The following is a 144179-nucleotide window of genomic DNA, read 5'->3' as shown; positions in this document are numbered from 1 at the left end:
AACAAAGGTTATACAGTTTTATATGAAAAGACCAATTATTTAGCAAAAATACCTGTGTAAAAAGAATCAGATCTGAAAAAAAGAAAACCAAAGATATTTTAATGTATAACTATTAAAATATGAGACTGGAGCTTCAAGAGAAGTATTATGCATGACAAAAAAGCTGAATTAAATAAAACTATTTTTAAATGTTTTCAATAAAACATGGAAAAATGCAAAGAGAACTGCATCATCTGCCAAAAGTTTGTGATTAGTATTAACATAATTAGCCAAGTCACAAATAAGCAGCATGGATACCTGGGGGTCCCAATGTGTTTTCCTGGGCCATACAGAAAGTTATTTACACCATTGAATAATAATCATTGGGATGCTCTTGTAAATAATTTGTTTAAGGCTGCAGTTGTCCCTCATATGAAATAATGTATAATGTATTTATTTGTCCAAGTCTCTCCATCCTAGATAACATGCTGTGCCCACCCTACCAAGAAATCCTTGGCATAGTCACACACTCTGTTTGGTAGCCCATTTGACTTTAATTTCATTAACAAGCATTGATGGGACACTGCTTTTTGTAAACCAAAGAATATTGCAGCCATCTGATTACTTTGAATCATGGCTTATGTGAGTAAAAATGCCTGCTGATTGACATGGACAATGTCACTCTGTTTGAGATACATCATTATGATGTAGCTCAGAATATGTTACAGTTCTACAACGGATATCAAAGATAATGAAAATTAGTTCTGCGGATGACTTCTGGTACACTCAGGTAGACAGATGTGACCTGTGTTTTCCTCCAATTATTGTCCATGTTCCTCTGTTCTAGGGATCTGCAGTATATTATGGTTAAAAGCAATATAGTTTTACACACTGTCACATCTGTTAATATCTATACAACCATTCTTAACAGTAGGGCAAGATTTAAGCTTGGACAGTATTCCTACATCTTCCTTTGGGAAGTAACATTTGGAAACAATTAACATCACTATGCTTTTTCTTTGCTTTCCTCAATTTCAGTTCCTGTGTCATCCATGAGTGTCTCAATTGAAACTTGTACTCTGCTGATAACCTTTACAAATTATCAGAATTTCTTTATGTTTTGTAATAGGCTCTTTGTTAAGGCTGTAGAATGATTGTCATGCATGTTGTTTTGACAGAAATGTGTTTCATTCATAATTTCTCTACCTATAGCCTTGTCCTTTTATGCCAAATTACTGTACTGCATCACTGTTTTTTTACAGAGGACAGATGCCAGGGAGAGTCCCTTCCATCATAAATTTTTGCACTAGGTACATATATATCCAGTGCGTGGACAGCTACTTTCTTAAACCTGAGCCACAGGTCCTCTAAATGCTCATGCACACAGTTAAAAGTTTCTAGCTTTTCCTTAAGACATAACAAGTCCTATAAAACTAGTATATCTTTCTGTTCTGTTTGTATTTTCTCATAGTTTTAAAGTTCTGTAGTTTAAAATCTCACTGAAGAAATTTTGAATTAGGAAATCTTCATCTTTCTGTTACTGTGTAATATTTTTCATTTCTTATAAGCAACAGGAATATGAGTTTTTTAAATCACTGGGCTCTGTATTTTAGTCACCACAAATAATCATGTTTCTCTCATGCCTACTGTCCAGCTACCCACGGTGTTATGTAAACCGAATATTGTGAATGAATACCAACATTTTAATTAATGCTTGCAGTAACAAATTACTGTGACAGGAATTAACAAAGACAATCATTAGTTTTACATGCAGCAAAGGTCTACAGTTGACATAACATTCATATTTTCTTCTTTCTTTATGCTGAATAAGCAATTTTTGTATATTCACAGGTCTTTTCAAGTGAGCTACAGCACAGAGTGGATGTGCACTTATTGCATGGGCATTTACTACAAATGCTACTGATAGAACATTCCATTATGCTTCATACTTGGGATTTATTGGAGAGACCACTTCAGAACTTATGGAGTTTTTGATGCAAAGGAATTTGTGAAAGCAAGGGGGCCAGCTCTGGATCTAACAGTAATGATTCCAGATTTGTCAAATGTTGGGAGTTTTAATAGGCACAAGTCAACATACTTATTATACTAACCTGAACCACCTACACTATATTTAATTAGCAAAGGATTCAAATAACCTTGTTTAAGAGTGGTCTGAATTAGCACAGTCTGTCTTTATTTTCCATTATTTTCTATGTGTATGTTCATCCAGACTCTGTTAAAAAGATGGACAGAGAGAGAGGGAGGGAGAGAGAGAGAGAGAGAGAGAGAGAGAGAGAGAGAGAGAGAGAGAGAGAGAGAGAGAGGGAGAGAGAGAGAGAGAGAGAGGGATTCTCTATTTTGTGAGAAAGTATGGTCCAAAACGTACTGAATCAGATGACAAAGAATAATCTCTAAAAGCTCTTCAGCCAACATGATGACAAGATAATTTATTAAAGAATATTATCTTATTTAATAGGAGAACCAATTAATGATTCACATTACCTTATTTTTAAAACTGAAAGTTACATTAGAAATGTCACTATTACTCATTTTACATAAGGTGATTCAATCACACCCTTGAGATGTTAATTCATTCATGATTGATCCTCTGACTAGCTTCTGATGTGATAACATTGGCTTATACAGTACTTCCACTTAACCTCTTCCACACTGTCTTGTAATAGTTGGGAATACTGTATAACATATATACTTTCTGGATTCCCAGAAATTGTTCAGTTACAAAACAAAACAGATAAATCTTTAGGTTTAGTTTCTACAGCTTAATAAAGGTTTGGTATTCATGGGGAAGTGTCATGGAATGAAAGATTGAAAAATTACTTACAAATGAAATTATAACGATGTGGAGATCATTACAGTTCTCACAACCAGACTCTAAATTTTTCTTCTGATTCTGGAAACTCAAATATTTCATTGTGAATGAAACTAAAACTAGGTCACAACATATATTTGAGGTGGAGATTCTATTTTTACAAATTTTAGTTACCTCTTGGTACTAATAATGATAAATTTTTTGTAGGTGAAGACATTACAACCCAGAAAGAGAAATAAGAAAGAACCAGTTGCTTCTAGGGACATGTCCAATGCTCACATATGGAACTGAAAAAATATATTTGCAGTAGATAAACTGGATTGAACTTATAGTGTATGAAAAACAGACTAATCATAAATCTTTTCTAATGTTTTGACAAGTTTGTTAAAAGATCAAAATGAGCAGCTGAATAAGTATTAAGGAGAAAAAAGAACATTTTACTAATAACTATATTTGCAGATTCAAGAACAAAAAATTTTACAGCAAACACAACAGAATAATTAGCGCACACAAAGAGTGTTAGACAATACCAAAGAGGTCTATTTTACACAGTGAACTTTGCGCCATCACACACGAAATATATTGTTCTCACAATTCCAACACCCCTCCTTGAACTTATATTTTGTGTGTTGCTTCCACAAGATTTAACCAAATAGTCCCACAATCTTCTCAAACTTCTCCCTTTCCAAGGGTTTGGTCAGAAGGTCAGCTAACATGTCTTCTGTGCGCAGATAGTCCATGGCAATGTTCTGTCGCTCTATGTGGTCCCGAATGAAATGGTGCCGTATATCAATATGCTTTGTCCTAGCACTAGTAACATCATTTTTAGCTAGGTTTATGGCTCCATTATTGACACAGAAGATGGTTGTAGGTTCCTCAATTAAATTGGATTCTATTTCACTTATTAATGTTCGTAGCCATAATGCTTCCTGTGTGGTGTAAAGATAATGCCATATACTCGGCCTCTACGGTGCTCAATGCAACAGTTTTTTGCTTTTGACAGGACCATGATGTGAGGCCCTCGATTAATTTAAAACAGCAGCCAGTGGTGGAGTATCTGTCTTCCAATTCACTCCCCCAGTCCACATCGCTATATGCCTCTAGTTTTGCGTTACTATCTCTATGGTATTTTAACTCATAATTTGAGGTTCCTCTTAGGTATTGAAATATCCTCTTTACAGCTTTCCAGTGCTTTTCCTTTGGGTCTCTGCAATATCTGCTCACTGCATTGGTGGCAACAGTAATGTCAGGTCGTGACATTTGAGACAAATATAACAGACTCCCTACTGCTTCTAAATAAGGAACATTCTTGTCACATTCCACATCAGTCTCATTTACACTTAACTTCACTCCTACTTCCATTGGAGTACTTATGGGTTTGCAATCACTCATACCAAATTTCTTTAATATTTTTTCCATGTATGATGATTGACTTATGCTCAATTCTTGTCTTTCTTCATCCTTAGTAATCTGCATACCTAAATAATGTTTGACTTCTCCCAAATCATGCACCTTAAACTTGGTTTGCAGCTGTTTCTTGAAAATTCTCATTTGACCTTCACTTTCAGTCAGGATAAAGAAATTCTCCACCCATATCACCATTATTATTATTTCTTCTTTTCTCCCTTTATAGTAAATGTTGGGATCTGCCTTGGATTGCTTCATATTCATATTTATTAGTGTTTCATGTAGACATCGATTCCAGCAATGTCCACTTTGTTTAAGTCCATAAATACTTTTTCTCAAATGCCAAATCTTTTTACTTTATGGCTTCCCTTGGTGGAATGACATACATCTCCTCCTCCCATTTCAATATGCCGTTTTAGCATCTATATGATGAATTATTAAATTTAGTTTTACTGCCAAGGCTAAAAGGTATCTCAATGATGCATACTTGACTACAGGTGAAAAAGTTTCTTCGTAATCTACCCCTTGTTTTTGTGAATATCCTTTTACCACAAGTCTTGCTTTGTATTTTGGTGATGAGCTTTCAGGGTTCTTCAAATTGAATACCCATCTTGCCTGCAGTGGTTTCTTATCTCCTGGCATATCTACCCATTCAAAGGTTTTGTTCTGATATAAAGATTCTAATTCTCTCTTCATCACTTCTTTCCATTCTTGAGAGTTTGGGAAACTCATTGCTTCCTCTACTGTTCTTGGTTCATCAGTAAAAGACTGTGCTGCATACATCTCAAAATCCGGATATTCCTTCAGTTTTGGTACACGAGAAGAACACCTTACATTGTTTTCTTCATTTTTTTCATCCTCTAGCTCATTGTCATCATAAATTGTATCCATTTGTCCTTGGCTGTCGTCTTCCTCTTCTTCACTTTCTATTTCATCACACAAGGTTTCACCTTCTGAACTAGGTGCAGTTGACTTAGTGGTTTTGCTCTCTTTAGAGTCCTTTCTATTTTCAAAGAATATTACATCTCTACTTGTGACAATCTTTTTAGTCAATGGATCCATTAATCGGTAGCCCTTTGAATTATCACAATAGCCTTTTGGATCCCATTTTCCCCTTGCCTGTTTTGGAATATGTGCCATTGCATCACACCCAAAAACCCTTATATTGCTTAGATCAGGTTTCTTTCCTATCCATATCTCATAAGGGGTTCTATTCTTTAATGCTTTTGTAGGTGATCTATTGTTCAAATATACAGATGTTGACACTGCCTCTGCCCAAAAATCTTTGGATAATTCAGCATCAGTCATCATGCTCCTTGCTTTCTGAACAATGGTCCTATTAGCCCTCTCAGCAACCCCATTTTGAGATGGGCTGTACCTTATGGTAGTTTGATGCCTGATTCCCTTTTCTGCCAGAAGTTTCTTCAATTTCTGGTTAATATATTCTCTCCCATTATCAGACCTGATGATCTTGATCTTCTTTCCCATCCACCTTTCAACCATATTGCAATATTCCTCAAAGGTATCACTCACTTGGTGTTTAGAACTAAGAAAATAAACATGAGTATATCGTGAGTAATCATCAATAAATGTAAGAAAATAATTACTCCTACCTATGGATTCACACTCCATCGGGCCACATACATCTGCGAGGATTAACTGTAAGACTTCTATGGATTTACTCTTACTAGTCTTGAAGGGTAGCCTTGCTTGTTTTCCCTTTATACATGTCTCACAATGATCCTTGGACACACTAAAATTCTGTATTCCCTTTACTATATCCTTTATTATAGACATACTCTTTCTATTTAGATGTCCAAGCCTCCAGTGCCATAAAAAAACCTTCTGCTGAATATACTGAATCACTAACATTATTATGTTTACTGTCAATGGTATCCAACTTAAAAATACCCCTTTCGTTACTTGCTGTAGCTATAACTTCACCACTTTCACTGATAACTCTTGCACCCTGCATGTCAAAAGTGACTGTATTTCCTTTCCTGACAATTTCTTCTACAGACAGCAGGTTAGTTGCCACATTTTTCACATAATGAACATTGTGTGCTGTAACCATATCTGATTCACCATTTACACTTACATGTAGATCTAGGTACCCAGTCAGATGACACTGGAGCTTGTTGCCATCAACAGTAGATATTCCCATATGAGTCTTATCTTTGATGACATAAAGAAGTGATTTATCTTTAACAATATGCAGAGATGCACCTGAGTCTAAAATCCATTCCATATCACGATTACTCATTCCACCAAAAGAATAAAAACATGAGAGTGCCTTACCTTTGTTATTGGTCCTTCTCTCTGGGCTATCAGTAACATACATCTTTTGCTGAGTGTCTCATCTTGGGCTTACTTTTTCTTTGCACTGTGATGCAATATGTCACATCTTCTGACATTTATAGCACCTCACCGATTTCTTCTTTTTGTTTTTTGAGTAGAGAGCAGATGCACCTTCCTTCTCCAATTTACAACAGCTTGGAGCACTCTTTACGACATGCAAGATTTTCACTTTAACACTGTTGCCTGTGATTGGTATACCTGAGCTTTCAAATTCCATAATCATAGGTGCATACCTTTTGGGCAGTCCTGCCAACAGCAATGTTCCTATCCATTCATCAGCGATCTTGAATCTGATATTTCTCTGTCAGTTTGACGTGGTTATTATTTTGTTAACATATTCGTCTACACTCTTACATTTGTCCAGACAAGTGGTAATTAACTCGCGTAATAATCCTACTTTTCTCGTAAGACCATCATCCTCGAATGCACTTCGTAAATTGTCCCAGACTTCTTTCGCTGTAGCAGCTTTTCCAACGTGAACATAATTTACTGAATCAATCAGTAATATCAATTTTGATTTTGCTTTCCTATCCTTACTTGAATAATTCTGATCTGTGGATTTCATTGTCCCATCTACCATGTCCCATAGGTTGTCTAAACGTAAATACGCTTCTACCGTGAACTTCCAGGTTGCGTAGTTTTCGCGACCTAGAAGTCTTACAAACTGTGGAATTTGTGCCACACTCATTCTTAACGGTAACTTGCTTTTTACTGCCATAAAGAACACCAAAAAATAATGCGAAAAAAAATTGCTATCATCTTGTAAGGATAACTCACACTTCACGTAAATTTAAACTTTTCCAATACTTTTTCCCTACTATTTTATTGATATACTTATTCCAAATGCAGTCTGGGCCCATAACCTATTGGAATTTGCGCAGCTGAATAAGTATTAAGGAGAAAAAAGGACATTTTAATAATAACTATATTTGCACATTCAAGAACAAAAAAATTTACAGCGAACACAACAGAATAATTAGCACACACAAAGAGTGTTAGACAATGCCAAAGAGGTCTATTTTACACAGTGCACTTTGCACCATCACACACAAAATATATTGTTCACAAAATTCTAACAAATTTCAATACACCTTGGTATTTCAGATTTACAACACAAAGCAAACATTATTGCTCACAAAATATAATTATATTAACTTCCAAATATATAATAGAGTCACTATCATTATATTTTACTTTCATCAAAGTATCCTCCTTTGGATTTAATGAGGCATGCGGTCAATCAGTTTTATAGGTATTGTGAATCTACACGATTTCACACTTACTTAACTATATTCCAGAGATGTTTTTTGCTGGATATATTGACTTCCCTGATACATCTGTCCATTTCATCCCAGACAATTTCAATGGGATTACAGTCGGGTTTTTGGGATGGCCATACCATATCAGTCAGTGATTTCTGTTTTTCCTTTGATGCAATGTAGTTCATACAGCATGCAGACCATTGTTTTGGGTCATTATCCTGTTGTAAGATGAACGCAGTCCCTACTAAACACAATCCACTTCATAATGTATGATATTGAAGTATGCAGTGGTATTGCTTCTGATCCATACAACCTTCTATTTTTCACAATGTCACCAACTCTATCTCTGGCAAAACACCACCAAACCAAAATAGATCTATAGGTAGAAGACACAGCTTTCCCCTACAAATCAACGAACAAATATTCTCATTCTGCTTCCAAAAATGTCGAACTTTGATTCATCGATGAGTAACACCTTTGTCCTCTCTTCCGATGTCCAATTACAATGTTTTCTAACCCATTCAAGTCTCTTCTGTTTATTTATTGGCCTTAGAAGGGGTTTTCTTGCTGTGACACATCCTTTCAAGCAGGCTTCAGTCAGTTTCCTTTTTACTGTTGCAACAGATATAGTTGTCATGTTCATTACTACTAATTCAGCACAATTTGCGGTGCTGTTTTGAATCTATTTCTCTTATTGCTAATTCTGATATTTTTATAATCACTTTTAGGTGTTTTACAGGGTTGCCCTGGTCTTGGTATGTCCTTGTTTCTACCTGTTGTCTTCTGGCTGTGAAGGGAACATTGCACTCCCCTTATAGGCACACTACACTGTTTCACAATTTGGTGAATAGATAAACCTGCTTGTCTAAGTGCTACAATTGTAGCACATTTTTCTATGGATATCTCCACTTGTGAAGCCATACTAGTGATGTGCACACTTCAGTGTCATGAAGGAACTAATGTGCAGCAACCACATGTCCTGTATCGTAGCAATGCTTGACATTTGCAGCAGACATAACATCATTACAGGAAACAACACAGGTGCACCAAATATGGCGTCCATTGGCAAATAGGTAAACAAACATATCAGATAGGTGCATAACATTTATGTGCACAACATTGTTTCTTGGTCACGATTGTATCTAGATGACCAGAAACAAAAATCATGACATGTGTACAACTGTTTTACTATTTCTTTGCTTCCTCAACTGTGCCCTTGGTTTTAGACCTTGTCTACAGAGAACAAGATGATTGGGTGTGTTGAAATTAATGAATGGTAGTGTATCATGGTCCTTAATATATATTTTAAAAATTCTGTGACCAGGACCAGAGACATGTGCAGTACTGACTGTCCACAATATCAGCCTCTGGCATATGGCGCCATATGTGTGCAGAATGGAAGGGGTGGAGTCACACAACACTCTCTCAGTCTTGCAGGCATTTCAGGCTCTATTATTCATTCAAGTAGCTCCTCAGTGGGTCTCATAAGGCTGTATGGAACTGCTTCAGGGTTGCCACCAATGGAAAAATCTGCTGATGAACCTTGCTCATCAACATGGCAGTGATGACGGCCTCTCAGATACAGAAGCTAGGCCTTCATATCTATACACCAAGATATTTATTCTTAGCAAAACTGTGATTTTTGATAAAGCAAAACATCACTAATAAAGCAGTAAGCCACTAAGAATTATGTTTTACACAATTGTAACAAGATAGTGTTATTTCCATTTGAAAATACCTGTTTCACAAGTATTTATATGAGATGAGCAACAGAATGTTGAGCACAAAGTTACTTAGTGACAAAAATGTAAGAAAATGCTATTCAGATAGTGATATTTATAGTGCTTGTACTATATAAGACAGTTCATGATTCTGTAAAGTGCGGCAGTGTCTTTATTAATAGTTTCATGTTCATGCAAGAATCGTTTGCGAATATAAATTAAGATTAATGTTTGTGTATAGATGACAGGAATGAGTAAGATCATAGAGATTTAATCCTTTGAGCACTGCAGACATGAAATTCTGCCACACTCGCCCTTTCCACAGAGGCTTTCAGACGCCATTAGCTGCTGCAGTGGTATTTCCAATGGGGGCTGCAGATGGCATTCACAGTCATAGCCTAGCTGGTACCTGAGTCCTAAAGATGACTTTTACCATGAGCCAGTTCTGCTACCTGTGGTCCTGTGGACATCTAAAGCTGCTCTGCGATATTGCCAATGGTTTTCACAGTTTTGTTTGACATTGATGCTAGGTGGTTCATGTGATCATCTGGATTCACCTATGTGGTGTTGTTTACTTTAATTGGTGTTTCCATTGGATTTCACAATTGCTGTTTGACATTCAGGGTAATTGGTTCATCTGATCAACTGCATTCTGCTTGTATGGTAATGTTTAACTTTCTGCCTATTCATCAGGAGTTTTAGAGTGGTATCACGTTTGAGTTCCACAAAAAAATGGCACATCAGTGTGGTTGCACTGATAAACAGATGCTGCAGATACTTACAAGGAGTGACAGTGACAGTGAGTGTGGCGTCTTCGATGACTGTAGTGATGATGATGATGACGATGATGATGATCCTTCAGAACAACCTCATAGTAACATGCATCCACATATTTCACCTAGTACAGCGCATCAGTATAGGTCTTCTTCAGCTTCTGAAAGGGGAGACAAATCAGTCCATAAAAGGCCTCACCTTAGTGACAAATTGGTTTGGCAAAAGGGTGATTTCAGTCCAGTACTAGATACATTTCATAACTCATATTCATGACTGAATTGTCAACTAGCATCTCATTCAACTGTTCTATCCTTCTTCATGCTATATCACCCAGAAAATCTGATCATATATAGAACTTGAAATGAACACTTTCACTATGGAAGATACATTAGAATCAATTCATTCTTGACTATCCACCTGGAAAGATACTAGTTTTGAGGAACTGTGTTGATTCATCAGAACATGTTAAAAAGTTGATAGTAAGGGAATACTGGCCCAGAGATGTACTTCTGAGCACTCTAATTTTCAGTGAAGTTATCTCCCTTGACTGTTTTATATTAATTTCGAGAATGTTGGATTTTAGTGACAACTCTACCAGCTGTGGAGATGACAGTTGATTTAAAATTAGGAAAACAATTGATATAGTTCACATGGCATTCTGCAGTGCGTTTAATCCACATAAAAAGCTCTGTGTTGATAAAAGCATGTTATTGTTCAAAGGTCACATATCTTTTGAACATTTCATTCGATTGAAATGAAGTAGATTTGGGATGAAAATATTAGTGTTTTGAGACTGTAAAACTGGGTAAGTCTTGGATTTCATTGTATACATAGGCACAACAACAAAAACTAAAGTCTATAAGTTGGGGAAATCCAGCAGTAATTGGTTAGGCTATTTTTAAGTTTAGTGAGACTAACATCAAGTAGTTCATTTTTATATACAGAGATGTTATGTACACACACACACAAGCTATATATATATATATATATATATATATATATATATATATATATATATATATATATATATATATATATTAAAAATAAAGATTCCAAGACTTACCAAGCGGGAAAGCGCCGGCAGACAGGCACATGAACAAAACATACAAACACACACACAGAATTACGAGCTTTCGCAACTGGCAGTTGCTTCGTCAGGAAAGAGGGAAGGAGAGGGAAAAATGAAAGAATGTGGGTTTTAAGGGAGAGGGTAAGGAGTCATTCCAATCCCGGGAGCGGAAAGACTTCCCTTAGGGGAAAAAAAGGACAGGTGTACACTCGCACACACACACACACACATATCCATCCGCACATACACAGCTATGTTGATCATGTGCTGAACTTAGGTTGGTGAACAACAATGGGTGCAAAGGTTGGGTAGTTATGTTGTCTCCAGATCACGTTAAAGGGTGGGGAAATTCAAGAAAATTTCGAGAAATTCAAGAAAATTTCGACAAAAAATTTTTTTCGAAAAAAGTTTCGAAAAAATGATTTGCGAAAAAATAAAATTCGAAAAAAATTTTTTAAATAAAATCTCGAAGAATATGTGTGTAAATGTATTCAAAGGACTGGTTATGTACTGGCAGGTTATGATAATGAGGCTAACAATTGTTTGATGAAGAAATAATAACGTGTAAACCTGTGGGAAGCTGCTAGAAAATGATCGGTTTTGTGGGAAAAACGGGAATGGAAATAAAACGAAAGTTGTTGGAAAAAAAAAAAAAAAACTGAGATGGTTGTGTAATGGGTGAAAGGAACTGAAGCTGTGAAATAGTATTCACGAGTTTACACGAAATGTTTGTAAACTTGGAACAATGGATTTTATAGCAGCGGTTATGTTGAAAACGTTGAAAATTTTAGGTTATGGTTTGGAAGTAAATTACGTATTATTGAGTATAATTAGGCAGGATAAAATGTATGGTAGATTACGGAAAAATGGAAGATGAATACAAAGTGGAACTTCTTGTACAAACGAAAAGAGAAAGTAAGACGATAGAGAAGATTTCGAAATGCAACAGAGACAATAACAAACGTAATTGTTGGGTTCAAATTAATGACGATGTAAATAAAACAGAAAGAAACTTCCACATGGGAAAAACATATTAAAAATAAAGATTCCAAGACTTACCAAGCGGGAAAGCGCCGGCAGACAGGCACATGAACAAAACATACAAACACACACACAGAATTACGAGCTTTCGCAACTGGCAGTTGCTTCGTCAGGAAAGAGGGAAGGAGAGGGAAAAATGAAAGGATGTGGGTTTTAAGGGAGAGGGTAAGGAGTCATTCCAATCCCGGGAGCGGAAAGACTTCCCTTAGGGGAAAAAAAGGACAGGTGTACACTCGCACACACACACACACACACACACATATCCATCCGCACATATATATATAATGAAGGTTAACTTCATTAGGTGATGGTGAGTTGCACACACTTGCCCATTTCTGCCGCACAAAAGGTTATTAGCAATTAAAAGTGATGTTTAATTAGACAGTGTATAAACTTTAGCATTTGCTTATCGAATTCTTAAACAAAATTTATACATAATCATTTATTTCTACGATTTAATAGCAGTTGCGCCCCATATAAAAACAATTCAGAAATGTTGGCTTTTTGATTTTGAAGTTTCCCTGAGGATAATTAATTGGGTTAATGAGCTCAAAATATAGTGATTAGTTTTGAAAATGTGTCTCAGCATCCAGACACTTCCCAAAAAGTTGTTTGCAAATTATTACACTGGTACAGATGACCGTCAATTGATGCTCAAGTGTTACGTACAAAAAGCTGATAATTATCAGTATGTCAAATAAAACTCACATGTATGCAGAGATCTTACGATGATTCATAAGGACTAATAGCAAATCAAAGAAAACCTGTGATGAGGAGTTACTTGTTAGCACTGTAAGCAGATTCAGTCTACATTACATCTGTCGAACAGTTCATCTCCAGATTCAAAACTATGGAATAAGTAACAAGATACACTGTGTTTATTTGTAATGTGGGTGATCACAGTCAGACAGTCAGGCAGTCACAACTGTTCTGGCTCCAGAAATATTCAGCACATGGTGAGGCCACCCAGGTGAAGAGCTCAGGCACAGACAGCACCGCAGAGATGGCTATTAGTACAGGTAAACAGATTAGGCAACCTCAATGGTGAGCTCGACTGAGCCAACCTGATGTGCAGCTGCAGCAGCCAAAGGGTTAAGTTCAGTTAATGTGCTTGTAACATAATGTGCAGGCATAGATAATGAAGAAATAAGTAACATAGATGTTCAGCCACAGACATGGACATGAACAATCCCACCCTGGATTTCCTGTTGTTTGATCTAAACAAGTAAGTAAGACATACTTTCTTTTCAGGACTACGAAAATGCCCTTATCTTGTCTGGGCTCCACATGTGGAACCAGAAAATGAAGGTGCATTCCTGACAGAGCTCCCAGCTAAGCTGATATCAGAAAACTGTTATACTCATGTGCCATACTGAACAGGTGTTACAAACTATGAACTGCTTGTTAGGACACAAGGTACGAGTATTGGTATATATATTTTGTTAAGAGTAATATCAAATGAAAAGTGCACAATCAGACAACTAGCACAACAAAATACTTGTATTGAGGAATATAATAAAATAATTTCATTCAACCCAGATGTAGCTTTCAGTTCAAAATACAGTGAGTAACTGGTCAGTTATGACTATGTAACTTTTTTTTAAACCATGATGAATGTGATGAAAATTGTTGGCTTATATTTCTAAATGAAATTTGATGGTTTTGAAATGAAACTATTCATACCCTATCTCTAAGTAACTGTAAATATCTTCATTCCACTATCTCATTTTATACTACAATGAAGCAAAATCATCACTGTCATGGCTTTTCAAGCATTTGCAATCTATAAATTCCCCAAAACAATGCAAATACACAGTTTTTAATTCATCAACTGGGGAACCTATTTTTGTGTGTCTTATATACAATTGAAAAAAAAAACAGATTCTTTATGAATACATAATTTGGTTTTTTAATAAGAGTTTCTATAAGAAAATGACTATCGAGTTCAACTGAAACATGAGTTAACTCCAGAAAAGCGCAACATAAACCATTTACAAAAAGCTTTTTTGAACTTGCTGATCTGTTACAGTACTAATGATGTAATGATTATTTACCTCTATTTCAATGGTGGTTTGACAGTCAACACTGATTTTACTGTTGCCAGTGACATTTCATTCAGTGTCTTGCCCATGATTTCTTAGTTATGAAGTAGTTACTGTAAAAACAATAAAAAATTAATTAATTACGTTAACTTATGTCGAAGTGACACATTCCACATCATTACAAAATGTCATATTCATGATCTATAGAACAAGGATTAATGTATGTATGTTACATGTAGCAGTGCACTAAGAGTAGGTAGTTCACTGTTAACATCAATGTGATACTTTGCAAATGCAGCAAACAGTTTATGTGCTTCAGTAACTAAGGTAATTGAAGCATTTCAGATTTCAAGAGGCACCATTTTGAAATCTACACTTTGTACAGGAAAAGCATAAAAACATCATCTGATAAGTCAACATCGTGGATGAATGTGTACATTGAGTAGAAGTGACTGAAAGTCATTGAAGATGATTGCAGTGAATAAATAAGAGGATGACAGCTGCAAAACCCACTGCAGAACTGAATGTTGCACTTGCAAACACTGTCAGTACTAAGACAACATGGAGGAAGCTCCAGAAGCAGCAATTTGAGGATGAACTGTAATTCTGAAACAACTCATCAGTGATTAAACTGTACATCACAGGGATATGTGGAGCCAAAGCCATAAGAAGTTGACTATGGAGCAATAGAAGAATTTCATTAGCTCAGATGAACTACTATTCTTACTATTGTTAACTTCTGGCCTTGTTTATATCCCAAGAGTGAAACATGATGGCAGTTCAGTGATGATCTAGGCAGCCACACAGTGGTTTCCATGGACCCAGCAGTTAGTGTGCAACATTCCATCACTGCCATGTGCTATGTTAGGAATTTTGATCATCAGATTCATCCCTTAGTTCAGTGTTTGTTCCCAAATGATGATGCTGTATTTCAAAATGGCAGGGCCCCTCTTTGCATTTGTTGCATCATGCAGGACCAGTTTTGTGAGCATGAGGATGAAATGTCACATGTCCCCTGACCATCACAGTCACCATATTTCAATATTATTGGACCTTTGTGGCCCACTTTCTAGAAAAGCTTGTGTGATCACTTGTGTGGTTTTGTAGGAAACTTGATATAAGATTCCCTCAAAAATCATATGGGACCAGTAATTATTCATTACAGGGTGACTGAAAGCTGTTTTAAGCTGTTTTAAATCTGGGGTGGCACAAATGATGTAGCCAAAAATGAAGCAGACAAGGCATTAAATGCTATAACATTAGCATTAATTAAGCTTCAGCACACAAATGTAATCATAGTAGGGATACCCCATAGATATGATCTTGAAAACTGGTCTTGTGTGAATGATGAAACCAGGCAAACAAATAAGAAAATAGCCACAATAGTGAAATCTTTCCAAAACACTCAGTTTGTAACAGTCTCTGAAAACAGAGACTGGTACACCTCTCACGGACTACATCTAAATGCTAATAGCAAGGAAGAAATGGCCAGAACTTTACTTGCAGTGATCTCTCCAAAAAATCAACTAAAGCCTGCAATATCACTTGAGTGGAAGGATCCAGATGGAACTGAGCAAATAATACCACAGCAAGAAAAAATTACAGTACCAGAAATCAATCACAATGTTGTCAAGAGTACAGTAACGAACAATGGAGCAGGAAGATCAGTTTGCAGCAACAGGATATTCAAAAATCCAGAAACTCATTGTGCTCCTAGAAGATCCTCAAGACCAATAAAACCCAGAGTTCAAAGTGACATGTTTTTGTGGGAAAGTAAAGCAACTAACAAATTTCCAGGATGGGGTAAAAACAACTTGCCAAGCCAGCTAGTTAAAACAACAGAAGCTGTGGCATCAACTGCAGACTCTTCAGCATCACTTACTCAATCAAATGTGGTGGAGTATAAAACTCCAGTTACTGCAAAACCAGGCAGTTTGGCAACTCCTGTATGGAGCAAGAAGGGACCTCAGCAGCTACCTTGACAACTAGACAGACAGAAGCCAGGTTCAGTAGTAGATCAAGAGATGCAAGATCGCCAAAGAACAGGAACACTTTTAATGCCTGGATCCAGAACTTATGTAAGTGAACCAACTCAGTGCATTTTAAAGGAAGATAATCAGAGTGACCAGTTAAAAATACCACTAAGGCTCATGCACCTAAACATACAGTACCTTAGAAATAAGCTTAATATATTACAGATTTTTGTAAATGAACAGTCACTTCATATAGTAGTGCTGACTGAGCATGGATCAAAATCTGATGAAATTATTTACTGTAAACTAGAGGGCTACTCCTTAGCAAATAGTTATTGTAGACAGCAACTTAAGGATGGTGGTGTGGCAGTTTACATCAGTGAGAATCTCAAGTACAAGAAAATAAACTATCTAGACCAGTACAACAAAGAAGGCTTGATTGAAGTGACAGGCATTGAAGTCCACACCAAAGAGTGTAGAGAGGTTATGAGAAAACATAAAGTTATTGGGATTTATCATCCAACAAAGGCTGATGTAGTTAGCTTTATAGACATATTTAGTAAAGTAGTGGGACATTGTGATCCCAGTGACCTAACTATACTTGGTGATCTGAATATTGAGGCAAAATCTTCCACTTTGTGTAATATGAGATTAATAGATACTCTTAACCCATATAATCTCATAAATGTAGTAAATAGTTATACCAGGGTAACAAAGTCCACATATAGCAGAATTGATTATGTTATACTATGTAAACATATTAAAGACAGTGTTAGGTGCTGGAATATGGATTTTCACTACTCTGACCAGCTTGTAGAGTATGTAAACACAAGCATCCCAAAAATGACAAAAGTTATCGAAAATAAAAGAATCCTAAAAGAGGGTAACATCCTTGCTCTAAGAAATAAACTAGCTATAGAAGACTGGGATCTGGTTTACCAGACTGAAGGATCTGAAAACAAATTGGCCAAATTCTATGATACTATGCTAAGACACTTTGACAGATGCTGCCATGTTAAGAAAATACAAAGAGTGTTCACCCATAACCAAAGTGCAAAAACCAACAGACTGATACTTCCAGCAAATATGATAAAACTCAGGCAAAACATCCAAGACCTGGATGTGTTACACAAGTCAACAAACCTGCAGGTTTTTAAGGCCAAGTACAAAAAAGCCAAGAAAATCTTTAAGAAAGAGCTTTCAAATCCAAGAAAGCAGATATACAGCTGTGAAATAGCTCAATCACACAATATAGCCAAGACCTCATGGAGAATTGTAAATCAATTTCGCAAAGCCACACCAAAGGCAGAAACTGAAATTGTAAATATAAGACATGAAGGAAACACAATTAAAGATCCTAATAATGTCTGCAATGTTTTCAATAAATACTTTATATCGGCATCTGTTAGTCCAGTTAATAACACAATTGTGAGTAGTGAGGTAAAGCTCTGCCCCTTTGAAGAGACACCTTTTGAATTCAAACAAGTAAGTGAAAAAGAAATAGACAGGATAACAAATAACCTAAAGAATAAGTTCTCATCTCGATGGGATGGTCTGAGTAGTATCATGATTAAAAAATGTAATAAGGAATTAGTTAAAATAATCACCCCCCTGGTAAACTGCAGTATTAGAGAACATACATTTCCAAATGTATTGAAATGGAGCACAGTTAAACCAGTGCATAAAAAAGGATCCAAGGAAGAGGTTTCCTAACAGAGACACAACATGGATTCTGAAAAGGTCATAATACTATCACAGCAATTACGGAATTTATTCATAAAATGTATGGTGCCCTTGATCAAGGAATGCAAACAGCTAGCATATTTCTAGACCTCACTAAAGCCTTTGACTCGGTAAGCCATGAGTTACTTTTAAGTAAACTTGAGTCATACAATATAATTCTGCATCCATGCAATTGCTGGCTACATATTTATTTAACTGCAAGCAGTGTACAAAGCTGACTTACAAAATCAATAATCAGATCATTAATTTCCAGTCCAAATATGAGACAGTCAGACAAGGTGTACTCCAGGGCTCACTTTTGGGCTCTTTCCTTTTCCTAGTGTACATAAATGATATAGAGCAACCTTTCAACTCCCAATTGGTAACCTATGCAGACAATACCTCACTGTTATGACTTGGTAAACAAAGTGATGAGTTAACATTGGTAGCAACTGAGGGACTACATCAAATAACTACTTATTTCCAAGATCAAGGTTTGAAAGTTAATCTCAGTAAATCTCAGTTATTGCCATTTAAACTTACAAACTCACACCAAACCTCTATCAGTAACATAGGTGGAATTGAAGCAGTGGACACAGAAGGCTGCAGATTTCTAGGTATTCACCTAGATGAAAATCTAAGATGGGTAAACCATATCATATTTTTATGCATTAAAATCAGCAGTTCATTACACCCAATCAGCCAGTTATCAAAAGTAGTCCCACATCAGACATTGAAAACAATGTATTATGGAACCATTTCTGCACACATTAATTACAGGATAGAGATATGGGGTCGTGCTGCTAACATACATTTAAAAACCCTCTCTCACACTTAAAGAAACTAAGACATTTCTTCGAAATAACAGAGGAGAGTTATTTTCTTTTACACTGATGTCTGGTACAGAAATGAAATATTATAATGTAAAATGACATATTCCGTGCAATGATGTATGGTAATATTTTCAGTGGCTATATATACTAACTAAATTTTTTCTTCCAGCTGATGGGGCCTTTGCAACTAAAGAAGGTGCAAAGAATTTGAATGACTATTTTTATCTCTATGTTGCTGATGAACTTCGCTTCTCAAGAAGAACAGCTGAAGGTAGCAGAAGAGATCTGACAGTTCTACTATGGAGACAGCAAGATCACTCCTGCAAAGAATGACTCAACTGCAAATGTAAGAGCAAATCATTAAAATTTGGTTTTAAAGAGACAATAGTTTCTTTTCACCACATTTCTGATAAGGGGGTACTGAGCAGATTTTAGAAAGATTAGAAATTGCATTATAAAATACAGAGCTGTACTACAATTTTAACTAATGACAGCCATTTTTGCTCCAACATCAGACCATCTCCAGGTCTCCTACATCCCTTCTTTTCTGGTTTTCTCCTTCAAAAACTTTTTTTTTTGTGCATGAGACCCAAAAATGGTCTGATGGCAGATGAAAACTGATCATGTTCAATAAAAATAGTTCTACTGCTGTGTGCTTTACAAAGCAATACTAAAACACTATCTCCAATCATATATTTATGGAGGACATGATTAATTAATAACAGCTAATCTTTATGTTTTTGCGTGTCTTGATAGTGAAAATGTCAATGAAAATGCAAGATTAGCTCTTGTTTTGTAGTTATAATAATTTTACATTACAGTCTATACAAGCTTATGCATGTATTTACCATGCTGTTATCCCTCAAAGGAAGGTTACTAAAGGCACAAGTGCTTCACCTGGTGTTTGTAGTTTCTGCTGCTGTCCTTTTCCAAAATTTGTAAGTGGAAGCATTCTCCATGCTCATCGGTTACAGCACCACAGCTGTCACGAAAGAAGTCCATGTGGTAATCTGGGAAACGAAGATTTAAGGACATGTTGCACCCCAGTTAACTGCAGTTGTGCACAATATCAGTGACTGAATATCATCAGATTTTGTTCTATTGTAATATTGACTCTTAGCAAACCAGCTATAAAAATGTTTATTGAAGTAATTTCTACAGCTTGGATCCTGCTGAGGATGGTAATTCATTGATTTTTAGATAGGTGAATATGTATAAGTTGGCTGCTTTTACTAGTTAGGAATATACATTTTAATTTTTCCCTTAGATTTGCACTGGACAATATCTCCTCTTACTTGAAATTATTTTGCATTCAGTTTAAAGTATAATTCTGAACATGCACATAGAGATAAAGTTTTATAAGCAGACATTGACAGTGATGTCTTGGTCCAGCCCTCTCTCTCTCTCTCTCTCTCTCTCTCTCTCTCTTTCTCTCTTCATGTCTCTCTTTTATGTCACTTATGTGTAGAGAGGGCCCCATACCAGCTGTCTATAAGAAGTAACTACGTCTCTCAATTTCCATATCATTTATATTACCCTTGATATTTTTTGCATGTATGAGTGATGTGTTTCCCCCCCCCCCCTTCCGCCCCCCCCCCCCCCCCCCCCACACACACACACACAAGCATGCATACATTATGCACAAGCAACCACCATCTCCAGCATCTCAGGCTGTAATGTTGGATTTGGTGGGCATGTGCACAAGAGGTTACTTTGTTGTGTGTGTATGTGAATGTTGTGTGTGTGTATGTGAATGTTGTGTATGTGTCTCTTTTTACAGATGAAGGCTGTGGCTGAAAGCTATATATGAATGTATCTTTTATGATGCCTGTCTGCAACATGATTAGTCTTCTTTATGATAAGCAGCAACCTATCTTTTCCTACATTTCTGATTTTCCTATCCCCTGTTCTATAACAGAAGCACAGCATTGCACAGCATAGCACTGGTAGCATCAGGATAGGAATATCAGGGGTCCTATAGTGATATGTGAGTTCTTGAGACATGTATTCTGATCATATAAAAGGGTTTAGGGATTGGATGGCAAAAAACACACACCATCGCCTAAGATCATGGAGTACACTCTAATTCTGGAACTTTAGGGTGCAAATACATGTATGTGGTGTTGGAAAGGAAATTAAATAATATCAAATGTTCATTTTACCAGAGGTATATTGGTAAGACAATGATAGAAAAAATTAAGATCAGGTCATAACATCTATTAGAGATGAACAAAGAATGGATGACATGGGAGGAAGGTGTTCAACGTATGCAAGGGGATTCATGTTGGGTGGTCTGGGTAGCCAAACCATACACTCGAATTGTCCAGAGTATTCTTCGAACCAGTTGCCAACAGTTGTGGCCTGGTGACATGTGTGTGAACATGAAGTCCATGAATGGCTGCAAAGTAGCTAAACATAACCATTTTTTCCAGTCAATCGTCAATTTCATTTGACCAGAAGACCCATTCCATTCCATGTAAATACTGCCCACACCTTTATGGAACCACCACCAACTTGCACAGTCCCTTGGTGACAACTTGAGTCCATGGCATTGTGGGGTCTGCACCACACTTGAACCCTACTCTCAGCTGAAATCAGGACTCATTGGACCAGTCCACAGGTTTCCAGTCATATAGGATCCAATGTGGTCACGAGCCCAGGAGAGGCACTATAAGTGACGTCTTGCTGTTAGCAGAGGCACTCACATTGGCTGATAGCTGCCATAGCCCATTAATGTCAAATTTTGCCACATTTGTCTGTCCCACTTTAATTTCTACAATTATTGTATGAAGTGTTGCTTGTCTGTTAGCAGTGACAACTCTATGCAAATGCCATTCCTCTTGATCATTAAGTGGAGGCCATTGGCCACTGCATTGTCTGCAGTGACAGGTAATACCTGAAATTTGCTATTCTCAGCACATTCTTCACACTGAGGATCTCAAAACAGTGAATTTCCTAACAATTTCCAAAATGAAATGTTCCATGCTTGTAGCTCCAGTTCCCATTCTATGTTCAAAGCCTATTAATTCCTGTCATGTGGCCATAATCACATAAGAAACCTTTTCACATGAATCAGCTGCAAAGTAGCTAAATATAACCATTTCCAGTCAATGATCGATTCAGTCGGACCGAAGCTCCCAGTTCATTCCATAAAATCACAGCCAACACCATTATGGAGCCACCAACAGCTTGCACAGTACCTTGTTGACAACTTGGATCTAAGGCTTCATGAGGCCGGCACCACACCAAAGCCTACCACCAACTCTTACCAACTGAAACTGGGACTCATCTGTCCCAGCAATGATTTTCCGATCATGTAGGTTCCAGTTGATATGGTCATGTGTCCAGGAGAAGTGCCACAGGTGATGTCCTGCTGCCACAGCCCACAAACACCACATTTCACCACACAGTCCTAACAGATACCATTCATTGTATATCCCTGATTGATTTCTGGGGTTATTTCATGCAATGATGCTTGTTTGTTAGCACTGACAGCTATATGAAAATGCTGCTGCTCGCAGTCATTATGTGAAGGCTGTCAGCCACTGCATTATGCATGTTAAGAGGTAATTTCTGGATGCTGGTATTCTCAACACACTCTTAACACTTTGGATTTGGAATATTGAATTCTCTGACAATTTGCAAAATGGAATGTTTCAGGCATCTAGCTCCAAGCACCATTCCGCTTTAAAAGTCTGTTAATTCCTGTCAAGCTGTCATAATCACATTGGAAAACTTTTCTCATGAATCACCTGAATACAAATGACAGCTCTATCATTTCCCTGCCCTTTTATAGCTTGTGTATGGAATACTATCATCATCTGCTTATGTGCATATTGCTATCCCATGATTTTTGTCACCTCGGTGTAGAGGTCTACCTACAGTGTACAACCCTACTTATGATGCTAACAGCAGGGATTCCTAATTCTGCTATTATACTTCTTTGAAAATTGCAACACTAGGAAGTTGTAATTTCATTTAAATAATGATAGGTATACGTACATCTTCAGAATGAACTGAATCAATTTTGATGCAAAAGTACTGTAATACATTAATAAACATTAAAGAAATGCTACAGTTATATATTCCTTGTTAGCAGACAGCTCAACAATAAAATAAAATCTGTAAAGAATATCATTAAAACAGAGACAGGGGAAGGAAACACAGAAAATGGCTTTGTTTCAACTCAAGTGTGTGTGAACATTTCAAAAGGCATATGTGATAATACTGCCTTTACGATTCTACCCCCTGAACCAAATTTATTCATCTGCATTCACCATTGACCATATTTAAAACAAAATATTCTAAATTACACTCGCAATTGCAGACATTTAGTCATATTTTGAATTTTAAAGTATGTTCACAGTCTGAAATCATCAGATTTTGTTGTATTCTAATATTGACTTTTAGCAAACCAGCTATAAAAATGTTTATTGAAGTAATTTTTACGGCTTGGATCCTGCTGAGGATGGTAATTTATTGATTTTTAGGTAGGTGAATATGCATGAGTTGGCTGCTTTTACTAGTTAGGAATATACATTTTAATTTTTCCCTTAGATTTGCACTGGACAATATCTCCTCTTACTTGAAATTATTCTGCATTCAGTTTAAAGTATAATTCTTAACATACACATAGAGATAAAGTTTTATAAGCAGACATTGACAGTGATGTCTTGGTCCAGCCCTCTCTGTCTCTCTGTCTGTTTGTCTGTCTGTCTCTCTCTCTCTCTCTCTCTCTCTCTCTCTCTTTCTCTCTTCCTGTCTCTCTTTTATGTCACTTATGTGTAGAGAGGGCCCCATACCAGCTGTCTATAAGAAGTAACTACCTCTTACAATTTCCACATCACTTATATTACCCTTGATATTTTTTGCATGTATGAGTGATGTGTTTTCCCTCAGTCAACATTGAGTCAATAGCAAATCTTTAAAGTTTAAATGTCTTACTTCCTATATCAACAATGTAGGAAAAAATAGAGTGCTTCTTACCATAAAGGAGACACATCGAGTTATCGACAGGCATGATTAAAAGACTTTCACACATAGCTTTCGGCCATGGTCTTCATCAGCAAAAAAGAGATGTGCACACACACACAACATTCACATGCCCGCACACACACACACACACACACACACACACACACACACACACACACACACACACACAAGCATGCATACATTATGCACCATTATGCACACACAACCACCATCTCCATCATCTCAGGCTGTAATGCTGGATTTGGTGGGCATGTGCACAAGAGGTTACTTTGTTGTGTGTGTATATGAATTTTGTGTGTGTGTGTGTGTGTGTGTGTGTGTGTGTGTGTGTGTGTGTGTGTGTGTGTGCGTGTGTTTTTACAGATGAAGGCTGTGGCCAAAATATATATAGTGTATCTTTAAATTATGCCTGTCTGCAACCTGACTTGTCTTCTTTGTGGTAAGTAGCAACCTATATTTTCCTACATTGCTGATTTTCCTACCTACAAATGATCAGCATGAGGACTGCACATATCCCATGTTCTGTAACAGAAGCACAGCATTGCACAGCGTAGCACTGGTAGCATCAGGATAAGAATATGAGGGGTGCTATAGTGATATGTGAGCTCTTGAGACATGTATTCTGATCATATAAAATAGTTTAGGGATTGGATAACAAAAAAACACACACCATGGCCTAAGATCAAGGAGTACACTCTAATTCTGGAACTTTAGGGTGCAAATACACGTATGTGGAGTTAGAAAGGAAATTAAATAATATCAAATGTTCATTTTATCAGAGGTATATTGGTAAGACAATGGTAGAAACAATTAAGATCAGGTCATAACTTCTATTATAGATTAACAGAGAATGGAGGACATGGGAGGAAGGTGTTCAATGTATGGAAGAAAATTAAAGACAATATTATAGACACTGAAAGAATCTCAGGTAGAACAGCAAGTGTTATTTCAAAAATCATACAAGTCTCCCCAACAATATGCTCACATTCTCATGAGGAAGTAGAACAGTAACATAAGTAGATAAATGATAGGAAATCTCAATTCTTAGTGAGAAAGAGTTGCTCAAATGCGAAAGTGTGACAAAACCAGAAGAATTATTCTTCAGTGAAAAACATTGAGAGCAGGACTGACATAGGTCTTACATTAGTAGCAGTCACTGCAAAGAATACCATGATTGACCTTAACACATTTTTCAAGACAAAAACAAATAGAAAATGGACTTGATAAAAAGCAAAACTGAAAATACTATCAAATATTAAATGAATTGTATAGAATTTGATGTTTCCAAAGCAATTTCTGTTTGCAAGCGATAATAGGCTTATTGTATGGAGAATAGAATATAACAAAAACTGGCAGGCTAAAAGTTATAAATGTAGGCTATAAAATTTTGTTTAATAACTAAGAAAATTAGTGCAAAAATTCCATTGTTCAGCCAGAATACAAAAATATGTCTGATTGTATCAGAGACATGCTTACTACTACTTCACTCTGTGATAATAATCATATTCCAAAGTGTTTACAATTTTTCTTGACAAATGAATTTCTATTAATTTCGATTATTATTTCATAAATAAATCCAGAAATAAACATAGTAAACAGTAGTAGATTGTGTAATTAAAAATAGGAATTTTATGTGGCCCAAATATTTTGTAATTTCAAATACAACATCAAAAATAAAGTAATTCCTTTTCATAAATTTTAGCTTGCAATATAACACATTGTTATAAAATATATGAAATTTTACAGAAAAACAACTGAAATAATACTGACCTGTCCAAAATCTGAAAAGTATTACTGGTATCCACAACTACTGTTGAGGAAAAGTAATGCTAGAGGAGGATGTTCCATTACAGTACCCTCTCACATAATATGGAAACAATGTGTTTACGGTATTTTGTGATCTACTATAAGATTTTCCAAATAGTGTACAAAATAATGCCAAAAGATAGAACACATATGTGTGATGTATATTGTGTATAAAATATATGAAATCTTACAGAAAATCAGCTGAGATAATATTAACCTGTCCAAAATCCAAAAAAATATTACTGGTATCAACAACTACTGTTGAGGAAAAGTAATGCTATAGGAGGATGACCCATTACAGTACCCTCTCACATAATATGGAAAAAATGTGTTTACAATATTTTGTGATCCACTATAATGTTTTCCAAACAGTGTACAAAGTAATGCCAAAAGATAGAACACAGATGTATAGAAGTACCTGGTACATAACATATTACAGACAATGTAAGAAAAATATCTACTATACAAGCCATGATCTATACATATATGAGAACATAGTACTCAGAGTTTCAGATCTGTGGAACATTCTGTCCCAAGACAAATGATGCGAAGTCGAAACTACAACATTACAACACTAAATTGTAGAGATAAGTCCAGAGGCAATGTAAATGACTAAAGTAACAAATTGTAAGTTTAAATCTACAAAGTCACAACTTCAAACTCATCAAAAGAGAAGAAAAAATATTCAGAGCCTAAGTGGATGATGAGTGAGCTGATTCGAAAAACTCACAACAATGGGTGCAGGCCAGAAGAATATAACCAATCATGACTACCAATACAACACAAAATCAATCAGCCACATAAACCACAGTATGTAACGATATGTTGACTCATGAAAGTAGAAAATAATGAAAAAAATATTAGGGCCTAAGCTTATGATGGGGCTGACTGAAGAATCCAAACCACACCGGGTACACACAAGCAGAAATATTTTGACACAACAAAATAAATAACGTTCATAATCATATATCAATAAGTTCAATCATATGTTAAGAATAATTATAGGAAGCTTCTAGCCTCACTCAATGAGGAGTACACCTCTCCCCCCCCCCCCCCCCCCCTCCTCACACACACACACACACACACGCACGCACACACACACACACACACACACACACACACACACACACACACACACACACACACACAGATGACCAGGGATACCCAAAACAGAATTAAGCATGCGTCTGGCCACAACTCAAGTTCCAACGAGACACAATAATGGAGTACTCAGGATAAATACATCTCGTTATACAGTCTATACTCGATTTATGATCAAAATCGTAAATGTCTTCACACTACTTGTTCTTACAAACTAACCTATGTACATAGAGGCCTAGAATATTCATTTACATAAATACTGAGTGTTGAGATAAGGAAATTAATTGAAATGTATGACTACTAACCTGATTTTATCAGATTCTGATAATTATTTACAACTTTTTAAGTTTTCTTATTCCTGTGTTGAACATAACAAATCAACAGTCATAGAAAATCATCCTTCTACAACATTATTTAAAGTTACATAATATATTGGGAAGTTAGTCCCCCTATCTGAAAAAAACCACATGTTTATGTGGTCCATAGCAGTGACTAAACAAATAGTTCCATGAATTTTTCATATAGGATAATTTCCTGGTCAACAATTTACAAATTTCAGTCACAAGACTGATGTAGTTGACAGATGCTTGAGTACATTACCCAGCACTTATGATCTCTTGTAAGTCAACTGGACCAAGAGCCGAACATGAGTGTGGAAATTGGATCCACACACATCTGTCAGTTTCCTCCCCAGATTTCTCATCACACACTCCAACAGATAGATAACAATGAATCCTGAAACATCGTTATGTGTACTAAGTATGCTGTTCAGTACCTCCGTCCAGTCACATTGCAAATGTTTTGCCTATACAGGGTTCACATCAGAATGGATTAAAACATGTTCACATATATGGTCCATTAATAAACAGAGCTAAATGCAATGAAAAAATTTTCTAGTAAGGTAATATACACAGATATACTAAAGATGTCCCAAAGCAACATTTACTTAGCAATTAGTGGGATAGAAAAAATTATGTACACAAGCAAGACAAGTTGGATTGCACTGACGCAGTATCTCACAAATGCCTACAAAATGAGGTATGGACCATAGTTCATGATGTACTGATATGAAAAATCTGTGTTTAACATAAATTTGTGTTTGGGTTGCACATATGTAACTTTAAGATACTATTCCTAATATTTACAGTACACATGAATAAATCAAGTCTTCACTTATTTTACCACAACACTCGCAATTTTACCAAAGATCTTGTCTTCTATACTAAATGTTAACAGTACTTGAGATTTTACCAATTGGCTTTGCTTACCTGTAGCTCCTCTTATCATTACACCTACAAAATACATTTCCACAAAATTCTTACTATACTTGATATTATCTCTAAATTGTTCAGATATACCACAAATCAGGCAACCTCTATCTATCAAACAATTACCTTCCCACCGATCAGTCTTGATTTTAATGTAAGGACACCCAAAATCTGAATCATTCTCTCTGTTGTCAGACACTTCACACAAAAGATCACTTTCAATTTAATCAAATGTTACACCCACACTATCTTCACAAGGTTTTATCAACTTTACTGGTATCATAATGTTACTTTGATTATTCATGTTGTCAGGTAAAGATTGAAGACAGTGAATAGGTTGCATGGTACAACTAACATCACTTGTGACAGAAGGGACACAAAACACATTATGTCAAAATTACACTTCCTGCTTAGGTTCTCTTTTAGTTCATTGCACCAGTTTCGATACAAATTCTGAATAACCATAACTAACATATTACAGAGTGCAAATTTATCTATGTTATCATCAATATGGTACCAAACAACCTTCAAAAAGAATTCACTTTTATTCTCCAGGCTCACAGAAAAGTCACTTCACTGTTTGAATCACCACTATGCATGACATTAATGAAAAACTGTTTTGTGGGACTGATATTTCATAACTATCACTTATTACATCACATACATATTGTTACCTGTATTGTCAACATCATTCACAAATAACTCTGAAACTTCATTATTCTTAAACTCCACAAAAATCTGATACTCATCATTATCATACTCCTCCAAAATTACTTTGTCAACAACATCACTAACAATACAAGTCTCATCTCTATTAAAGTCACTTACCTCATCTACATTCATTTGCAATAAGCCACTAGTCTCAGACTTGCCAGCCTCAATTGTTTCACAGCTCTCATTCACATCTACATAAAAAATACCACCTAGTTCTGATCTAATACAGTCATCAGCTGATTTACATACATCAATAAAACTGTTTCTGGACCAAGAGAAAAAATCATTAGTACATGCTACATCAAAATTCTCACTACTCTCACATTCTGGTTTGCAATTAAAACTTTCATCATAATTATTTGTAGTATCCCAAAACTTTTGAACAAAACATAAAGGAGAAATCTGATATTCATTCTCTTCAATTTCATATAGATGTTACAACCTGATCTGTGTTATTTATTGTTGCAGTGACATAGTGTGGCAGAGTTCCATCCTGCTCTAGCCACATGTTTGCTGCTACTCCCAGAGGAACATCTCCAAGCAGCCCTGGCAGGAAGTCTCTCAGGAAGACTGAGTAGTTATGCCCATTTAAATTATAGGTTTAAATGTGTGGTCCTGCTATTTGGTTGCCTAAAATTCCTGACCATATGTTAACCTTAAATTTCTTTTGACAGTCATGCTGATATATTTGATGAGGTTTACTATCAGAGTAGAAAATGTGTTTTTTGGTGTTGAAAATTCCTTCTTCATTAAACATAGCTTCATTGGTAAGCATAACAATGGAAGCAAAATTAGGGTACTACTGCTGCCAAGCACAAAACAGTTCATAGAATTCTGTACAAAATGCATAATCTCTTTCAGTAAACTTGTGTGCTTCAGCCTTGTCATAGGCTTTTAGGCCTTCTGCATTCTATACAAGTGATACCATGGCCTGTGAAGCACACAATTGGTCCACAACTTGTCATGTACTCATTCAGGGTCCTGCTGCACTCTTTCCACAGCAGCTTCCTCCAGCTGGTCTTTTACACATGTGTGAATCCCAAATTTACCATTTACAAGCATGTCTGGGTCACTGGAAGGTTGAAATTAATGATAAACATCCACTCATGATGAGAATATCTTGAAATACAGTAGTAGTGAAAAAGTTGTAGGGACATTTATGTTTAAACACTCATATCAAAAATAAGTTTGAAACTACTGTGCATATTTATAAAGCATATATTTTAAGTGTTCACATAAAATCTCATAAAACAAACCACAATAAAGTAGAAATAGTTTCATACATTAGATCTTGTCTGATAACTGATCTTGATTACAGAACAAAGCATGTCTGACCACTGTCTTACCTTGAACATTTTTTGCCGTCATTGTTTACATATGAGCAGATTCACTGTTTCATTCATTCAGTCATTCACAGTAGAAAATGTTATGTGAGAAGCTAAAATATGCTGTGGAGTACATTCTGCATGAATATGTCTTGCTGCAAGCACATTAGACTTACTGGGACCATAACAAGATGGCATATTTGCAGGGTTCCTGAATGTAAATTTATTTATCAAAATCTTGTATTAACACTACTGTGAACACAACAGTATCATGCAAGATAATGCAAGAATGAAAACAGAGTAGTCTAGCAAAGTGGTGTGTATCACTGCCCCTTACCAGCAAGGGTAGGATCAACAAGGTCAACTGTTATATGAGTGATGAGATATGTCATGGGGCAACATCACATGTTTAACATTTCTCATCCAATTTTTGGGTATTTACTAACATTAGTGCCCCATGTGTCTTATATTAAAGTACTTGTCTCAGCATCATCTAAGTTTCCAATCATTAATAACAATCACCCGGTATTCCAAAGTGATCTCAAGAATTTTTTAATTTTTTTTTTTGTTGTGTGTGTAATATTGCAGTTACTTGATGTGTGCCTAACCATTTGATTTCTAGATTCTCATCTATACTTATCAAATTAAATGGCATTATTGGCACACAATCTGCTTTATTAATTTTAAAATCACTTTAAGACTACTAGAGTTTCAATCAAGCAGCCCTGGAATACGGAGATGGCTCTGTTTGCAATATTTCCTGTTGACAAATGGCAATAGAGGTTGTGTGATGTGTGTGTGTGTGTGTGTGTGTGTGTGTGTGTGTGTGTGTGTGTGTGTGTGTGTGTGTGTGTGTGAGTGAGAGAGGGGGGGCAGAGGGGGGGGGGGGGGGGAGGGAGATTGCAGGACTGCAGTAAGGCACATGACAGTTACTACAGGTAGGCATGTAAAGTGATGCAAGTGAAAATTTGGGCTATTTTAACTAACAAGTTAAAAAAAAGGATTATTTAAGAATTACCTATTCTTCCTATCAGGAGAAGACTTTCTCTTAGCACAAAACTGAAGTTGCATGCCATTGTCAAACTGTCATTTTGCCCAAGTAGCATATAAAGAAATGACCTACCAAACATGCATCACTTGGTTTATGTATCAACAGTGCACTTCTTTCATATAGTTGCTGCCTATACAACCAGCTAATGTTCACCAGTGGAGTTTTTGCTGCTACTTAGCTATGGTATTGCAGAATCTCAAAGGATGGTCACTAGATGTTGAAGCAAATAATATGCTGTATAACCAAAGGCTTCATATTTTTGCTGTTTAATGCTGGAATGAAGTTATTTAAGCTAGACTGCTTCAAACTATTTGACAGACTAAAATGGGAAACAGATCTCAAATACTTCACCTCACTTTAATTTCCTCTCAGGCATGCATTAAATGAGATTCCTGTATCTTATTTTGAAAAATATACAACAGATGTTGGTGCCAAATATGACAGTAATATTGATGCAAAATAGCTATTTAACAAAACAGCTGCTTTGAAATTTTAGTAGAAAGAGCTGAGTGAAAAGCATTGGCTGATTCCCATTTGGATATTTTGAATGCTTTTTTTTTTTCTTTTTGAAGTACAGGTTATGAGATGTGTATCCAAACATCAAAATAGCTTTGAGGACATTAGCGATATTCTCAATGAAGTTTCAGCAAATTAAATGTGATAAAAATACTAATTAAGATCAATTATAGATGGAGTAGATTGCCAAATTCAACTACGGCATATATTTGACAGAATATGACATAGCTGCTAAATTTGGCCTCAGTGACATTATACGTGAGTTTTCTGCACTCAAAGCAAGGAAATGAAAGCTAAAGTTACAATTAGAACACAATTCTTGGAAAGGAGTGTGTCCTAAGCACTTTATTCTAGCCCTTTCTCTTTTATTTACTGTTGCTGTTTCATACACTGGTAAAGGTTATAGGAGCAAATAAAACCTCAAAATATTCCCGGGTGTCCTACTGGTCTATAGTGTCCAACGGGCACAATATTTCGGCGATCAAACAAACGGGGAATTGGGGTAAGAGTGAGGTGTTTCATCCAGCAAACCCACCCAGTTGGTCATAAACTGTACTATGGTAAGAGATCAGGGGTCAGATGGAGAAAGGTTCAAGGTTCAAATTACTCTGAGTACTAGGGGATTTAACATCTGAGGTCATCAGTCCCCTAGAACTTAGAACTACTCAAACTTAACTAACCTAAGGACATCACACACATCCATGCCCGATTCAGGATTCAAACCTGCAACCGTAGCGGTCACACGGGTCCAGACTGAAGCACCTAGAACTGCCCGGCCACAATGGCTGGCATGGAGAAATGGAAACAGCTTTTAAGTGTCACTATGACTGCAGTTTTGAGATTCATAGGTGGAGTACGGGCCACCTGGCACTGGCCTGTGGTGTTGTACATATGGGATGGTGAAACGAAAATAGGGTCATCCCTTTTGAAGGATATGCCGGATAGAGGGATAAGAGGGGATTGGTGGCAAGACCATGCCCAGCTACTGGTAGCTCAGAGTAACATCACATCACTGCAGCAGAATGATGGAAACTAGGTCTGATTACTTCTGGTCTCTGTCATTCATACTACACCAAAATCATGTCATACACAAACTGTTTTATGTGATGAAAAAATACACAAAATAAAACTATATCTCAAAATTTCGGGTGAAACCAAGCCTCTCTGGCCCATAAGAACAAGCTACCTTTGTATACGCAATATATGCAGGTGGAAAGGTAGATTTCATTTTCACAGATATCCAAAAGGTATTCAACATTGTTCCATATAATTGTCTAATAACCAGCCTATTATACAGAGTATCATCACAGACATGTGATGGCTAAATAAATTTTACTGGTTGATGTTGTTCAACAAAAATAATATAATATCAGATGGTCCCAAAGAAAATGTATCAGTGTCATCAGTGATCTGAATATACACATACAATTCGTCAAAAGGGTTCATTAGAACTATCAGGTTATTTTCTGGCAATGCAGTCATTGCTGGAAAATTTAGAGAAATTTCAGAAACACATATGCAAAATTCCATTTTGCTTCATGAGTAGCAGATCTCTCCAAATGAGAAAGAACCTCTAAAGGAGAAAGTAACCTATAGTTACCAGTTACAAGATTTGTGGCAAAAATTGTAAGTGCTGCTAAAAAGCAATATGAAATGGGACACACACATAAAAATTTACAACAGTTAAGGAAAAAGGAAGATTTATGTTTGCAGGAAAGTTTCTGGAACAATGCAGAGCACATGAAGGAAAAATCACATACAAGATGCTTGTGTGACCAGTTCTAGAGCAAGTATTTGGAATTGACAGCAAAAATCAGTCAGATTCACTGACATGAGCTAGGATCACAAGAAGTTAGCATACACTGTATATATTTGTAACAGAGATTGTTGAGGGACTTCCACAGGAGTTAATGTTGTTCTCACAAAATGCTGTTGGGTAAATTTAGAATTCCAGTCCTCTAACAATGTTATGTGTCATTTCTGCTACCACCATTATATAAATCTTATAAGGATCATATGAATAAGATAAGAGAGGCTACAGCTACAAAGAAGCACAGAGACAGTCATTTTTCCCTTTCTCAAAATGTAACTGGAACAGAACAGAAAATTTCTAATATTGATGTAAAACAATGAACAAACACGACTACAGTCTTTTGCAACTGAAACCACATTGCCACACTTCACACTTGGGTGACTTGCATTTGCATGTGTGTGTGTGTGTGTGTGTGTGTGTGTGTGTGTGTGTGTGTGTGTGTGCGTGCGTGCGTGCGTGCGTGTGTGTGTGTGTGCATGCACACTGGTGTATGTCTGTTTATTGTCGATGAAGGGCTTAACAGCCCAAAACTATAATTGTGAGAGTCTTTTTGTTGTGCCTATCTGCAACTGAGCATTTCTGCTACATGGTGTGTAGCAACTTTCCTTCTCATAATACTGTTACACTCTATACTTGATTTTCCATCGTTTAAAAATAATACAACACCCTTTTGAAGCAATATGTATACTAATATTTGGTAATCAGGCCCATCCACCATGTGGGTCACTCAGTTGTGATATGTAGGGGCAGTAGGTCAGCACACCACTCTACTGGCTCTTACCACTTTTCCAGATATTGGAGCCACTATTTCCAATTCACATAACTCCTCAGTTGGTATCACAAGGCTGAGTGAGCCCCATTACCAGGTTCCTCCACATGGCTGTCACGTGTGGTGACTACACAGCTGTGGAAGCAGTTTAAAAAAAAAAAAAAAAAAATTCACACATATTCCTTCTGCGTGTTAAAAATTTGAAGCACTCAGAAGGCATGTTCAATGCAAATGTAACTTTGCACATGTACACAAAATCATTTGGTATGTAAATGATGGGCTTTGCAGTTATGTGTGACATGTAAAACTGCCACCACAGTGTATTAGTGTTGTTCATATTTAGTGTTGTTACAAGGACTTGTAGGGTATTTAAGAGGTGTGAACAGTGTGAGATATTGAGTGCTCAATGTGAAGGATACAGTGGTATCACACACACACACACACACACACACACACACACACACACACACACACATGAGATAGCATTAACTGCATCCGGATGATTTTTGTGGGACTAACTTTGGCCAGTAGGTTGAATCATGCAGCACCCAGATTTGTGGGGCATTTGAATGTGACAGTTCATTGCTGGACTGCATGGCAATATGAAGGCAGGCATATTCAATGTCAAGGTTCTGGGAAATAACTTATGACTACCACAAGGGAGGATCATCATATGGTGTACCAAGCATGTTGTCACCCTTTCACACAAGCAGCTGCCATCCAAGAAAAAACAATGGACTCTCTGCAAAAGTCTGTGTAATTTGATGAGAAACTATCAAAAGTGAGAACAGGGAATTATCATCCCATGCATAGGCTGCCATAAACACCATAGCATTAACAGCTGCATTTACAGAGATGGTGTGACCAGGAAGTATGGACTGTTGATGAATGGTGTTGCATTGTGTTCAGGGTAGAAATGTGGTTCTGTGATACCCAGGACGACCATCATTGGTGAGTGTGGTGGCAACCTGGACAGAGATCTCAGTCTTCTAATGTTTGGAACAGCTACAGTGGTGTTACTTGGTACATCATGGTATGAGAACCCATTGGATATGACTTCATATTGCGTCTGATAGTGATAGAGGAAACATAGGTTGCAAAACTGTACATCATAGACATTGTACATCCTTATAGGTTACCTCTGGGGTGACAGTAGTGTGATGTCATTTTTCAACAGAACAATACATATCCTTACATGGGTCATATCTCTGTGAACTGTCTGTGTGATGTTGATGTACTCCCACATCCAGAAAGATCCCAAGATCCATCCTCAATACAATACACGTAAGACCAGCTTGGACATCATTTTCATCTCAGTGCCAGTACCCAGAATATCAAGGATCAGTTGTGGGCCAGCTTGCCTCAAGAGAGTTACAACACTTTCTCAACTAAATCAGTGCACGCACTCAGGCCAGAAGGGATGAAGCAATATACTAATAAGAACTCTCATACTGCCAAGTTATTTGTAAATTTGACTCAGCATTGTTAGCACTGAAATTATATCGCCTGACCCCTCAGCCCAGGAAGTCTCATTCTGTTTCCAGTGCTTCACTTTTCTTCTCAGGCAGTGCAAATGCATACTTTTTCAGGTCGTTTCATGCATCCATAAACAATGAAGAACAGTGATGACCAGGGTGAAAAATTCTTAGATAAGAAATGTGATGAGTCTGTAGGGTTATGTGTGTGTGTGTGCGCGCACATGAGCATGCACACTCACACATGCTCATTTCTGCTGGACAAGTGGCAAGAGCTCAAAAACTAGCGTAAACAGTTTTCTGTAGCATTTTAAAATATTTGCTCACATCAGTGAGCTACAGGTGAGTGGTTTTTATTCAATGTATTATTCCATCCAGTAATTACCAATGTTATTAGACTTAAGAGAAAAATGTTGTAGATGAACTGTGTAGCTCATCATTAAATTTGTACTTGAATCTTACATAAATGATAATAGTTGTTTGTTACAAGTATCAAATATGTAAATTACAAAATCACTCAGCCAGACAGCTGAATATACAACTAAGTTTTCAGATAACTGTAAGTTTATGAAATTAATACTTAATGCACTACCTAGCTAAACTAGCTTCCATCTGAATTAGTTTATCATCTGCTCATTACATATATCCAAATTTTGTAAAATAGCTATCCATGTACAAAAAAAGTACCAAGATTCTTTTCTAGAGAATTGTGTTCAGGCTAAATCAACAATATATAAACAAAATAATAAATTGCACTTTTTACTTTGCATACAAAAGGCTTCTATCTTGAAACTATAATTTAAAACAAGTAACTGTCTGCTTACAGGAAATTAAAGGCCTTTCTGTTTGTAATCTATATTTTTAATGTGACATTTATAATGTGATTCTAGTTAGAGCTGCTGGTGGTTGCAGTCATGTGTACATGAGGTGTCCTTACTTGTGTAAATGTGTGTGTGTTTTTTGGCTGAAGAAGGCTTCAGCCATAATCAACAATGTGTAACAGTCTTTTTGTAATGCCTGTCTGCAACCTGACAGGTCACCTTTACTGTGAGTAGCAATCTATTCTTTTCCTAATATTACAGTTTTTTAATGTGAAAATATACTTCATATCCCAGGAAACATCAGAAACAATTATTGGATTAATGCTTGCTGTCAAAAACTGAATCACTTATGTTATAATACCCCTAGAAGAAAGATATAATCCACCATAGATTCCACCCGTCAACTAAGTTCTCAACCTCAGCAAAAACTTACGCTCTTATGCTCCTGATATTCCACAAATGTTACCAAGAATGATGCAAGCCTCTGTCAGGAATCTCCACCATCACAAAATTCTCAGAATATCATCTGACTTTAAGGTATATGATAAGGAGACCTGACTGAAACAAGCTTTATTGTACCTATTAAACAAATACATGAAGCTCCAAAAATACAACATAGTCATAAAACATCTTGTATCAGCCTTCAATCTTTTTCAAAATATATGCATGCATTTACACCCTGAGTGCACATAAGCATGATTCTGAAAAGAAATTCAGTAATTGTGTAGGTTACAAAACCATATACCTGCTCTCTCACTTTTAGAACAATTGAAGAATAACCAGACAAGATATGGTGATAATTGTATAATGTGGCATTCAGGGAGTATTGAATAACATGCCACATCCTCTCTACATATTCTCTAGCTCTTTGGTTCAAGGTGTCCAATTAATCAGCTTGCTGCCTCATTAACAAGAGAGAGCTAAGCACTTTATTTCATTTAACAAAGTAAATAAATGATTAGACAGCTCTTCAACTGCTTCCAGGTTCATTGAAAGTTTATAACATTTGATAGCTGTTTGCTTATGTCTAACAGGTTATTAAATCTCAATTTTCTCACTCAGCATACTAACAATGAGTTACTCCTACTACAAAATTGTTGTCTGTGTCTGTAACATTGCTTTTCAGGTCTCCAACCAAACAAATTCTTTATGATTGGCTGACATGCATCAGTCAAATGATATGATTTTCCTGTCATTTATGATTATATTATTGGTATGAATTTGTGCAATAGATGGGAAGATATTTTCTCTCCATTTACTCATAAATCAAGACTATTAATTGTGATTAAATGAAAAACTTGATAGTTTAAATATTAGTGACTCATTTTCCAAAATTGTTACAAGTGCTCCTGTAAATCTAATTTTTATTGGTATCATGTAGCACTTTATTGTTCCTTTTCTATCTGTTTCTATGCACAGGTACAAAAAGTAATAGGTCTAGTCAAGTTACCCATAATATGATAGGATGAGTACATATTTCTTGGTGAAATTATGAAAACATTTTTAATAGATTGCTACACAGCTCTAGGTTTGACCTGCCGCTTCTCACCTGCGGAAGGAGAGACTGAGCCGTATGACTCCCACATGACTCTGCTTGGTCATCTACTCACTCCATGCCAGTTGTCTGGTCTCCAGGCATGGGAATAATGAAACATGACTGGATTTCACTGATGCCTAATTGTCCTCGCCTTGCTTCACTGCACTGCACAAATCCAAAGCCCCCCATCCACTGTCTCTTTCTCTCTCTCTCTCTCTCTCTCCCTCCTCCTCCTCTTTTCTTTCTGTTTTCTCTCTGTCTGTCTGTCTCCCACCCCCTCTCTCCCCCTCCTCATTCTCTTTCTTTCTATCTGTCTGTCTGACTGACTCCCCCCCCCCCCCCTCTCTTTTCCTTTTTAACACAACAGCACCATTTCCAAGTAGTAGTAGTAGTAGCTTTATTCATATGTAGATCTCTTTTTACAAGGATATAAGACATGTCAAAGTATTTACAAAGTTAGATCAATTTAAAATAAGGTAATTCATATACACATTATATACAGACTTCTAGTCAGAGACAATCATTAGCTTTACTCCTGGTATACAATTTTTTTTTTTTTTTTTTTTTTTTTTTTTTTTTTTTTTTTTTTACAAGTAACTTATTAAATAATGTGATGCCACATTGTTCACTCATATCTCACTATCAGTCACTGCACACACTATACATACATTGTTTCATATCACTTCACTCACTACACACCACACACACACACACACACACACACACACACACACATGCACATGCACACTGGTGATCTCTGGGCCATTTGCTATCCTGAAAAACTGAGTCAGCATCCCTCCTTAATGTGTGAGATGTTGAGCTCATAAAGAGGAAGAGATGTTAGTATTGTGCTATGCATAGCTCAGTGGTAAGTATTTCTAGAAAGGAAAACAAGAAGGAAATAAAAATAAAGTGAAGGTGTTATGTGGAATGTTGGATATTTCATAATCATTATTATTATTATTATTATTTATTTGTATAACCTTTTTTTTATCAAACCCCTTCTCTGTCTTAGCTAAGTAATCCTTCACTGTACAAATGTACTGCATAACAGGTACTTTTAACTGCCTTTTTAAATAAGTGTATTTGGCAATTTCTTTAATCTCTTTTTGCAATTTATTGTGCAGTTTTATTCCTTGGTAGAAAATGCTGTTTTGAGTTTTATGTTTATTTTTTCTTGGTAAATGTAAGTTGAGTTTATCTCATGTTGCATGGTCATGGACAGAGCTGTTTGTGCAGTAATTACCAATGTTATTTTTGATGTGTCCAATTGACTGGTAAATGTATTCACATGGAGCAGTTAAAATCCCCAGTGTTCTGAATAGATCTTTACAATGAACTTGACTAGTATTTTTGGTTATTATACTTATGGCTCTTTTCTGGAGTTTGATAATTGTGTTAATAGTTTGTGCATTTGTTCCCCAAAAGAGAATTCCATAGCTAAGAATTGAGTGTACATACGAATAATATGTAACTAAAAGACATTGCATGTTACACACTGATGATAGGGTTCTAAGGCCATAACATGCTGATGACATTCTGTTTCCAAGTATCTTTGTGTGTTCACACCACTTCAACTGAGAATCAATACTCATTCCTAGATATTTTGCATTTGTTACACAGTCAATAGAGGTACCATCTACTTTTAATTTAACATTGTCATTTTTCCTCTTCAAACTGAAATTCATGACATTAGTTTTCTTTATGGTCAATGTCACTTTATTACTTATTGACCAATCATAAACTATCTTGAGAGTTTCATGTGATTTCTCAGCAAGAGGTTTTCTCATTTTCTCAGTGACTAAAATATTTCTGTCACCAGCAAAGAGATTTTTTTCACCTTGAGTAACACTACTGCGAAAGTATTGGCCCGAATATGCTACCTTGTGGGACCCCTATATTAATGTATTTTCGTTCTGATAAGATCTATTTGAAGTATGTGATATCTCTACTCTTTGTATCCTAACTGTTAGGTATGATTGAAACTAGTCATTAGCTACCCCTCTTATTCCTAATGCTTCTAATTTATTTGATAGAATCTTGTGGTCGACTGTATCAAACGCCTTAGAAAGATCCAAAAATATGCCTGTGACACACTCATCTTTATCAAGAGCATCAAGTACAATTTTTTGAATTCTACTATGGCTGACTCCATATTTTTGCCACTTCAGAAACGAGACTGTGATTCGCTTAAAAGATTGTATTTATTCAGGTAATTCATTAATCTGTCTTTAATAATTGCATCTATTATTTTTGAGAGTGCTGACAGTAGGGAAATGAGCTGGTAATTTTCTATGTGTTCTGCTTTACCTTTCTTAAGCAAATATACAACTCTTGCCTGTTTTAACTGCTCTGGAAATGTCCCTGATGTGAAGGATTCATTTATTATATTTGTTAAGCGGCCTTGTATAATCCCCATGCATTGTTGCAGTACACACATTGGTACTTCATCTAAGCCTACTAACTTTTAATTTTTTAGTTTTTGAATTGTTTTACTGACTTCATTCTCTGTGGTTGGAAGTAACATTATTGTATTTGGTGCAACATTATTTACAGGCGTTACATTTGTTTGGGGGAAGCTTTGCTGTATTTTCTCTGCAATACTTGAAAAATGCTTGTTTATATAGTTTGCTAAGTGCTGTGGATCATTTATTACTTTATCCCCCTCTCTTAGCAGTATGTTATTCTGCATTTGCCTCTCCCCATTTCCTTTTTTATAACAGTCCAGATTTCTTTGCTTCTATTCTCTGCATTGTATATTATTTTGTCATTAAATGACTTTTTTGCAGCAATCAGCACCTACTTAAAGATTTTTTGTATCTATGATAGAAATTTTAGAATTCTGGATCATTGTGAATCATTTTCATGGTGTTTAAGTGTTTAAGTGTTTGGGTGGACTTCTTAATATCAGCTGTTATCCATCTGATTTTGTGAGACATTGATACAGATATGCATACTTTTAGAAATACCTGTTCATAGTGCAGTTTAAACAATGTGGGGAATTTAGTACGCTTACATAACAAAGCTAACAACACATGGAAAATAATTTGATACTCAGGTACAATCACAGAAAAGATAAGACCCATTTTCAAAATGAATATTTATTCTTCCTGTCATTAATAGGAAACATCATGCACTTTAAATAAATACTACCCCTGAAATTTGGGAGATGCTGTCTTTCTAAAGAAAACATACAAAGTATATATACACAAGTATTTACAACAGTAACATTAGATACTTTTGTCTTGTTTGCAAGAGATGACAATTAATAGGTGCTGTTGAACAGCAGTACATCAGTCACACATTCTAGATTTAATTGTCTGCAGTGACTTTTATTAACATGCCTGAAGAACCATTCACTAGGTGCACTTGTTTCTGGGGTACATAAAATACATGTTGCAAATGCAGGCAGATCCATTTCATGTCTGCTGGGAGTGAGCCATTTATGGGCATTCAATGGCTAGGTAATCGGCACTTCTTGCCTGCTCCATCACTTTAAGATATTGTCATTATCATCTGGGGATCTTAAATATAAAGGTCTACTTCATTTACTGTGGAGGATTTGTTATTCTTCCAGTCCTTGAAAGGATCTCTCTTTCTACTTGATGATGAAAGTACACAAGGAGGCTCTCCATTAATAAACAGAAGAGATTAAAGCAGTGCAAAACTGATACGGAAATCGTGAAAGCATATCCAAAAAATCTGTATTTTACTTTGATGAACTATTATATGAATATGAACCATGGATTTTGCCTTTGGTTGGGAGGCTTGTGTGCCTCAGCAATACAGAGAGCTATCATACTGTAGGTGGAACCACAATAGAGGGATATATGTTGAGAGACCAGACAAACATGTGGGTACTGAAGAGGGGCTTCAGCCTTTTCTGTAGTTGTAGGGGCAACAGTCTGGATAAGTGACTGAACAGACTTTGTAACATCATCCAAAACAGCTCTAGTGTGCTGGTACTGCAAACAGGCTGGTCCTGTAAATGGCTGAAAGTAAAGGGAAACTACAGCCATAATTTTTCCTGAGGGCTCACAGCTCTACTGTATGGTTAAATGATGATGGCATTCCTTGGGTAAAATATTTTATAGGTAAAATAGTTCCCCATTTAAATCTCAGAGTGGGGACTAGTCAAGGGGATGTCATCATCATGAGAAACAAAACTGAAATTCTACAGATCAAAGTGTGGAATCTTAGATCCCTTAATCAGGCAGGTAGGTTAGAAAAGGGAAGTGGATAAATTAAAGTTAGATATAGTGGGAGTTAGTAAATCTCAGCAGCAGGAGGAATAGGAGTTCTGGTCATATGAGTACAGGGTTGTAAATACAAATAGGGGTAATGGAGTAGTAGGTTTAATAATGAATAAAAAAAATAGAAACTCGGACAGGCTTCTATGAACAGAATAGTGAATGCATTGTCGTAGCCAAGATAGAGACATATCCCAAACCCACCACAGTAGTACAAGTTGATATGCCAACTAACACTGCAGCTGATGAAGAGACTGAAGAAGTGTATGATTAGCTAAAAGAAATTATTCAGATAGTTAAGGAAGATGAGAATGGAATTTGATAGTAGGAAAAGGATGAGAAGGAAAAGTAGTAGGCAAATATGGAGTGCAGGAAATGAATGAAATAGGAAGGTGCCTAGTAGAATTTTGCACAGAGCATTATTTAATCATAGCTAACACTTGGTTTAAGGATCATGAAAGAAATTTGCACATGTAGAAGAGACCTAAATATACTAGAAGGTTTCAGATTGATTATATAATGATTAGACAGAGATTTAGGAACCAGGTTTTAAATTGTAAGACATTTCCATGGGTTGATGTAGATTCAACCACAAAATATTGGTTATGAACTGTAGATTAAAACTGAAGAAACTGCAGAAAGGTGGGAATTTAAGGAGATGAGACATGGATAAAATGAAAGAACTAGCAGTTGTAGAAAGGTTCAGTGGAAGCATCAGGGAACGACTGACTACAACAGGGAAAAGGAATACAGTACAAGATGAAAGGTTAGCTTTGGGAGATAAAATACTGAAGACAGCAGAGAATGAAGTAGGTAAAATATGAGGGCTAGTAGAAATCCATGGGTAATGCAAGACATATTGAATTTGACTGATGAAAGGAGAAAGTATAAAAATGCAGTAAATGAAGCAGGAGAAAGGAAATACAAATGTCTAAAAAATGAGATGGACAGGAAATGTAAAATGGGTAAGCAAGAATGACCAGAGGACAAATGTAAGGATGTAGAAGCATATATCAGTATAGGTAAGATAGGTGTCACATATGGGAAAAAGTAAAGAGACCTTTGGAGAAAGAAAACCACCTGTTTGAAATGAAGAGCTCAGATAGAAAACCAGTCCTAACTGAAGAAGGGAAATCAGAGAGATGTAACGAGTATATAGAGGGTCTATACAAGGCAGATGAACTTGAGGGTAATGCAAGAGGACATAGATGAAGTTGAGATGGGAGATACAATACTGTGTAAAGAATTTGGCAGAGTACTGAAAGACATAAGTTGAAACAAGGCTCCGGGAACAGACAACATTCTGTTAGAACTACTGATAGCCTTGGGAGAGCCAACAATGACTCCTCCATATGGTGAGCAAGATGTAAGAGACAGGTCAAATACCCTGAGTCCTCAAGAAGAATATAATAATACCAATTTCAAGGAAAGCAGATGTTGACAAGTGCAAAAATTGCTGAACTATAAGTTTAGAAAGTGAGAGTTGATAACTACTAACATGAATTCTTTACAGATGAATGGAAAATGCAGAAGCCAAACTTGGGGAACATCAGTTTGATTCTGGAAAAATGTAGGAAGACACAAGGCAATACTATTCCTATAACTTTTCATAGAAAATAGGTTAAGTAAAGGCAAACCTCCATTTACATAGCACTTGTAGACTTAGAGAAAGCTTTTGACAGTGTTGACTGGAATACTCCCTTTCAAATTCTAGAGCTGGCGGGGCTAAAATACAAGGAGTGTATGGCTATTAACAATTCATACTGAAACCATGTGGCTGTTATAAGTGTTGAGGAGCAGGAAATGGACGCAGTGGTTGAGATGGTTGTGATACATTGCAATTTACAGTAACAGGCATTGTCAAATCTGGTACTCCCCTTAATGAAATAGTAAATAATTGTGAGAACTTAGTTGAGAATGGAACATGATGTGTGCTAATTGGTGGAGCAAATGACATATACAAAAATGAAAGCCAACTAGTGACAAGGGCACTTCAAACAACTCTAAAAAAGCTGTCTGATCAAAGTGTAGAGGTTATCGTTGTAAGTGTCCCACGTAGATATGATCTAATCAAGGAATCATTTGTAAACAAAGAAATAAAGTCAACAAATAAGAAATTTTGGAAGATCTGCTGTGCTTTTAAGTGTGCAACTTTTGTGGATGCAAACAACTCAGAGAGAAAATATTTCATGAGGCATGGACAGCACAGGAACTATTATGAAAAAAAGATGATGGATGAAAAGATAATAGGAGAAATAAGACATATATCAATAGAAAAGTTCCCTAAAATCCCACTCGAAATGACAGCAGAAGCAGAAGAAATAAAACCTCAACAGGAGCAACATTTGCTGAAGCACTAAAAACATCAACATCTGCTACAGTTAATCTAAAAATTTCATTAGCTGTCACAGCTAGTATAAACAATCAATCAGCATCATCCATTTCAAGTAGGAAAAGCAACAGAAACAAGAAACCTGTGGTACAACAGGATTTTTGCTATCCGGCCTTAATGAAAACTCCAAGTTAAAACTGTTAAACGAAAGGAGAAATACCATCGGCACACGCTCCCCTGTTCTAAAGATTATGACTCAAACATGCAGTGCCTCAAGACCAAATATTGTGAACTCAAAATAGCAGTAAATAACACCCAACCTGATGTCTTGTGTATTACTGAACACTGGTGTAAGGACCATGAAATTAGTAGTATTCATATTAATCCATTTAAACTGGCAAATCATTATAGTAGGAAACTTGCAAAATGTGGCAGAGTTGGTATTTACCTTAGACAAGAATTAGAATTTAAAAAGAGATGTGAAGCAGAGAACTTAAGTATTGAAAACTTCTTTGAAGCAGGCACTGTTCAGCTGATGAAAAAAGTCGTACTCACAACAGTGTATAGGTCACCATGTGGAAGCATAGAAGTCATTTTTGATAAATTAGAGTTGTTGCTAAATACTTTCTAAAAAAAACTGTGATTATTCTTTGTTGTGATTTCAGTGTTAATCTTCTAGTACAAAATCAACAAAAAAGGCAATTTTTGGACATATTAAACAGTTTCAACATGTCACCAAACATAAACAATTCAACTAGAATAACAAACACCTCCAATAGCCTCATAGATCACATTTTCTCAAATATGTCAACAAGTGACATAGAGGTAACAAACATAGATTTAGGATTGTCTGACCATAATGCTGTCACCATTGAAATCCCTTTAACGTCGAAGGAAGATAAAGGTGTAAATAATATTTACAAAATAAACTTCTCTGTGGAGAGCTGGTCATCAGTTCATAAGTAATAAGTATCTTAGAAAATGGAAATTGTTTAGATGTTATGAAGCAAACAAGTACAGATGAGGCATATAGTGTATTTGAATCGAATTATATGATGAACTTCGAGATGTTTTTTCCAAAGAAATTGACCAAAATCAAGTCTACTGGACACATAAAGTCAAGTTCTTGGATGACTCTTGGCATTAAGAAATCATATGAAAACATGAAAAATTCAATTCAGAGATGAGGGAGTGTGCAGATACTGATTTTATAGAATATGTAAAAATGTACACGAAAATATACTGTAGAGTAATTGCAAATGCAAAGTTACTAAGTAATGACATGGAAATAAAACAGCCCAGAAATAAAACTAAAATAGTATGGAATATTGTGAGAAAAGGAACTGGGGTACCTATCAAAGATAAGGAAATCAATCTAAAAGATGAGGAGAATAAAATGGTAGATAAATGTGCCATGCCTAACTATATAAATAATTACTTTTTAAATACACTCCAGACATTAAGCAGGAATTTTGGGGAGCAGATTAAGAGAGCAGTGCCCAAGGCAGCTATCAGTATCATGGCAGTCCTAACAAATGAAAAGGAAGTTTTAAAAGTGATTAAAAGTCTGAAGTCCAAGATGTCAGCTGGAGTAGATGAGGTATTAATAATACTAGTAAAGAAAACAGTTAATCAAATAGTGAAACCATTGGCGCACATAGAAAACTTGTTAATGGCTAAGGGCATGTTTCCACAGAAACTGAAAACTTCTGAAGTGGTTCCCCTGTTGAAAAAGGGTGATAAGCTTAAAATAGAAAACTACAGACCTGTCTCACTTTTCCCAACTGTCTCTAAGGTTTTAGACATACTAATGAAATAAAGAGTGACACATTATCTTAATATCCACAATCTGATAAACAGTAATCAGCATGGATTTCAAGTTGGGAGAAGCACCGAAACAACTATACTGGAATACACAAAAGAAATAATCAGTAAATTGGAAGAGGGAAAAAGTGTAGTCAGGATGAATCTAGATCTGTCAAAAGGCTTTGACACTGTTGACCACAGCATACTTTTGGAAAATCTTGAAGCTATAGGTATCAGAGGAGCGGCAAAAAAAGTGGTTTGAGTCATATCTGGAAAAGAGGATGCAGGTGGTTGAAATTACAGCATCAAATATTAACCAAAAAACAAAACTAAGATCAGATCCAAGGGAGGTTACAGTAGGAGTACCCCAAGGAAGTGTATCAGGCCCCTTGTTGTTACTCATTTACATTAATGATATTCAGGTGTCAGAGAGAAAAACTAGGATCATGTTAGTTGCTGATGATACTAATTTAATAGTTATATCTAAAAACGAAGTTGATGTGACTTACCAACCAAAAGCACTGCCAGGTCGATAGATACACAAACATACACACAAAATTCAACCTTTCACAACCAATGGTTGCTTCTTCAGGAAAGAGGGAAGGAGAGGGAAAGACAAAAGGATGTGGGTTTTAAGGGAGAGGGTAAGGAGTCATTCCAATCCCGGGAGCGGAAAGATTTACCTTAAGGGGAAAAAAGGACAGGTATACACTCGCACACACACACATATACATCCGCACATACACAGACACAGTGAAGCAGTCATTGCGCAGTACTGTGGACCATGTCCTACAAGTTATACAAAAATGGTTTAGTGCAAACAAGCTAACACTGAATGGAAAAAAACTAATTATGTGCAATATGGAAAAATAAGTGAACATGACTACCTAAATCCCACCATGGAGGGCAAACAACTTGAAAGAGTACATTGTGCAAAATTCCTGGGTATGCACATTGATGAGAAGATAAACTGGAAGGACCATGTGGTGAGCTTAGCACTAAAACTAAATTCAGCATGTTTTGTACTTAGAATAATTTCAGGAGTTTGTAGTAATTACTTTACCAGATTAGTATATTTTGGCTATTTTCAGTCCATTGCATCCTATGGGATAGTATTGTGGGGGAAATCAAATTGTTGTCTAAATGAGATTTTCAAATTACAAAAATGTGCTATTCAGATAATGATCCAGAGCCCACCTCAAACACATTGTAGGCTCCTTTTTAAAACATTGAAAATTTTAACAATCCCATCATTATACATTCTGAAATGTCTGCTGGTGATCAAAAGAAATCAGGACAAAATGAAAACCAATACAGACTACCATAATTAAGATACACAGCAATGTAAAGATCTCCACTTAGAAGCTACAACAAGGACCCAAAGTCAGAAACATGTATGTAAGCAAGGTATCAAACTTTTTAATGCACTACCAAAACATACCAAAGAGCTCAAAAATAAGGATAAATGTAAAACTGTTATAAAGAATCACACACTTCATAAATGTTGTTGCAGTGTAAGTGAATTTCTATGCTCAACTGTATTAGAATATAAAGAACCACATTCTTCACAAATGTTATTACATTGTAAGTGAATATCTCTGTGCAACTGTATAAGAATACATGTTCAAATTAATGTGACAAACGAAATTACACCAATGAGTATGTCTATCAAGCACATAAGAAGAATAAGAACCCCATGCTTAACAAATGTCACTACAGTATAAGTGAATAGTTCTGCTCAACTGTATAAGAATATATGATATCTTAAATGTGACAAATGAAATCACAACATCAAGGAATAGGTCTGTGAAGCAGATAAGAAATTATGTTGTAAAAACACTTTCTAGTTGTATATTGTGTTAAACATGAGATAGACTCATATGAATTCAGCTTAGAACATTTTTTGCTAAGATATTATATAGTTGTTGAAATGTATCCTGACACATCCTATATCACAAATGTGATCATTGGGATGATAATAAATAAATATATTCATCAATGTCTGAAACTCATCAGAAATATTTTCTGTACTGTAGACCAGCTCCTACAATTCTTGTTGCAGGTAATTCTGGAATGTTTGTACTGCAGCATTACTGAAAGTTCTGCCCACATGCGTAGTCTTCCTCATAGAATTATAAGATGAATTAGTGTTTACACAACAGCTTGTAGCCTCTGCATAAAGGTATGCCAGTCCAGCTTTAATTACTACTGACATATTTTGTTTTGGAGCTAATTATTATTTGGTCTATTGCAGTACTAGAGTAATTCATTTCATGTATAGGGGAGGGGACTGTAATCTCCAAATTATTGTCTGTTAATACGTTCATCAACTCAAATTTTGACTTTCTTGGCTTATTAAAGTCTACATTTAGATCTCCACGCATAAGAACTTTTTTTGGTTTGTCACTACTTGATTTAGCAATGTATCAGGATGGGTGTTGAATTTTTTAAAGTGACTATCTTTAGATCTGTATAAACATATTACAATTAACTTGAATGCTGGAGTTTATATGCCCAATATTTCAAACCTTTTTTCAGTTTTTAAGGATTCAATAATATCTAAGTTATTGAGTTTGTTATCTTTCTTCATGTGTATGCAGTTCCCTCCATATTAAAACTGATTTCTATGTGTTTCCTCAACTAATACATGATCCATTATTTTCATTGTTTTCTACTCATTTCCATTCAGCCAGTGTTTAGTTATTATCATGTAAGTGTTTGTACAATATATAAAATGCTCACATAGTTTTATATTATTTCATTTGACTTATCCTGTATTCCTAGTACACCCTTTGTACAGTATGTAACAACAGGACCAAATAAAAAATAAAATAAAATCACTGATTAGGGTTTTGTTGCCTGCCAACAAGAATTATGTATGATCATATGTGCCAGGTTTAGAGAAGTTTATCATGTAATCAGTACATCAGAAAAAACCTGATGCCACAGATATGGACAAGGTAATTTACTTTAAAGTGTGAGATAATTACTTGCAGCACTTCAACACTATATAATCACCAATATTTTCCCACAGTTTTCTGAAGTATACTCTTGAGATTTCACAATAAGTAACCCATGTCATCACTAAATAACAGATTCACATGTGGCTCTTTTTCCTAATGTTTATTTTATCTGAGAGTAAAATTATAATTATAGATAGAGATAGGTATATATAGAAATGGCATCTCTTTCCAACCTGTACTTCTCTCTGCCTAGCAGTCTGTGTCATAACATCTTTAAGCTGCAACAATGTTTCACTTAAAAATTGCTTTTCTGACACTGATATTTATTATTTACTCTACAGTGAAGCATGTTCAGGTAAGAAATCATTTGTTATAATCTTCTAATGACTAATTCTCACTTATGTGAAAAACAATAATTTGAAAAATTTCATTATTTGAATCTCAGTTTCAATTATTTTATACTGTAGTGTAACATATAAAAAAAGTCTTTTCTTAATTTTGTTAATACCTACCAAGCATTTGTTTCTACCTGTAGTTCCTATCAGATCTAGTCTTCCTTTCACTAATTTACAGTTTACTTTATTTTGACTGCATTCTCAGGGTGCAGAAAGAATATTCAAAACAGTTAATACACCTCTGGGTCGTATTAGAGGACGATTATTTAACACTACATCAGGTAATCCAGTTTATATCTTCAGAGGAATCCCATATGCTGAACCACCAGTAGGACAACTGCGTTTTAAGGTAAGAAAAAATAAAATAGTTTTTAAAAATTATTTTATGTTTTTCTTGTAACTGTACTGTTAAAAACCCATCTGCTATGGATAAAGGCAACTATTGGACTGACAGTGTATTGTTGAAATTACAATTTTAACAAATTTGCAATTACAAAAGTTAATTTCAGGTTCATTATATCTCACAGTGAAGCTTCATCTTCAAGCTTGCTCTTGGCATTCCTTTTAGCACTACTTGTTTCTTTGGTAGTGTGAAGCATGAGTCTTTCAGCTTCATGCACCCATTGTATGTCCATGCAAGCAATTGATATTCCACATTAGAGCCAAATTTTATACTTAAATTTCTCAGGACTTCCAACCTTCTGATCACTCCATCATTGAAACATATCACAGTATCTAGTACACCAACTTTTAATGTATTTAGTCCTGCAAAAAAAATTATTGGGTAATCTTTCCCAAATGCAATTGTTGAAACTTTCATTTGTATTCTGAGTGCCCCCATGAAGACATTTACTAAACAAAACAGGATAGCTCAGGTCTCTAAAAATTGGTTTTATTTCATTCATAACAGGATCAGGTTGAGAATACTTATGATGGTATATTTGACCACTTTTTTTTTTGCTTTTTGGTAGCCACACCAGGAATCTGAACCTTTAGGGCTAAGTCTGTGAACAGGATGGTCATCTGTGCACAACATATGGAAGTAGGTGGCCCATACAGCTTTTCTCATTGCGTAACATTATACAGAGGTGCAGTTCATCTAATGGCCGGTCCATAATAACTCTGAAGAAGTTCTGTTTAAGTTTCTGTTGATTTTCCTTAGCCAAACAGAGATATTCTATCAGATAGCAACTTTCCTTTCATTTCTCTTCATAGCTTCCTCAATCTAGCACCCATCCTCTCTAGCACATGTCTACAACACACCAGTTTTGTTGTCAAGGTATCACCATAAATACTACTTCTTCTACTGCACATTTCATAAATGCTTTAGACACAACTGTCAAGGCACCTAAAAGTATTTTTATGTACTTGCTGAACCTACTGGGAGGAGAAGGTAGGTCAATCAAACCACGAAACGTTTGAGCAGCCTTTTTTCCTTTTCCTATTGCACGCATTGCTACACTAACTTCAAATTCACTTCATATGAATTATGCACAATGTTTGAAGACATTTTTGAGGTAGAGATATTGCAGGATATGCACAGAACAACTAATTTTGTAGCTAAACCCTTCCTGTTAGTCTGTTGTTCAGTTATTTGTTATTTCCATACAGCCTACACCATCACATTATTTTCATTTTGCTACTTTATCAAAGAAGATAAGATGCTCACATCAACAACAAAACCACTACAAATGGTGTCATTGTCAACACAAAAATTTTAATCACCAGGAGGTGTGCCATATGGGAGTTTCTCCCCTGAAGAACTGATACATTGGTTACTTTCAACAGTGTGGCTTGCTTTTTTTGTGTCCTGGTTACCACAGAATTTCCTTTCATTGAATTTCATTATTAATGGCATGGTTCATATTTATTTCACACTAAAGGATATGTACTTCCTCAAATATATGTAGCACTAGGGCAACAAACATTCAGGAACACATGAACAAAATGCTTCAGTGAAACAAAAGTAAATACTGGCAAAGATAATCATTTACAGACACTAGAAACCTGCACTGTTACCAACATATACAATGCATTAACCTATTTGGTATGGGTCCCACACACGTGAGCAATATTCTGGAATGGGTACATGAGTCATTTGTAAGCAATCTCTTTTATAAGCTGACTTCATTTCTCTTGTGTTCCACCAATAAATTGAAATCTACCAACTGCTTAACCCATGATGGGGCCTATGTGATCATTCCATTTCATATCCCTACAAACTGTTATATCAAGGTATTTGTATGAGTTGGTCAATTCCAACGGTGATTCTGAGTTATTTTAGTCATAGGATACGGAGGTTTTTTTTTTTTTTTTTTTTGTACGCATTATTACATTTCTGAATATTTAAAGCAAATTGCCAATTTTGCCCCATTTTGAAATCATACCAGGATCTGAGAGAAAATTTATACAGCTTCTCTGTGACAATATTTCATTGCTGGTAACTGTATCTTCTGCAAAGAGGCTAAGGTTGCTATATGTGTTGCCTGAAAGCTCATTAACACACAAAATGAACAGCAAGGGTCCTAGCACACTTTCCTGAAGGTTCAAAGTTACTTCTGCACAAGATGATGACTCTCCATCCAAGAAAATTTGATGCATCCTCACTATCAAAAAATCTGCATTCCAGTTATAAATTTCACTTGCTACTCCATACAGTCATATTTTTTATAAGACACATAGATGTGGTATTGAGTTAAATGGTTTTCAAAAATCAAGAAATGTTGCATCTCCCTGACTGCCTTGATACAACATTTCAGTATGCCATATGAGAAAAGTGTTAATTGGGTTTTGTATGGTCAACTTTTAAAAATTCCTTGCTTATTGGCATTGAGGAACTAACTGTGTTCAGAATATCTCTTTATGTTTGAGCTTAGGAAATGTTATAAGATCCTGTAACAAATCAGAGTCAAGAATATTGGATGATAGTTTTGTGGGTCACCTATTCTTGTAAATAGGTGTGACCTGTGCTTTGTTCCAACTGCTGGGCATAGTCGTTTGTTTGAGAGATGTACTATAGGTTAATTTTAAAAGAGTGGCTAACTCAGCTGCAGATTCAGTTTAGAATCTGAGGGGAATTCCTCTGGACACTGGAATTTTGCACAGTTTTAACAGTTCCTGCTGTTTCTCCATGCAACTGACTTTAACACTTAATTAACTCATTTTTTCATTGGTACAAACCTTAAACTGGGGCAGTTACATTGGGTTTTACTTTTTAAAGGAATATTTGAAAATGGAGTTAAGAATTTCAGCTTTTCCTTTGCTACTGTCAGTTTCATGTTCTCTCTCATCTGTGAGAGATTGGACACTAACTATAATACAAATAATGGTCTTTACATAAGACAAGAAATTCTTTGGGTTTTGTGAAAGATCATTTGACAGTATTCTGCTAGGTAGTCACTAAAGGCTTCACACATTGCTCTCTTGACATCCAAATGTGTTTTACTCATCATCTCTCTATTTATAAATCCACGTTTTGTTTTACACCTATTATGCAGCATTCTTTGTTTCTTTAGAAGTTTCCTTACAGTGACTTTATACCATGGTGGTTCCCTCCCATTATGAACTGTTCTACTGGGGGCATGGTCAGCTATTGTTCAAAATTCCAGCCATAGTTCCTCTACATGTTACTGTCCAGTGCAAAAGTCTCAAGTTACCCATTGAGATATCATTCTATGTTGTTTTATCTAGTATATTGAAAATATATACCTTGCTACTTGTCTTAGTTGTCCTTTGTAGTTTAGTCACCATTGTTGCCACAACTGCCTCATCATCACTGATGTTGGTTTTGACATGAACATCCTCAGAGAGGCCAGGTCTATTTGCTGCCTTTAGATATAATATATTTCCATCATGAGTGGGGTTTTGAACTGTTCTATGTAGAATTCAGAGAAGGCATTTAGTAATGTTTCACAGGATGTCTTGTCATAACCAGCACTAACAAAACTTTAATTTTCCCAATTGATTGTTGGATGATGAAAGTCTCCACCAGTGATTACAGTAAGACTAAGAAAATTATGTACAAACAAACTTCAAGTTTTTCTGTGGAGTCTTTGGTTAAATCAGGAGTTAAGTCTGGTGGTCAACAGTAACAGTTACTACTATGATTTTAATGCTCTTGCCTGGGGGTGTGGGTGGGTGGTGGGGGGGGGGGGGGGGGGAGGGGGGGGGAGGGCATTCTTCGGAATCTTAAACTTATACTTCTGCGTCTCCTACAGCTGATGTTACCTGGACTGTATGGAGAGTCACATAATATAAAACACCCTTGTGTGCACACCACACACAGTCAGCTACCTGGGTAGCATTCTCTAACATGTCGTGCACACCTGACCCATTTATGGGATCTTACAGTTCTTAACCCCATGACACAAGTCCAGGAAGTCACAGCTTAAATTGTCACAGAACCTTCAAAGTCTTTGGTTCAGTTCTCACACTCAACTTAGAACTAGGGGGGCAACAATCATTTCTAAGGACAATGATGCAAATTGCAAGCTTTATTGAAATCCTGTGCACAAGGCTTATCTTCTCAGTCTTCTCTGCCAATCACTGGAATGATCCATGTGTGATCTCAGATCCCAGACGACAAGCATAGTCTGTTACAACATGTGCCACTATCTGCAGTTGTCTGCACTCTGGTCCCTCAAAGGCTCTTGGTGCAGACTCTTCAACATGTTGAATGAAACCCCAGACATACACCCCGAGTGCATCTTATGTTCTTTCCTGCCCTTTTCTGCCATTTCCCTAAAGAGTACCCTTATTCACCATATGTGTGAACTGTTGAAAATGAATAAACACATACCCTTTTGCATTTGCCAACTCTTAACACAGGACAAGGCAGGTTTCCCAAAAACTGAAGTTAATTCCACTGACTCTGTCTCAGTTTTAATGGAAGACAGCACCTCAAAACTTGCTGGTCTCTCTCTACCCTGCGCAGCACATCTAGATGTACCACTGACATGCCACTTATGGTTGAGGGGATGAGTGGTGACACATCTTGCAGAGGAGACAAGATTGATAGGAGAGGGTAAGTGCTGAAGCACCTTTGGTACCTCAGGTGCCAGTGCATGACTCTTGGAAGTTTCCCAACATTCTGATTCACAGCAGCTACCAATCCTTTGACAGTAATCAGGGTGATTTCAAGCTGCTTACAAACATCAACTAACTCATCCTGTCTTCAAGAATAGCATTCACAGTGGGGCTGCATTGTTGTTGGTGTAATGTTTTACAGGACAGTGAATAAATAAGACTGATGAACATCTTTCAATCAGTTAAGTTAAAAAATTATTAATTCTCTATAAGAACTGAAGCAACTACACAAAACAATATTTCTATTAAGGCAACAGACAACGGTTTTGCTTTCCTAAAACTTTTTGAGGTTAATCACTTACAAATTCGAATATAAAGTTAATTTATGAGGAATGTAGATAATACTTCTCTTGAAAGCAGAAACTACATTTAACATAATACATTAGTTACAATACACTGATCACATCAGTTGGAACTCACCACTGTGTTCCTTGAACCACTCCATTGAACTCCATTCTGTGTGATGTGGCACATTATCTTATTTAAAAATTCTACTGCCATCAGGAATCATGATGGTCATGATGGGGTGTACATGGTCTGCAACCAGTGAACAATACTCCTTGTGTTGGCCATCATGAACTCCACTGGACCCATTGATGGCCACGTGAATGTTTCTCTGAGTATAATGGAGCCATTGCCAGCTTGTCTCCATCCCACTGTACAGGTGTTAAGAAGTTGTTCCCCAGAAGATGACAGATTTGCACTCAGCCATCAGCATGATGAAGAAGGTACTGGAAATCAGCAGTTTGTGCAATGCTCTGCCACTGCATCAACATCAAGTTCCAACGGTCATGTGATCATTTAAGTCATTGTTGCCAGTGTCATTATGTTAACATTGATAAATGCATAGGTCACCATGTGCGGATGCCCATCTTTAGGAGTGTTTGGTGCACTGTGCATTCAGACACATTTGTACTCTCTCCACCATTAGAGTCTGATGTTAGACCCACCACAGTTCACCATCTGCCCTTTTTTATCAGTCTACCCAGACAATAATGTCTGATATCTGTAATGAGGGGTGGCCGCCCAATCCCATGATATCTGGATGTAGTTTCATTTTGCTTTTGCCACATGTTGAAGACATGCAACACAGCACTCCTTAAACATGTGACAAGTTGTGCAGTTTCTGAAATGCTCATGCCAAGCCTCTGGGTCATCACAATCTGCCCTTGGTCAAACTCAGATAGATTACACACCTTCCCCATTCTACACGTGGTCAGCATGCTCACTGATACTATGTGCACCATGGGGGTGCCTGACTAGCAATCATTCCCCACCACATGATGCTGCTATCAGCTGGATGGGTTTATATCAAGGGTACTTCAGTGGTTATAATGTTCTGGCTGGTCAGTGTTTCTGCTACAGTAACTAAATCATAAATGTCAAATTACCTTGAATTGCACAGGAAAATGGTAACTTATGAAACTTCTCAGATATGTACTTGTTTATTTGTGCTGGTATGGAATGAAATTTGGGATGATGTGTCCGTTGACACTAACTGTCAATCACAAATACTGATTTGTTACCAAATAAGGTATCCAAAACAGTAATAACTTACAAAATATATTACAAAAGTAGTTTTTTGAAGGTCCAAAAATTCTCAAAAATAACACATTTTGCATGTAGTGTTGTGAATGACAGGCCTATTGTTCTCAACAATTTTATGAGAGCACAAATAAATTTAAGCCTACAGTATGAGTTTACCACTGCACTTGCAAATGTTCAAAATTTCAAAATATATATCAATACAAATGTGTATTGATACAAACAAAGAAACATTATGCAGAAGCAACATGAGTAATGAAATCTTATTCTCCCACACTTCACCATCTTCATAGCTTTGAGAGTCATAAGATATACAACACAAAAACTTCTTACTTATCTTCATTATCTCATTGTATTTGGATCTAAATCTTGTGTGGGGTACATTCTTGAGGCTATAATTTTTAAAACACTGCGGGTTTTTGTTGAACTGAATAACTGATGGAGATTCACCTGTTCCTATGAATAGCTTTTTATTTTATCTCTTTTTTTTTTAATTTCACATTGACTTTACAATTCCACTTCAGAACATGAAATCAAATTGTTGTTGACATGATTAGAAATTTGTCTACTTCCATCAGAGACATAACGGTCTGCAGTATTCACAATATTCCATAGAGTTTACAAAGCAAAAGAGTTTATGAACTTTCTCGACAGAGGAAGAATCATTACCAAATTATATCATTATTTTATAAATGAGTACAGAAATAAATTTAATAATTATTGTTAGATTGTGCAGTTAATAACAGGAATATTAAGTGTACCAGATTTCAAGTAATTTCAAAATATTTTTAAATGAAGAGTAATTTTAACTGTATGTACAGAGTGCTAACAAATTAATTTCCTTTTACTAAAGAATACATGTTAATTTAATAAATTTAAGTGTAAAATGTGAAGAAATGGTGAGTGATACAGTTTTTTAAGTATGATATGTGGATTTTCCATCCTAAAAAAAAAGAACAAGGTATTTTCAGCAAAAAAGTTTTTCATCATTGGTCTGTGTTATCAGTTTAATAGAGAATACTAAGAGCAGATGGAAGGCGTCACAATGGGCAGCCCATTTTCATCTTCTTGTTTCCAACCTACACATGCAGCACTTTGAGGAAGAAGCACTGAAGTGATCCAAATGGAAATCTAATGCTTCTTCTGCTATTGGATGACACTTTGTAAATGAACTAACCTGATTTTCCATTGTCTTTTTCTCTCTGCCTCCTCAGCAGCACATCAGTTTGTTGTCATCAAACTGAAAATTTTAGTGAGTGCTGGATGGTATTTGCCCAAAAGTTTACACAACACGTTTATTTTCATTTCACTTTTCCACAAATTTATTATCCTCTGTGTCCTATGGTTGAGACAATAACCAGTTTTTGAACTTTATAAGGTTAATAGCACTCCAACCAGGTTGGCTCTCACAAAGAATGAACAGTCCTGTGGCAGAATTCAATGTACAAATTACAGTGTCATTGATGCACAGTGTTTTAGTAGCTCTAACAAGTCACGAAACTGAAAGATTAATTTTGGCACAGAACACGGTTCATATTTATATTTTATTCACAGTACACATACTGTTCTGCAGGAATTTGTCAGAGAAAAGTTCACTGCAATATTTCACTTAGTCCCATCCTTAACAAAAATTAAAACTCAGCAATCAGTCATTCCAACAACAACAATGGTCTGGCCCCCCTACCAAACTCAAGACAGTTTAGCCAAACTAAAAAAAAACTTGAATTAAAGAAATTCCTTGTAAGTTCTTATGCACTGACATTACGAAGTATTTGTGGCTGCTGATACATGTATTTTCATGGACAGATTGAACATAGCTGTTACACGAGCGATTACCATGGACAAATTCAACATAGATGTTGTTTGCTTATTCACTCAACCAGAACTGGCTATTCTGGGTGATGCCTGACTATTTTAAGAATGGCGTATGAACAAACTGCTATTTTGGAAACTACACAGCCATTTGCAATCCTGCTAGGTTATATTTTATTGCTCATTATGGACTACAAATATTCACCATAAATTTGTTTATAACATATGTTGTGGTCTAGAAATTTAGAAAATTTTATAAAACTATTTTATGCATCCACTTTGAGAATACCATATTTAGAAGGACAAGCAATTATGCAGAAACCCTAATTAATGATTTAATCAACTGATGAAGTATGCCACCTTCTGCATAAAAATTATATCAACGAAAGTAGATTGATATCTAACAAGCACAGAGGCAAAAATCTGCATACACAACTGAAAATGTAACTGCTTCTGAACATTGCTGTTAACTATCTGGTAAGTTAATTGGTTTCACAGAATTTCAACTATGTTACTGAAAAGCCAGAAATCCAATTTTTATAATGAGTGGTCCCCTTAAGCCCATAAAGATAAGATTTTGTAATACACTCCTGGAAATTGAAATAAGAACACCGTGAATTCATTGTCGCAGGAAGGGGAAACTTTATTGACACATTCCTGGGGTCAGATACATCACATGATCACACTGACAGAACCACAGGCACATAGACACAGGCAACAGAGCATGCACAATGTCGGCACTAGTACAGTGTATATCCACCTTTCGCAGGAATCTGGCGCCTCAGTTGGACCAGCTTTCGTGCTGGACGTGCAGACCGCGTGAGACGACGCTTCATCCAGTCCCAAACATGCTCAATGGGGGACAGATCCGGAGATCTTGCTGGCCAGAGTAGTTGACTTACACCTTCTAGAACACGTTAGGTGGCACGGGATACAAGCGGATGTGCATTGTCCTGTTGGAACAGCAAGTTCCCTTGCCGGTCTAGGAATGGTAGAACGGTGGGTTCGATGATGGTTTGGATGTACCGTGCACTATTCAGTGTCCCCTCGACGATCACCAGAGGTGTACGGCCAGAGTAGGAGATGGCTCCCCACACCACGATGCCAGGTGTTGGCCCTGTGTGCCTCGGTCGTATGCAGTCCTGATTGTGGCGCTCACCTGCACGGCGCCAAACACGCATACGACCATCATTGGCACCAAGCCAGAAGCGACTCTCATCGTTGAAGACGACACGTCTCCATTCGTCCCTCCATTCACACCTGTCACGACACCACTGGAGGCGGGCTGCACGATGTTGGGGCGTGAGCGGAAGACGGCCTAACGGTGTGCGGGACCGTAGCCCAGCTTCATGGAGACAGTTGCGAATGGTCCTCGCCGATACCCCAGGAGCAACAGTGTCCCTAATTTGCTGGGAAGTGGCGGTGCGGTCCCCTACGGCACTGTGTAGGATCCTACGGTCTTGGCGTGCATCCGTGCATCGCTGCGGTCCGATCCCAGGTCGACGGGCCCGTGCACCTTCCGCCAACCACTGGCGACAACATCGATGTACTGTGGGGACCTCACGCCCCACGTGTTGAGCAATTTGGCGGTATGTCCACCCGGCCTCCCGCATGCGCACTATACGCCCTCGCTCAAAGTCCGTCAACTGCACATACGGTTCACATCCACGCTGTCGCGGCATGCTACCAGTGTTAAAGACTGCGATGGAGCTCCGTATGCCATGGCAAACTGACTGACACTGACGGCAGCGGTGCACAAATGCTGCGCAGCTAGCGCCATTCGACGACCAACACCGCGGTTCCTGGTGTGTCCGCTATGCCGTGCGTGTGATCATTGCTTGTACAGCCCTCTCGCAGTGTCCGGAGCAAGTATGGTGGGTCTGACACACCGGTGTCAATGTGTTCTTTTTTCCAATTCCAGGAGTGTAATTATGCACATATCACATGTAAATTATGTAAATAACTATTTCCATATAGGAGAAAGATCAGAAAGAAGAGAAATCTGGTTATTATCAGGAGTTGAAGTCATAACAGATGGGATAATTCTAACTTGCTATGTCCCAAAATCCATCATTTGGTCCAATGGAAAAACAACTCCTTGACTTCCACACATACCAAAACTCCATACATCACAACTTCAAATCCACTGTGAAGACTGAGGCTGAGGGAAAACTATCGCTCCTGGATGTCTTGGTGAAGAGAAGAGCAGATGGCACTCAGGAAGAAAACACACACTGACCTGTATTTGTACCCAGACAGCTGTCACCATCCTATGCAGAGGACTGGGGTGCACGAAATACTGGTACTCAGGGTGTGCACTGTCTCATATGCAGAGTCTCCCATGAAAAATGAAATATCTCAGAACTATGTTCTAGAAAAATGGTGCCTCAGAATGGTGAATTAGGTGTGCTCTACACCCCACCACAACAGTACAATCTGTAGAGGTGGACTTGGTCATGGAGAAAGAGGCAGCTGCAGCCTTTATACCATACACCTACAGGCAGTCAGGAAAAATCAAGTACATACTGAAAAATCACCAGGTACAAACTGTCTTCCACCCATCCAACAAAGCATCATTTTTGGGGAGTTTCAGGGATGACCTCAGTTTACAGAAGTCCATGATATACCAAATTGCATGTCAGTGTGGCAAGGCATATATTGGACAAACAGCGAATACCATCAAAGATTGTCACTGAGAACACCAGGAACATACTTGACAAATGTATCCTAACAACTCAGAGAACACACAGCACTGTTTTTCTGAGACTCATGCGATGGAATGCAAATGGGCCCATATTTTAGCACAGAATGTTGAAAAACAGGGAGAGCATTGCTAGAGAAATGATTGAAATACATACCGGAGATAATGACTATGGTCTTGGAAAGGTTTGGTGAGCAGGTTGTGTGGAGTACTGCCTCAGCTAGGGCACTCTGCTGGGTGTCGCCAGCCACAAACCCCAATGCAGTCACCTCTTCACCCATTAGCATGTGTCCTCATGTACGAAATACATCTGGATCATCCTAGTGAGGATCCATAAATTAGTCAAACACTCCAGGAGATCAGTTCGTCAGAACACCTGATGAATGCTACACTTCTGGTCAGCACAGTATTGTGCCTGCTGAACACTATAAACTAGAAATAAACACCTATAAACTATCTGTTATCTAATATTCTGAGAGCAAGAGAAGAATCCTTTGCAGACAAAATGCATTTCCCTTGTATTCTACCAATGAACCAATGACTGCCACTTGCTTTATACATAACTAAGCCTTTTTAATCATTTCAATTCATATTCCTACCTATTGTTACACGTAAATATTTGTATGAGTTGACCAATTTCAGCTATGGCTCATTTATATTGTAGTTTTAGGATATTATCTTTTTTTATTTTTGTGAGGTGTACAATTTTACAATCTAAATATTTAAAACAAGCTGCTAATTTTCATATCATTTAGAAAACTTATCAAGAGCTGACTGACTATTTGTGCAGCTTTTCCAGACATTGTTTCATTACACGTTATTGCATCACCTGTAAAAAAAACACTGAATGTGAAAGTCACTAAAATAGTGTCAAATTGACAGACTTGCACCAAGTGACCAAAAAAACCCATATTTAGTCTCCCAGGTGATAATGTCATGTCAGTGTGAATCATCTGAGGTTACTATTAACATTTTCTGCATGGTCATTCATACACAGGGTGATTGTAATTAAACTTTCAAACCACTGTAGAGGTAACACCACGGGCCAGAGTGACATCAAATTGGTGGTGGTATTTCTACAGTGTTTTGAAAGTTTAACTTTGATTATAATCATCCCATATAACATGATGAGCAAGTGCCTAAGAGGTTTTCCTGGGGAACACCTGAAGTTACTTCTACATCTGTCAATGACTCTCTATACAAGATGAAATGCTGTGTCCCCCATATTGCAGAATATCAGAGAAGGGGGAAAATGCGGCACAAGAAAAATAAATAGTTACAAAATGTAGCAACAGATTGTGCTGTAAGCATCATAATTTAATAGTGGTTGGTTACAAATGAAAAATAAATTATACAACAATGCCTAAGGTGTGTATTTGATGTCAAATAAACTGTACTACTCAGTGTGTATGGGTTTACAGGTGTGACACTGTTAGTTATGTAAGCCCATCCGCCATGGCAATGTCAAATCACATTGGATAGGAAAAATAGGTTTCTAATTATCTTGAGGCCAAAAATCAATAAAAATCATCACTCACACTAGTTTTTAATTGTTGTGATGCCAAAAACTGCATAAAAATCATCAATCACATTGGGTTTTAATTGCCTGAGTCTAAAAGCTGCATAAAAAGCATCAATCAAAATCAAACTTGATTATTAATTTCCATGAGGCTGGTGCAAAACTTGTTCCACTGTTTTCTGCAACAAGTTGAAATTGAGAAGCAGCATGTTCTACAACAGATTAAAGTGTTTCCAGGGTCACATTCAGAATGTGTTGCACAATGCATGCATTCAATGCACACTGAACACAAAATATTTCAGATAGCCCCAGGGCCAGAAGTCACATGGATTAAGATCAGCTGATCAGGAAGCTCAGGCTGTATGGAATTGGCAGATGTTAATTCTAGCATTTCCGAAATGGCACTTCAGCAGCTGCTTAACTGGATTTGCAATCTGCAGAGGTGCACCATCTTGCATAAAAATGATCCTGTCCATGCTGTTGGACAGGTGGAATGATGTGGGTGTGCAAAAGACACTCATAGTGCTTACCAGTGATGGTACAGGTGACATGACTGAAAGCACCTGTCTCTTCGCAAAAATATGGCCCTATGATAAATGATGCTGTACACCTGCATCACACAGTGACCTTTTCAGAAAGAAGTGGCACTGGCTGATTTGTGTGTGGATTTTCCATTGTCCAATTAGACAATTCTGTGTATTGACATATCCTGTCAGGTGGAAGTTGGCTTCATCTGTCCACAAAATCTTCCACAGCCAATCATTGTCCACTTCCAAGTGATCAAGAAATTCTAAAGCAAAGGTCTCTCTTGCTGGCAGGTCAATGGGAAGCAACTTATGTACATCATTAGTTTTTAATGGATAGCAAAGACGGATGTTTCATAGGATTTTATGCACCATGCTCACATGTATGTCCAATGTTTGAGCAATTCTACATGCACTATATATTCTGTCCAATGGTGGTATTTCTACAGCATTTTGAAAGTTTAACTTAAATAATAATCATCCCATATAACATGATGAGCAAGGGTCCTAACATGATTTCCTGGGCACACATGAAGTTACTTCTCCATCTGTCAATGACTCTCTATACAAAATGAAAATCTGAGTCCTCCATATCAAAGAATTATGAATCCAGTCATAAACTGTCTTCCATAAATGTTTCTTGGCACCAATAGAATCATATTTTCTTTAACAGATATTGATATTGTACTGAATCAAATTCTTTTTGGAACAAGAATTACTGCAACTATGTGACTTCCTTGTGAGTATTTGAGGATAGTGTGATTGGCTGTCACATGATCAGTGAATCCATGTCGATTTTTATAAAGGAAAATCGTTGTGTACAAGACAACTCATTACATTTGAGCTAAGACTATGTCATAAGATTCTGCAAAAAATGGATTATAATGATACTGGGTGGTAGTTTTGTGGATAATCATACGCAAAAAGAAAAGAAAAAGGAAAATTAAGAGAGATAAAGGTAGATAGGCAGATCAGTGTGTTTGTTTGTATAATAGCAGCATAACTAGAAAATAGCAAAATTGTAAGTACTGTTTGATGGGAGAGGAATTCATTGTGAAGTCCCAAAGTTCAATAAAAAGTTTTCAGAAAGTGATATTTTCTAATTGGAATAATTAACAGACTAACAAGTTTTTAATGAAAGTATACATTAATGAAAACAGGAAAATAAAGACTACAAAACTATGATACTGAATTTGGGGACTAATCATATTTTAAGAGTTTAGCATTCTAGAACATGACAATTTTGTGTCTAAGTAACTTTTGAAACAATGAAGATTTGAGAAAAAGTAAAATATTTTTAAAAATACTAGCATGAGGGCTTTTAAATGATCAGCAACATTTTTGAAACAAATCAATTTTAGCAACCTTGAACACTTACATTCACACTGTTAACATGTGTATCTGTTGCATCCCTGTTAGTTGCTGACAGGAGTTGAGTAAGAATTCATGGTGTGCTGGCTCCTTTGTAACGTCATAGGAAGTGAAAAGGAAGAAATGCCTTCCTCAGTTACTTAGGGAAGCTGAAGAGTATGGAAGGGCTTTACCTCTGGGGTAAAGACATTTAGGTAAAGACAGATATATTTAAACAGTTACCTTTGAATCAAGATATTTGGCTTCTGGGAGGGATGTCTTATGTGTCTTTACCTTTATGGCTCATTTACCTAGCTCCCTCAGGAGAAATTTTGTCATAGCAAATTTTTCAAATTACTTTAACAACATTGGTTCCTAGCTAGCAGACACAAGTGCTTCCCATGACTCATTCTGCTTACCTATAAGGAATACATATACCTCACTCTGCTTGCTTAACTATTCAGCTTTGCCAGATATGTATAGTATTCCACGACTCATTTTAATTCTTTAAACAACTACTTGTATTAGATCACTAATAGAGACAAGTGCAGAATGCTCTTGATCTGCTTACTGTTATGTGACACACAGATGAAGACACCCACCCAGTGCATCTGGTAATCTTCTTCATAAGTCAGCTGCACACTGAAATGGGATGCAGATTTCTTTGTAGCATGCTTATTTCACTGTGACTCTCAGTTCTGGAGCATCAAGTCTTGTTCTTCAGGCATCTTGGTACACCACCCATCTCCAACTGTACTACAGTGGCTCCTCATGGTTAACTAACTTTCACAGCGACAGCTACATATTGTGAATTACTGCCACTTATTCTCTATGATACCTATTTATAGCCTGCCATTGACTACTAGTTTTGTGTCCAGATATCTTGTCACTTACTTGCTTCTTTGTCTGATTGGTTTTCCAAATTCTGGAAACCTTTCACAGTAGTTACAAAAGTGTCCAAACCCAAGTGGCTTACTACTATATTTTACAGACTATAAGACACTTTTTTCTGTGAAAAATTGCATCTAAAATTCAGGTGTGTCTTATACTCAAAATTAATATAAAAATGCCCTGTGTGTGATTTAATATTCCCACCAGTCTTAAAAATGGCCATGTATTTTATGCCACAGGAAATCTATTGCTTTCTGGCAACATTAAATTCAACTGGCAGCAGCAGTGCAACGATGCGATGAATATGAGTTGCAGGGATTCACTAGCACACTTGCACTGCCTCCATCCCTCCTCGCCATCATGAACCCAGAACACTGTCTAGCCTATGACGCAGTCTATGTTGACACTGAACTGGAATTGAAAGTGATTTGTGTTATCAGTAATAGTAGAATATTTTCGTTAATACTTAGTGTTATAATGGAAAAACAGAAAGGATGTGGGTTATGAATTGAAAGTAATAGGAAATGCAGAAGAACATGGAAACAGGGCAGGTTAGTGGCATTTCGGCCCTCCACCAACTGAAGAAACCATTCCCAACTGCCAGGCTAGTAAAGAAGAACGGAAAAAAATGAGAAAGACTAAGTGTGCAAATAGAGGACTGAATGCAAAATGGCCAAAACTAGAAGACAACATATTGAAGTGGATTCAAGAACACAGTCAAAATGGTACTGGAATCAATACAGAAGTGATTCCAATACATGCCCACAGGCTAGTCCTACAGTGGAACTTAACAGACTTTAACGATGGAGTTTGTTGATGGTGCAGGTTTATGAAGCATCATGGACTTTGAAGTGAACCAAAATCAAAATATCTCAGAAAATGTTTCAAGAGTACAAAGAGAAAATACTATCTTTCCATCACTTTATTGTTCAACACTGAAAGAAAACCAGTATGGAACTAAGGTAAATAATGCATACAGATGAAACTCCTCTGACATTTGATGTGCTAGGTAACTGAACTGTTGCCATGAAAGATGCTAAAACTATAACTAAGAAAACAAGTCGACAAGCAAAAATGCGCTTCACTGTTGTCCTTTCAGTTGTGCTGATGGTACTAAACTTAATCCAATGACCATTGCCAAGCACAAAATAATGCCAAAATATACTGAAAAAGCACTAGGTATTGTTATTCGCGTACATGACTATGGGGCAATGGGCAAGTCTGGTACGAAATTATGGATTAATAGAGTATGAGAGAGAAGGAGAGGTGCTTTACTGAAAAACAATTCTCTTCTTGTGTTAGATCAGTTTAGTAGTCATTTGGAAAATTATATGAAAGAGAAATTGAGACAAGGAAATACAGAACTTGCTGTTATTCTGGGAGGGCTTAGTTTGCATTTGCAACCTCTTGCTGTCCTGATAATTGAAAGTTTGTGGTAAGGTCTTTTGGGACCAAACTGCTGAGGTCATTGGTCCCACACCTTAATCTAACTTAAACAAACTTACGCTAAGGACAACACAAACACCCATGCCCAAGGGAGGACTTGAATGTCCGATGGGGACCATGACAAAATCCCTCAGACCACGTGGCTACCCCATGCTGCAATGTCTCTATAAATAAACCATTTAAAATGTATGTACGAGAAGACTGGAACAAATGAATGATGGATGAAACCCAACATGAATTCATGCCAAAGGGAGTTATAAAACGACCTACAATGAGACAAGTGTGTCAGTGGATAAAATAGTCATGGACTAGAGAGAGAGAAGTCATTATTTTTAAAACTTTCAAGAAGTGTGGCATAAGTAACACTGTCAATGGCAGTGAAGACCTTCTTATATATGAAGAGAACAATGATGATGACAAAGACTAAGAAGAAGAAACTTCATATGATGATTTTCAGTTATTTTAAATATCAATTCAGTTTTATAAACTAAGAATTTTTTTAGTCTGGTTTTGCAATGTAATAATAAAAATGGTAAAAACAATATATAAAAAATGCTTAAAATTGAGGTTCATCTTATAGCCTTTAGCATCTTATAGTCTGTAAAATATGGTACAACTTCTGAGATTTAGTGGCCAGATGTACAAGTGCGATGTATGTGTGGTTTCATTGCCAGAACCATACCCATAAGTGATGAATCACTTTCTCCTGGGTGTATTTTCTCTTCCAAGTCTGTTTCCATATTCTCTGGCTCTGCCCAGTCTCAAGTGTTCAATCACACCAATGAAACTAAATGGCCAAGACATTTAGCAAAGTTAAACATACTGGAAAGCCATGATACAGTAAATCATGAAAATTTCCTTAAAGAAAATACTTCTATGTCAACACATTATATTATTGTCTTAAACAGACTGAACATTATACAATGAATAATAAATTTTAATGCAGTCCTGTTTGTGTAAGAAACTGGTTATTCTGTGCAACTATTGTATATTTATTATAAACAAAAACAGATCAGAAAAGGATAAAATAATATTAGCATTAGGAGTGACCTAAAAACAAGTAGTATAGAGCCACATTGGTCTGTTACAAAGTGGCAGAAGTGTTTGCTGCTGTGCCAAATTAATTATTTATCTTTAAAAGCAATGAAAAATAAGTGTTTTTATAAAATTAGTGATGAAACTTTATTCTCATGTTTGTCATTTTATTGCAATTTCCAGCCTCCAGTGCCCCTGTCTCCTTGGAATGACACAAAGGATGCTTTATCATATCCTGAGAGGTGCATACAGAGGACTGGTGATGGAACCATAGAAGGAGTTGAGGACTGTCTTTACCTAAATGTCTTTACCCCAGAGGTAATTACAGAACTAACTTAATTTTCTTTTTAATTTTCAGTTATCATAAAACTCAATAACAGAGTGTATATGATAGTGAGTGATTTCAAACGCTTACATGTAAAACCATAGGCATTGCCTGAAGGAGAAGTGTTGACTGTCATAAACAATATACAGATTAAAGGTAATAGTTCATATACTAACAATATTATGAAAAAGATAGTTGATACTCACCATACAGCGAATATGCTTAGTTGCAGAGAGGCATAACAAAAAAACTGCCAGAAAGTGAGCTTTTGGCCAACAAGACCTTTGTCAAATACACATCCAGCTCATGCAAATGCAACTCTCTCTCTCTCTCTCTCACACACACACACACACACACACACACACACACACACACATGACCACAGTCTCTGGCTGTTGAAGCCAGACTGTGTGTAGCAGAGTAGCAGCACATGATGGGAGAGCCAGCCATGATGGGGGTAAGGATGATGATGAGGATTTATGGTGGAGGGCACTAAACAGCAAGGTCATCAGTGGGGGGGGGGGGGGGGGGGGTAAGGAGGAGGGTGGGGGGGGGGGGGAAGGAAAACTGGGTAGGGATATGGGACACTAAAGTGTTGCTTGTTGGAGAGTACGGGGTGAGGGTGAAAGATGGTAGGGTAGATAGGTGCAGTCAAGTGGGGAGAGGTGAGGGAGGGGGGGGGGGGGGGGGGGGGTTGATGGAGGGCAGTGAGGAGGGGGACGTAAGGATAGTGATTTAATGTTAAATCAAATAGTATGTACCCTGTGGTATTCATGAGAACATTAATTATTTACGTTATAACTGGGTACTACGAAATAATGCTGATAAATTAAGGCTTACTGTTGTGTATAGATATGGGTGTAGAGGCAGTTATTAGCTAATAGGGTGCAACACTGCTATATTTATACCATGTAATACTTTGAATATAATAGAGGGAAACATTCCACGTGGGAAAAATTTATCTAAAAACAAAGATGATGTAACTTACCAAACGAAAGTGTTGGTATGTTGATACACACACAAACAAACACAAAAACACACACACAAAAAATTCTAGCTTTCACAACCCATGGTCGCTTCATCAGGAAAGAGGGAAGGAGAGGGAAAGATGAAAGGATGTGGGTTTTAAGGGAGAGGGTAAGGAGTCATTCCAATCCCGGGAGCGGAAAGACTTACCTTAGGGGGAAAAAAGGACAGGTATACACTCGCCCACACACACATATCCATCCACACATATACAGACACAAGCAGAAGCAGTCATTTGTGAAGGCTTTTTCACGCAGTTACTCACCATTTGACGTGATTATCTGCAGTGCTTTTCCAGCGACTTGAATTGACTCTGGTCTTGGTCAGGTCTCTCTTGCAGACATCCTTGAAATGAAGATGCGATCATTCCACTGGCCTCGCACCCTCCTGAAGTTCTCTGTACAGCAGTTGTTTCGGTATCCGTTCAGGATCCATGCGCCTGACATATCCCAACCATCTTAGACATAGATGATTCAGGAGTGCAAAGATGCTGGTTATGCTTGCACGATGAAAGACTTCTGTGTTGGGTACTCTATCTCTCCAAGAGATCTGAAGGATCTTCTGGAGACAGTGGAGATGGAAGCTGTTGAGTCAAGATTCGTGCTTAGAAAGAGTTGTCCATGTCTCACAACTATAGAGCAGGGTGTTAATAACACAAGCATTTGCTGACTTTTAATTTAGTTTTTGTGGTAAGCAGTCCATTGTTGCATACTCTGTTTTTCAATCTAGCCATGACAGATGATGCCTTTCTGATTTTGTTAGTAATTTCAGTGTCCATGGACAAGTTGCTACATATTGTGGATCCCAAGTAGGTAAAGTCATCAACTACCTGGAGAGGATTGCCATCAATGCTGATGGATGGAAGGGTGGTTGTGCTCTGCGCCATGACTTAGTCTTTTGAAGGCTGATGAGCACACCAAATTTTTCACAGGCATCTGATAATTTGTTAATTATATACTGCAGCTCATCTTATGTGTTTGCTACTAGAGCTGCATCATCCGCATATGACAGCTCATGGATAACAATTCTATTTACTTTGGTCTTGGCCTTGGGGCAAGCAATGTTGAAAAGATTTCCATCAGACCTCGTATGTAGATACATTCCCTCCACACAGTCTTCAAAAACAAATCTGACCAGAAGGGAAAAGAAATTCCAAAATAATGTAGAAGCTAACACACACCCCTGTTTCACACCACTATTAACGGGGAATGCTTCTGATGTTTTACCGCTAAAGCAGAATGTTGCTTGTGTTTTCTCATGGAAAGAGACAATTATTTGTAGTAGTTCAGGTGGGCATCCAGTCTTCTGGAACAGTTTGAAAAGCTCATTTCTGCTCACTAAATCAAACACTTTGACAAGGTCAATGAAAGAAATATAAAGTGGCCTCTGCTGCTCATGACATTTCTCTTGTAGCTGTCTTAAGGAGAATATCATATCTATGGTTGACGGCCAGGCCTGAAGCCACACTGAGATTCTGGGTAGATTCTGGAAGCTAAGATTTGTAATCGCATTAGGATGACTCTTGCATAAGCTTTCCCGGCTACACTTAGTAATGAAATGCCTCGGTAATTGTTACAGTCACTTCTGTTCCCTTTCTGTTTATGTAGAGTAACTATCCTAGAATTCTTCACAGCTGGTAGTGATAAGTGAATATAAATGTCTGAGAACAACAGACTTGTTATACTTAATAACCTCTGCAGGGATCTCACCTTCACCTGGGGCCTTTCCGTTAGCAAGAGAATCTATTTCTCTACTGAATTCTTCCGTAGTAGGCATTGCATTTAGTTCTTCCATAACTGGCATTTGTTTGTTGGTGTCACATGCATCCTTGCTAACTTCATTCTCTGCTGCATACAATTCGAGGTAGTGTTCAACCCAGCTTTCCATTTGTTTGCCTTCATCAGTAATGACTTCACCAATCTTGGACTTCAGAGGAGCTGTTTCTCTGACAGTTGGTCCAATTGCTTTCTTAATACCATTGTAAATTGCCTTAGCATCCCCAGAATTGGCCACTTTCTGTATATCTGCACATAAATTCAGCCAGTAATTATTTGCGCATCTTCTAGATGTTTGCTGTGCCCTGTTCTTTGCTTTTTTGTGGGCCATCTAGAGTTATTTCATTTGGGTTTCTTTTGTAAGCAAGCAGGGCGTTCCATTTAGCCTTCTTCCTAATTTTGCTCGTACTAGTCCTTAAATCTTTTTCCTTTTATTCCATAGATTGCACCTGAGAGGTTTGCCCATTTCTTATCAACATTCCTTTCTGCTTGCACGTTTACTGGGAAAGCAGTTTCAGAATTACTGACAAAATTCTGCTTTCTTTGTGTGTCGTGAACATGATCTGTGTTGATACGGGGATGACCTCTTGGTTTAGCATGGTGATACCTCTTAGGAGTGAGCCTCAATGTGCATGCCACCAGGGTGTGGTCAGTGTTGCAATCAGCACTATGATAATTTCGTGTCAGTAGCACATTTTTTAGACCAGTACGCCTAGCTATGACTAAGTCAAGTTGATGCCAGTGATGAGAGTGCAGGTGTCTCCAGGACACCTTGTGCTGGTCCTTAAGGTGGAAATATGTGTTTGTAACGCAGAGTCCATAAAAGCAGCAAACTTCAGGCAGTCTCCAGCCATTTTCATTCATTTTTCCCACTCCATGATTTCCCAGGCAATTCGGCCATATGTCATTATCTGATCCAACTCTAGCATTTAAATCCACTAGAATATATAATGTCTCGCTGCTATGTACATTAGCTATTCTGTCACTGAGTTATTCATGAAACAAATCCTTCTCTTCCATGCTGGATGATAAGGTGGGAGCGTACACATTTAGGATGTTGACAGTGCTACTTGAGGAGCATATTTTTAAAGCAATAATTCTCCGTGTTACTCGTCCAATAATTTTATTACAGAGTAGAGATTTACAGATGTTACAGTCTAATCCTTCAAGTATCAAATGGCCTTACATGACTGCAATGCCATTAATTGCGTTTTAGCTGCATGCCTTTGAAGAAAATTTGGTAAATGGTTCATTGTGCCCCACATGTGGGGTACAATGAACCAATTTAAACAGGTTCATTGAAAGAACCTATTTAGCCTAGAAAGTAAGTGTAAATGTACTTTAAACACAATGTTTACATATATTCCACATGTGAATCATATAATTAAATCTGTAGGCACACAATCATGTACATTAGTTTGGAATTACTGAACATCAATGGACTCGAAGCTGATTCCAGATTTTAATTATGATTTTTGTCTTGTTCTCACACCATCAGTAGCAAGTCATAGGAGCATATAAAGTATGTTGCTAGGTGGAACAAAAGCTTCATCCTTTACCTGAGGAAAATAAAACTTCCCTCCCATTTCTTTACTTTTTCTCAAAAATGATACTTGATATTCTCCTGGATCCTCCTTCGGTTTCAAAATCTTCCCCACATAGTAAACTGGTGTTTTGTTTTCCAGTTCAGATTTGGTCAAAACAAAATCATCTGTTTCTGGTAATTTGACCTAGTCTTCAAAATTTTACTCAGATTCACCAGATACATCCACATGCCTTAAATACCTACACATATATTTTTACCCTTGCTAAGGAAATAAAGCACAGAGTGCTTGTATTGGACAATTAAAAGAGTCTTGGGGCACAATGGACCACCCTGGGGCACAATGAACCATGGCTCATTGTGCCCCGGGAGAGCTTGGTTCAATGTGCCTCAACAGTACATATTTAAAACAAGCTCATGTGAGGTTATGTATGAACATTGTTAATATTTGAAAATCTATATAATTAAAATACATATTGATATTGTTACAATGACTTACTTTCTCTAAAATTTGGTGACAAAGGATTGACAACATATGCCCAGAGAAAAAAAAAAAAAAAAATTAACACGTTATATTGAAATTATGCTACCTGATTCATTGTGCACCATGGGTCAGAGTGCCCCACTCTGCCCTAATTATCCTCCCTGATAGAGCCCGCGCCTCCATCAGTTCCGTGATGTCAACATTCAAACTATGGAGCTCTCTGTCAATTACAGCAGTCTTATGGATGGAATAAACCTCTTGGGCATCGTCAATGTACCTTGGACACATGGTCCTAACATTCCAGGTGGCAATTGAAATACTGATTTCTTTACTATTTCATTTTTGTTTTTAGTAGGTGTACTATATCAACCCACTTGTCAAAGATTACTTCTAAGCTCCACACACCCCATGAAGCAGGCAGATAGTGGTGGGATAGCACCTTATTGGCTGAGGGCTGACCAGCTTTAGGCGGGCAGTAGCTGCCCAATGAGATGCAATGATCTCTCACTGAAGTGTCCTCTCCAGGATGCTACAAGTCTGAGCAATAAATATGAAGACACGTGAGTTGCCCAATCATCATGGTCTCCCTCTCAACCTAAATTATAATATCCGGAGGAAAGGCAAGCCAATATGTCTGGTATCACTTCTGTTGCAGGAGCTGACAAAAGGGGACGTATTATGCCTTCCAACCGCCTTTGGAGCCCCACTCCAGATTTTCTTTCAGCATTTTCTCCCTTAGCCTTCATCCCTCCCGAGACCAACCACAAGGCAGTGTTGTGTAAAGGTAATTAGAGAAAGAAAAGGAATGGTAACTGAGGAGAGGGTAGGGAATAGGATATATAGGATATAAGACGGGTCATTGTGAGGCACACTTTGTCTGGCTCCTGTGCTGAGACCTGCCCAGATAGGTCAGAACTGCCAGTAGCTACGCTACCATCGATATAGCTCTCAGCTTCCTTGGAGCACACAAACTCTCCTGCCCACATGGACAGTGCTATGATAAGGGGGTAGTGCTTAATAGGAGAGTGTCATCATGTTTTAATCACATTAAAAATGATAAACTCCATGGATGTGAAACAAGTAACCACACACTAAAAATTAATTCTGCAGTTCATGTCAACAATTAATAATGATTAAACTACTATATTGCTCTCACCCATAATTAAGTATACTATATATACTAAGTAGACACTTACATGTAATAAGGAAATATATATACTCAAAAGGTATGAAACAAAAAGAATAAAGTGTTTAAAAGACTGAATTGCTATTTTTTCATGGTAATATCCGTACCACATGATAAAATAAAAAAAAAAATCAGATGAATTTATTTACAAAATATACAAAACAATGAAAAAAATTGTTATTACATTTATTAGCTTATGTTCTTATTTGACACTCAATAGTGATGACAGTAGATTGCTGATGTGTTTTCATAGTACTTATTCTCAAATTATTTGCAGCTACCATCAAATATTAGTGTCCCAAGACCCGTACTAGTGATGATACATGGTGGCTGCTTTATGACAGGTTATGCTGAAGAACGTCCACTAGATTTCTACATAGATCATGGGATTGTTGTAATTACCCTACAGTATCGTCTTGGAGCTCTGGGTAAGAAGAATATGAAGATTATGCTAAACTATGATTCATAACACTATGCATTTGTAGCTAAGAAATCTTTATTTATTAGACACACTGTAATAACTTAAAAAAGCAACAAACCATAATATCTACGAAAAATACTATTGATATGCAGTGTGTTGAGCAACAGGGATAATTACAGCGATATGATTAGAATTTCATAAGTAAGTTCTGACAAGAGACAAGGAATTTTTGCCAACCCAAAAAAGCCAAAAAATGATGGTGTATGTCAGGGGAGGGGGAGAGTGGGCTCAGTTTTTAACTGAGGCCAAGTTACATATTCTCACCAGGGTAACAGTTGTAGGACCTATTTGATCATTCCATTCCTCATATACTGTACTTCTCTAAGAATTCATACAACTGATGAGAGAAGACAGATGTCATTGTTATGGATTGTGATTGCCTTTATATCTACTTCCATATGCATATGTTGAAATCCAATGAGAAGTGTTTGGTAGAAGGTTCTTATGACTGTATCACGTTTTATGGTTCTTCCTATTCCAGTCACTTATGGAGCACAGGAAAAAGGACTGCTTACATGCTCCTGTGCACACTGTAATTAGTCAATCTTGTTTTTTCAATCCTTATGGTAGCAATATGCTTTGACATGCACTGTGTTTCTAGATTTTTCTCTTAAGACTGGTTCTTGAAACTTTCTAAAAGACTTTCGTAAAATAAGTAGGGAGCCCATTAATGTTCTGTTACATATGGAAATCAGATATACCTCCTAATCTCCTTCTCTCCCCTCTCTCTATCCCTCTCACCCATCCCCATCTCCCTTTGTCCACCTCCTCCTCCTCCTCCTCCTCCTCCTCCTCCTCCTACTCCTCCTCCCCCCTAACTCTGTCCATCACTTCCCCTCCTTCGCATACAACTTTTATCCCACACTCTCTCTATCCATCTCCTCCTCCCTCATCTCTCTGTCCATATCTTTATCCCCCTTTTATATGTACTTTTACTCCTCCTTTCTCAGTCCAACTCCTCCTTTTATTACAAATGAAACCTCGATTGTGAACAGAATTCATAATCAATGGGTAAATTGGTTGGAACCACCAGTACATGGGATATGAGAAACCTTTCCAGTTGCTGGATCTGTGAGGATAGTAGTTTTAATGACAGTAATTTATATGGTTTTAATGTATAAATAATTAGAATTATAAAATTAGTAATAAACACAACTTTCCTGTTTAAAATGACTGTGAAAAGGAAAACAAAACCACTCATTTTCACAGTGCAGCTTAGAATGTTGTTTGTTGCAGCTAGTTTAACAGACACTGCTTACTGTATAACATGTCTATATCTCCAATACTTTAGGCTGTGCATTGTGTGTCAGTCAGTCAGTTGGTTCATTCAAATGAATTTACCGCAAAAGTTGGGTTAAAACCTTTTTCCTTGATGATATTCATCCCAAATTATGTCATTTGGAAGGAATTATTGTACTTTTGTGTATTCTGTAAGAAATGATTTGATGTAGGTTCTTGCCCAGAAAGTGGCTCTGGTGGGTGGAGGTATCAGTTGTGTAATTTGATCCTCCTGCTCACAAAACATAATCCTGGTGGTTTCTGTTGAAACCTCAAAGTATTGAGGTGATGACAAACATTGTTCATTGTTCTGAAGTCAACAAATATATCAGTAGTTTAATTGGCTGTTAGATTGTATCTGAAATCCAAATGTTAAGTTCAAATTGCCATGTTTGTTTTGTTGATGTTCCAAATTATTTTGTGCAAAGCTCCAACTGAACAAGATGAACTTGACACTATCTGTTATTCCACAGTCATAATGGATTGAACTTGAGAATTTCTTATTCTATTTGCCTCCAAAGACTGTCTATGCTCTTTATCAGTGTCACTGACTCAGTGTTCATGTGGTTGGCCTGCACTGTGTGTCCACTGATGAATATTTCCACACTTTACTGGTGGCATTCTTTCCAAGAAAATAATTCATGAACTGAAATAAAATGAAGGTTTTCAACATGCCAAATTACCACAAAGTGACATCACTTCAATCCTTGCAACACACTGAAGATATGATCACCACCAATAGCACACTGAAAATAATTTTCAATTGTAATCTTTTTTGCAAAACAGCAATATTCATTCTGGAATTTGTTGTTGTTATAAAAACATGTGATATCATTATTGTCAAACTGAATGTCAAAATGAAGAATATCTGTCAAACCAACCAACCATCACATTTCTTTCAATGGCATTTTCATACAAAATTAACATCCTGTTTTCAACTTTTCCAGTGGATTTCCCAAAATTTTCTTTCTTACAGACTTTGTACTGACAATTACGAACAGAACAAAAAAAGTGAGCCAAATCAGTTGACCTGTTTTCAAGTGATTTTCTTTCACATGTGCAGCAACTGAATTTTATTTATAGAGATTTGTCTACATCTTCAAGCATCTGCTGATCCAAGATTTTTCAGTATTTTTGTGACATTTTGTAGTGAATCAAAAAAGCTCTGTGACTGTGCTGTCTGTACTTGAGTATGTTCAACATGTTAGTCCTGTATGCTGTGGGCCTCATGCAGTTAGGCAAGATGGGACACACATGCACAAGTGATTTGTAAGCAGTCCCTTTTGTAGAATGATTGTTGTCCAGCACATGAAACAATGTTTCCCACCTGTCTTACCTATGGATAAGCCTATGTGATTATTCCATTTCATATTCATAGAAATTGTTAAACCTAGGTATTTGTATGACTTGACCAATTCCAATAGTGACTAAATGACATTGTACTTGTATGATACCAGTACTACTTTTCTGCACTTAGTTAATGGCACAGTTTTATATCACTGGTATGTTTCAAGAAATAAGAAAATTTTTGCACAGTTTTGAAATTTTATCATACATCTGCCTCAATATTTTAATAGTGTTTCTTTTATGTTACTTTATCATTGATTACTGTACAATCTGAAAAACGTCTGAGATTGGTGTTAACATTGTCTTCTAGTACAGTAAAGGACCAAATATACTTATTTGGTTCATACCTGAAGTTATTTTCACTTCTCTCATGGCACTTTATCAAAGATAATATGCTGCAATCCCCCTGCCAAGATAACTTCAATCCAGTCATGTATTATTCCTTCATTTTCCTTTGCAAACATTCCTATGTGACAATTAAACATGCTCTTTTAAATTCTTAATCAGTCCATATCCCACATGGAAGAACATTAAAGTTCCATGGGAGGCCCCTCTCCATAAATTATTTGGCACCCTCAGATCAGATATTTTCGCTAATGCCAAGTACAAAGTTGTGTACATGTATTTTTCTCCTACCTTATGTGAACTGAAACTGAATAGAATACGGCCTTTCAGAGAAGAATGTGAATTACTCATTATGTCTTAATTCACAGTTGTCTTTGTCAAGTGTCAATACATATCAAATAATGCTGGTTAACTGTTACACAAGCAAAGATTCTGTCTTCAAACTATACAGAGTAACTGTAAAGTGCATGAAACATTAAAAAATTATTACATCTACATTTACATGACTACTCTATGATTCACACTTGATACCAGTACTAAGTGCTTAGAAAAGGGTTCATCAAACCATCTTCAGATAATTTCTCTACCATTCTGCTCTTTAACAGCACACAGGAAAAACAAGCACTTAAATCTTAAAGCTCGGATTTCTGTAACTTCACTACATTTGTCATTTCACTATACATATGTGGGTGTCAAAAAATATTTTCATATTCAGAGGAGATAGTTGGTGGTTGAAATTTCATGAAAAGATCTCACCCACAAAGAAAAACATTTTTGTTTTAATGATTTCCACCCCAAATTGTGCATAATATCCATGACCCTATCTCTTCTATTCCACAACAATAAGAAATGAGTTTCCCTTCTTTGAACTTAAATGGTAAACATAACACAGATAATGCAGTATGTGAGAGACAAACAACAAAATGCTTTTTTGGATGAGGTGCCAGCAAGTTCTTTTGGGAAACTGACAACAGCAGCACCACTGACCAAAGTTGTTGAAAATTACAGCTATCCTGGCAGAGAAAGCATTTTGCGTGCTTCTGTTTGTCCATTTGTAATTGGTAGTGACTGGGGATAGAGGTTCCCATGGCAAGTATCACAAGACACCACTAGTTTACAACAACATAGTAAAGTGCTACAATAAAATTGAGGAGGATGGTTCTTCATGTGATCCAAAGCTTTTGGGCTGACCAGGCATGTCCAAGAAGACAGCAGATCATATGAGAAACATGCTGCAAAATCTCATTGAGTCTACCTACTGAGCTCACACAGAAATCAATAAATCTCAGTCAACAGTGCGGAAAATTCTTCATGAGCAATTAAGAGTGAAGCCATACAAAATGCAGCTTCTCCAAACAATATGCCATGCACAATGAATTGTTCTGTCTGTAGTTGTGCACTGATGTGAAGAACTATCTTGAAAGTGTAAATGTAACAAGCAAATTGTCTTGAGTAACAAAGCCAGTTTTTATTTTTTAGAAAAGGCCACCAACACAATACATGCATATGGGGGAAAGAGAATGCACATGTAACTTCAAACATGCCCATGATTCCAACAATGTTGATGTGTTCCGTGCTTTGTCCAACAAGATTATCTCTGAACCCTTTTTCCTCAGTGAGAGAAATTTCTATGATGTAACCTATTTTGATGTTCTGCAATTGTGACTCATGCCACAACTTGAAACAGATAGCAGTAATTTCATCTCTCAACAAAGTGATATTCCTCCACATTTCCACAGTTGTGTATGAGATTACCTGTATGAGATGCCACCATGTCACTGTATATGTCATGTTGTGGCTGTTCATTTTGTGCTGCTTTTGTGTCCACTAGTCACAGACTTGACACTTTGCAATTTTTTTTTTGTGGGATAACATCAAGAATAGTGTTTATGTCCCACTTCTACCACTGAACCTCCAAGATCTACAATACCACATAACAGCAGCTATTCTTATTTTCATTCCTCATTTACTAGACCTGGTTAGAAGAGTGTTCCTAAAGCCACTCTGTAGCAATTTTGGATGTGTGTCATGTCACATTGTCCTGCTGGAATTGACCAAGTCTATCAGAATGCACAATGGACATAAATGGATGCAGGTGATAAGACAGGATGATTACATATGTTTCACTGCCAGGGTCGTATCAAGATATATCAGGGGTCTCATATCACTCCAACTGCACACATCCCACATCAATACAGATCCTAGCACACTGGACTCACATTCGGGAGGACGATGGCAAATGCCGGCATGGCCTACTTCCTTCCTCGTCCTTCCCTAATCCGATGAGACTGATGACCTCACTGTTTGGTCTCTTCCCCCAAACAACCAACCCAATACAGAGCCTCCACCAGCTTGAACAGTACCCTGCAGACATGCAGGTTCCATGGATTCATGAGGTTGTCTCCATACCTGTACACGTCCATCCGCTCACTAAAATTTGAAATGAGACTCATCCAACAAGACAACATGTTTCCAGTCATCAACAGCCCAATGTCAGTGTTGATGGACCACAGCAAAGTGTAAAGCTTTGTGTTATGCAGTCATCAATCATACACAAGTGGTTCTTCAGCTCTGAGAGCCCATGTCAATGATGTTTCATTGAATGGTTTGCACACTGGCACTTGTTGATGGCACAGCACTGAAATATGAAGCAATTTGCCAAAGGTTTGCACTTTTGTCACATTTTATGATTCTCTTCAGTCTTTGTTGGTCCCATTTTAGCATGATCTTTTTCCAGCCACTGTGATGATGGAGATTTGATGTTTTACTGGATTCCTGATACTCATGGAATGGGCATATGGGAAAATCCCCATTTCTTTGTTACCTCAGAGGTGCTGACTATAACACCACATGCAAACTCACTTAAATCTTGATAACCTGCCATTGTAGCAGCAGTAACTGACCCAGCAACTGTGCCAGACACTTGTTGTCTAATACAGGCACTGCTGGTTGCAGCACTGTATTCTGCTTGTTTACATATCTGTATTTAAATGTGCATACCAATATCATTTTGTTTGTGCTTCAGTGTAATTACTCTGTACTTGAAATGCCTGCTTGCACTTTATAAATGTGCTGCACATTATTTTTTTGAGAGTGCACACAAATGTAATACAGGATCAGTGTTTACTACAAATCTGTGTAGTATCTTGTACACAGTTGATCCTATCCCATTGTCTACATATTACAGAATAAAATACATACTGCAGAAGCCAGTAAAGGAGCTCAGAGGGCTATGCATGGAGAGAACATACTTCTTCCATCAGTAATTCAAATATATGCATTCCATAATAGCACATTAGTACCAAAACACATCTCCAGCAGTCCTCACCTCACCTGTAATAATGTCACACAGCTTGACTGTTATCAATAATTAATTATCGAAATTATAAGTGATTATGATTCAAAATGAACCAGGTTTTGAAAAGAAATGTTCCTCCATAAATTATCTAGCTACTGTACTTTTATGAATCAGTCTTTTAGTAGCTACTACCATTATGAACAATTTAGGTAATTATAGCATGTTTCCTTACAGGACATTATTAATTTCCTTAACACAGAGCTGCAATTAATCCACTGTTCCTATAGCCTAGTCTTTTTTTTCAGAAAAACTTATCTGATTTCAAAATATAAATAATTCATTCAGACAGTTCAAATAATTTGTCACATGGTGTCTACCTTCATGTGACTGATGAGGGTAGCTCTTTGCTAGAATTTGTAATATCTTATAAAATAAATGTGTCAAACATTAAAAATTGAAGCCTTCAAATTTGGCTTCTAGTTGAAAGTGCTTTTATTGTCTCCAGGATTCATGAGTACAGGTGATTCTTTACTGCCTGGAAATCTTGGAATGAAAGATCAAGTCCTTGCACTGCAGTGGGTAAAACAAAACATTCTTGCATTTGGTGGTAATCCAGATGAAGTTACCATTGAGGGCCAAAGTTCAGGAGGAGCTGCAGTTCAATACCACATGATGTCACCCAAGTCAAAAGGTATGTTGTAGCTCTAGGATATAAATTATGAATAATAACACCTGATTGATAAAATCATGGATTCATCATGAATACTTGAAAATATTTCAATTTTAGGCCTAAATATAAAAAAATGCAATATTTATATAGAATATAATAAATATTGACACAATATTTATTACTTTTTGGAATCTGGTCTGAAATTTATTACCATTTTGATATTAAAAATAACTCAATTTTCATTTTACTTTCTCTCTTCTAAACTTGCAAACTTCTTGAAGTATCAGCGATGATTCTTATTTTAAATACATAATTCTGAGAACTAAACTAACAATTTGTTATATTATATGTAGTAGGCCATATTTTTCCAGTAGTAAATGCTGTTTAATATCATGTAATACTCAAAGTAACATTTTATTGTGAGTAAGTTAGCTAACACATAATGCAGTTAACTGACTACTGAGTTTTTGTTTTTAGTGGAAATGTGAGTAAATAACTTTGTATACTACATCATAAACATGAAGCACTAACCACTAGACTTAAATTTTGCAGCTCATAAATAATGAAAATTCAAGTAAACTAAGGAGTCTCAAATGATGTAGTTATATTTTTAAGTATTTAATCTGTGTTGCAACATATGACAAGTTTGGATGTCACTGTAGGGTAGTCACACAGGGAGTGGTATATGAAGGTTAGGGGTTGGAGTTCTATTGTGGTGATGAGTGTAATGGGCAACTGAATTGGGAAGTCAATGAGACTCTCCTGTGGAAAGATATGCAAAAAGAAAAAAAAAAAAAAAAAGGAAAAGGAGAAGAAAAAAGTAATACTGAATGGGGAGCAAAGATTTGTGGCATTCAAGTTGAAATAGATTGAATGAAATTTGAACTAGATAGGAATTGGGTAAAGGTAACAAACAGTGAGCAACTGGGGAATAGCTCTTCAGTTTCTTCAACTATATTTGAACTTACAGTTTCTAATAAGAATGATCCTTTGCCTGAAGTGGGAGGGGAAGAGTCTCATCTAGCGGCATGTAGCAACAGGGTGCAGCAGACATCTAACAAAGAAACTAGGCGTAGAAAAAAATCTTGCCACCAGATAACAGCAATGGTAGGGGTGTAGGCAGATGGTATAGGACAAATAGGAACAGAGTACTAGCTCATAAGTATTAGGAAGCGAAGTGCCAGACTTAACCAGGTGGCAGACAACATTGGAAAGCCGTGCAAAGATTTTAACAGAAGGTCCAGGTGTTCATAGAAGGAGGAGCAGGGGAAAGCCTGTCTAATGATAACAATTACAGCATTAGGGGTGATATGGAAGGAATAGAACTAGCAACTTTACACATATGTAAGTTTTGTGGCAGTCCTACAGCACTCAACGTGGGAAACTTGGCAAAACTGTTGAGCTCTGTACAGAAGAGAGCAGCACCATCCTGACAAAACAAACAGATTGGCCAATCTGTTGAGTGGTGTACAGAAGTGAGCAGTCGAGAGCCAGTTTGTTGTTGTGTTTGACTGACCTAGGTAAAACAGCGAAGTGACTAAGGACTCTAATGAAGAGTTCCATGTGTGAGTCAATGGTTGTTTCTTCACTTGTTTTGAAAGCTAGTGATTGCTTGTTGGCATCAGGTAGCCAGTCAGGCACCAGCAGCCAGCCAAAACAGAAGAGGCAACAGGAAAGTAACCGATTTTGTGACTTTTGTAATTTCCTAACTAGGGGCGAATTGTATAATTTCATCTGTGTGCTTTGATAGTTTAGTTTCTTGAGTTTCTGCAGATTAATTTAATGTTTAACAGACATAGTTCCTGAGTTTTCATTTGCGTTGGAAAGTAAGGACCAGCAGCCAGCCAAAACAGAAGAGGCAACAGGAAAGTAACCGATTTTGTGACTTTTATAATTTCCTAACTAGGGGCGAATTGTATAATTTCATCTGTGTGCTTTGATAGTTTAGTTTCTTGAGTTTCTGCACGGTAATTTAATGTTTAACAGACATAGTTCCTGAGTTTTCATTTGCGTTGGAAAGTAAACTGATTTTTTGACATATTACAAGTTACTAATCAGGGGAAAATTATTTGGTCTCACCTGACTGCTTTGGTAGTTTCATTTTTTAATTTCTGCATATTAATCTAACTTATTAGGCACAGTTCTTGCATTTTTGTCAGGGCTACAGTAGAGTTCTGCAGCATGTGTCAATAGTTCATTTGTCTTAGTAGTATAGTTTTCTATGGTCTTTAGTATGGACAGAGACGGTGACTGCTGTGTGCGGATGTAAGCTGAGTTGGTGACACTCTGCTCTCAGGCCCAGACTGCAATGGCTTCAGTTACAAAGTCTGAAGCTTCAGTGGATGGGCATTACTATTGTGGGTCTGCTGTGGGGATCCAACAGACATCCAGCACATCCGAGTCCTCCAATTGGTCCTCACTGGTGGCCAGCCCAGTTACTGCTCATGTTGAGGTTGACCCCTCACCTGTAATCGAGGGGATGTCGCCTCTGGGCATGGTAGGTGGCAAAAGACTTCCCAGGGGCTGTACATAAGGCCTTCCCAGTCAGACTGACATACAGATTCCAGGTGCTCTCTGTGACTGACACTGTCACTCAGCCAGATGCAGTCGCTGTCCTGTTTCAGAGGGAACCTCTCAGCCTGCAAGACCTGGACAGTCACAGAAGGTGTGATTATTGGTAGTTGGGAGCTCCAATGTTAGGCACATTATGAGGCCCCTTAGAGACATGGCTGCCAAGGAGGGGAAGAATTCCAGTGTGCACTCTGCATGCGTATTGGATGGAGTCATTCCAGACATGGAACAGGTCCTTCTGGATGACATGAAGAGCACAGGTTGCAGCCAACTGCAGGTGGTGGCTCACAACAATACCAATGATGTGTGTCACTTTGGATTGGAAGAGATTCTTTCTGGTTTCAAGCAGCTAACAGCAGTGGTAAAGGCTGTCAGTCTAGCTTGCAAGATGAAAGCAGAGCTCACAACTTGCAGCATAGTCAAGAGGACTGTTTGTGGAACCCTCATACAGAGCCAAGTGGAGGGGACCTGAATCAGAGCCTCAGACAATTGTGCAACCATGTATGCTACAGAATTCTCGACTTGCACCATAAGGTAGTTGGGTTTCAGGTTCTGCTGAATAGTTCAGGAGTCCATTACATGCAGGACTTGGCTATATGGGTAGCAGGGGCTGTGTGGTGTGGACTGGGTGGTTTCGTAGGTTAGAAGGTCTTGGGAAAACATGAAGAGGCTTCAGCCACAAATGGTACAGGCCGAACACAGGAAGAATGTAGATACAGGAATCATCAGAATACCAGTTGTAAATTTACGTAACTGTCTTGGGAAAGTAACAGAGCTCCAAGCACTTATAGACAGCACTGATACTCAAATTTTTATTATAGGCACTGAATACTGGCTAAAACTGGAGATAAGTTCAACTGAAATCAATAGTGTTTTGAAAGGATAGGCTAAACCCAGTTGGCAGTGGCATGCTTGTTTATGATACAAATAGTTTGTCTTGTCACAAAATTGAGGTAGATAGTTCCTTTGAGTTACTATGGGCAGAGGTCATTCTTGGTAACTGGAGTAAGATAATAATTGGATCCTTTTACCGACCTCCCAATTCTACCCAACTCATAGAATTATAGTTGGTGGTGACTTTAACATACATGTTTAAATCTGGAGGTACACATAAAACATCATCAGAAAATCTGCTAAATGCATTCTCTGAAAATTATCTCAAGCAGTTAGTTCATCAGCCCACACAAATAGTAAACTGTTGTGAAAACACACCTGACCTCTTAGCAGCAAATAATCCTGAGTTGGTAACAAGTATCAAAATGGATACAGGGATAAATGACCACAGGGTTGTATTGTAACACTGACCTAGACCAAGAGAAATGATGTTCATAATAAAATAAGGGAAATAAGGCTCGCACAGAAAGATACAGGTGTTAAGTTTTTACTATGTGCTGTACAAAATGGGAATAATGGAGAGTTATTGTGAAGTTGAGTCAATGAACCTTCTGTGGAGCAGATGACTTACTCAACAGAGTCAAATTCAGACTAGATGTCAAGAAATTCAAAGATTTTTAGGAAGGTAAAACAAAAAGAAAACAGCTGGAATGAAATGGTCAGATGAGGGAAAATGAGGTCATTCTGAGAAAATGAAAGCAATCTGGAGAAGGATGAAGCAAAAGAGAAATAAATAGTTATATTGATGTGATTCTTACTTGGCCTGGAACAATATATGGAAAATGAAAAAAAAGGAAACTCTCTCTCTCTCTCACTCTCTCTCTCTCTCTCTCTCTCTCTCTCTCTCTCTCTCTCTCTCTCTCTCTGTGTGTGTGTGTGTGTGTGTGTGTGTGTGTGTGTGTGTGTGTGTAAGAAAAAGAGGGAGAGCATTTGAACATGCTACATTAGAAGAAATCTTCTCATCCAGTATGGGAAGTCTCCCCTGAAGTGGGTTGTGGCTGGCTTTTCGGAATGCTAACCCTTTTACTAAATCTCTCCAGCCCTTTTCCTTCACGCATCATCCTTCCCCTTCAGCTGTCCCACCAGAAGAAGGAGCCTCTGGCTCCAATAGCTTGCATATGTAAAACCTTTTTTTATGTGTGTGTTCTCCTTCCATCATTTGGTGAGTAGATATTTTTATCTATCCAATTACATCATGTTGTCAAAAATCAATTATTTTCATTGTTCTGTAGATCAGGTAGGAAAGGTGTTGCTTCTAATCATCACTCTGGATGAAAACGGATTGTTTAAAGATGAATGCCTAAAAAATAAAGTATATTTTGGAGTATTGAACATCAAATGAAACTCTTAAGTATTTCATTTTTATGTAGGTGATTTGAACATGCCTGTGTTATTCTGAGCTGTAAGTTTTAACACCCTATCTTTGGGTTTGCTCTTTAAATCCCATTTTCCTATCTTCCATAATATAATGGCTAATTTGGTGGAAAAAGAATGTGTCAAGTTTTGTGGGTATACATTTATTGTCCTTGACAATATTTAAAAGTTATGGATAATTTTTTGTCATACCTGATTATTCAGTTTTTCTGTCTGTTTACTTATTTTGGGAGAATGTGTGGATAGTCATTTTTTGACTGTCATCCTTCATTCTCTCTAGTTGTCCCTAGAGCACAGTATCTGCTACCTTAGGACAAAATGAATATATCTCCTTATTTGGCTTCAAAACCTAGTTGCCATCATTATTCTCGATTGGACATAATTTTTTTGGCAATAGTATTCTTTTTATCTTTTCCAAATCTTACAAATCCATTTTGCATCCAGAGAAAGGTAATGTTTCTGGCCAACAGATGGCTTCTTGTCTCACAATCATGATATAATGCCTTAATTTAAGATCTTCATAAGAACATGTTTTATTGTACACACTTGTCACTTTCACATATGCCCTTTTCAGTTTTTTCACTTCCGTGTTTAAATACTTCCTTTTCACTTTTAATATTTATATTTTCTGTGTTTTAATGTTGTGATGCAGTACTTCTCATTTTTTTATTCTTAGAGGGTTACTTTCATTGGTCATGCATTCTGTCTTTTCCAATTATAGCCATATACCTTCAGAACTTGTAGTCTTTACTTTGCATGTTCTGAGGTTCCATCAATTATTATAAGTCCATTTACAAAGGCCAAACGAATTACTACTTCTTTCAGTCTACTTTGCCTTGTGTACTTATTGACTTTTCATTTTCTTGAAACTTGTTCCAGGTATAACTGAATAATAGTGGTGACAAACTACTTCCTTGTCTAGCCCCTGATATAATTTGGAAGGAATAAAAAGTTGTTACAAAACATTTAACTTTTATATTGTGTCTGTAAGAGCTTGTTTAAATATTTTCAAAGTTTTTTTACATAAAGCAAATTGCTTCAAGATTTTGAGAAGGAAGTCTCTGTCCATTGAATCATATGCCCTTTTAAAATCATACCTTTTACTTGATATTTTCAGATATTTAATTATTCATTTAATCTTTAGAATTTGCTAATATCTGCTACTCCTAAATCCAGACTTATACTTACCAGTTTGTTCATCTAACTGTGGGTTTAATACATCCATAATACCTTTTGATAAGATTTTGTATTCCAAGGGTAGTAATAAAATTACTCGTAATTACTGATTCTGTTTTCTCCCCCTTTTATGAAGTGAGTGAATTACAATAGCCTTCCCATTTCCAGGAATTGTTTAAGTGTTCCAGGCCTGATCTAGTCTTTCTGTCATAATAGTGACACCTAGGTCTCTATTTATTGTCTAATTACTTCTTCACTTTTACTATTCTGTCATATGTGCTTTCCTTGTGTTTTCCATGGTTTTATTTGAAATGCAGCATGTTTAATTGCTTCTATAAAGTTGTTGCCATCAGTATTCACTTCTTTCAGCATCTTTTGAAATTCACTTTCCTTTTATTTCAAAATTTTAATTCTTTGTTTCATTTTTATCAATGGTATACTTAAACTCAGCCCCAAAATTCTCTTTATAAGTACCAGTATTGGCACTATTCTTGTTAAAAGTTGTTTATCACAGCTGCCTAAAAATTTTCTTCTCTCTGTAATTCACCAAATGTTAATCATATGCTGTACCTTTTCATTATTCCAATAACCTCTTGTTGTGAGGAAACTGTGAAACAAACAAAGAGAGAGAATGCATATTTTTCACAGTGTTGGTACAGAACATGAAGAACTACTAAAAATTAAAATTGACATCTGATGATGTGCATGAGTACTTTTCCTTGTTCACAGGTCTTTTCAAACGTGCCATAGCACAAAGTGGATCAGCACTTTGCCCATGGTCATTTTCTAAAAATGCTACAGACAGAACATATCGTTACACATCATACTTGGGACATGATGCACAGAACTCTTCTGATCTGATGGAATTTCTGATGACAGTTGATGCAGCAGCCCTGGTGGAAGCAAGATACCCCGCACTAAATCAAGAGGTAATTATTTTACATTTTTCTTAGTCCCAGAGCTTTTGCAAACACAATAGAGCTATCTAACCTTCTTGGGCTTCCAAAAATATAGTTTTCAATTAAAAAATGGATACGTAATTACATTCAAACATTTATATATTCATTTTTGTACTGTGGTGTGTGTGTGTGTGTGTGTGTGTGTGTGTGTGTGTGTGTGTGTGTGTGTGTGTGTGTGTGTGTGTTTGTGCATAAGCTACCTGGGGAAAATTTTAATAATGAAATTCAAAACAAATTAAGTACCTGCATCTGCAGTTGCCCTACATGTCAACAAAATCATAATGGAAATTTTCCTCTTTTAATGTAGATATTTTTTAACTTTTTGCAAATGCCACAAATTCCAATATTACTCTGTTAAATGTGCAAATTAGAGCTTAAGGAGTAGCTGATGGTACTGTACTTCTCATGTACACATGTGACAAAAGAATGAAAACTGGTAGTTTTTTGAGATTTCATAATTTTTGTTGTAGTGTTAATAACTACTAGCTTTCTTTGTAGTTAGAGCAGTATTTATTTTGTACTACTTCCTGTGATTACATTGACTAATTTTGGAGCAAATATTTGCAAGAAATTCACCTGGGAGATACATTTCAAACAACCTTCAAGTAAAATAATACCATTTTCATGAAAATGCAAAGAGTATTCTTAATCATAAAAAAACTCACAATTTCATTGTACTAATTTGCAGGAACAAATAGAATAGGCTTACTTGCAGAGGGTTTTTGAAAACCATAATGTCTATTTGATACAACATATAATTCAGTATGAGCCATCTGTCTTCTTTAGACTTTTTTTAAAGTACCGAATAGAAGAATGAGTAACATGATGGCATTCAATGTACCATGGATGTCAATGTGAACCAATCTACAAAGAGAACTTCCCTGCAGACATTACTGTAAAACTGCATAGGATAATTTCATATCTGTGAAGCATCCTTTTTCATCAATGCACAACTCTGCAGCTTTGGATGCCTGCAGTATAAAATTTGCTGCTTTTTAAAATGGTGAGAAAACTTACCAATGATCACAAACAAATACAAGAAAAACAAGATACTGTGATTGCTACATACTATAGGTGAGAACTGTTTTTATCACAAAGTGAAGAAGCAGCTCAGTCTTTGAGGAACTTGGAAAGACAATGTGTAGAGGCAGTTGAAAATAGAGTGACATGCATAACACAGAAATACTGAACATGTAAAAATCACAAACCAGAGACAAAATCCAAATGGAATACTAGAGTGCATAAGAGAAGTGCCTTCCACAATCACTTATCCTAAGTAGTGAAAAGCCTATGAAATCATTAAGTGGTAATTTTACAATGAGAAATAATATTGATGAAGATTTAAACATTGCTGAAGTGGCATCCAGTTCAAGTGTAAACAATGAGTGCATCAATGAAACAAAATCCATGACTGAAAACAAACAAAATACAGATGAAAACAAACTGATGAATGAAAACTCTCCAGAAGACATAAATACAGACTGGCAGGAAGTGAAGAACAAGTGGGAAGGAAAAGAACTGATCAAAACCAATGCAGAAACAGCAAAAGGAAATAAACTGTTGTACAAGATTGTGCTATAAATTGAAAAGTTGGTTAATAATACACTCTGAAGCCTACTATCCAAACGTTTGTAAACATCAACAGTAAAAACAGAAGTACATTCATAACAGGTACTGGCAAGGAAAAAGGAATGCTGTAAGGTGCAAAAAGAGCCTGGTTTCACCTTACCACACTAAAAGGTAACACCAATGCTGGAACTTCAGCTAACTTCTTACAAATCTCTTTCATAAGTCACAACTGTTTCACAGTAGAAAAAATGGATACAAAGGGATTAAATAATAACTACAGAAGAGGAGCTGATTTCAAATTGAAAGATAAACTAATGGACAATAAATTGCTCAACCACTGACAGTAGAAATAAATGTCTCCAAGCTGGTGAGTTTCCAGGCTTCCTAGAAGTTTACAAAATCCACATGAAGTGTGAAGCTACAGTATCATATCTATACTATCAGTGTTACCCAAGGTGATGTAGTCCATGAGAGATCAACTCTTATGATACACAGCATGTATTTCAAAAGAGCAGGTAAATGACAGCAGTGTACTTGACCTAGTCACAAATATAAGTCAGGGCTTTGAAGACAACAAGTTTATAGCAGTGGTACTTTGTGGCCACAGTAAGGCATCTGATTGTATTCCACATAAGAACCTCTTCAGCGAGCTAAAATCATGTGGTATTGGGAGATTTGTTCTACAGGCTCTGCATCCTACCTGAATGGATAGTTTAAGTGCAAAGAGCAGACTCAGGTAAAAAGAAGTTACAGTATGGTGTGCCTTAGGGATCCAAACTGGGACCTCCATTGTTCTTAATTTTTGTGAAAGACATAGGCTCTAACAGGCTTACTCACACTTCATGGATGATACAACTTTTTTCTTGAAAGGGGAGAATATGATTCAGGCTAGAAAGGTTACCTACCTGCAAATTCTTTTCTGGTTTAGGTGTCTCATCAAAGAATTTGGTCACATTACATTTCAATTGACTTTATGGGAAATATTTCACAGTGTGTTTAACAATGATTCGAAATAATGCACAGAGGTGCACCAATGATTATAATTAAACTGATGGTGTTCTGAGTGCTGTAGCATGGGCAATATACACTGCAGGATGCTGAAACATCATAGGTATGTTCATTAATCACTTCACTCACAAAGTATGCTGAAAAAGTAATAGTTCCACTTTCTACCACAAGGTAAAAATTTGCTGCTTTAAGCAATCAGACAATGACACTTTTCCTGTTTTGAAGTCAGTAAATCATTTGTTATCTGGAAACTTGTGTTGATTTCTATTGAAATATGATTGTTGGTGAAAAGAGTTAAGAAGGGTGATGTTTACTGTGCAATATGCAATAGCTATTGAGAAAAAAGATCATGCACTGATGGTAAGGCTGCTTTATCAGAATGGCAGCAATAGTGGCACTGCTTTGGAATATCATTGAAATAACCAACTGTGAAGAAGCCCAAAGTCGATAAATGGGCTAAAGAAAATAATCGAGAAATTTGAAGAAACACTTGACATTTCTGTAGCTATAGCCAGCAATGCAGGACAAATTCTGCACCCAGTCCTTCAGCTGTGTCACAAGAACTGTCTCTACCCTGGTCAATAGTTCAAAAGCTATTGTGGTGCATTTTACTCTTGTATCCCTACAAGATTCAGAATGTGCACCAAATAACCACCAAGGTAGACTACAATGCTGTGACTTTACCCTTCACTTTTTGGTATGGATGAACATAGGTGACATGCAGCTGGAGAGTTTCTTTAGATGGACAAGGCACGTTTTACTCTCCACACAACTATTAATCCAAAGAAGTGTCATATATGGGGTTTTCCTCCATTGCATGTTGTGTAGCAACATCCACTGCACTCAGATTATATGACTGTGTAGAGTGGCCTCACAAGTTCATTCATTCTCAGTGTATTTTTCTTGAAGGTGATGACACCTCATAGGCCTGTAAGATGTAAGTGACATCTGAAAATTATAAGGACACCGTTGTGCAACACGTGATTCCAGCTTTGCAAGAATGTGACTGTATCCACACAGCTGTTTTCATGCAATATGGGGTGACACTACATATCACTTACAAAATGAAAAATTTGCTTCAAAAACCTGTGGTAATGACTGCAGCATCTCTAGGTAATTTCAAGTTGTGTGGCCTTGCAAATCCCACAACCTAATTCTGTGTGACTCCTGGTTATCTAAAAGACTGAGTCAGTCAGGGATGTATGCAGACTCTTTCTGATCTAAAGGATAGCATACAATGACACAGAACTCTGATTGTACTGGATATGCTGCATGTAACTGTTGACCATGCTGTGTTATGGATGCAGCACATTGCTGAGTTGTGGGACCATATTGAGTACATGCTGTAATTTGTGACCATATTCTAATAAATGTGACTGTACCACCTTTGTCATGTGTTTGATTATTCCACCAATTTTTCTGCACCTGCACTACATTCTGACTGTGCCATACATTCACATAGTGCCAGAAAGTGAAACTGCTATTTTCTCAGCATATTCTGCAAGCACACCAACTAATGATCATACCTGCAATGTATACAGTGTGCATTGCAGCACTCAGAACATCATCAGTTAAATTATAACCACCCAGGATATAGTTGTCATGGAGCAATTAACACCATAATATAAACAGACATTAGCCTCCCAGTATTAGACAGCTGATGAAAGAGTTTCACAGAGATATGGCACACGAAATTACTCCTTCTTCATCACATAGATGTCACACGAATGAATGCTGATGGCAGACTTATCACATAGCTCTTGCTTGTATGCCAGCTTGCATGGGACTTTCACATAATACTCACTGCCTCAAGTTCCCAAACTGTTGCGCAGATGGTGTCTCTAAGATTTCCAGGGCCAGATTGACAATTTTGGGCTGGATTTTGACTTATAAAGACTGGTGTATGAATATTTTAGTATTTAAAAAACTGTCACAAACAATAGTTTGAAAAAATGCTAGGTTAAATATTGCTAATTTAGGTGAACTGTATCCTACAGCAATAAATTGATTTACAATGTATGTACTGCACTAGTAATGCACCAAAAGTTACACATATATTTTGTGTGTCTACTCTGTAAATTACCTGTTTATGGGTATGGCAGCAATATTTAGACTTACGATCATTTGCATTAATTTATACAAATTTAATTAATTGTTTAATTAATAAATAAAAGTTGTGAACCTTTCCAGGAAAATTAGGCCAACAAAAGTATAGTGGTGGAAGCTGGAATCTAAAAAGCTCAATGACTTAATTTGCAATAGAAATTTTGTTGTGTAACATTTAATATTAATTATCTAGTAAGTTAATGAGGTTAAGAAAATTCAGACACGTTACTGTAAACTCTTGATACCAGTCTTTCTAGTAAGTAGTGTCTATATTTCCAAAACTAGCCATCATCTCCACCATATTTACTCATACACAACATTATTAATGCCCAGTGATTGATTACTTCTAATTAATATAGTTTCCAGTAAAAATAAATATACTACTGCAATCAGTGGTATGAACATCATCAGATGAATAATTAATAAGCAGGAAGTAGAATGTGAATGATGTGTGAACAGGCTTGGGCAAGCATTAGATATGCATTATTTGAATAGTTACATTTACATGATAATCAAGAAAGAAAAAGAAATTTAATTACTGGCAGGAGTGTTATAACAGCAGGTGGGGAGGGTCCAGCTTGCTATGTTAAGGCTGTTCAGCAAGTAGAAGTCCTATACATTGAGAAGAATCCCTGTTTTATCATGAACAATATGAAAATTAATGAAGACTAAAAGCAGAGGAAGATATACAGTGGTAGTGGTAGTGGAGCTGTGGATGATACTGCAGTCATTATACTTCTGGAATTTTTCACTGGTACGAAGTTAACACAACAACTACACACGAAATATATGTGTGCCAAACTTTTATTAGTCCTATACCACTTGAGGTAACTAAAAACTACAATATAAGAAAAGCACATACTAGCAGTGTACTATGGAATATGGAGTATTCCAAGTCACATCAGACACAGGCTGTTTCTGTGGCATCATTCTGCAGGTTGCAAGAATGTGCTTTTATCTCCAAAGAAAGCAGTGAGGATCATTACCTCAAGCAAAAAGCTCACTATTGTAAACAATTTTTTTTTTCAAATTAGTTCTGAGTGTTTTCAGCCAATATATTTTCAGCTACCTCATTCACACAAAGATAAGTTATTAACACACTGCTCACAATGAAGACAACATAGACTGGCCAAGATGTTGATTAATGAACACACAAATCAGCTTCCCTATGGAAGCCCCAAATCTGTTTAATACACTACCTAGCAATATTCAGTCATTACCAGTGGAGCAATTTTAACTAAAGTTTTGTTTAGATTGGAAGAGTAACTTCTGTACAGTATTGAAAAGCTGGTAATAGAAAAGTGTCCATCTGAGCACAACTCAGTGCCATGAAAACATCAGCAGCTCTGTTATTTAACTAAATTATATTAGTCTTATAGTTGTATAACAATTGGAAAGTATATTATGATCTAGTTCTTAATTGTTTTACAGGTTCCCTTTTAGTGTCATAGTTTAAACTGTAATATTGTATTCATTTTTGTGGTAATGTTACTGCAAAACTTAATGCAATCTGCTCAGACACAGGTGGGGAACACTATAGAATTAGTACTAAAAGAGGTCAATTGGAAAGCATTCTTAAAATGTGTTGCTTGTCATGGTTAATTCATTGGTGCAATATGGTGGCCATTGAAGGCGTATGCTACAAGATAACTTGGCAATGGTCTAACCAGTATGCCTAAAATATCACTAATAAAACAAAAATTTTCATAATAACTTTAAACCAAATCAAATTTCTTTCCAACTTTATGTGCTGGAGTCTTCATTAGAGTATTTAGTAGTATCTCAAAATACCTCTTCTTTTGATAGTAATGTAACTCAATTAGTGTAATACTTTGTTTATTAATATAGCAATCAGTGATATGTGGTGTATATTTTATGTATGTCCAACAATCACTTCAGTTCTTTGTCAAATAAAATTATAAACTACATAAAAAATTATACAATGTTCTACTGTTTTATTGTTTATTGTAGTCTATAAAAGAATATATGAAATATATAAAAGAATATATGAAATATGTCTGCTTGTGTCTGTGTATGTGCGGATGGATATGTGTGTGTGTGTGCGAGTGTACACCTGTCCTTTTTTTCCCCTAAGGGAAGTCTTTCCGCTCCCGGGATTGGAATGACTCCTTACCCTCTCCCTTAAAACCCACACCCTTTCATTTTTCCCTCTCCTTCCTTCCTTCCTGACGAAGCAACTGCCAGTTGCGAAAGCTCGTAATTCTGTGTGTGTGTTTGTGTGTTTTGTTCATGTGCCTGTCTGCCGGCGCTTTCCCGCTTGGTAAGTCTTGGAATCTTTGTTTTTAATATAAAGAATATATGAAAGTTGATAAAAGTAGTCAAGATGAGAAATGTAGAACAACATTCTCTAAATATTATTCATAAAATAAATATGCATTTCAGGATAGATTAAGTACTCTTATCTGTGTATGGGCACCACACGTGGAACCAGAGCATGAAGATGCCTTCTTGACAGAAGAGCCATGGGTCATAATGTCAGAAAACCGCTACACTCATGTTCCTTACCTAACGGGAGTCACAGACTATGAATTGCTGATAAGGACACAAGGTATGAAAACAAAATATAAACATTTAAAATGACATTCAGTAACACAGTTGACATTTCTTTTGGGTAAAATGAAAAGTGAATGAAATTGAACCATTTCTACTGTTCTGCACTCAAAAGAAACTTAAGGGTGATATTAAATTTAACAATTAATAATGGAAAATTTCTGCATATTCACATTGCTGTGAAACAGAAAGCTGTATATTCTCTCTAAAGAACATTTTCTTCAGTAGTTAGCTTATTAACCTCTTGACCAGGCTGTTGCTTGTGCCTTTATCTGTTCTCACCTGACTAGTTACTCCTGTGCCTCACAGCACTTTCTTGCAGTGTGGCATAATCTGCCACATTTTGGTGCAATTTCCTCAAATCAGGCTGTGCTTGTAAGTTGTCAACAATTCAAAGCTTTTGGCAGTAGGAATGTTTACTATGAAAATAAGCATTTACAGTTGATCTGCTTTGAGTCTCATGGAAGTTTTCACTTGATGAGCGAATGTACACACAAACATTTTTGGACAGTATATGTTTCAATAATTTGTTACAGTGTATCCAAATGTGAACTTATAAAATGTTCAGCATATTTGTTCATAACTTTAATTATTGTTGTTAACAACCTAGTATTTGTGAAAGTATCAGCTGATGTAAAACTCTAAATACACTTTGTAGAGACTCCTGAATGTTGCCAACACCAGGCCTGAGCACCATTCATTGAGTATGCTCCACAGCACCACAAGGCATCTCGAACTGAGTTCATTGAGCACAGTTAGAGGGTTAAATAATCTACATACAGCAATTATTTTACTATTAATGCAACTAAAACGTTTATTCTTTGCTAGTGCATACATTTTGTGTCTTTCAAGCTTTGACAAGGTTACTTTTGCAGTTTATAGGAATGAAATAAAGCAGAGCAGGTTTGGAAACCTGTGAACTTGGAAGTTCAGAAAAAATGATATGGAAGTTCAAAATACTCAATGATTAGGCTGAAAAACAAGCATAGTAGGAACAGAAATAAACAGATTTTCAAAAGGAAAGCCAGTATACTGAAAATTACTGGAGCAGAGTTGGACAAGTGGACAGCAAATCTTTCCCATCATGAAGCTGAGATAGTGCATAGAAGAGGAAGGAACAGGCACATTTTGCAATAGAAGAGGTCAAAAGTACTGCAGGGAAATGGATTGAGAAATAGTACAGCAGCAGGAGAATAATTTCAATTTGATGTTTGTGGTTTGATAAAATTCTTGTTTAGGCTGAGCTACATTTGAAGGTATGCAAGCAAAATTAAAATACTGTATGTGAATCCTACAGTAAAACTGCAAATTTAGAGCATCAACAATGCAGTCAAAGTAGTTTACAGGTGAATAGCCAGATATCCAACCATTCACTACTGAACTATTTCATCATGAATCATGCAGAGAGGAGATTAAGGATCATAACAATGCAATCTTTTATCCATAAGCATCATTTGTGTCTTAGAGATACTAATGACATCCTGAACTACCTGCAATCCATATCTGTTTCATTTCATCTTCAACATCTCTATATAAACATACATATACAGATGCCCTGTCTACTAGTGGGTATTTTCTTCTGCTGCCAGTCATGAATCAATGAAATTGTGATCCAGTTGCACTTGATCTTTAACCTTGACTAGAATCTATTCATTTTTGAGAATCAGCTATACCAAGAAACCAGGTGTACAGATGCCAAATAATGGAGCATCATTCAAGGCCTCCCTGACACACACGTTTTCTACATACAGTAGCAGTTGGCCACTGATCTGTATGTGATACTTTATTCTGTGTAGTGTGTACAGTCTATGTGACTTTCAGTAGGCATACATGTGGCTAGTTTTGATGTTAATCCCCAGATTAAAGTTTCACTTTACAGTGCAGTGTGCACCAATTGAAAACTGTTAGTTTAAAACTGTTTGCTGGATGAGGGCTCGAACCTGAGAAGTTTGGAAGGCAGGAGATGAGGTAACAGTGGAAGTGAAGTTGTGAAGATGGATTGTGAATCAGACTTGGATAGCTCAGTCAGTACAACACTTGCTCACAAAAGGCAATTATCCCTGATTTGAATCCCAGTTTGCCACATAGTTTTAATCTGCCATGAAGTTTCATTTTTTTGATGCTGATGTTCTTGATTATGAATAGCATCTTCATCCAACAGTTGAAATTTTTTCTTTGTAAAATACAGCCTTCAAAATCTTCTTTCTACCAATAGCAAATTATAAATCCTGATCCAAATTTTTGTAAATGTGTATTCAACCTTAGTATCTCCTTCTCTCCATTCCATTATCTCACCCACAACCCAGCTGATGGAGAGACTTTTCAAACTGACTTACCCTTCCCAGAACCAATCCAACACTTTAAATACATGCAGGTATTTCTCTATTTATGTCAGATTATTTAGGAACTTCCAGACAAATTAATATCAGTTCTGTCATAAACTATAGTTAAAAAAATGATTACCTACATTACTGTTATAAAACTTGAAAACCATCAAAAAAGTTGCTGATATATGTTTTCTTACATTGCTTGATAACATGCAAGACTGGAACTCAACTCAGGCCTTTGCTTTTCACAAAAATAACTGTGGCAGTTGCATGATCAAACTGTACCTAATAATCAGACTCAAAGCTCCTATCTACTGGTACATTTGCCTACACTTTTAAACACAGTAGAAGGTCTCTAGCACACACTGTTAGGCTAACATTCCAGGAAAAATGATATGGTGGAGAACAGCTTAACTGTAAATTAAATGCACGTTCCTCAATGAAGCATTCAGCAGACTATAAATTGTATTGAAACTTCCTGGTGAAGTAACACTTTCAAACGCATCAACCTACATCATTGCTCTTCGGTACTACATTAGCCAGTAAAGTAAAAGATAAGCTGAAATTGCATGTATATTCTAGTGAACACTGAATTTTCATTTATTTATACAAATAATGTTACTTTTGATTAACAGAAAATGAGATGTTTGGAACCGAAGAAGGTATACAGGATTTGAATGATAACTTTGATGGCTATGTTGCTCATGAGCTTCGATTTCCAACCAGAGAAGAGCAATTGAATGTATCAGCACAGATTCGACAGTTTTACTATGGAGACAGTGAGATAACATTAGAATTAAATGACACAACAGCAACTGTAAGTTTAAACCCTTAATATTATTTTTGTTGTTTATTTTTAAAGTAATTTTCATTATGATTCAGAAAGAAATAATCAGTTTATAGGATATCCACAAATTATTCAATGGATTATAATTTTACAGAAATTAATATTTTAAACTAAAAGAAAATTACTTGATTTTTAACAAACAAAATATCTGAAAAAGTTTTCTCAAACTGACCAGTCAGTATCATCATATGCTGCAAGAAGGCAGTATAAATAACAAGGATTCCAGAGTAAATGAGCGTACTATGGTTGTGAGAAACAAATTCTTGTATATGATGCAGTGATGATGGAGGATGAAGTTAAAAAGTGCCCATCAAAGCAACTGTTACTGAAACTCTGGCACAGACTTTTCATAGAACTTCTGCTTCAAAAGAGAGTAGATATATCATCCAGACAAGAGCAGAGGTGTAAGCGATATGGAAGATACTTAGCTGTAACACATTAAAATAATCTAGCACTCATATGATGCCTAATATCAAGAACAGTTCTCTCTCTCTCTCTCTCTTTCCTCATCCAAACAGGCCTTCAAAGGCCAAGGGTGTCAACTGGATATTACTTTTACAAGCTTTTGGAGTCAAATCTTTTGTGTGTGTGTTTCTGAAAGCTTGTAAAAGTTAAATCCTTTTGTGTGTGTATTCCCCTGCCACCACTTGGTGAGTAGATATTTTTACCTATCCATTTACATTATAATATCAATAATTGATTATTTTCATTTTTATATGAGCTTTCTCTTTGCTAGTCATTAATGAAGCATTTCTATGTATGATTTCAACCATTAAGTGTAGAATGAGATGCGCTGATAATGTTCATTGCAGCTTCAGCCAAGTATTGATTCAGTGCAGAATGAGAGAACATATATTAAGTATAAGCAGCCCCAATAACATATCAGTAAGAATTTTACAGTTACAGAGTGAGAAGTCAATTAAAAAAGTATTGTTCATAAGAAAATTCATTTATCCATTTCATAAAACACCATGTCCTGCTGTGTGAAGAAGTCCATTACTGCCTCCTGCATATTCTGGTCTGACAGCAACCTTTCAAGGCCTCTTTTAAATGACCAAAGGCTTGATAATCACATTGGGAAAAAACAGGACTATAGCGTCAGTGTTCAAGCATGTCCCACTTCAGTCATCACAACTTCTGTGTTACAACATCAGCGATAGCCACCTTGTGTCGAAGCACAACCAGCACAAAATTTTGCACATCATTCAATAATGGTGGTTTCTGACAAGCATGCTACTTTGTACACATTTTCCACTCTCCAAAATCTGTCTACCATTGTTTGTCCTTTGGAGGCAAGGAAAGTAATAACAGCATGTTGGTCCTGTTTGAACACATTTAGTAATTTTCTGAATTTACTAGACACACATTAGACAGACACAAAACCACACTAATCTCTTGCCTATAAATTAGTGCCTATATGCACACATCATAGATGCATTACAATGCATTTACTATGCAGCAAATCCTTCATATGGAAACTTTTTGATTGCTGCTTATATTTTTTTTAGTTCTAGCTTGATAATACTCATGACAACAAAACTGCACTACATGTGATTCAAAATGACTAATCACTACCACCTATCACTGTGCATTCTTTTTTTTTCACTTATGATGCTTTCCTTTAATCTTTCGACCTTCTGCCCCTTCACTTGACATTTCCATTTTCATCATGTCAGAAACCTTTTTAATATGAATCACCTGAGTGCAAGCGACAGCTCTGCTAATACACCGCCCTTTTATACCTTGCATACACAATACTACTGCCAGCTGTATATTTGTGTATCAATATCCCATTACTTTTGTCACCTCAGTGTAAACTTCATTGAAGAGTCAATATGTCTGTAAAGCTGATGATTACATGTCAAACTGTTCAAAAATATACAGGGTGTGATTCGAAAGTTTCAAGACTTATCTCAGAACTAGAAATTTATTAGACATTTAAGTACAGCGGACTACAATTCTTCAAAATATGATCCTTCAGCATCAACACAGCACTGCCAGCATGTCTTTCACTGTTTGTAGCCCTTCTGGAAGGCCTTGGGCATCATGCTGTCAAGGGATCTTGTTGAAGCCTGTCTTGATTCAGAGGGAGAGGAAAAAGTCACTTTAATCCAAGTCAGGGCTGTAGAGTGGCTGCAGCAGCGTTGTCACGTTGAACTTGACCAAAATCACAGTAGCGGTGCAAGGCGGGTGAGAGGACACGTTGTCATGGAGGAGAATTCAATCACCCTTGATCACTGGGTGGACGCAGTGAACTCAATCCCTCAAGTGTCGGAGCACTGACATTAAGACAACAGTCATTGTTTAAAAGTTCCCACACTCTCTCCACATTTTGATCTGTTCAGCTTGATGATGGCCTCCAAGAGCAGTCATCGTCTTCAACATTCCCGTGGCCATCTTTGAAATGTTTGTGCCACATGAAAACCATTGCATGGGATATGGCTTCTTCCTTAAAGGCCTTTTGAATCATACCGAGAGTCTCCAAGGCAGTTTTGTTCAGTCACACATGAAACTTAATCGCATAACACTGCTCCAATGGCTGCTCCATTTCCACCTCTCCCACTTTTTGACCAAGGTCAATGACATGCACTCATGCTGCAAGTGATGTGCAGCCTCCAGGATTCCAGAGGCAACTGCCACAGCATCAGTTCATTCTGTGAGACCCCCATTACTTCCCCCATGCAGCAGAACCAATCTTTGCATGGTCCCCTACTCAGAAATGAATCAGTCTTGAAACTTCTGAATCACACCTTGTATGTTTGGAGGGTTATGTAGTGGACACCCCATGTTATGTTTGTTATGTGCTTCCATGCAACAGACACATTCTCTCTCAATCACTAGTTACCCCAGAACATGATGCCATAAGATATACAGTTTCACCTAATAGAAGTTCTCTGAATTTACCTAAAATGTTTTACAGGATCTGCATCATCTTTCTTCCCTAGATTCCCATTTAAGTTGTCTGAGCATCTGTGTTCTAATTTTTTATTCGTTACACAGATCAGGACCCCAAGGACCCCAAAAACTTGACTGTTATCTAGGACCGGTTGGACTTATGTTACATGAGTATTTTCTATAAAGGTGCATCACACAGTCCCAGAATTATCTTAAAAACTCAAAGCCTTTTGATTCCCTCCCTGCATCTGATTTTATATGTTGATCTCATTTCATATCATTTTGTAGTAATATATCCCAATATTACTACAAAATGATATGAAATGAGATCAACATATTTAAACACTGAGAGAATCCAGAAATTCATCACTAATGTTGTAACTGAACACCTTTGGTTTCTTTTCCTTCTCTATGGGAATTATCTTACGTTTATCCATATTTAAATAGAGCATCCATTCATTATACCAAAAGGAACTATTGTCTATATTGTTCCTTGAAAGCATCCAGGAATGATACTTTTATGTAGACAACAGCATTGTCAGCAAACACTCTGATTGTTCTGCTGTCTCTATCTGATAACTATTTATGATTGTTGAGAACACTAACAGTCTTACTATGTTTTCTCAAGGTACAACCAATGTTCTTCTCAGTTCTGTTTGAATGCTTATCGTACTATATAGCATATGGTACATTTACTTTTGCACCCTGTAAATAAACATGAAGTTACTATCCTTATCACTCCTCCCACATTGGTATTCCACCACCCACCAAACCTACAAAATATCCTCATCCATCCCTACACAACCCCTGCTCCCAACCCCTTGCCTCATGGCTCACATCCCCGTAATAGACCTAGATGCAAGACTTGTCCCATGCATCCTCCTACCACCACCTACTCCAGACCAGTCATAGACATCACGTATCCCATCAAAGGCAAGGTTACCTCTGAAAGCAATCGTGTGATCTACAAGATAAGCTGCAACTACTGTGCTGCATGCTACGTGGGAATGACAACCAACAAGCTGTCTGTCTGTCTGCACGAATGGCTGCTGACTAACTGTGACTAAACAACCAGACCATCTTGTTGCTGATGATGCTGCCCAACATGACATGCTTCATTTTGATGACTGCTTCACTGCCTATGCCATCTGGATCCTTCCCACCAACACCAGATTTCCTGAACTATACATGTGGTATATCTTCCTGCAATATATCATATGATCTGGTACTCCTCCTGGCCTCAAACTTCATTAGTCATTGTCCTTACCCATCTAGCCCCTTCCCTGTTCCCACTGATACACCACGCAGCCCTCTATTCCACCAGTGCAATCAGTCTTTTTACTTCTCTCTATTTCTGCAACCCCCTGTCTCCCCCACCTGACAGCACCTAGATGCACTACCCTCTCTCCACCTTGTCCCTGCATGCTCCCACTAAGAGCATTTCACGTCCCCCACCCATGTCCTGCTATCCCTCCCCATTCCCACCCACCCCTGCCTCCACCTTGCCACCATAGAGTTGCCTCTCTCATCATGCACTGCTGCTCGTTGTCTGGCTTCAGCTGCCAGAGACTGTGGTCATGTGTTTGTGAGTAGAGTTTGTGTGTGTGTGTGTGTGTGTGTGTGTGTGTGTGTGTTTGGGTGGATGTGGGTGTGTCTGTTGTCTTTTTTGACAAAGGACTTGTTGCCTTGTTAGCTGACAGCTCATTTTGTGGCAATATTTTTGTTGTGCCTATCGCAACTCAGCATCTCTGTTGTATGGTGAGTAGCAACTATCCTTTTCTTAATATTGTTAAAATAGTGACAAATATAAATTACATGTAGTTTGCTTCTGTTTTATCACATTCATTTTTTTCATATTGTAAAGTACGGATAGTATGGGAAAATCTCATTTGTTTGCAGATGATATCAGATCTTATGATTGTGGAAGCAGTAGACACCACTGTACGAAACATGAGTAGGGATTCTTCAGAACCTGTTTACTACTATCAGTTTTCCTTCAGTGGACCTCTCAATGCATATCCTAATTTCCCAGGTAAACAATTTTACATGCTTCAAAGTATCAGTTACACCTTCTGATTTTTCTCTTTCAATTTTAAGTATTTCACTTGAGAATGCTTCTTCCATAAAGCTACAACTTAAAATATGATGTGTGTTGCACAGGTGCTTCCCATGGTGATGACAGAAGATACATGAGTTACTATACATCACTAGAAACAGATTCTGCTGGATACAGAATCGCAATGCAGTTGTTACAACTGTGGACAAATTTTGTGAAATATAGGTAAAGTAATTCATTTCATTCATTCACTGTTTTTCCACATACTTTCTATTAGAATGTTTAAAATGGCAATGAATACATATGTACTAGTACTGGTACAGAAAAGGGAAATAACATAAACTTCTTATGTAAATTACTCTCGGTATATGTTTGTAGTGAACTGGTCAGTATATGGTCAGAAATTTGTGTGAATCTTTTCTGTCAAAATTTAACATAGTTCACATTTCTCTTAAGATCTGGCAGATCTTTGTTAGGCCTTATAATAAGTTAGCACTTCTTGCATATTAAATCTGAAATTGGATGGCTTTGAAAACCTGTCCTACTACTTAACCTCTGGATCATCTCACTTTGTGATGTCATTAGAAAGTCATTGATATGACCATAAAGACCTGTGCTCAGGACTGAATCTTTTAGTACAGAACAAAGAAGATATTTAGAAGGGGTTTTTATTGTTAACAAGAAAATTTAACCTCAGATTGTAGATCTTAAAATAAATCAAATAACATACCAATATCAAATAACATACCAGCAAATAAATAAATAGGAGCTATTCATTGGAAATAATGAAATTTGATACTTTAATCTGATGAAGAAGCTGAGTATCTTTTGGACTTGCAACATGACAAAACAAATATGAATCTGTTACCATACTAATTCTAACAAATTCTTTGGTTCCTTGTTGAATTTCTTCTGTAGCTGAAGCAAACAAACCAATGTCAACAAGAAATTCAGTTTCTATGAGTTAAGATCATGTAAGATGAATTGCTCTCTCATCCCAGTTAAATATTTCAAAAAAGTTCTTTAAAATTACAATAAATACTCTTGCAAAATGTAATCATCTTGCCTAATTCATTTTTCAATTTGATAATTTCCAGTTTCTTTGTACAGTGTTACAGAAATAACAACACAGCAGTATATTTTCTTAGACTGATCTGTGTAGTCTGATTGCATGTTTTATCAAGTGCCTATTTGTAGTATTCACTGTCTAAGGAACTGAACAGTATTTTTAATTTCTGTCCCTCCAATTAGGAGTACCAACCATCCAAAAACTGGCCTAATTCCTTCTCTAATCATTAACATTCTAATTTATAGTGTTCTCTTATTCTTCTTAATCTATACCTTCAATTGCCTCCAGTTATACTATAAAAAATATGTCTTCTTGTCCATTACTTCTAATATACTGAAATTCTTGAAGACATTACACCAATGCTGATGAACTTACATAGTGTCAAATAATGGAAAGTCTTGGATGGAATAACAGCAATATGGGAAGGATTAATTGCTACTTGCCACATAGAGGAGGAGAGGAGGCATTGAATTGCAGAAAAGCACAGTGAAGAAGACAGCTGAAATATTAAGGATTCACACAGAGTTACCTGTTTTGGATGCAGGACTTCATCTGAAAGCTTAATATTTTAGAAGTCTTTTTCATTGTTCCTGTCTGTGACCTAACCTGTCTGGCCTTATGCAAGCAGTTATTTGGCTTTGCATTGATTGGTCACATTGTTGAATGCCCTCATTATAGGTATTGTGCCAAATTCCATTCAATTTTATTTATTTATTAATTTAGATCCCATCAATCCAATACAGCAAGAGATTTGCATGGATGTAGGACATGCCAGATTATTAGAAATTATACAAAAAGAACACATAAAAAACCCTCTCAAAAGAGGAGATATAAGAAAAAATACACATTAATAGGTAAGGACAAAACAACACTTAAAAAAGTTAAAATAAAGGTAGATCCTAATAGCTACACAAAAGACTTAGTAATGTTAACAATGATTCTATCATAATGTGTAAGTCTACATCAGATTTAATTAAAAGAAAAAAAATCAGTTGGAGCTGATTTATATATGCTTCAACCCAATACATGGAACTGTCTATTAGATATTGTTTAAGCTGTTATTTACATTTGGGAAGCTTGTGAGAAAGTGATTTCAGTGATGGTGGGAGAGCATTGAACACCTTGCAGCTCATGTAATGGACTACTTTTTGTACAATACTAAAGTGTTTTAATTCATAATGGAGGTCCATCTTCCTCTTGGCACTGTGAGTATGGTATAAATCATTGGTTTTGTATAGTTGCTAACTTTTTTCAATGAAACATAACAGAGAGTAGATATATTGACATGTAGTTGTCAATTTTCTAATAATGTTTCTACAAGAATGTCTAGGCAGGACTCTACTCATTACCCTAATAATTCTCTTTTGGGTAATGAATATTTTTTTTTTGGTAAGTGACTGATTACCCCAGGAAACTATGCCACACAACAACAGTGCATGGAAGTAACTAAAATAAGCAATTAGACAGTCAAAATCCTGAGCTCGTTGGAGAGTCATGCCCATAATGCTCCAAATATTCTCATTTAGTCCCTTTCTCACGTTATTAGTACCAACCTATCTTTTCCATATTGTTGAATTAATGTAATGTGTTAGATCTGATGCCTTACTTAGTACGTTTGATTGTAATTGTGTCATTCGCAACTTCCAATAGCCTCAGTGTCAGTGCAACATTAAACTGTAACTCCATACTTTTCTATCTGTTGTCCAGTTCCTAACAATAATGTTACAAAATGTAGCTCAAAGTATTTCACACATACAATTCTATAAAATTAGCCTGTAGTTGTAGCTGTGTCTTTTTCAGAAATGTGTAACAATAATAATGAAAGGAGAAAGACTTTGAAGTTTCAGCTATAGAAACTGCTTTGATAAAAATAGTTATAATTTGCCTCTACAGAAGTCCAGATGGGGGCTTACATACACTCTTACAAAACTAGACAGTGCACTCAGTAAACTTAAAGCTAATAAGAAACATTTAATAGTATGTGGTCATTTTAACATAAATTTCCAGCAAAACTCCAATGAAAAGCAAAAATCTCATGACCATAATTTCAGTCTGTAATTTGTAGACCAATATCAACATTCCCACTAGAATTACTAAAACCATGTATACCACTATTGAGCTGAATCCATAAATATGAGATTTAGTGACCATAACAGGGAGTATCTTGCTTTCCATACTAAACCCAAAACCACAATGGAAACACAATTAGTTAAAGAAGAGTGAATCCTACGTGAAAAAATTATAAGTACCTTCAGACAACTGTTAGCTAAGGAAACATGGAATGAAGTATACTATAATTGCAGCACATGTGAAAAGTACAACAGATTTGTGTAAATATTTACTAACTACTTGAACATGTGTTCCCAATTAAGAAACACAGATTAAGATCTAATAACAAAACAAGTTTTGGATAACAGCTGGAATTAAGATATCAAGCAAAAAACAATAAAAGTGTATGATATTTTAAAGATACAGTGGGTGTATGATAAATTTCTTGCTTTCTGCAGAAAATCCAAGACAATACTTTAAAAAGCTGTTAAGAAAACAAATTCATTCCAAAACAAAAAAGGATAAACCACAAAGGAATTATTCAAATAGGATGGAAATCACAAGATGTGATGTACATGTTCGGCAAAACCAATTATTATAATTTCAGGAAAATTAGGTGATTTATTGGAAAGGACTTCACAAATTAAGCAGATCAATAATGCATTGGTCTACCTCTAACCCTCAAACAAGCAGTTACTTGACTTGACACTGATCGATCAAGTTGTTGAATGTCCTCCTGATGCATATTGTGCCAACTCCTGTGCAATTGGTATATTAGATAGTAAAAATCCAGTACTGGTTGGTGGGTCTTGTCCATAATGCACCAAATATTCTCACTCGAAAAGAGTTCCAGTGAAATTTATGGCCAAGTTAGAGTTTGGCAAGCATAATGATAAGCAGTAGAAATGCTAACAATATTCAGGTGGATCTCAATCTGCGGAAATGTAAACCCAGGATAGCTTGCCATGAAGGGAAGCAAAACTGGGTGCAGAATATTGTCAACATCCTGTTGTGCTGTATGGGTGCCACAGATGACAAAAAAGACGTTCTCCTATGAAAAAAAAGTCACCCCACACCATCCTTCATGGTTGTTGAGCTGTATGGTCAGCAACAGTCAGCGTGGCATCCCCCTACTGTATGGGCCATTCCCAGACATGTATTTTCTGGCCATTGGGGCTTAGTTTGAAGTGAAATTCATCACTGAAGACTATTTTATTACAATCAATGAGATTACAGGCTGAAAACGTGTCTGGAGATGTGCCAGACAGCAGTGGTATACCAGTTTGACTGTTGCTCACCATACAGTGTGACAACCACGAGTGATGGTCTGGAGCGGCATTTATTTTCATAGCAGGGCCCATTTGGTTGTCATCTTTACAGCCATACAGCAACAATATACCATGCCCCATTTTGTTGCTCTTCATGGAAAGTCATTCTGAGCTTACATTTCTGCAAGATAATGTCCACCTGCACACAGTGAGATCTTCTACTGCTGGTCTTCATGCTTGCCAAACCCTTACTGGTCAGCAAGGTCACCAGACCTGTCTCCAATTAGAGTGTCTGGAGCATTATGGGCAGGGTTCTGCAACTATCTCAATATTTTGATGATCTAATACACCAACTGGATGGAATTTGTTATTACATCTCTAAGAAGGACATCTAATAACTCTGTCAATCAATGCCAAGCTTGCATAAGGATCAAAGGTGGACCAACAAATTTTAACTTGCTCAGTTCAGGAAGTGCTTTCTCTTGAATAAATCATCAATTTTTCTGAAATTATAATCATTTGTTTATCTGTAAATCTACAACACATCCACAGATTTCTGAATATCACTACCAACATCAAGGTATGACAAGATGAAAAGAAAATAACGGATCCAATGAAAGTCAAAATATCTTCAACAGCTATTTTTTAGAAATACGTGGACAGGTAATCATTATGATTACCCCAGGCAATCAAAGTGCAAGAGGATCATCATTTAGGATCAACAGCTCTGATACCTCACTGTATCTGTATCCAGTGAAAGAAGAAGAAAGTTTGAACATCATAAAAACCTTAAAAATGAAACAGGTTTCAGTAGTAGCTGGCATACCTGAAAAAATAAGAAAAAAATGTGTATTGAGCTCTTGTAAAATCACAGGTGTAATTATGCAAAAATTATTCACCGGCATCAGCAACACTCTTGTCCTGTCTAAAAACTGCTAAATTGAAACTGATATACAAAAAAAGGAAATGTAGAAGTAGTTGCAATAACAGACCAATTGCTTTATTGTTTGACTTTTCAAAAATTTTAGATAATTTCTTGCACAAAAGTATAAAGGGTTTTTGCAAAAAGAGCAAATTCTGTCCACAGCACAGTGTGGATTTGAAAAAAACCTATCTATGAATTCCTGAGTGGAATTAACCAGATAGTGGACAGTGTCAAATATGTTACTGGTTTATGCCCTGACTTGTTGAAGGCATTCAGTATTATAGATCATGAGAAACTACTACAGAAATTGAATTAACAGGGCATCAGAAGCACTGCTGTGAAAGGTCAGGTCATGGCTTTGTAGACATAAAGAAACAGTGGAAATATAACGCAATGAATACAACAAAATCACCCACTTTCTCATGTTACCAAGAGGTGAACATGGTGTTCCTCAAGGATTAGCACTAGGACCAGAACTGTTCCTCCTATACAAAAGACCTACAAACAAACATTTATTGTCAAAATGCTTATCGGTCTGCTGATGACACAAGCTTTCTCATCAGTGCACAAAATTATTACAAGAAAACACAACAAAGCCAACGAATAGCGTAGGAGAATGGTTCACATGCAATAAACTAATCATAAATGTAGGAAAAACTGTAGCACTCAAGTTATATAATGTCAGTGAAAAGGTTCCATGAACTGTAAATAACCAGTTGTCTAACAAAGCTGTAAATAGAGGTGACCTAAAAAAGTTTTTTGGGTTCTGCAGGTTGGAAACTCATACTGACAACCTCAAAAAAAGAAATTGAGCACTTTATGTTCTGTGGTGAGGATGCTTGACAACTGCTGCAGCAAAGACTGTCTAAAAAGTGCGTGCTATGCAAATGTTCAGTCACTTCTGACATACGGTGTTATTTTATTGCGAGCTTCTCCAAACAGCATTAAGCTAAACACAATGCAAAAACAGACTCATAAGAATCACAAAAGGAACCACAGAAGGAAAATATTACAATGCTTTCTCCAAAAAACTGCAAATCCTTCAACTTCCATACTTGTACATACATAAAACCATAGTATTCGTAAAGCAGTATGTGACTAAAAATCCTGCAATCTTCCTCAGAAACAAAGTTGTACATGTCGACAATAGGAGGCAAAAAATGGGTCTCCATATGTACTGAACAAAAATTAAGCTCTTCCAAAATGGAGTTCTGCAACACACACACACACACACACACACACACACACTCACACACACACTCACACACACACACAAATTACCAAGTAACACACATTCTGTAAAGAGTATTACAGGATTCAATGTTGCACTGATGGACTATCTAATTAACTATTGCTTACAAGTCTCAAACTATTCTTTGATAAACAATAATGCACTGTACAAATACAAATAATAATGTACCATTATTATGAACTAAAAGTATAGTAGCATTACAACCATTGGTCCAGTTCTAATAACAACGTACCAATAATCTGAATTGTACCTCTAAATAATTAATGATGTTTTATAAAGATATAAATAGTACTCTGTCAAATACTGTCTGACAGCTTACTGTATAGTCTATGTACTCACAACATGTCATGTACAAATTAATAAAAAAAGTGTGTATCCCAACAATCAAATGGGAAGTAAGTTTCAGGACTACACTTTAATACTTTTCAGATTCGACAATTTTTGCTTTGTGTCAAGAATTGAGTAAATTGTAACTACCCACTGGAACTTGACATTTCAGTGATTTTCAACTGTAGTTTTCATTGATTCATTTATATTCACATCATAGGCAAAGAAAAACAGTTCAACAGATGACGGTGAATTTGTAACCATCAGTAACCAAACTAGTACAAATTTAGAATTGCTGTTCTAATATATAATTCTACTTAGCTTTTACTGACATTGGCTCTTAAAAGACACTTCTCTATTTCACAATGTTGCAGATTTGAAATTGCAAATGTACTAAAATCTAAATTATAAATGTATTTACGTATTATTTACAGAGACTGAGAATCTAATATTGATTCAGTATTGTTAATGTTACAAAGAGAGCTTTTTGCACTAATTTTTACAAACTATTATAAATTTGGGAAAGATACATTAAGTCTTATGCTTACTTCTTATTATAAACAACAGTAATAAAGTATTAGAGAGTTTGACTGTAATTTTGAACTTTCTCCTTTCAGTGATCCAATTCCATATGACACTGATGAATTACTTACAGAAGACTGGAAACAATATGAGGCAGACAGCACAAATTATCTAGGAATAGGCTCCACTCTTGAAGCAGGTACAGGGCTCAACAAGGAACGGATGGATTTTTGGCACAGTGTGATGCCATAAGTTAGTTAGATAAGCAACCTGTATACCTTAATTTGCATCGAAAATCATATCACAAAAAATGTTGAAGAATATACCTCCAAAAGATGGAAGAGAATCATGCACACGAAATACTTTTTCCAATATCATAAAACTATGAATCTATTTAATTTCTATATATTGTGTGTCTTGTAGGTAGCTAATTCAAGTTCCAATGTTTAGAAAATAAATTCAATACTGCTGAATGTTCATAAGGAAATATTACTGTCTGGTAAACAAGTTCCTAACTTCTTCTAATACCTCAGATTAACATTAATGCACCCTTTCACAAAATTTATAAAAACTGTGGATAAAACAATATACAAAAACTGATTACAGAATACAAAAGAATTTTTGGAAATGTCAGAAGCAATTATTTAAATATCTTGGAAATGTACCAGTTGGAAATTCAAAAATATGCCACAAATTAAGAGCCATTCTGTTGACTTATACATTTTCCTTTACTTGTACTGTTTGTCAGTGTCTGTAAAGAGAAATAAAAGCTTGATAAATAAGCCTAAATTTACATCATTTTTTGGTCTTTAAATACTGTTCAAGTAGTTCTCCAATGTGTTTGATAGTATGCCCTCACAGAACCTTGTTATTTACTACCTTTGTCCATCCTGTACTTACCATGTTGTTGCCATCACATTTTGTAATTATTAGTAGTATGTAAGATTTCAGTGCCTAATTAAAAACAAAATTTAAATCAATGAGAAATATTCATTTCAACACATATGTGGTAAAGCATGTAGTAAAGTAAAATATTATAAATTGGGCTACTTTGCAATGGATTTTAGTATTGTTCTCGTTTTCTGAAAAGATTTTGTACAAGATGACTAAATGTAAGTTAGTTTGACATATTTAACCTTCTTCTTTTTGAACATGAAAGGCATTTTGTTCTGCACCAATTCCTTTTCAAGAGAGCCCCCCTGATTTTGTCCCAATTTTACCCCATGAGTTGGGGGTTACATTGTTCAGGCTAAAATCAGTAAATAAAAATAACTATTCTGCTCTTTATTTGGACCAGTATTGGCTGCATTACAATGACATAAAAGTAATTAATAACATAAAATTTTTATAAAGATAGTAGATTGAACACATCAATGAGTCTGAGAAACTGTGAACAGATACAAAAGACACAAAATCATGAAAAAGACTGCAAATGAAAAAGGCATCTGATAAAATTCATTTGCATTTCATACAGTCCTAATTTCTTTACATAAAAAATACCTGGATGACCAACTTGTTCTGATGTGCTGATGATTTGGATAAAGTCTTCTGCATCATATCCAAGAACATCTTTTTCATGGGCCACTTCCACTTATTTCCCCATTTTTCCATGGCAGACAACATGTAACCTGTCATTGTCCTATTTGTGACTCATCCTGGATACAGTTCACTTTCATATGTAACAATTACTTACATCCCCTCGCACAATCAGTGTCTTCAATTGATCTTCCTCATCCAGAATATCTATGGTTTTACGGTCATTTGATTCTGCATAAAGTTCAAAAGACAACCTCATCAGTGTCACTGTCTGTATCCTCTTTGTTTATTGTTGTCTTTGTCAGGTGACAAGTGGATTGCTTGTTCAGCCTAGCAGCAAGAATGTCTTCTGGAGAAATGCTCTTTCCTGCAGGAAAGCCTTCTACACCTCACTGATTAATCCTTCTCAGTTGCTTCATTTCTCTTCTGCAAACAGTGATCTGAAAAGGTATCATTAATGACTGAAGTGAGTTTTGTTTCTAAGCCATGTTGAATAATGGAAGCCTTTTCAGCACTATTTGGCAATTCAGTGGGTTGCAGAAGGTGTGTTGTTTTTGGTGGCAATTCTAATTTTTTATATTGTACTCTTTACACAACCAGAGTATTTAAAGAGCGATATATGAGCTCAGCTTGTCCCCTATAAGAAGTAAAGGAAACAAAAGAAAAATTTGGAGTAGGAATTAAAGCCCAGGGAGAAGAAATAAAGAAAAAGAGATTTGACAATGTCATTGTCAATGTCAGCAAAGGACTTGGACGAGCAATTGACCAGAGCAAACAGTAACTTGAAAGAAAGCTGTAAGATGAACATCAACAAAAGCAACATGAGGACAATGGAACGTAGTCAAATTAAGTCAGGACATGCTGAGGGAATTAGATTGGGAAATGGGACCCTTAAAGTAGTAAATGAATTTTGCATTTGGGAAGCAGAATATCTGATTATGGTCAAAGTAGGGAGGATACAAAATGTACAAAGACAAAGGCAATAAAAACGTTACTGAAGATAAGAAGTTTGTTAACATTGGGTATGGATTCTAGAGTCATGCAGTGTTTCTTGAAAGTATTTGTATGGAATGTAGGCATGTATGGAAGAGAAATATGGATGATAGACAGTTTGGACAGGAATAGAATAAAAGCTAGTGAAATGTGGTGCTACAGAAGAATGCTGAAGGTTAGATGGGTAGATCTTGTAACTAGTGAGGAGGTACTGAGTAGAATTGGGGAGAAGAGAAATTTCTGGTACAGCCTGACTAAAGGAAGGGATTATTTGGTAGGACATATTCTGAGGCATCAAAGGCTCACCAACTTAGTACTGGAGGGAATTGTGGGGGTTAAAAATCATAGAGGGAGATCAAGAGCTGAATACAGTAAGCAGATTCAGTAGTTACTCAGAGATGATGAGGCTTGTACAGGATAGAGTAGCATGGAGAGCTGCATCAAACCAGTCCTTGGACTGAAGACCACAACAACAGAAACATGGTGTAAGGAAGTTGCACACTGTACTTTTGGAGAAACGTTAAGTATTTGGTTCTAACATGTGTTAGTAGAACATGCAAATAAAATAAAAAAACTGGTTAACAGCAACATAATGTTACAGTGACTTGTCATTTAAATGAATCCTGGACAAACATATTTCAGTAGGTCATATATGAATGAAGGAAGCACTCTGATGCTGAGACTAACTTTAGAAGGTAAGTAGACCCACTATTTGTCTGCAATATTATGCGCTTTCTCTTATATACAAGGTGGTCCATTGATAGTGACTGGGCCAAATATCTCACGAAATAAGCATCAAACAAAAAAACTACAAAGAACAAAACACGTCTAGCTTAAAGGGGGAAACCAGATGGCGCTATGGTTGTCCCTCTAGATGGCGCTGCCATGGGTCAAACGGATATCAATTGCATTTTTTTAATTACATATCGTGTAGCATATAAAGAAATATGAATGTTTTAGTTGAACCACTTTTTTAGCTTTGTGACAGATGGCGCTGTAATAGTTACAAACGTATATGCATTTGGTATCAAGTAATATTCCTCCAGTGCAGACAGTATGGCAATGTACTTTCAACATGATGGATGACTGGCACATATCTCACATGCGGTTGAAGTGTTATTGAATAGCATATTTCATGACAGGTGGATTGGTTTCCAAAGCACCACACCATGGTCCGCATGTTCACCGGATCTGATGTCCCTAGATTTCTTTCTGTGGGGAAAGTTGAAGGATGTTTGCTATCATGATCCACTGACAATGCCTGACAACATGTGTCAGCGCATTGTCAGTGCATGTGGGAACATTATGTAAGGCGAACTTCTCGCTGTTGAGAGGAATGTCGTTACATGTATTGTCAAATGCATTGAGGCTGACAGACAACATTTTGAGCATTTATTGCATTAATGTGGTATTTACAGGTAATCACACTGTAACAACATGCATTCTCAGAAATGATAAGTTCACAAAGGTACATGTATCACATTGGAACAACCAAAATAAAATGTTCAAACGTAGCTACATTCTGTATTTTAATTTAAAAAACCTACCTGTTACCAGCTGTTCATCTAAAACTGTCAGCCATATGTTTGTGGCTATTACAGTGCTATCTATCACAAAGTGAAAGAAGCGATCCAACTAAAACATTCATATTTCTTTACATACTACGCGAATATCTAATAAAAAATGGGGTTTCCTATTTTTAAAAAACAGAGTTGATATTCATTTGACCTATGGCAGCGCCATCTAGTGGGGCAACGATAGCGCCATCTGGTTTCCCCCTTCAAGCTAGACATGTTTTGTTCTTTGTAGTTTTTTCGTTTGACACTTATTTCGTGAGATATTTGGCTCAGTCACGATCAATGGACCACCCTGTATAATATAAACATTGTATAAAATGTGAGATAATTCATACAACATAAAAATGAACATTTGGATACTTTGTTATATATGGAAATGAAAGTAAGGGATAGAATTATAGTGTGTAAATCTGTTGCAGAAAGAAGTGGAGTTCTTCTTCATCATGAGTTCCATGTCATTGATAAATCTGCATCTGACTTGAGCAAAAAACTTCTGGGTCTTAGGGAGTGTCTCTTCCACATGGACCATGAAATGGTTGGCATATGATGGGACAATCAAGGTTCCCAAGGCAGTCCATTTGGTTTGTTTGTAGTTATGACCTTTAAAAGTCAAGCTGTTAGTGGGAAGGATGAAACAGGCTAGTGTAATAATAAATGAGATTCTAGGAAGATTTTAGATGGGAATTGAGAGAGGTAGTATCCCAGGGTGAGGAGTGTGGTTTTATGTGGGATAGGTGAGGGTGCATCAATTACAACAAGCCTTCCAGACAGGAGAGAGGTGAGAATGGAGTTGAAACATCTCAGAAAGTGGTTAGTGTCTTTAATGTAGGATGGAAGGTTCTGTATGATGGGCTGGAGGTGTTTTTCAACCCAAGCTGAAATGCATTTGGTGATGGATTTAAAGCCAGCTACTATGGTACAACCAGGATATTGGTACTTTCGTATTTTGTGGAGTTGGTAGACACTGATGGTGTATGGGTCAGGGAGATTTAGACATTCTATGGCATCAATTGGGAGCCTTTATGAGGGGCCTAGAGTTTTCAGAATTTTCTGCAGCTCAGTCTATATAGAATGAATGTTGTCAATAGGGACAAATTTGTTGGTTGAGGCATCCAAGAGCTTGAGATGCCCCTCTGCCTCTCCTTAGAGTGAAGTACACAATATCTGATCCCTCTCCACAGGGAGAATGATCATAGAAAGGGATTCCTTCAGGTCACAGATAGTTAAGGACTCAGCTCAAGTAGAGTTGGAACTTTGGTGGGAGATAATGCAAGAATTGAGGAATCCTTAGAATGCCAGGAAAAGATAGCGTTGAGAAAGAGGATCCCACTTTGATACTGTTTGGAATTGTTCTTTACAGGGTTAAATGTTCACTGTGCTGGTTATGTTTGGCGAAACACTGATATTTACATTTGAGGTTACAAATGAATAACAGGATAATTTTCACTAAGGCAGTCTGGTTAAATTTTAGTATGGGGCTGAATATTAGGCTTTTGGAAATAACTGACATACCAGGATCAGAGAGGGACCTGGATGCGAAGTTAAGGATGGAATGTGAGCCTGGGTTGTTAGGTGTTAGGGTTTGTCAAGGTTCATGGTTGAGTTTTAGTGGGAGATATGCTGGGATTGAGACGTAAAACAAGGAGGGTAGCTTGGGCTTGTTGGTTAGGAAGTGAGGAGAGCTATTAGTGGTAGGGCTGAGGATGGCAGTTGAGGCTCTGGGATGAGGACTTGGTAATGGGATACCACTCTGCAGAATTTGACAAAAAGTCTGGAAACATTCTTTGTGTGGTGCAAGACACTTTGTTCTGGTTTACATTTGGCTTCCAGGACAATTGCAGTGAATGGTTGATGGTGGGAAATTTTAAAAAGAGAGATAGCAGCTACTGGATTTAGTGATTGGTAGAAACAATCTATTCATATTCAAATGGCTCTGAGCACTATGGGATGCAACTGCTGTGGTCATTAGTCCCCTAGAACTTAGAACTACTTAAACCTAACTAACCTAAGGACAGTACACATATCCGTGCCCAAGGCAGGATTCGAACCTGCGACTGTAGCAGTCGCACGGTTCTGGACTGCTCGCCTAGATCAACGAGACCACCGAGGTCAGCAAAACAACAATCTATTGGTCAAAAATTCTTAGAAAACGAATTGAAAGCTAAATCATTATTGAGTCTCATAGAACATTGGCTTGATGAAGACACGTAACATACTGTGTCTCTACCCAACTTTATGGTAGGTGGTTATTCTGTAGAAAAATTCTTAAACATAGTGGTATTTGCATATTCATAAGTTATAATATAAACTTAATAAATATAAAATTTCCACTTGAAATAATGAAGGAAAAAGATGTAGAGCTATCAGAAGATGAAATAGTGGACACTAAACTAGTCATTACTTGTTTATACAAAGTTCCAGGTGGCGCCACAAATACTTTCCTAAAAAAAGTTTGGAATATTCAATTGAAAGAGTAACACAAAGAAACATTAGAGTTATTCTACATGGTGATTTTAATATTGATTTTTCCAGGACACCAAAGAAAGGAATGAATTAATGAATCTTTTACAAACATTTAACATGGAAGCTACCATAGAAACTGCAACTCATACGCAAAAATTTCATCTACCACCATTGATCAGGTATTTGTAAATGTAGAAATGACTGTAAAACAGAAACACTAAACATAGGCTTCAGCGATCACACAATTCAAAAACTGTGTCTGAGTATTAAAACTGAGCTACAATTTAAACACTGCCTGACAACCACCAGTAGAAACTACAGTAATGAGAACATAAATCACTTTCTCCATTACTTGAGCAAAGAAAACTGGAAAAAGGTTTTTAACTGCAAACATACAGATGGAGAATTTAATAATCTTATTAGCAATTTTTCCTACTGTTTTCAATTGTGCTTGAATATACACAAGGAAAACAAAATATAAATCGATCACTTCTGGGATTCTGATATCCTCAAACAAAAAAGGATTACTACACAGATTGTCCAAACAATTCACTTCACCAGAATTTGATACTTATTATAAAACCTATCAAAAGACTTCAAAAATGCTGTCAAACAAGCAAAAATAATGGCAAATGACATACATAACAAATTCCATGAACAAGATGAAACCAATATGGAATATTGTAAGGAAGCAAACTGCAGCAGAGCAGACAGATTTCCATAATATTAAATGCCTAATGGAAAAGTCAACTGTGATAACTGAACCTACAAAAACTGCAAGTACATTTAATTCCTCCTTTACACAGATAGCAGAACATAATATAAATAAAAATTTGCAGTGAACTTCCAGAAATCAATTCAGATGTACTAGAAATAATAAATATATTTTCTATACCCCTTCAATGAAAAGGAAATACTAGCTATAATTGAAGCCCCAATTCTCTCTTAGCATGACAATATCCCTGACTGCATCTTGTAGAAATGTGCTCCCCTGATAGCGAGACTACTGTCAGCAATGGTAATTGTTGTCTATCAGAAGGGGTGTTCCCTGAAAAAATGAAGATAACAAAAGTAAAACCCTGTTCAAGAAAGGGATAAAAACAGAAGTACAAAACCACAGGCCTTTATCACTACTATCTAGTTTTCCCAAAAGAATTGAAAAAAAAATCTGTTATCTAATACACAACACGGATTCTGAAAATCTAAATCTACTGAGACTGCAATTCGATGATTCCATCTCAAATCATACAGTTCATGTCAAGTCATGGTCATCAATTTCTCTGGAAAAAATATATATTAGACCTGTATATTGTGAGTGTTACGAAATGAAGTATTTTCGTTTTAGCTTTATTTTTATAAATGTTACAGCACTCGGAAAAACGTATTTTGTAAATACTAACTCTTAAAACATTAGAGAACAAAAAGAAATATAGCTAATAAACTGAAAGTGTCAGAGGCCTGGGAGATGTTTTGTTTTAGAGCTCCCTCTTCGTTTGTTTAAATTTAGTTGACAGCCACACACTTATGGGCTTCCTTTAACTTACAAATTTAAGACGAAAGTACGAAATTTAAGTTAATTTTTCCACTTAACTTTTTTTTCTAATTGAAAAGTCACAAAACGCTACTTTTCTGTCGTATTACCAGACACTACTGCTGTAATTATAAACAGTATCTCCTCTACTCTAGCTATCTGTATTTTGTAAATATTTATTACTGAAAGTGTAAAAAAATTACATTTTTACGAGTTTTTACGAATTATTTACTCGAAAACCCACATCCGAAAACTTTTGAAGATTGCACAAAATATTGTTTGTTTAATATGTTATTAGTCAGTACAAACACAGTGAAAACTGTTTTTCTGTGACAAGTGTTAAAAATTTTTCAATATTCTGCGTATTTCGCATCACTGAATTTCTAATGTAAAATATGTATGTTGGGAACACTGTTTCCAGAGCTCTCAAACAAATGACGACATACACATAAACCAATATGCATTGAGTATTGTGTCTGGTTTTAACTTCTTGTTAGATACAATGTCAGTGAGGAAATACAGTAGTGAAAAACTGAGGTGGACTATGAAAAAAGACAGGAGAAAGAGTTGTTTGGGAAAAGTGAAAAATCCATTGTGCAGGAATTGCTATCCTCACTATAAGAAGAAATTTAGTGACAACCCATCTGAACAATCGCCATCACCAGAATGTGACACTGAAGAAGACAGTGCAGATGTTTATTTTCCTGGATGCGAAGTTGTTGGCGCATTGAATGTTAGCATTTCTGCTGTAGCCCCTACTATATCCCTCTTTACGCACAGGAAAGATGAGAAGCACAAGAAGAAAACAGTATGTAAAAAGAAAAGTGGAAGTAATTGATAAAGTTTTACACAAGCAACGTCTTGAAAACTTTGTGAAGTGCATAAATGCAGGTGCAATTGGTCCAGAACCAGAAGATAGTGATATATGCATGGAATGCAATGTGTGGTTTCAAAACCTAAATACTGCTATCTCAGAAGCCATCTATACTGAGAAGGTTCAGTTACTGACACGGATGCCAGGTAGCTACTCTAAGCAGCAGATACATACCCATTTTCTCACATTATTTGGTTTCAAAAACTTGTAAAATAAAGAATGCGAAAAGTGTTTGTGCATGCCTATATTCTTACTGTGGATATCCATTGAAGATGATACATTTTCTGTTGCTCTGTAATATTACCTAAGGGATGACAAAGATTGCAGCAGCTAAAGTCCTGACCAGGGTAATGTTATCTCTGTTAGTGAAAATGGCGAAAAAGTTGAAATGGTAAAAAGATATCTGACAAGATCAATAAGAAATGTATGTCTCCTAATGAAAAAGGAGAACCTAAATTTAAAAACTGGTCTCATAAAATTCTACTCCTTACGACCAAAATGGGTAAAATGCCAGCCAGTGAAGGAAGTATGTACATGCCTTTACTGCATTAATTTGAAACATGTTTTTTTAGCCATAAGCAATGTCACTGGAAAGAAGTACACAGAAATGGATCTGATGCTTTTGTGTATATGTCAAGAGCTGCAAGATAAATGTTGGTTGCAGGAGTGTGTAATGTGTCTCAGTGCTGAAGTGATGACTGTTGAAGCATTACACCTTCAGGACACTGACATTGATATAATCTATGCATTGTGCGAGGGAACAGAGTTGGTGAAGAAGAGAGTAGAGCGAGAGAAGTTTGTTACAGAGGTTAGGCATTGGGTCATGAAAGGCATAACTCACCATCACGTCCGGAGGATTCAGAGACAGGCCATAGCTGAAGCAAAATCAGCCGCATCCCAGAATACTGTTGCATTAATTCTTCATTTTGGCTTTGCTGGGAACTGGTCCATTATTTTGCAGAACGAAATTCAAAGTTGCCACTGACATACATCACAGGCAGCAATATTCACGTATTGCTCACTTCCTTGGAATATCACACTGTCTTGTTACTGTCAGTGATGATTCTATTCATGACAGTGAACTTGCATGCTACACTGTCAGCATAATAATTGATGATATAGCATATAAAGGCCACACATTGTAGAGATTCGAGAATTTCTGTCTAAATTCTAGAACCACTCAGCCTTCTACTGTCTCAAACACACGATATTCTGGATATGAATGTGGAGTGCTAGAATCCTACCTGCTGCACGTCACATGTTTGTGTGTGCAGGTTTAAAATCACCTGCTCTCAGGTACAGACAACCTACCCTGAGGTGGTCTACACCTCCACTCCACGAATGTAAGATAAAATTGACTAGGATTAGAAGGGTTAGCTAAAACTTCTCTGAGCTCGACAGGATTAAATATTGTGGGTGCTAGGTAACTTGCGGTGTGAGGAAGAGGAATGTTTGTTCTTCTTCTTCTGCTTAGCTCTTGGAACAGCAGCAATTATGCATTGTCAGTCATACTCGGTAAAAATAAGGAGCGGTTAGGAATGACGGAGGTTAGATTTGCAATTGCCCAACCGAAATCATAAGGATTATGGGGTAGAGGTGGTTTAGGAACATTGGAGTCGGTAAAAGGGTACAGGGTACTGTGATGCGCATACGTCTTGTCACACAATGATTTTGCGACCATCTTCAGTAGTTCTGGAGCAGTCATTTCTGTCTCTGCTGGCGGCATATTGACTACCTCTTCTGTGTCTTTTTCTTGGATGGGCACAGCAGTTGTGTCTTCATCTTCCATCAGTTGCTGTTCCGCCTTGTCCTCGGGAGGGTGGGCGGGTGGCTCGATGTCTTTGGCGACATCCACCCATGTTGCTGGTGGAGCTGGCTCGGAATCTTGTTTCCGCAGAGCCTCCCCTTTTGAGGAGAGAACAGACATCTCTATCGTCACCTCTGTGAGCACCCCCACAACACCCTGCATTACCATCTCAGCCCAAAGAGCAGCCCTACCCTCTGCCATGGCAGATTTGAGAGCGGAAACTGCGTTAGCGACAGCACAATCGATCTTGCGAATGCTTTCGGGACTGCAGCAGCACAGTTCTACACTCGCGCCGACACCAGCAGAAGTGCCAATGGCATGATGTGCGGGCAGAGCGTTTACCGCGTCTTCGTCCATTGCCACCTCCTCTTGCGCGGTGATCCGCCGTTGGCGTGTGTTCCGCCCCTTCTCACGGCCACAGTCTTGAGATAAATGCAGCCACGGTTGTTGGCGGCATGTATGCTGCCGCAGTTAGAACATGTAGCTGCGGTGTCCCTGGGCTTCGTGCACTCACGTGTGATGTGCGACTTTGCACACTTTAACCCTCTAACGGAAAGGTTGGGGTTGAATCCGACCCAAGCGAGTCATTTTTGTTTATAACTCCCCACTCCCTTTTCTGACAGTTCTGTGGTTCCAGTTACCCTACCAGCCAGGCGTCCCAAGAACGCCGAAGAGGCCACGTCAGTCTGGTGAGTGACCTGCAGCTACCCTCTCTATCCGAAACCTACATTACCAGCACTCGTGTTGCGTCCGACCACACCTTACTGTTTACGTCACACTTATTAGTTCTTTTGTGGGGAGGATTCAACCCCATATTGATGTTTATATAACATCTCAGTTTTGTTTTCTCTTCTAGTACCTTACTAAAATGGCGAATCAACTCCTCAGAACTCCTGAGGAGATATACAACGTGTTTCTCCGACAGGAGGCTGAGTCAGAGGATGGCGACAATATCGATGCAGAAAACTGTTCAGAAACCACCTCTTACATTATGTGTACAAAGACATTTATTACTGAGAACTTCATATTTCGAAACTGCTGACACTATACATATTTTCTACAAGTAGTAAGATATATTTCTCATTTAGTTCCTATCTGTAGAATTTCTAAAGCACTCAAGTTTCTATTTGATGACTGAATCTATTGATATTTACTATGTTTTTCAGCAATTTTATAGAGAATATTTCTTTTAAGGTATTTTTTTTGTAATCAAATTCCTATTTTTTCCCAAAGTACTTTATATTCTTACTTATTGACTATAAAAATAAAACAAAACTTGTTATAACAAATATTGTATGTGTTTAATTGATAATAAAAATTTTTCCCATTGTTCATTTTATTATACCACGAAAAATCGATATTTGGAGAGTGGGGTCTGATTCAACACCGCCTTACCGTTTATGTCAGTAAACTTCATCTTACCGTTAGAGGGTTAAACATGCGAGCACACCTGTGCAGTCCGCGGCGAAGTGCCCCAGCTTCTGACAGCGGAAGCACTATACAGGCTTCTTCCTCTTCTGCTTGCTGTCCACCTCGAGCCCTTGGCCCAGGAGGCTAACGATTGCGGCAACTTGTTCTCCTCGTCTTCCCTTGGGGCGTCCAGGCATGTTGGCATGGCGAGCGAGAGTAGTAGCGAGCAGCAGCTATGGTTTAAAATCTGTCACGGGAATACAGTAGACGCGGAAGACGAACGGCACTGACAAGTACCTGTCGGGCAATCCATAAATGCTTTAGTGAGTGCGTAAGGAAGAACCATTGAGTTTATATGCAGCTCTGTGCATACTGGGCCATTGACTATTGTTAGTAAAACAAAGACAGTCGTAAAAGAACTCTTGAAAACTCTTGACATAACGTTGCAATAGGCAAGACTTATTTTCTGATCTATGTTAAGAAAAGTTATGGTATCGAAGCCAACTTTCTTTTAACTGTAATTTAATATGTATCTGAAGTTCGACTGTACGAGGGACGTAAGTGAAGTTATATATTTATGTTGAAAGTGAGAGTTTTATTGTGTATGAAAGTCAAATACATTGTTAATTGACGAAAAGCAGAGTTTGTACCATAGACTGGGGCGAATAGGGACAGAATTTCAGGTTTTTAAATAATATATCCAGAAATACAATCTGACCATGAGTTTTTAATCATTAAAGAGGGAGATGGTATAATCATTCAACCTTGAAACTAGGTATATTTGGTATTGCTTAATATAATTTGTAGTAACTAGCAATTATAAAGTGTCCCTATTTACCCCTTGGTAGGGGTCAATAGGGACAGTGATAAATATAACTCACAGAACCTTGTTGCAACAGGCAAATGGGTCAAAAGGGACACAAAAATGGTTTTTAAAAATACAAATTAACCTTTAATACTTTAGGATATTAAAACATCATTCAAACATATGTCTGCCTCGTCTTATTAACGGTTCTTTCATGACTTGAATCACTTGAATAGAATCAAATTCAGATACTTCTTCAACAGCGTGGAAAACGTATTGTCTTTGGAGTTTTGACTCAAAAATGATGCCACATATGTTTTTCCTTCAAGCACAACTTCGGTAATTCTACCAATGAAATATTTTTGAGCCCCCTTTACACTCTCAAATTTTACTTCCACCCAATCCCCTACATGTAACACCCTATCAGTAGACAGTTCTTTTGGTTTGTGAGTAGGTATGGAGTCTTCTCTCTCTTCATAACTGTGGTCACTATTTTCACCATCACTACCTTCTTCTGATTCATTCACTGGATTCGACAAGTCATTTGCATGAACATTTCTGCCACGTGGTACGTTCAGTTTCTTTTTTCTACCTGGTTTTGGCAAATTATCAACAGCCCACCTTTGATGGTTTAAGAATTCAACCAGGCTGTCATTAACAGTGCCAGTGCTGCCTTCTCCACTTTCTTCAGATGACGACATTACAATAACTTGGTCTTCATTGAAAGAATAAATACCAGTCTTCTTGAAACGTTTCTTTCTATGGTTGGTGATAACATTTCAAGGATTTCTTTCAAAAGTCGAGGAAAGTACTTCTTATCAATTCCTAAACACTTGTTGTTAGTTCTGCTTTTCCAATTCTCCAGAACCTTTCGCCAAGCCTGTTTAAATGGCCTAAGCATTGCGACATCTACAGGTTGTGTAAGATGAGTTGAGTTCGGTGGTAAGAAAACACACTCAACGTCATGTTTTCCGCACAAATCATTGACCGCTAGAGAAAGATGAGAGCTCAAGTTGTCACCAATAATGACTTTTCTTTCCTCAAAGCAATAAAAATAAGGTATCACTATAGACTTAAACCAATGTAGGAAACAGCTGTCGTCCATACATCCTCATTTACTTCTGTTAAACCTTGCCCCAGCAGGACCACCTTCACTCCACAGATCATATAGGTGTTTAGCTTTACATATTATGTTAGGTGGCAATAATGTGCCATCGCCTGTAGCAGCAAACATCACGCATACATTGGATTTTGTTTGATTCATAACAATGTCAGGATATTTGCAGCCTCTTTTGTACAGAAGTTTTTTCCTTCCACGGTCGGCCGTCAGGATTGTCTCATCATAATTTAGTATTTGCTCTTGGGGAACACCATTAAGAGTTATTTTCAACTCTTCAAAATAATGAACAATATCGTGTGAGGTAACTTTAGCCCTGCTTTAGGATATAGTTTGACATATTAGTGGAGAAATAAGTTTGTGTCTCTCGATTAAAGATTGTGGTCAATCTTGACCTGGAAGATTGTTTTTAAATTGCTTTATTATTCTTCCTTCTCTGTCCAAATAGTACTTCAGAAAACATCGTACAATAAAAAATGCTTAGTGGATATCCCCATCTTCCACAAGTAACAATACTTTCCATCTTCACTTCAGTTGGCACACCAAGAGCTGTTTCTCCTCCCTTCTTATTTCTCTTTCCAGTTTCGTGCTTAGACATTTTGCTGTGCCTTTGCAATGCAGATTTCGCAATTTTAAAATTTTCTGAAGCTTTTCAGAGTGACATCCCTTTTCCAATGGCTTCAACAGTCCTTTCCAGGTTCTCTTCTGTAACATGTTTGTGGTGATGACCTCTAGGATCACAATGACATTTCCTAACAATGCTGTCCCTATTCACCCCTGAAACTTAAAAAAAATAACAGCATAAGAGAAAATATATTACAGTTTCTACAAAAACATGATTATATCATAAATCTCTGAGCATGAATCTTATGTTTTGCGATAATATTTACCTGGAAGCTTGTGAAAAGATTCCTCAAAAGTATGTGGCATGTACAGCTGAAGTTTTAGCTCCAAAACAAAAACAACACAAAGATATGACGAGTTTGAACAAGGCTGCCAACTTCTGGAATAAGTCAAAGATGATAGTAACCAAGTATTTCAGAAAAACAAACTCATAAGGTGATTCGGACATCAGATCTCACTACAGACAAACGATTTTTCGTTGCGTTAGCAACACATAAAACTTTTTCCTGAACTGCTGTCCCTATTAACAATTCTGACAGTTTAAGAATTTCATGCATTAATGCCAAAGCTGGTAGTTATCAGTCCTTCCAATATATCATTTCTCATTACAGTTAATACCCAGTGGCTATTTATATTTTCAAAACATAATTTGAAATTCACAATAAGTTACAAACTTTCATAGTTTATTTTTCCAACAAAGAAAAAATGAAAAAAAAACTCAGAAGTCTCATAGCATTGGGAACAAAGTATTTATTGAAAATAAAATCCGATCCCTATCACTTTGGGTTTCTTCATTACAATTTTTCAGTTTTCCCATTCATCATGACATTTTCACAAATACCCTCATTTAGAGAGGTCTGTAGCGATCTAATAAACCATTAGAAATTCAAAATATTGTAGTTTTCTAAAGATATCACGTGGAACTTCCACATATGTTTTTTCTGTGAGCTTTGAAATAGTGATGTGACACATTAACCCTTGATCTTTATGATTTGAGATGAAATCCCAAGCCTTAAACACAATAGACAGGAAAGAGCATATGTCCACCATATTTCTAGACCCCTTCCATAGCATTTTATGCCCCCAATCACATCTTGATTAGGAAACTTGAATCTGTAGGCCTTAGGGACCCAGCTCATGAATGGACAAAATCAGAGATCGTTTACTTGTGCTTGTTGTACAAGAAGCGTTAGTACCATATACCACAAGGCTCCATTCCAGGACCAATGACATGGAACCAACCAGTCTATGCCATAATTACATAAAATTTGGAGGTGACACAAATTGAATAATGAAGTAGAGACCAGAGGAGAATTACTGCATGAGATGAAAAGGTCTACCACCAACATTACAGACTGATTTTCTGAAAACAATTTAGTAATAAACAATGAAAAACAATTACAATGTGTGCACACAAAGTGCAAATAAATGTCCACTAACACCAGACACAGAGTTGTTTACCAGAACACTTGAACATGTAAGACCTATAAAATTTCTTGAATATGGATCCGAGAAGATTGAAGATGAGTCCAACATACAAAATACATTATAAATAAACTGAATACCTTTTGTTATACTATCAAAATTCTTTATGGCTGCATATCGAAAGAGATACTAAAAAATGTGTACTTTGTCCAACCAGAATCCTTACTGCACATGGCTTAAGCTTTTGGGGAAATGCATCCACTAGCAAAAGTAGTTTTATGTGTCAAAAGAGAATTGTAAGAGCCATAGAAAATGCTGCCTCAATAAGCTCATGCAAGCCCTTAATTAAGAAACTTCACTCCTACCTCTACCATCACTATATATTTTACAAGTAATAATAGTTTTTCGAAAAATCTTAGAAAATAGCAACCATCAATCAGTATCAATTAACGAGAGTGTCCGTCTGTATAATACAAGGAGAAATCAAGATATACATCTTCAACATGCATACACAACACTGAATGGACCACTGCAAACATAAAACAGACTCTGCAATAAGCTACCTAGCAGCATTAAAAATAAGACTTCACAATTTACAACTGCTGTCCATAAATATTTATTGCGAAATGAATATCTTGATACATAAAAATTTATTGTCAAATATTTAAAAAAAAGAATGATTGAAATGTTAATCAAAAAGTTTTATTTAAAAACAAACTGATTGAATTATTTGTGTTAAATATCATGTATGAACGCTGAATTTTCAGTTTCGGTAATATTAAGCCTAAATCAATTTAAATATTCCCTTGTACAACAAATATTTAAAAGGATCAATAAAAAATGAAGTGAAAAGAAATAAGATAAGCACTAAGGCTTGGTCAGTTTGGAATTTAAGGAGGGAATGGTGAAAGGCTGGGTTGTAGCCAGAGATGAGGACTACTAATGGAAGGCCTTTGGAAGCAAAACGAAATGTTAAGCTGGGCTGGAGGGAGAATACAAGTAAGTGGCTTTGTTGTTTGGCTATAGTGCGCTTATGTTTGCAGATGCAATGTAGGTATTGAGTTATAGCATCAGGAAACATGATGAGATTACTGATGAAATGAGATATGACTGTGAATGATGCACTTGAATGAGAAGAAAACTCTCAAACCAAGGTGAAAAGTTTATGTATATGGGCAAATGATATGCTTATAACTAAAAACAGTTATCGAGCTAAGGAAAAATGGTACTCAGTAAAGAAAAAAATTAACGAAGAAAGAGAGCATATAGCGAAAAAGGTAAAAGGAAAAGATAGTTAACTATTGTAAAAGGTTACTGAACATGAAGAAAATTGCTGAAAACATATACATGGGAACTACATTAGTAGAATGGTGAGAGGAAGAGCCCATTGAGTGATTTGTCTGTGAATACAATGTAATCAGCAACAAGACCAGATATTTGCAAAAATCGAATGGTTGCCATCATATCTACACCCAAAGGTTGCTTTAAGTCTTCCATATTCATGGGAATAAATAAATCCAGAACTACAAACAAAAATGAAAAATTAAACATTCTTCTAATTGAAAAGCTATTCTTCCAAATTATCTCAAACTCACTAAATACCCAAATTAAATACCGAAAGAATTGGAAAGAACCAATTATTTAAATTAATGCAAACGAAAAAAAAATCTTACTCAAGTCTAGCGCTGTCTTTTAAAAACACATTCATTTATTTCAATTTACAATGATGGTGCTTATCCACAGCAGACAACCGACTTATTATTTATGGCTCGAAAGTAAAGACATTAACATCTATGAGCAACCTATGACGCCATTGGTCAAAGCCGACGAGTTGAATCCCGTTCTTCAGTTGACCCTCCCGTATCGTGGTCTGCTCAGATGGAGGCAAGTTTTTCCTACGGCGGAATAACCACCGATAACACGGAATTTTCTTTCGTCATAAGCCAGCTTGACCAGCGATATGCTACGGATGTCCAAGACATAATAACAGCTCCTCCAGCGGAAAACTCCTATGACAGAATGAAAGCAGAGCTTATACATCGTACAGCAGATTCACAGGAAGATCATATTCGCCAGATATTGACGCAAGAAAAAATGGGCGACAGGAAGCCCTTACAGTACCTTCGCCATCTTCGCAACAAAGTGGACATCGACACCGTTTCTGACAACCTCCTGCACACGATTTGGAGCAACCAGTAAGCCGGCCTAGGTACAAGCCATCATTGTTACGCAGTTGGACATGTCACTGGACTTAGTCGCTGAGCTTGCTGACCGCATTCGAGATGCCATCACTTCATGCTTACAGACCAGTACTGTAACCGTTCATTCCAGTGATACAGCCATAACCCGTACGGTGTCATGTAGCGATTACCATGCCCTGGCGGCCAAGGTGAATCTTTTAAGTGCACAAATGGCAGCTTTGCTTTCACGCAGTAATATGAGCCACCGTAGTGGATGTAGCTGATGACGTTCAAGGAGATGCTCTACTTCGCGTACCGCTTCATAGTCTGACCTCTCGGTTTGCTGGTAACATCGCAGATACGGCGAGCAGACGGAAAAGTGTACAAGCCCATGCACATTCCGATATAGGAACGTCGGTCGTCAGTAGGTGCCATCGACTGCCACAACACCTCTCAGAGTCTATTTATAACGGACAGGACATCAGGAAGGAAATATCTAATTTATACTGGATCTGATCTGAATATTTTACCGGTACACATCGTGAGGACGTGAATCTAGGCTTACGTACACAATTTACATGGAATTTCACAGTAGCGGATGTGGCTGAGACGATAATAGGTGCTGACTTCTTACGTATTTCAAACTTTTGTCTGATGTATCTAATGCCAGCCTTGTGGACTGCCTTACTGGACTGACAACCACCGGATATCATCGCAATGCTAGAACAAGCAGCATCAAGCTTGTGCAAGTAGCAGATGAAGAGTACTGCGCAATTTTGCAAGATTTTCCGGCCTTAACGAGTCCACCGGGAGCGCCACAACAAGTGTTGCACGACACTGTCCACCACATCAAAACTATCAGCGATTATCGAGCGCTGAATGCCAGAACTATTCCCGACCGTTACCCAGTACCATTATTACATGATTAAAATCATGCTCTTCATGGCTCAACAATGCTCAGTCATTGATTGTACGAAGACCTACACGCAGATCCCGGTCGCGCCAGAAGACATTCCCAAGATGACTACAATTACGCCCTTCGTATTGTTCGAGTCGAAGTTTATGACATTCGGGTTGGAGAACACTGCACCGATATGGCAGCGGGTTATAGATTCCATCTTGCTTGGGCTTCGTTTCTGCTTTGCATACCTGGATGACGTATGGTACCGTCCGTTGCGGCCGAGCGGTTCTAGGCGCTTCAGTCTGGAACTGCGCGACCGCTACGGTCGCAGGTTCGAATCCTGCCTCGGACACGGATGTGTGTGATGTCCTTAGGTCAGTTAGGTTTAAGTAGTTCTAAGTTACAGGGGACTGATGACCTCAGCTGTTAAGTCCCATAGTGCACAGAGCCATTTTTTGAACAACGCATTGCTCTATTCGGAAACCAGAGAACAGCACCACAGTCACTTAGATGAGGTTTTTAAACGCCTAGAGAAGTACAGCGTAGTTTTAAACAATGCGAAATGTGTTTTTGGCCAACCTGAAGTTGAATTTATAGGCCACCACTTTCGTCCTCCGGTTCTGCACTACTACCAGAAAAAGTATAGGTCATCTTACAACTGTGAAAGCCTATCACCATATAAGAGCTACACAGATACCTCCGGATGCTGAATTTTTACCGGTGTCATTTACGAAGTACCGCCGAGCAACAAGCGCCGTTAAATGCAGCACTATCAGGCGCAAAGGTATGAGGTAACGCTCTCATGCAATGGAAGGAGGCTATGGACGCGGCATTCAAAGCGACAAAAGACACCCTTGCTCAGGCCACCCTACTCGCTTACCCTTAACTTGACCCTCTGCTCACCTTCGAATAGAACAGAATAGAATAAATAGAATAGAATAGAATCTTTATTTGCCTTTCAGTATGTTTTCCATACAATTGGCATCGTCAGTGTGTTCAATACATTTTTTTAAATTACAATAATTATTATTGTACATAATTGTGCCTGTGCAGGTCAAGCAGAACGCATCCTAAAGTAATATTAATAATACAACAATTATTCATTCACAATAGTAATAATAATACATCATAACAGTTAAATATACAATAGTATCAAGATATGTATTTATGGTACATCTTATGTATCCATGTAAAAAGTCTATGTTGGTACATTACTATCACAAACATATAGGTATAATTCATATGACAGTTTTTTCATGTAGCATATCTCTTTTGTGTCACTGTTTAGAAACTCACCAACTGAGTAATATGGTGTACATTTGAGCCACACTTCTATTATTTGCTTAAAGTTATTCATCGGTAGTTCACTCACAGCCTTTGAGAGTTTATTATAAAATTTCAAGCTAAGGTGTTTATGGCTCTTTTGTGTTAATGTCAGCCTTGTGTATGGTAGGTCTAGGTTACTATTATTTCGAGTATTATGAACATGCACTTCAGATCTTAAATTAAAGTTCTTTACGTTCTCTTTAGCATATATTAAACAATTATAAATGTATATACTAGGTAGTGACATTATCTTTAGTTCTTTAAAATGATTTTTGCCACTTTGTCTTGGTGCTAGTCCTAAAATGCACCTAACTGCTTTCTTCTGCCACTTGAAGAATGTACTTGAACCCATTGAGTTACCCCAAAGAAGTACTCCATATTCCAGTTGTGAATGGAAAAAAGCAAAGTATGTGGAGATTAGCAGATTTTTACTTATAACGTGTCTCAGCTTGTGTAATCTAAAGGGAGTTCGAGCAAGTTTGCCACATAGATAATTTGTGTGTCTGTCCCATGTAAGTTTTTGATCTATATGTAAACCTAGTAACTTGACATTTTTTGTATTCTGTTCAATTGGTGAAGTAAATTTCTTCAGTTTTCAATTTGTTTTTTGATAAAAGGTTGGCTCTGCACCAGTCACTGCTCATTTCAGTTACCACTTTGTTGTATTCTATGACATCTGGCAGATTTTCTCCATCTATTATTAGTGTCATATCATCAGCATACAGTACACTGATGTATTGCATATAATTTGAGAAGTCATTGATTTAAACAATGAACAGGAAATGACCAAGCACTGAGCCCTGTGGAATTCCTCTCTTTACTTTCATGGGTGTTGACTTTTGATAGTTTGTTTTTACTAATTGTACCCTATTGCTTAAGTATGATTGAAAAAATTGTAATGGTTTATCTACATTACCATAATGTTCTAGTTCTTTATCATTATTTCATGTGTGACTGAGTCGAAGGCTTTTGTTAAATCTAACAGTGTAGCACAAGCGAGTTTCTTGTTTTCATATTCTTCACATGTATTACTAAGGAGGCATTCGAATGCTTTGGTTGTCGATAGTTCAGATCGAAAGAAAAAATGGTTCTTACTCAATAATTTATTACTTTCAAAATAATAGTAAATTTGGATATGTATGCAGTTTTCTATTACTTTTGATATAATGGGAACTGTTGATATAGGTCTATAAATGTTTGGCTTTTTTTCACCTTTCTTATAGTTTGGGAGTGTAACTCTCATTTTCAGACATTCAAGAAATACTCCTTCTTCAAGTATGTAATTCGTCAGATATGTTAGTGGCATTAAGATTGCAGTGACTATGTGTTTAACAATACTGTTACTAAGCCCGTAATAGTGGTTGACGCCAGCCAGTTTGCAATTGGCTCGACTTTACGACAACGGGTGGACGGTGCATGGCAGCCACTGGCATATTTTTGACATAAATTGACGCAGCAGTGCTGGAGTGCATATGATCCATCAAGCACTTCAGACCACAGGTCGAGGCACGGGATTTCGCAGTTTATACCGATCAAAAACCGTTGATAAACGCATTCAGTAAGAACAGTGACAAGTGCTCACCACATCAGTACCCTCATCTCGAGTTTATAAGCCAATTCATTATGGGCTTGTGGCACATTTCTGGATTGACTAACGTGGTGGCCGGCTGCTTATCCACAGTATCTGGTGTTTCAAAACCACTGAATATGACAGAGGTAGCAGTGGCGCAGCAGGAAGATCCTGAACTACAAGGATTATTACGTGATGACAAAGCTTCTCAAAAACTGCAACTGGTCGACATTCCGGGCGAAAATGGCAAGGGCTACTGCAACATACTGCACAGCAGAATACGACCATATGTACTGAATGCATTCCGCCGGACAGTGTTCGATAAACTCCATAATATGTGTTACCCTAGAATGTGGCTGTGGTTACACTGGTGTCGAAGAGGTTTGTGTGGCCAGGCATGGACAGAGATTGTCGTCAGTGGACTAGAGCTTGCCCATGCTGCCAGTTACGCAAAGTAGCCTACTACATTCGTGCTCCACCGTCATGCTCTATCATCTGAGGACTTGTTCGCGAAAGGCAAAGATCCCGAGTTCGAGTCTCAGTCTGGCACACAGTTTTAATCTGCCAGGAAATTTCAGAAACAAACGTGACGTTTGGTCAGAAGCTGTAGCACAACTGGTGTTGTTATGCTCTCGGAAGTAGGTCCAGCTCATGTATTAGTTATTTTATTACTGTGTTACGTTAAATGAAACTTTAAGGTATTCTAATGTATTAACAGTCATCAACGATTTTCTTCATCACGCTTTAACTACGTAGTTTTTATTTCAAAAATCCTGTACTGAAGTGCTCTGATTGTTGCACTGTTAATATGCAGTAAGAAAATGGCTAAGGCTCCTTCTAGTTCCGCAGGGAAACGCGTGTAGAACACGGTTAAAATATGCTGAGAAATGTTTTTCATAAATTTAGAGAAAAAAATCGGGTTTGAGGTTTCCCAGGGGACTGTATTTGATATAGTTGAGATGCAAATGCACAGTAGATGTGTAGCGGAGAAAAATTGTTAATGAAGGTTACTTAAATCACGAAAACATAACAATTTAATTTATTAGGACAAAAATGAAAAACCAAACACTCTTTATTTGGATAATGTCCAGTGTTGTACACCACAGGTGTAGTCTCACACCAAACAGTGATAAGTGTCGTAAGAACATGAAAAATAATCATTCTCACAGCATCGAGCACACCATACAAATGCTGCATTTTTACGTTTGCCACTGTACCATTACAATATGAACCCAACAGAACTAATCCGGAGCTGGATTAAGGGATTTGTCGCGAGAAATAACAAGAGTGTTAGGCTGCCAGCTTACATGTAGCTTTTCCCAAGTCACCGCCAATCGCTGGACGGATATGGAACGGAACGTCATAGAAGATACGGAGAAAATGTGGCGTCTGGGTGGCTTCGTGGATTCTGTTATTGATCGACTCGTTATCAAGGTAGCAGATGACAGCTCCAGAACCAAAATGTATTTCTCGGTTAAGGAAGGAGCTAAGAGATTACCAGACGACTGACTAATTAATACCTTCATTGGTTTCAGTATTCAACAATATGGTAAAATCCCTGTAATATACTTTTGCATCACACATAGCTCTCTCAGAAAAATTATGCTGTGTGTAAGTTACGAATTTTCATCACTCTTGTTTGTAATTAGAATACTCTGTCAGGTGATAACGAGAGCATTTTATGCTTTCCGTTTGGTCACCTTTGAAACGTACGATAACGCTGGAGTTTTGCCGAATATTATTTCATTCTCTTTAAGAGTTAAATGACATTCGGGACTATATTTTTTCTCTGCTCTTCTCTTTTTACGTCTGAATTGCAGATGCTCACACCATTGCAGGTTAGTTGGGCCAGCTGGCTGACCGATGCTGTCCAAGTTAAATGCGCTGGTAAAGCTGTTGATCCGCATTATTGTTCAGTCCATGTGCGTGTAACAACATAAAATTTATCCTCATGACCAGATTTGATTGTGCTGGACATAGCGTGGCTCTCGCTCCACGCGAAACGAAATCCAGTGAGTTTCAAGAATTAATGTTTATGATGAACACAGTATATCACTTAAGACACTACCGCCTGGAGGGACAACTACCCCGTTTGGCTTGGATGTAGCAATCTGTGCGGCTAGATCCTCACAGCATCTTGGAACTCCTGTAATGCAGCTAACTGAGTATATCTCAAACTTTGCGATATCATATCTAGCTGGGACCTCGTCAAGACACTCTGGGTGAGGGGTGTAGAAATGAAGTAAAAAAATTTGTTTAATATAATTACTTTTTATTTAGAACATAATTCCATGGAACTTGTTGCTTCAGAAGCAGTTGGTTCACGACATTTTCGAAAGATGTCACCTTTTTATCAAGTTTTTTTCCCCTTTTACGTATTTATAAAACTCTATGCAAGTCAGCTTGTAGTTAAACTGGCACTGTAAGATTGATTGCACAGTCCCCGGCAGCAGTCCAATTCTTTCATTTGTTCACTGGGCCGACATCAGCGAAAATACTCTTTCCACAGTGGCATTGTGTGTGGAAATTCCACGAAGTGTTTTGACTTCCATTCTTCCGAGTCACGTTTAGTCTTTAAAAAGCCCTCAGATACTTATAGTCCTGAAAACAACTGTCGTCTGAAATCTTCACAGCATTTTTAGTCATATAATAGTGCTTTTAGCCTTCAACAAATCTGTGGTTTCAGATAATGTCATCCAGTCAAACACGTGATGGTGTTTTAGCCAATTTCTAGAAGTATTCAAGTGCTATGGTACAAAAAGCCATTGTCTCTTCCTCAAATTTCGAAATCAAATTAATTGCTTTTTGGCTAGAGTTCTCATTCTTTAATTTGTTCAAGTTCATCTTGGCTTGCATGCCAATAAAACTGGTAATCTTCCTTTCATTGAGGCATATTTGAGTGTTGATTAATACATTTCTTATTTCAGATACATCAAACAGAGCCAAGTTTGACTGCAGAAACATGGTGTAAGTTTCACTGATCAGGCTACTGAAAAAATCTGAAATTATTTTAGGCGGCTGTCTTCGGCGTCAAAAAATTGTTTTCATGGAATCCGAAGCTTAACAATTCTCTCAACTGAGGGCATTAACGACGCCCATCTCTTTTTTTTTTTTTACTGAGATAAAAGGGTCTGGTGACTGACGTCAACGTATTATCAGAACTCTTTCAGCTTCTCTGACCTTCTTGCGCATATAAAAAAGTATTTAAATACTTTCATGGCAGTTGTTTCAATGTCGATAGTTGTGGAGAACATAGGCAGGCTGTCAAAGTCCTTCTACATTCCTTCCTAGGTCCTTTTTAGCTTGGTCGCGTCGATACAAGCCCTCCTGTATTGTCTCCAAAAAAGCGATTAATTTATCTAATGGAATTTGCAAGTGTCTTAAAGTGTTTACTTCCGATGTTTCGTTATTCTGCGAATCAAACTTCAACAGCTTCAGTTGAATTCCATCATTTTCAGTAAAGTATTGAACAACTAAAGGAAATATTTTTATGCCTTGTGGTTCGATGAGTCAGTGCCTATGCCGCAAAACGAAACCTCTTGCAGTTGTTTTATGCGCTCAGACACGAATAGTTGTGCGAGACTATTTTTAACAATAACTGTAGCTTTTGTCCTGGCTGAAGAGAGCTTTGTGGCGACTTTGGAGACAGGATATATACAGCATTCAGTTTTACTGTACAATCAAGAGAACTGAAGGATCGCTAATGCTTGACAAATTTGTAAGCTGTTATGAATTCTGCAGCAGCAACGAGCAAGTCTTCCTAGGTATCTTCTTTGATCATGAATGTAGAAATAGGCCTTGATGTTGATGCTACCGTGAATTTACTTGTATGATTCTTCGTGGAAATGTCATGCATCGCATCTGCCTTACCTCGATCAGTTACTGATATGAAACAGCTACAAATCTCACACAACAGTTCCTGATCGGTACGTCCTTTCTTGACAAAAGATCACTCTTTTCCCTAATCATCCGAAAAGTGGCACTTTATATCCTTAGACATTTCCGTGAGCAATGACAAGATAAATTTATCACACGGTAAGCAGTCGACAAAAGCACTTTAGTCCTCGAAGTACATGTCGCTGTACGCTTCCCGCCTATATACTCCCAGTAAACACTTCAAAAATTGATAACGTGAAATCTTTTGCGTTACTTTTAAAAAGAATTGTCTTATCAGATCGATATTCAGACGGGAACTTCCCGATTCGTCCGCGTAGAGCTGCTTAAATAGTTCCAGCCCCGTACCACTGGATAAAGGTTCAAATGGCTCTCAGCACTATGGGACTTAACTTCTAAGGTCATCAGTCCCCCAGAACTTAGAACTACTTAAACTTAACCAACCTAAGGACATCACACACATCCATGCCAGAGGCAGGATTCGAACCTGCGACCGTAGCAGCAGCGCGGTTCCAGACAGTAGCGCTTAGAACCGCTCGACCACCACGGCCGGCACCACTGGATAAGTCTGGTATTTTCTCGAATGATGGCGCTGAATCTTGAAGTGCTTGCGTCGTCGATACAGGATACGCAATATGTAATGCCGTCTTTGAGACGACCTTGTTAACATAAACTTGTTCACTGCTGCTGCATTTACATGATGCACTAACAGATGGCGCTATTTCAGTAATTGAGCCAAGTTCGTAACAGTATTTTGCAAAATCGTGTCTTGTCAGAATGTTGGGACAAAACGATCCAAGAAGTTGAGGATCCCGATACGTCGCAGAGGACAGCAACCCTACTCATACTAGATCTTCAGGGATAGGAGCACGTACTGCAAGAACAGCATATGAATTTCGATATGAACAAATGGAGAGTATCTCTTTTCAACAAGGCAGAAAGGGAGTTGGGCTAGACTATCATAACACTAGCTCCATCGCCAGCGAAATCTACTTTCCTTATATGGTGTATTGTTCCAGATAAAGCATTCCATCACACTGTAGTAAACATTAATAGTTACTGGAATGGGATCTAGAAATGCGTCCCCTATCCTCCCAAGCCCTAGCTCCGCTCTAGTGACAATGCACAAATGCTTGGTGCTGCTGAGATAAGTTGAAGCAAATTACATAGCGTGTCTTTACTTTCACCACCTGAACATCCTTCACAATAGCAGTAGTCTCCACTCTACATGTATATTTTGCAAAAACAGACATAATGTCTTATGGGATAACAGCAATCAGTGATTTTACAATGTTACTTAAAAACCGTCTTGATTGCATTTTTTTTATTCATATGACCGATTTCGGTTCATTCAGAACCATCTTCAGATCTGATATTTCAGTTACAAGAGTAACCCGTCCAACTCCAACAATTTTCACATGATGTGACGTAGCATGTCAAAATTGCTGGAGTTGGACGGGTTACTCCTGTAACTGAAATATGAGATCTGAAGATGGTTCTGAATGAACCGAAATCGGTCTTATGAATAAAAAAAAATTGCAATCAAGACGGTTTTTAAGTAACATTCCTACGTGTGTATGCTTGACGAATTCTGATTCGGAACATACTGGCTTCAGTAATGCAGGCAAATGTTCCATCATGTTCAAAGCCACGTTGTGTTTAGCTAGAAATGCACAGAGCTTTATTTCCGAATCCTTAAACTTTCTTTCTCATTTCTGCATCCAGGAATGAAGGTAAAGTTTTCTGCCATACCAGTCTTGGAGCACACTGCACACGCTTCTGCGTTTCTACTGGTGCGTCAAGACTAATTTTTTCTCCTTAAGAAATGTTTCTTTAAATTTTACACATCTCACAGTAAGAAAAATTATCGCCCTATTTACTACATTGTAGCCAACACTTAATATTTAGCTTCACTTTCCCACTCGCTTTTGTAGTTTTGAGAGTGCTTCACTTTTTTCCCAGCTCCGGATGCACTCTTTTTCGTGTGTAACTTTCATTAAATCTATATGTTTCTAACCTTTGTGCACCAATTGTATTGCTAGAAATACATCACGCGCAACTAACAGCGAAATGAAGCATCTTAACTTCAGCTGTAAAACGCAGAAAGCCAGTAAATGTCGTCAGCATGCATCGCAGTTACCGATTACGTTGTTAACATTATCAAACACTTTACTCTCATCACTCCAATAACTCAAGACAGTTGACACCAAGTGACACATCTTACCATTGCCATTACTGTACGCTGGTTTGACACCACAACATTGCAAGCATGTTGGTCGTTGTTAGCCGAAGTTTGTCGCGTAACAGAAATCATGTGAACAGCTTTGCTTCCTTGGAGCGAATAACTTAAGAGACTGCTGCAGAATAATTTTGACAACAGGGAAATAAACGACAGATATTTAATTTTGAGCTTAGACTGTTATGAGTCGTTACACTATAGTATCAAGAATAGTCACTCTCCTGCAAAAAAAATTTATTTCGCTTTCACACACCTTGAAATACTCTCGCTGTTGGGCATAGGGTAGTTTATCGTTGCCCAGGCATATTTATTTGTTTTTCGTCCTTGGAACACTTTCAGTAGTGATACTGGATACGTCCTATACATGGATATGTTAGAAGTATTTGGTATTTACATGAAGGCATAGATATACACAATTTTTTCAGACATTTGTCAAAGAGATTAAGGGCTTACACTACACAAATAAGGTTACACAATTCAGGCAGCTTTAAAACGAATATATACAACTGTGCTTACACACAGTAACGGAAGGCCTTTTTTATAGTATTTACAATGAGCTTGAAGAAGCTCTTATTTAAGAGTTTTGTATACTACTATCTAACAAACACCTTTACACTGTTACACTTGCATCAAAGAGCTATTTTACACTGCAATAATAAGCAGAGACCTGATGGCCTTCAGTTTTTGTTTAAAGCAGATAATGTTTTTAAGTTTTTGATACTGCTTGGAAGTTTATTATATAATATACGAGGTATACAGTAATTGACGCAAGGATAAATTTGAGCACAATACAATTTTAGCAAAGTGTCATGATTAACAGTTTTTCTCATGAGAAACGTATTTGCGTTAATTTTTCAGTTTTATGTGTCCAAGTCTCCTATGTTATGAAACTGTCCACCACCAATCCCAGAAACTTGCTGCAGCGAATTCTTTTAATGATGGGGTCCTCAAGCTTGATAACCAGATCATCTGATTTGACTGCCGGATTTGCTTGTTTTCCCCTTAAGTTGTTTTACTTTGTTTTATGAGAAGGTTGCACCTTTCCTCCTCAAAAAATATTTCTATGCCTTATGTGTCTTTAACCATGCCCTAGTTTCAAGGTCCTCTTTAAATTTACTTGTGATTAGTAGAGATGTGTCATCAGATTAGATTAGATTAGATTTACTTTCATTCCAATTGATCCATAGTGAGGAGGTCCTCCAGGATGTAGAACATGTGAGGAAAACAATAATACATGACAAATATTTACAACTCAAACAAATAAGCTAATGTACCATTCCAGAGGTCCTAAGTGAAATGATCATCATTTTTTAATGAACACTATATGAAACAATCATTTTACAAACACTAATGCACTGAATTTAAAGTAAAAAAGATTTTTTATTGATAAGGTAATAAACATGTAATGAAACTACTATAATACTTATTTACAATGAACACATTACTGCAATGAAATTGCGCAGAAGGCTAATCAGTAGGTTCTACTGAGAAATTCATCAATGGAGTAGAAGGGGTTGGCCACCAATGAATCATTGAGGCTTCTCTTAAACTGAATTTCATCAGCATACATGATCACTGTTTCATTTACAGCTTCTGTCATGTCATTTACATATAGAATAAAAAGTAATGGTCCAAATACTGAACCCTGCAGTACACCTTATTTTATCCTTTTGAATGCTGAGAACACGATTTCCAATCTGTTGACAATTACACATTTTACGACTTTCATTGTTGCCTATTTTTGACAAATGTTATGATAATATTGTTTGCCCTGCCTCTTATGCCACACTGGTTTAGTTTTTGTAACGAGACTCTGTGATATACACAGTCAAAAGCCTTTGATAGGTTGAGAAATAAATTATGATCTTGTTCCTGTTTTTCCAATGTCCTGAATACATAATTTGTGAAATCTGCCACTGCTGTCTTTGTAGATCAACCTTTCCTGAAACCACACTGTGCGCTATTTATTATATTACGTTTCTATGTGAAATTTACTGTCCTTCCCTTTATGGCTATTTCTACATTTTTAGACAGTATAGATGTGATTGTAATAGGTCAGTAGTTGCTGGTATGTCCTTTGTCTCCCTCTTTATATACTTGAATTACTTTTCTTTTCTTTAGGCAATTTTGAAATATTCCTTCATGTAGAATTTGATTTATAAGGAATGTGAGAGGCTTACTTACATATTTAGAAATATGCTTAATTATTTTAAGAGACGTGGCATCCAGTTCCTCTAATTTTTTTCTTTTTTAAGTATCTAATTATATAAATGACTTCTGACTTACCTATAGGTGATAGGAATATACAGTTAGTTACCATCTTGGAGTTTTTCATGTTATTTACGTTATGGATGTTTTGGTTCCTGACCAACCCATCCACTACATCTTTGTAGTACTGATTAAAAGTATTGTGTACTTCATAAGGCTAATTTCGTCATTTTCTTTCCTTTGTAAGTGTGATATTTGTTTGAACTGGTACTTCTTCTCTCTCCTGCTTGTGTTCTTGTGTTCCCATGCAGTTTTGGAAACATTTGAGGAAGTTTCAATTTTGTGTTTATAGCAGCTGGCTTTTGCCTCCCTTATCATTCAGCTGTAGGTTTCTTCATGTCTCGTAGGCCTTACCCTTTGCTAAACATTTATCCTGCTGACAATTTTTATACAATTCTTTAAATTCTTCTCTACTCTGAATAATTTTTGGCGTGATCCAGTTTTTACAGAGCTTTCTACATTTTTTCACCACACACTCCTCCTAGTTTTCTTTTTTCAGTAAAACTTCGAAGGTGTTTAAGTTACCTGGTTTGGTCTGTCTTAGTTCTGTCAATGTATCTTCACTGCTCATCACATTATCATGAACTTCAATTGCTTTCCCATAATGGTCAGCAATTACTATGTTTACGATTTGTAAATTCAATCTGTTCTCAGATATGTTAGTGATAACTCGATCTGTGATTACGTATACTGTAACTGTACACCTTGTTGGACTCTTAATGTCTGTCTGCAGGTTAAATGAGCTTAAGATATCAAGGGTGCCTTTTGCATAAACATTGTCAGTTACTGTATTAATATTAAAATCACCAACTATTATGAAAAAGTGAATTTTCTAATAATTCCGCCTCTAGTACTGGTATCTCAAATTCTAACAGAAATCTATCCACTCTTGAGTTTGGTGAGCAATACATACCCAGAACAAGGTACTTTTTTCCTATGACTGCATTTGAATGGCTGCTGTTTCAATCAATAGGTATGCACAGTTAGGTATGTGATATACAGTATACTCCACTGCATTACTATCAACATGTACAGCCACACCGCCTTTTTTCTGTACTTCTATAGTAATAATAATGTCGTGTGGCTAGGGTCTCCCATCGAGTAGACCGTTCGCCTGGTGCAAGTCTTTCGAGTTGACACTACTTCAGCGACTTGCACGTCGATAGGGATGAAATGGTGATGATAGGAACACAACACCCAGTCCCTGAGTGGAGAAAATCTCCTACCCAGTCAGGAATCGAACCTGGGCCCTTAGGTATGACATTCTGTCCCACTGACTACTCAGCTACCAGGGGCGGACACTTCTATAGTAATGTGTCATTTTTTAAGTCTCTTGTATGTTGTAGAGATAAACAGAGATTTTAAATAATATCCATATGAGAAATAAACTTAGAACAACTTGATTCAGTACTTGGAGCTGACAGGAAAAAAGTATCTGAGGTGAGGAATTCACAGAACAGATTTCCAAAATTTAATTAATATCTCAAGAGATAAAGCCTTAATCAAGTGGTGTACCAACATTCGCGGCAGAAAAAAATATGTTCAAGGAATATACACGAATGTGATAAGAAAAAACAGGACATGCGCCCTTTTATTCGCATTTTTGGAGCAGAGCAGTAGATTTTTTTAGAAAGCACGAAATCTCGTGCAAAAACAGTAGATCCAACATCACTGGCGTGTAATTCAGTGCGTATCTCGGAGTTACCATCCTGGTCACTGTGGCGTTAGTAGCGTGCACCTTAAACACGCAGAACAAATATCAGAAACAACAATGCAAATAGATTAAACACTGTGCTTTGTCGTTTCTCTGTCTAGATTTGCAAGAGTATATTATTGACGAATTACAGTGGATATATTTTGCTATAAGGAGGCACGTAACGATAGTACTTCATTATAAGAAAACACGACAGTGCTTGCATAAATACGATGTACTGTCCTTGTTTCACATTCCCTCTCTAATTTGCCGACTCATAGGCACATCTCCTCATATTAGTTATTTCTTATGATCCTGCCACACTTTACATCAACACAGTTATGTCTCGTTACATGTTTCAGTGTACTGTACCGACAGCAATGGTACATAGCAGCGTGCCTTTTTCCACAAGCAAATGTGGTAAAGTGAAAAGTGTTTCATCTCAGGAATTTCCCAACCAAGTGACCTGGGACAACAATGGGTTGAGGTAATATCAAGAGAAGATTTCAGAAGCAATTTAAACTCTAGATCGTATGTGGTGTGTAACCTTCATCTCTAGAATCTGAC

General features: G+C 37.0%; 2 protein-coding genes across 2 annotated transcripts in view; both read left to right on the top strand.

The window, feature by feature from the left end:
- Nucleotides 1-1974, top strand: part of LOC126335852 (acetylcholinesterase-like) — a 3361-nt gene extending 1387 nt beyond the window's left edge. The window contains exon 4 of the mRNA XM_049999323.1: nt 1831-1974. Coding sequence (XP_049855280.1) covers nt 1831-1974 — 144 coding nt within the window. The remainder of the gene's footprint in view (nt 1-1830) is intronic.
- Nucleotides 1975-49788: 47814 nt separating this feature from the next.
- On the top strand, nt 49789-112172 carry LOC126336192 (esterase FE4-like). The gene is made up of 11 exons (XM_049999699.1): nt 49789-49908; nt 50154-50297; nt 68040-68174; nt 74473-74623; nt 81450-81635; nt 88359-88558; nt 95675-95840; nt 98805-98986; nt 103811-103943; nt 104072-104192; nt 111475-112172. Exons 1-11 carry the CDS (start codon nt 49840-49842, stop codon nt 111629-111631), a joined length of 1644 nt encoding a protein of 547 aa, XP_049855656.1. The 5' UTR covers nt 49789-49839; the 3' UTR covers nt 111632-112172.
- Nucleotides 112173-144179: the final 32007 nt, after the last annotated feature.

This window comes from Schistocerca gregaria, chromosome 2, assembly GCF_023897955.1.
Source record: "Schistocerca gregaria isolate iqSchGreg1 chromosome 2, iqSchGreg1.2, whole genome shotgun sequence".
Classification (NCBI taxonomy): domain Eukaryota; kingdom Metazoa; phylum Arthropoda; class Insecta; order Orthoptera; family Acrididae; genus Schistocerca; species Schistocerca gregaria.
Note: the sequence above shows the minus strand (reverse complement) of the source record. Positions and strands in the feature narration are given on the sequence as shown.

Excerpts from the sequence above, each read along its gene's own strand:
- LOC126336192 (XM_049999699.1), top strand. The coding sequence starts at position 49,840 with ATGTTTCACTTAAAAATTGCTTTTCTGACACTGATATTTATTATTTAC. Across the intron at positions 68,175-74,472 it reads TAAATGTCTTTACCCCAGAG|CTACCATCAAATATTAGTGT; the intron begins GTAATTACAGAA and ends AATTATTTGCAG. Across the intron at positions 98,987-103,810 it reads TAAATGACACAACAGCAACT|ATGATATCAGATCTTATGAT; the intron begins GTAAGTTTAAAC and ends ATTTGTTTGCAG.